The sequence below is a fragment of the Acanthochromis polyacanthus genome, chromosome 17 (assembly GCF_021347895.1).
Source record: "Acanthochromis polyacanthus isolate Apoly-LR-REF ecotype Palm Island chromosome 17, KAUST_Apoly_ChrSc, whole genome shotgun sequence".
NCBI lineage: Eukaryota > Metazoa > Chordata > Actinopteri > Pomacentridae > Acanthochromis > Acanthochromis polyacanthus.
In genome coordinates, this window is record NC_067129.1 from 3,666,154 (window position 1) to 3,792,309 (window position 126,156).

Genomic DNA, 126,156 nt, shown 5'->3' on the forward strand with positions numbered 1-126,156 from the left:
TAAACTGAAGCAGCAGTTCCTTAAACAGCCCGAAAACCAGACGCAGAAGTGGGTAAATTCAGTGTTAAAATGGGATTAGGGCTAATTATAAATTAGCAGGAACAGGCTCCTCACGTATATTACACGCAGCCGCAGAGGTTAGAAAACACTGAATCTGAATTACCGAGAATTAAGTCTGCCCCGGCAGCGGTGCAGCAGGCTGTGACAGACACTTGGAAACTCCTAATGCTAATTTCCATTTTTAACAACCACAATTTAGCTGTCAGAGCAGAAAAACGCCGCCTACGCTGCTGAACACCAGGAGCCAGACTAGCTGAGCATCTAACCTAAGTACCTACAGCTTAAGTGGTGATCTTTAAATTTCGTTGCCGTGTGCAGGGTCTCTGCACCTCGGGCTCCATTAGAGGACTTTGTGTTAATCCTGCAGGGGATTCTGCCGTCCCCTCGCCGCCCCGGGCCTCAGAGTGGGAGATAGGACGGCCCAGAGATGGTATGAGGGCTTGGAGGGAAGCCCAAACACTGCTAAAATAACTCACTGGCCCTCTTTTTTTTTCCTCCCTTTGCATCTCTTCTGTGAGCAAAGACAACACACACATACCTGTTTGATGAATGGGAGTTTCTGCCCGGTTTGCTCTGCAGTGAAAACGCCTTGGAGTGACTCATTCTGCATACAAAAAAACAAGAGAGAGCAGAGACGATTTGGGTTAAACGCCAGAAATATATCAAAAATGCTTGATGCCCGGCACTCTTTTAAGGCCGAGCCGCAGTTATTTCAGCACTTATTTAGAATTTCAACGATAAAAATGTTGCACTTTCAGCACAAAATAACTCCGTGTTGAATTCTTCGGTTGACTGCTTTTACTCGGTAGGAGAACAGAGGTGAGAAGTTTCCACGTTTTTCCTGTGTCCCTGCTCGGTCAGAACTTCAGCAGTGCACCTCTGGATGTTTCTTTAATTGCACTACGCAGTAATCATGGCTATAAACGTTTAATTAATTCAATACATTATCTTAAAGCAAACCAAATCACAAAAGGCTGCCTTCTCTCTTTCTGCTGAGGTTTACTGGGTTTACGCTATCGACCAGCTTATGACCTCTTTTTAAAGGAGCGCTACGCAATTTTACAACAACGACAAAGCAGCAGTAACAAGAAGGCGTCTGGGTCTTCATTGACTTCTACCTTTTAAAACATAAAATACTAAACTACAAGAATCAATAACACAAAATGTACAATCATTTGCTTCACAGAATCGTTCCTTTTCAGAGAGATAAATTATTATTCATGATCATACTTATAACCACTGAATAATTTAACTCTCTGAACCTTCTCGTGGTCTTAAAAAGCATGTTGTTGTTTTAAAATTTGCCAAAATTTTAGAGTCAGAAACAGTAAAAACAGAATCCTGTAAATTTCAACAAGTTCTTTAAACTACTTCTTTGTGTCGTACCTTTCTGTCATAAAACCTAACCGAATCTAGACTTAAAAATCGAGATATTTAATCAAAATCAGTAATTAATAATGAGAATAATGAATAAATTTTTGCTTTTATACGGTTCAAAAGTTTAGGGTCACTTAGAAATGTCCTTTATTTTTTAGGAAAAGCGTTTTTTTTACATTGAAGATGACATTAAATGAATGATAAATCCAGTGTAGACATTGGTAGTAAATGACTATTGTAGCTGCAAACAGCTGATTTTTAATGGAATATCTCCATAGGGGTACAGAGGAACATTTCCAGCAACCATCACTCCTGTGTTCTAATGCTACATTGTGTTAGCTAATGGTGCTGAAAGGCTCATTGATGATTAGAAAACCCTTGTGGAGTTATGTTAACACATGGATGAAAGTGGGAGTTTAATGGAAAACATGGAATTGTCTGGATGACCCCAAACTTTAGAACAGCAAGTAAGTAAGTAAAATGTGTTTCTATAGCACCTTTCACAGATACAAAACCACAAAGTGCTTTACAACAATAATAAAACAAGGATTAAAAACAAAAACAACAAAGATAAAGGTAATAAATTGTTAAAACGGGACAGCAACAGCTAAAATACAGTGCATCAAAACAACAAATAAAACCAATTAAAAAATAAAATAAAGCGGCAACAGGTCAACCAAAAGCCTGTCTGAAAGAAAAAGTTTCCACCTGCCTCACAAAAGTAGATATATAATAATTCCTTTTGCACTAACAAAATCGTGTAAAAACAAGAACGAACAAGTAAATGACCGTGAAGACAGCAGTAACCCAGCTAAGATGTGACAAAAATTCTGAGGCTCTTTGGATGAACTGGGTTGAACTGCAGGCCGTGTACAGACAGGAGAAAGCAAAATATAGAATGCAAAGTGACCTTTTTTAGTATTGCAACATTTCAATCAAAGAAATTCAGCTTTTGTTTTTCTCTTTTTTAAGGTTTATGGCATCATATGGTCATCACACTGTACTGCTAGTCATGGTCGTGCTGTTTCCATAGAGGTGCAGGACTTTATACTGCAGCGAAAAATGAATCAAAATGTGAAAGGAGCAAAAGTAAAAAGTGCAAAAATGACTTTGGTCTGAGAGGGTTAATCAATGCGAATGCACCAGATTTTATAGGACGACCATAAGCTTTGCAAATAAAATGCAAATCTGCAAAATTGGATAAAAGCAGTGGAGTGAAAATTGCATGTAATCTCTAAAAAGTAAAGTCAAATTAGAAAAATGAGCCTCTTTGATCAGACAAACTCTTACATGTTCTGCCCTCTGAACAAGCAGCTCACAATAGCACAGAAGTGTTTCCGCTATGTAATGTAGTCTGCTTTCACCTTAGTGACCTAAGGAGGAACAAATGCACATAGGAGGAGGTGGAGGAGGGTAAATAAAGCCCCTCAGATGACAGCAGGCCCGTGACGGAGAGGAACTGATGAATTATGGGAGTTTCGCATCAAGACGGGTGGTACGGTTGCACAAAGTCAACTTGGAGGAAGGGAGTTTCCATTTAACGTGCCGTTCATTGGAAAAACAAGCTGGGTCTAAAACAAAGAGTAAACAAATGCAGATGAATAGGTGGCCTACATGTCTGTTTGGCAGGACGAGGAGTGGCGAGTGAAAAGAGAAGAGAAATATGCAGTCTGACATTTTCTACTGTGGGCAAAGTTTACTGTCATTTCAGGCCAAGCAGCAGCGACGTGAAAACAGTCACGCTTTAGAAACCATCCACAGTTTAGCAGTTTGATCGAGGCCGTTTTCAAACAGAAAGACGAGGAAAAAGTGGAACGGTTACATGAAACGTATGGAAAGTTAAAGGGTGTTGAAAATGACAACACAGCTTCTTGTAACGACAACTTCTGAAAGAAACGTGGGTACACAAAGTGCAATCAGCTCCTGCACAGCGGCCTCACCGTTCGGCCATTTACAACACTTAAAGTCACCATCAACTTTCCTGTGTACACTTTCTGGAAATGAAACCAACTCTGAAGAGGGGAAAAATGGTTTTCGAACAAAAGCCTACAGTATCTGTGAGAAGCCGTGGGTGCTGCTGTGTTTATCGAAGGACTCGGCTGTTGTCAAAAAGACAGATAGTCGCTCTTTGTCAACATGATTCAGCGTAATGACCCTCATTATTTATTTGCTTGCTGCCATGGCTACAGTTGGACAGGCCTGTGCGGGGTTTGTCGGCGCTCTGACAGGACCGAGCGCTGCATGAGAATCCAGGCGTGAAACACGCTAAAGCAACAACGGCTAAGCGCGGCTCTGCGTGACGCTTTGAAGTGCTTTTCATCGGGAGATTATCGACGGTAGGAGGAGGGAGAAGAAGATTGCTTTGAAATTACCTCACTGTTTTCTGACACCCTGCAAACACAGAAAAAAGGCTGCTGTAACACAGGAGCATGAAATGAGCTGAAAAGACGACGCGTATCTGTTATCTTTTGGGTTTAGTGCAAATATATGAATAAAAAATGTGCTTCGATATCGACTGGACACCAGCAGGAGTTTATTTAAGATGGAGATCAAATAGATTTTGTAGCTTTAGACGGTTTAGTTCGGTTTACTAATCTGATAAGTACTGCGGATTCTTTCAAACCATCGCAGCTGTTGCCAATCCAGAAAAAGTGACAAAGCATTTTCTTGCAAATCATCAAAGCCCTGCAGAGAAGCGATCACACCTTCCTGCCGCATGCATCCAGCCGCTTAAACTGACATCTTATGCAGCTGGATCGGTTCACAGGTCACAGATTGGGTGTCCTGATCTGAAACCTGTTCTGATTTCAGATCAGACGTGACGCTGCGGTGCTTCATCACGGAGACATTCGTTTGAGCAGAAAACTCTGGTCTGAAGCGTAGAGCGCCGCTTTGATGTGAGCCTAATATGGCTTGTAAAAAGGGGGATCCTGCACTTTGAAGTGTTGTCTGACACTGTCCAGACACGAGTGTGTAGCCGTGTGTCTGAATGTGAAGCTCCAGCGCTGTAGTCGGCCTGCGTCTGTCAAGCCAGAGTTATAAAAAGTGATGTAAACATTGAGAGAGGCCTGGAGAAAGAGAGAGACCTGGCAGGAGAACACGGAGCTGTCACTGGGAGGGATATTATTCTGTGCAGAACAGCTTCTTTTGTTTCAGATTTATTTAAACTTTAATATATAGTTTATTCTCTGAATCATTACCAAGGTTTCAACCCGAACTGAGGACACATTTACAGAATCAAAAAAAAGCAAATTAATGTGTCTTTTTTCATGCAGCAAAGATCAGGAGCTGCTGTGTCACGACTAAAAATCAGGGGGCGCTAATGCTCAAATCTGTGCCATTAAACCACCGCAGAAGAAGACCCTGCTACGTGATGCTGCAAGAAAAGAGCAGTCGAACCTCAAACGAACATGAAAATGTACGGAGCCCCTCTCATGACATGGTAAAAAAATAAATAAAAGGTGGCCACGATATAGCTATAATGTGCGCACGAAATATTACTTCGTTCCCACGAAGCAGGTACAACGTGCGCTCGAAATACTAATTTGTGGCCACGAAATAGGTATAACGTGCCCAGGAAATACTAACTAATACTACTAATATCATTCCTGGACAGCTGGGTAAGCAAATCGAGCACACCCTCTCTACAACCTGCAATAATATGTGTACGGGCCGTACTTACGTGATGTTCCTAAAATGAGCGTCTTTTCTTAGCTGTTCTAGTCCATATCTTGTTATCCTGCATTTAGGAAATTATTTATATAGGCCTGTGTTTGATACTTTGTTGCAACGGGTAGCCTATCTGCTGACGTGTGACCCGATTTACAAACTTTTTATCCTCAGCCTGTTACTACATGTTGTTTTGTTGTGCTAAAATGTAGCCGTAAACTCATTTGTGTCTGTAGGAGCTGCAGCCCTGCACACATATCCGGACACTTTTCAGGAACAGCTGAGGAGTGTAGGCATACTACTAAGCCAGGTATATTGAGCATAAAACCGGAGTTTTCTGTGTCATGAAGGCGTAGTATTTTGTGCGCACGTTATAGCTATATCATGGCCACAATTTATTTTTTTACCGTGTCATCAGAGGGGCTCCGTAAAAATGTAGAAATGTGTGCGTAGAAATCTGCAACTTCTGTTGATTTCACACACTAATCCCAAGACTTTTACTTATCTTGTGTTTTCTTTTTTGTCGACATTTAAATAACAGACTTCATGTACATCACAGTTTATTCTCTTGCAAGTTTCCACCTCATTTTTTGGGATATTTCAAGGCCTTTTCACTCATTTATGCACAAACTGAACAACGCACTTCTTCGGTATTTTCTGCACGTTATTCAGCAGAAATGAGTTGCTCTGCCACACACACAGTGCTTTAAAGAATTATTCTGGCTTCTTATAATATATTCAATGTCTGTTTTTTGTATTTTTGGTTATCATTTCAAACTGGAAAACATCTCTGTACTTGAAACACGAACTGTTGACATCTGAGAACACGGCAAAGAAGAAGTACGATGCAGAAAGAAGTAAAATGAGGCAGAATGTTGCAAAAAATACACAATAAGCGCGCAAATTTATGTGATAAAGTCTAGGTGCTGTACATATCCCTATACATCATGATGTGGAAAAATAGAGTTCAGACATTCATAATAATGCTACTAAAAAGATTTAATCATTTGCCACTTTATTGTAATTGAGCACAGAAGCTCTTTTCAGGCCATTTTTCCAAAGTAATTGTCAAATTTTTCATGCTAAACAAAATCTGGTTTCCTCTGTAATAAAGAACTGAATTTTTACGTTTGGATAAATAATGTTTTCTCTGCTGGATTCACAGATTTTGTCACAACTGACAGAAATGATGGCAGAAGTTGTAAAAAACTGACAATATATTTTAAAAAATGTGGTAAATAATGTATTATATTTATATATTTGGCTTGTGGTGTTGTGTGTAAACTTTGGCAAAATGAACAATAATTGAACAAAACACCAATAGTTGCCTCATTAAACTTAATCACTTTAACAGGGGAGAAATTATTCCAGTATTGAAGAAAGGAAGCTGACAGTGAGGGGTGAGACAAGACAAGGAAAGGGGGAAAGCTCAGTGTTTTATTCTCTGTATACTCCCTAATTGTTCTTTGCTTTCTCTATGTAAATCCATCTTTTGATCAAGAACACACCAAGAGAACTTGACTCTAATTGTTTCTGTCAGAAGATATTTCAAAATTACAACATAAAAATGCTTAGTTTTGGTACCAGACAGCAGATATACATTTAGTAAACACATGAAAAGACGTGTTCAGTGTTAAGTTTTGCTTTTTCCTCTCTAATGAAAACATCATTTAGCACTGAGCCCACACAGATAGAAATAAAAAAAACAACAAAGAAAACATTGAAATCTGGGCATTTTTCTTGGCATTTGGCGTGTTTTACACTTGTAAACATTAACGTGAAAAATGATTGCTTTAAAGGACTCCTTAATGCTTAAACCGAGGACTGCTTTTATTATTTTAAATACACCAGGGGATCCTTTCACTGTGCAATCAGCTCAAACAAAGATAAAGGGTTGTTACGACAGACGTTAAAAACCCCAAAGACCTTCAGATAACACATTAAAAAGGGAGTGACTCGCCCTCTGCTCCGTGTGCAGGTTACAGCGCGTATAAAAGAGATTTTAGATGCGTATCGTATGTCGCGGTGCAAGGTGACGATTATTCACAACGCTCTGGAAACGAAACAGAAGATGGATAAAATAGGTCGGGTGCTAAAAACTCTGCTTGAAGGGAAAAAGAGCGCGAGCTTTCAGGCGGATCGGTGCAGTCGGTGTGTTTGGCGGGGCGTGGTGTGGGGAGCTGGGGGCTGCAGTGTGTAGATCACAGCGTTAGTGAGGAGGAGGTCAGGGCCAGTGCATCTAACTCTTGTACTGATTGTTATGAAGGGCCATGTGTCAGCATCCATCTGACCACTTTATAACTCCTGGCTGTTCCCTGCGCCTCTCCTGCAAAAGGTCCTAATGCATTCTCTTTGACCTCGCCGGTGTAAATCAAATATCTGGCTTCAGATCTTGTCGAGCTGCTGCCTGTGTGTGTGTGTGTGTGTGTGTGTGTGTGTGTGTGTGTGTGTGTGTGTGTGTGTGTGTGTGTGTGTGTGTGTGTGTGTCAGGAGAGTAAGAAAAAGAAAGAATAAATAAAAGTCTTTTTTTTCCTGATCTCACTTGAGTACATCTGAGTTCACAACCTCCAACGTAAAGAAACGCTGCAGATAAATGGTTAGAAATCGCTGCAGAAATATAAATAAATTAGCTTTTAATAGTGTGACCGTGCTACGGTGAAGGTCTAGCACAAAGAAAACAACTTGATGAAGTTTAGGGGAAGATCAAAGTTTGGATTAAAATAAATTAACCCTCGTGTCGTCCTGCGGGTCAATATTGACCCGTTTTAAAGTTTGAAAATGTGGAGAGAAAAATATGTTTTCACAGTGAAACTTCTGATGTCCACATTTTCAACATTTTGGGAAAAAAAGCAATGTTTAAAAATATTTCTTGAGAACATTCACTTAAAAATCGACCAAAATCGAGCGAAATTCACTGGATTTTGGTTGATTTTTTTGTAAGAAGAAAATTAGAAGTTTTACTGATACATATGTAATCACTTTAGATATTTTTAGGATTTTTTGGGGAGATTTTTACGAATTTTTCAAAAATATTTCTTGCCAAATTTGGAGGATTTTTTTTAAAATACTTTTTTAGGGGAAACTTTCAAGGAATTATTGGAATTTTCTACCTGAAGGTTTTGCAAATTTTCAGAAATTTGGGGATTTTTTTTGGCTCAAGTTTTGGAATTTTTTCAGACAAGGAAACAATATTTTTGTTGCCCATAAATGAGGACAACAGGAGGGTTAAAGGAGGAACGTGGGTGAGGTCTAAGTTACGAAAAGGTCGTGGTTAAAGAAACAAATCTGACTATCAGCTTGAAATGGGGAAAGAGCAGCTGGGTCTATATATAACTGAGAGACTTTTGAAGTCAACAGGATATATCTTTTTTTAAAAAGTTTCAATTTTACTCAGTTGTACTTCTAATAATCTTTCTCTAAAAATGTCATGTGGTGTTTGGTTATAGGCGGCCATGTTGGTTTTAGGCCTGAAAGCAGCAAAAATGTCAACTATGATACAAAAAGTCCCACAATTATATGATGACCCAGCAGTATAAGACACAGATAGAATTCATGGAACACACAGACAACAATATGGATAACTGATTATATGAATAACTACAGCTTCTAACATGCCTTAAATATAGATTAATGTAGATAAATGAATAAATAAATACTGATATATTTTTATGTAGAAACATAATCACATGTAGATTAAATTTTTCCAGTGTGTTGTTGACCCATCCACTGACCTCCACCTCCTCCACACACTTTCTAGCTTGTTTTATGCTTAACGCGGATGAATTACGTCATTTTAGCAGCCACGATCCGTCATGTAGCCCTTCTCAAGCGGGAAAGTTTCTGCATCGCACACCTCCAGACTTTTTTAACGCAAACGGAGACGCGTGGAAAACAATTCATGGCGAGAAATGTAGCTATTCTGTAAAATGCCATGTTGTAAGTGGTGTAAATGATGGCAAACTTCTTCTACTCTAGTTTAGTACTGTGGTAGACATGGGTTTACGATACACTGCCCCCTGCAGTTTGGGAGCAGATGCCAAATGAAAAGCCCTCATGTGGATTCTGAGCATCTCATTTCCATGCATCACAGTCGTGTGGAAAGCGCAACCCAGGTTTCAAACTACGTGACCTGGCTTTGTCTTTTGCTGCAATCATAACTGAAATACGGCCACTAGAGGGTGCTGCTCTTGCCTCGCATGACCACTAGGTGTCGCTTAACAAGCTGCCCGCACAAATGAGCTATGGTGTAAATTTTACGGGAAGAAAGTCTCAATTGAAGTTTTTTTTTTAACAATTTCTGAATAATAATAATAAAAAATCCCTCAGACAAATGAAGTAAAGTCAGTTGTTTTCTCTGTTTGTACAAAATACATGAAAAAGGAATGAATAAAATAATAACCACGGGGTAAACATCATTTTAAAAAGTTGTGTGAGGGATTAAAAATGTCAGTCATCTATCATGTTTTAGAAAAACCCGCTAATGCATATTGGTGCACGTGTCTGACTTTAAATGTCAGTTTTTCATTGTTTCTACAGTGCGGATTTACATGATGCAAGTGGAACAAAGGTCGGCTCTGACCTGTTAGTCTGGAAACTGAATTCATTAGAGTGAATCGGAGGCAGACTGAATATTCAGATACACTGGTACAAGCCAGGAATGGAACGATTTGTGTATGAAAGTCAGAACTTTCTGAATGAAAAAAGCTGATTTTAAACTGGATTTCTTACTTGGGAGTTGGACTTCTCTTGCACAGAACTGCACCTCTGAGTGTCTTTTCAGTGTTGCATTAGTGCTTTAAAATTGATCTAATACATTTAAACAGCTCAACTTGCAATATCACATTTTTGGGGGCACTTGGAAGTGACGTGTAATCTTCAAATTTGGTGAACTCTCAAGCAAACGGTTGACTATTCGAACATCCAGCAGTAACAGAGCAACACTATCGTTAATTTGGAGTCGGGTTTTTGACCATTAGAGTTCAACGATCGCTCAACTTTTAGCTCCCTTTTTGGTTTCCACCGATTCCTGAGGAAAAAACCTGAGCCTTTCGTGGCTAAATGCTACGGTATGATAGCTGTTCAGAATTTATGCTAATTGGGGCAGTGGGGCTGGATCAGCAGTAAAACTATGGGATGGAAAACCAAAACGACGAGCTGGAAGATGCTTAAGAGAACAGTGGAGCGATATTTCCCTGTTGACTCATCATTACAAGCAGTTTCACATATAAGCAGTCATGTGATCCATTGTTTATGTAAGAAATTTGATTCTAGCCTCTTTAAAGGTTTATGGCAGCTATCCATGGGTTTCCAACGTCTGTAACTTGGATCCGAAATTCTGTTTTCCACTTTCAACTTCCTCCAAACACAGAAAAGAGCAGCACTTTCAGAAAGCCAAACTTCACAAGCGACAAACAGAAAAAAGCGTTTAGGTTTTGATAGAAGCCCAAACACCACAAGACTCGCCTTGATGCTTCTTGTGATAAATTTTACGAGCAAAACGGTGAACTGTGACGAGTTAGTGGTCGATACGAGGCGGCATTTGGAAAATTATACGGTAGCATCTCCAGCACAGTTTGTCTCATTAAACTTGGCCAGCTGATCCGGTTTCTGTCCACATGTGCATCCATCAAACTACACAGCTGACTCTAAATGAGGCAAAAACATTTCATTTTTTAAACAATCAGCGGCAAACGTATTCACAAATGTACCGTAGAGAAATGGGCCATAATCTCCTGACAGTTGGTCCAAGTGAGGAAGAAAAAAGAGCTGCTACCTGACATTTGGCCATGGAAACCACAGCTGGTTTTATCCTCAAACAGATCAGTATTTTGTAAGTAAAAGGTCACGAGAGGTAAGTAGTGGAAGCAGGAGCGAGCATTTAGATCCCATTAAGGAAACAAGCTCTTCAAGAAGTCTAACATGCCGTTTTTAACTTGTTTTTAGATTAACTCCGTCCGGATTAATGATGACAAAACAGAGTTTCTAAATGTAGAAACCCAAATGTCTCGGTGAACTACTGGTCTGTGAGTTTGGGTGTGCCTTAAAATAACTCTCAATAGATTTATACACTCCTGTTGTGCACGCAAAGCCCTCCTACTACATCACACAAGATTTACTCCTAAAACAGGAAGGTAGCAGTGGATTCTTGACAATAAAAAGTGAATAAACATATCAATAAGAATATCGAAAGCAGCCTTTTTCTGCGTGGATAAGTTTCATGTCATTATGCGTCTGATTGCCAGAAACTCTGCTCTCAACATTCCCAACATTCCCATGTAGCTCTTGACCCCTGACAGCCTTAAATTATTAACATTCCCATATGGGCTTAAACCCCCTGATCGCTGCTTGCAGCTACACTTTTCATGTGTTTTTCATATCACCGCAAGAATTGATGCAGGAGATAAATATCTCATTTCTAATCGGAGCCCGTGTGTTTCTGCTGCACGCCTTCCTGTTTGTCTGTCCGGAACGCATCGCAATCATGTAGTAAATTTGACTGTTTTTTGGAGAAGTCTTGATCCTGGATGAACGCGGTGTTTCCAGTGAGCGTCTGAGGCCAACAGGGGGCAGTAGTTTGCCTCTTTGCGCTGCAGAAACAGTGACTCAACCTTACTGCTGCTGCTTTCGAATCCAGCTCCACTGACAGCACACAGGTCCAACAGCACAATGGGTTATGAATGAGCTCCCATTCATCACAATTAATCAGCGGGCCAAACCCATTAACTGTCAGGCGGAGGACGAGTTTGTCTTGGTAAGAATGACGGACTGCTCGACTGCTCAAACGCACGAGACGGCTTCAGACATTTGAGGGAGAGTTTGTGACTTCAGAGGGAGAGACCTTTAAATTTAGGATATTTGATGAATTTTTTAACAAAACCTGCTTTGTGATTTGACACATTTGGAATTAAACACCACTTCCATCTCATAGCTGACCTCAAATAGTCACATTTCTAGTGTATTTGTTGAGGCATTTTCATTTATTGCATTTTTTTAACATTTTGGAAGAAGATGTTACACTTTTTTTTTCCTCTACTGTATTTTCTTGGTTGCTATAGTTAGTTATTTTACAGATTACAGCTTTCCTCTTGAAACTGTATACATAATAAGATGAATTAACCCTCCTGATGTCTTCATTTACGGACACCAAAAAAATACTGCTTCCTTGTCTGAAAAAAATCCACAAATTCAGCAAAAAAAAAATTCCTCAAATTTCTGAAAATTTGCAAAACCTTCAGGAAGAAAATTCCAATAATTCCTTAAAAGTTTTATTTAAAAAAATCCCCCAAATGTGGCAAGAAAATTCTTGTAAATATTTTCCAAAAAATTGTGAAAATCTTCCAAAAAAATCTTTAAAATATCTAAAGTGATTACATATATATCAGTAAAACTTCAAATATTTTCTTTAAGAACATTCACTAAAAAAAATCAACCAAAATCCAGCGAAATTCGCTGGATTTTGGTTGATTTTTTTTGTGAATGTTCTTAAAGAAACACTTAACATTTATATTTTTCCACCAAAAAATGTTCAAAGATTTCCTCAAAATGTTGAAAATGTGGACATCAGAAGTTTCACTGTGAAAATAAGTTTTTTTTCCACATTTTCAAACTTTAAAACGGGTCTATTTTGACCCACAGGACGGCACGAGGGTTAAACTACTTAACTGGATATATTATAGCTAAAATTAGCTGCAATAAATAAAAGCTAGTTATATCTTCAGGAATCCATCCTGTCGAATGAGTTTGCTTTTGAAATTTAACTTAACCTGCAAAAACATCTTCATCTTTTTCTGTGGACTTCAACACTTCTTCCACTAAGCATACATTAGCATGTGTCACACATGAGCACATATATGTTCTTGTTTCCATCCTAGCGTGTCCCACAGAAAGAGATTTCCATGATGCACGCTTCTGTTCCATATTAGACGTCGTCCGACGTGAGCTCGGTCAACAGGCTGCTGATAAAAGTTTAAAAAGAGAAGTGAAATGTAAATATCTCAGTCAAGTTCGAAAGGACGTCTGCAAGCATGTCTGAGTGACCAAACTTCAAAAACCCTCAAAGTCCTCCTCAAACAAAAGTAAATCTTTCTCTTTCTCCTTTTCTCCTCTCTCCACAACAAACACCGCATAATGATTTTTTGGTATCTGCTAGATCGAGCGGGGTTTTGCCGGCAGCTGTGTGGCGGTCGCGGGGTTGCCAAACCAAACAGAGGGGGGCTCCTGAAGTCACCTCTGCCCAAACATACACCTAATCCTCCCAGCTCGCAGCCCTGCAACGCACAAGGCGGTTTAAAAATAGAGCAGGGGGGGGGACAGAGGTCAAATCGACAGAGGGATTTAAGGCCTTATCATTATCACGGAAGAGCAGAGCCGAGCTGCAGCCCTGAGAAAGTGCCTCGGAGCTGGAGGCAGGACGGGAGGCCTCTGCATGACTAACAGCAGGCAGACGGACGGGACAAGCACAAACCTACCTTTTTCCTTCTCTAGCTGAGGTGAAAGTCACACCTTCCCCTGTCATTTTTGGCAGCACAGTTCCACCTACGTTTGCCCGTCGCCTTCGATATTTTAAGGAGTTGAGGCTTTGTTTGTTTAACTGATGGTAATTTACAGAATATAGACTACACCTCTGCACCTTTAACCCCGTAAAGAACGTTTATGACTTAGCGGACGAGCGTTAAGTTCCAGAGAAAGCAGACGTTCAGTTTTCACAGATCTGAACTTCGAGTGTGTCTCCGTGGAGTTCAGCCACAAATCACGAGTGCAGATCTCATGGAAAATAATCATTTTAGAGTATAAAGGACACACAGAATGGAGATATTTAAAGGAGAAGGCTTTCAGATTAAAAGCCGTCTGCTTTTTACCTCAAACATTCCTGGAAGTAAACAAACCTCGTCTGAAAATTGATAAAACTAAGTGCTAGACACGACAAAAATGCTATATTTTTAGAATTATAGTAGCATGCAGTGCAATTTAACCCTCGTGTCACCCGTTTTAAAGTTTGAAAATGTGGGAAAAAATGTATGTTTTCACAGTGAAACTTCTGATGTCCACATTTTCAACATTTTTGGGAAATCTTTGAACATTTTTTTGGTGGAAAATAAGAAATGTGAAAAATATTTCTTTAAGAACATTCACAAAAAAATCAACCGAAATCCAGCGAATTTCGCTGGATTTCGGTTGATTTTTTTGTGAATGTTCTTAAAGAAAATATTAGAAGTTTTAATGATATATATGTAATCACTTTAGATATTTTTAGGATTTTTTTTAGATTTTTACTCATTTTTTGAAAATATTTAAAAGAATTTTCTGGCCAAATTTGGGGGATTTTTAAAAAAAATAAAACTTTTAAGGAATTATTGGAATTTTCTTCCTGAAGGTTTTGCAAATTTGAGGATTTTTTTTGCTGAATTTTTTCAGACAAGAAAAGAATATTTTTGGTGGGCTAATGCAGTTTCTAAACACATGCTGGTCTTATAGCTTCTGACTAAAATTATAAAATAAACTAGCAAGTGAACCATTGTAAGACAGAAGTTTCTCTCCTATAATTTTGACACTGAATGAACAAATTGAATCATCTTCACACCAAAGATGGGATGAAAACGCAGCTTTGACAGCAGGTTTTAGACTCTAAATCTTCAGTAAAACGCAGTAAAAAGTTGAACCTCAGACAGCGTTTAATGCTGTCGTGTGTGAGCTCGGTGCTATCAGCGATACTCGGTGTGAAGAGCACTTCACGCCTGATGAAAAGCACTTGCACAGGCCATTGAGGTCTGCAGAGACGGATCCCTGCAGCGGCATCAGGTATAAGGAGGTTCAAACGCTGGCTCTGGACTCAGAGGAGGGACGCAGGGCTGCAGGTGGACGGACGGTGTTGGGTTTGCTTCCGAGTTTGACTGTTTTGGGGGCGAGCGAAGTAGATTTAGAGGATGCATTTGTGCTAAAATGTTCATTAAAAGTCAGAATAATCAAATTCGGCTGGACTGGAGGCTTCAAGGTGGAGAAGAAATATGACTGACAGCTGCAAAAGCATCTGATTTTGCACATTTTTGGTGCATATTTTTGGTGTATTTTAAGCAACAATGCCTTTTGACAGCATGCCAGAAATGAAAAAGCAGTCCAAATGCACACTGAGGTTATGTTTCTGCAAAGTGAGACTAGAAAAACTGAAAACTCCGCATCAATCAGAGGTTTCTTCCCGTCCTGATGACAGTGAAATCCCACACCGCCCCATTACGGTGAAGCTGCAGCACAACTTCACTCCGACGAGTGCAGGAATTTGATTAAAACTGTCTGGAAAACGGACCGCAGCGATGTTAAATCACAACCTATTGACATGCTGTCATCTTTTCATTTTCGTAGGGAGCAGAGCAGTGATAATTCTGCACAGCTTCAGCCGCTTTATTATCACCTTGTTGTAGCTTAGCCTGTGTACCTAAACTGTACACAAAGTTATTACTGACATGAAAGCGCTTAAGCCCCACGGAGGAAAAAGGGCTGTTCAGGGGCTTGATGAAAATAAAATAAAATAAAAAATCTCAGTTATTTCTAGGGAACTGGGGGCTTTGTTGTTAGCTTTTGGCCACAAAGCTGGAGATGCTTTAAAAGGAAAACTACAAAAGCTGACCTTTAGGCCTCAATCAGAAACAGACCGGTGAGAAAAAAACCAAGGAGGGGAGAAGAAATTGTTCAAGGAGGAAGAAAAAAAATGATGCTTCCCAAATTTAACTGAATATTTCACTGCAAAGTCTTCCTTTACATGTGTGAAGAATGCAGTTTAATTCCACTTTTTCCTTTAGGATTAGAAATCAACAAAGATGCTTCATTTGGACTGAGACTAATAAATATCGGTTAGTCTGGCAGCAGAGCCTGCGAACTTTTCCATGACAGAAAAAACGCATTTCTGAGTGTGTGAAGCCACTACAGAGAGCTGAAAATGATTGAAATAAGAAAGTGAGACGAGCCGCTTTAAAATCGCAACATGGGAATTAAAAAAAAACAGAAAAGAAAGACAGAAAAAAAGCCACAAGCGCCGGTGAACAACTTAAACGTTATGAGCTCATTTGCTTGGAATAAAATGAGAATAAAAATAAAAGGGGTTCAATTAAACACGCAGACGAGTGGAATCAGACGTTAATTGAAGCTCGCTGACATTTAAAGTTCCGCTCGTTAATATCCGGAGGATTAAATCCGGAGCTTTTATCAGAGAGAAACTTTCACATGAGACCCTTTTTATTATTATTATTTAACCAGAGAACATTTAGGCTCATGTTTTAAAGCATAAACGAGGTTTAAAGTCAAAGCACGGGGATTAAAAATGGGACAAAAAGCGCAAATTGATGGACGCATTCGGGCTCAATTAGACTTAATTTATCATTTAAAACGGATTCGGTGTTTCGCTTGGTTATTTAAGGTTCATTTGTACCGTCTGAGGATGTAAAAAAAGGAACATAAATTCACACTGTTACGGTAAAAGCACCAGAGCAGCGAGAATCCGATGCGCGTAATGAAGAAAACGGTTTCTTTATCGTTGATTGTGAACATATAATAGCTATTTCTTAAACAAAAGAAAGATTTTAAATAATGAAGGCTTTCAAAATACATTAAAACGGCACAAGAAGAATCCAAAAATATATCCACTGACGTGAAATTATACCACAGAAACTATAACAAATGCACAATTAGCAGAGAATAAAGCCATGCAAATAGAAAACCACGTGTCCACATAAAAAGAAAAAAAATGTTTTTTTTTCTTTTAAGGCGCAACAAAAAAAGCGTGGGGTTTCTTTTTTTTCTAAATGGGGTCCATCTCTTTCTTTTGCCCCTGAGGAGGGGGACTTACCTCCTTATTGTTCCACACTTGAGCCTCTTAGAAAACAAGATTCCTGATGTTACCAAAAACTGCAGCTTCCCAAGTCTGAAAAATACAGAAAAATAGCAGCAATGAAAGAAAAATCTACACGCAAACTAAATGTCCACCTTAAGACAATGCAAAGCAAACAGAAAATGACGGAAATGCTTGAAATAAACGTTTATTTTGTCTCTAAATGTATTAAATGCATCATAAAAATATTCAAAAAGCACATTTTTGTCCTCAAACACCAGCAGATATCTACTGAGCATCAAACACACACAACACATGCGCTTTAATCTGACTTTTATTGCAAAATATCTCCGAATCAACAAACTAAAGTTCCCAGAATGCACCACGGAGCTCGTGTTTTGGTTCTCACAGAAAGCAGAGATCACGGTGGGAAGAAACAAACAAACAAAAAAAACACGAGGCCACGAGAACAAGGGAGATAAAAAGGGTGAAAAATATCAAAGTGATCACGTGACAGGAGCCAGAGGAGCCAGAAGAAGTAGTCACGTGATCTGATGGACGAGGATCGATGTCAGGCTTCAGAGGCAGACATGGATCAGCCCTGAGTGTGTGTGACCGCTTTAGTATGGGAAATTATTCATATTATGTGTGGAATTAATCATATTATGTGTGTATAGAAACACTGAAATCCAGCCGAGGGTCATTTTAAAATGCGTGATTTCAAAATAAAATGCGTCGTTTTTGTGTTTCAGTTTTCAAACTTCGAAAAATCTACCCCAAAAAATCTACATATTTTTGCAATTTCACGTACCATTTATGTCTTTTTCCAATAATATTTAATTATGCAAATTAATATACACAGTGAAATAGAGGGAGAAACTATAAATTCAAGCATTGAATGATTGACAATTTATCCACAACTTCTTAGAATCATATTTATTAACCAGGATATTATTTGTGATGCTTATGGAAACACAAATATATTTGAAATTAATTACAAATCATGTTCATTATGAGTTGTATTTACTTTATTAACCAAATAAACTGTTAGTAACTGCAAGAAAGTGGAATCTATTATCAGAAATGTATGCATTTCTGCCTAATTTTTAGCGCTTTTGTTTGATTTTTATGTTGTAAATTTATTTATTTCACTTTTTTAACTGAAGAGCTGCAAGAGCACAATGATAAAGAAAGTCTGTCTTATTTTATCCTTTACTTTTTATCTATCCATCTAATATTTGGGTTTTACTTCATATATAAAGTTATATTTTTATTAAATCATCATTATCATTTTCTTCTATTGTATCTTTTTTTTACATTTACTATATAATAAATGTTATATTTTGTGTTTTTATTATATTTTAATATGTGTTATAATGTTATTTATTACATAGTTGAGGCAAATTTACTTTCATTAAGTGCAAAAGAGTGGAATTTATCTGCATGGGTCACTTCCTGCCTCATTTTTAGTGTTTGTGTGTGACTTCTTTAAACTGAAAAGCTGCAAGATGACAAAGATCGACCTATCTATCTAATTTTACATGAAAAATAAATTAATTCTGATGCTCATATAATCCACATTCGTCCCTTCAAGTCTCTTCCATTCAACAAAAAACACTCCATCAGAACAAGTGCAACCTTTTATTGTTCAGGCTTTTATAAATATGGAGAAAACATGCGATAACACCGTGAACCAGCCGCGATAATTGCCAGGGAGCGTGATTTTATTGGAGATAATATGTTACTAAAACGCTTCTCTAAACCCAAGGGGGGGAGAACAACAAACAAATAAAAAGCAGAATTGAAGTGATGTAATGTGCAGTTTGAAGCCTCCTACGGCGAGAGCAGGCAGACAGAGGGCTGTATAATAGAGTCCTGACTGTCTTTCAGAGCTGGCGGTGTGTTCGCTGGGCCGGCTGAGCTCTAAGTCCTTCACACACACACACACACACACACACACAAAAGCCCTGCCTGGTTGCTCTAAGGAGGTTTGTGCAGCAGATGTGGGGGTCAGCGCTGCAGGGCCTTAAAGCAAAGGCCTCGACTGAGCCAAGCTGATCTTTTACAGCATTAAAGCCTCACCCTGGATCCTTTTATATTGTTTAATTAGTTGGAAATTAATGCAGCAATTACAAATTAAATCAAAATCAAACAGACGCTCTTAATGAGATTCACGAAAAAGCGGGTAAAGATTAGCAGATGTGTTTGTCCAGACGGGGGATGAAGGGCCGATGGATACGTGTGAGGAGGAGAAGAGTGCCTTTTTTATGTGAGGGCGTAAAAATGAAAATCCCTCAACAGCTTCAAAATACCAGCACATTAAATCAGAACTGACCCAAGCCCCTTTTTGGGAGGATTTGTTTTTTGGGTTTGTTTTTTTTTTTTTTTGGATCCTGTTGAGAATATTTGGGGATTTGGAGGCATAACAGAGGAGTCTGAAAAGTAAAGGAAGATGTTGTTAAATACTTCAACTATTCACAAATGCCTTCATTAATAGAAAAAGATACGAAAGACTCAAGGTAAAGTCACATATTCTGTGATTTCTGCCTGGATCCACGTCAGCCAAAGGGGTCTTTATCGTGCCATTTGGTTCACTTATCTAGATTTGTTCAACAAAAGCAACCACAGCAGCGTAATTACAAGCGAGCGTTGGATTGTATTATTCTAAAGTTCACCAGTTTCCAAAACATGTTTCCTTTCATACCTTGCTGACTGTCGGTGGCGTCTGAGGCGTTTAAGATCACAGCTGCTGCAGAGCCGGGGGGGCAGGCAGCCGGCTAATGCAGCCAATTAAAGCCTAATCCAGTGATGAAGCATTGTCTCAGGAAGATAATGGAGCTGCTAAGTGGCACTGCTAATGACAAGGGAGAGGTGGAGATCACCGCTGGATAATGCCGAAAACTAGCCAGACAAAAGAGGCAGAAGTCTGGGGAGCTCTGCGGGATGCTGCTGGCAGGAAGTGGGAAGTTTGACCTTTTTGGGAAAACTGGAAAAAGTGCAAAAAGTGTGTTCATACAGCCACCACATCTTAAAAAAACTAAAATATTTATTATACATTGCACAAAAACTGAGGGCCTACTCTTTCTTAAACTAATATTTTGTCAAATGTTCATAAATTTGCCATTTCACAATAAAAAAATACTGTTTTGGAGCAGATTTTGCAGCTATGTTTACATTAAAATACTTCCTCTGGGTTGGATTTGTCCAAAGTTAACACATTTTTGTAGATGTGACAAAGTTGTTTTTTTTTTTGAAGTTCCCTCAGGATTAATGAAGCATCTATCCATCTATCTATATAGATAGATGGATAGATACTTTCAAAATAAACTAATAATTTGACAAATGATCATAAATTTTCCATTTCACAATCAAAAATACTGTTTTGGAATCAGTTTTGCAGTTATATTTACATTAAAATACGTAGTCTTGGTTATATTTGTACAAGGTTTACATATTTTTGTAGATGTGTCAAAATATTTTTTTCATTTTTTGAAGATGAATAAAGTGTCCGTCTGTCTGTCTACATAGGCAGAAAGATACTTTCAAAATAAACTAATACTTTACCAAATAATAATAAATTTGCCATTTCACAATAAAATATTCTGGGTTGTATTTGTATAAAGTTAACAGATTTTTGTAGATGTGTCAGAGTATTTTTTTCAGTCTCCCTCAGGATTAATAAGCATCTGTCTGTCTGTCTATCTATCTACTAAATTTCCTCACATTTGCAGCATAACAAACCTTTAGCACGCTATATCCCAGATTTACTGAACTCAGATGTTCACTGTATGCACATATGTTCACACAGGTACAATAATGAATCCAGGAGAGGCGCTACACACTATTCTCTTCCTCTTATCTTGTGTTTTTTCTTCCATTAACGTAAGATTTCTGCATTTCAATTTACATTCTAAACCATTAGTTCACATTTACAGTCAGCTAATTAATCCTAAACGTGTGTCACGACTCCCAAACTCGCCCAGAGGACGTGCATCAGCGTGCACAGTTGCATAAAAAAAACAAGCTGAGCACGACACAGCCGACGCGTTCACATGCACTTCTTCCACAACGCAGCACCGACACCTCAGATAAACTCACTACGCTGTTAATTCAGCAGCTTCACGAGGCTTAAGGCACCATTGTCACGCAGATGACAACATACTGGAGTTTAGATGCATCAGATAGATTAGCTACACCTTCCTGCTGGTAGCGAACACACAGAGCGCTGCTTTGAAACACCGAGGACACTAATTATTTACAGATATTAGAATTAATGATTAAAGCGGAAGAGCGTGAATGTTGGGGAGAAGCCGTGGCAGTGACCTTTAACAGACAAAAACACCTTAAAGTGTCATTTATACAACTTATCACTGTTCATGAAATATTAAAAAAGCATCTGTAAATGCAGAAAACCAAACAATAAACTGGTTTTAAATGAGTCACTTTGTCCGATTTAGTTGTTTTTTAGAGGAATGCAGTTATGACAGGAATGAAACTAAGCGTCAGATGTTCAGAAATCCAGCTGCAAAGCAAAGAATCACTCTTATCTACGTGGGCTGATGGAAAAGATCCAAGTAGTTAGCACCTCATTCATTTTCACCTGAAGACTGTACTCCTGTGTGGAAATTACATTTACAGACTGAAAAAACATCACAAACATATAATTATGTCTTCTATAATATAAAACAATCCTTCACAGAATAAACACTGCGATTGTGTAATTGCTATTAATCACAAACTGTGCAAATGCAATTTAAACACACACTTGAAGTATTTTTTGTTCTACTTTTGCTTTGTGCCTTCCATTCTCAGCCTCCACACACATATACTCTTCATTTGAGGAGGTTATACTTTAGTAAATAGAGCGTCAAATGTTTTTTGATTGGTATACCAGTTTTGTTGCATCGTGTTATTTAATCTGAAGTGTAAATTTTGTACTGTAAACTCTTTTAAATCAGCTGAATGCCACCTTGCTGCTTAAAATCCGATATGTTCAGCCAACACAATGCTGATCTAAACTCATCTCGGTACACTAAAAGAGCTTTAGAGTTCAGATTTCAGCCCACTGTTTCTCATCGTTTGGGGTTGTGTGTCCTTCCTACTGCTCCCAGCCTGAGGACGTTCATCCTGCATCCTGAGAGCTTGTGTACACTTCGTTTGTGTTACTTCCATGCATCTCTCTGCCTTGGGAACCCTGTGTTTTAGTCTTAATATTTTAAACAAGAATTCAACCTTGTGGGGGGAAAAAAAACACTTTAAAACCATAGTAGACTCTCCCTTTAAACGTGTAACACAAGCTCAGTAATCATCCCTCCAAGTGCTTACAGGCGCAGCGCTGTACAATCAACTGAAATTTGTAGGAACGGAAAGCCCTGGCAGGGCCCCGGCTCCTGAGATCATGTCTGTTTTATTGGGGGATAAATGCTGCCATTGACATTGTGGAGGGGTAGAAGGGAGCGTGGCCCGCCCGCCTCTAATTGGCTGCATTAGCATCATCATTTGCCGAGCGCCGGCCCCTCCCATCTGGCTGCGCCTCCTGCCGTCCGATTGGCTGCGTCCGCATTCCAGCGCAATTTACAAGCCACCTCAGGGATGCTTTTTTTTTCTTCTTCTTTCTCTACCCCATTTTGCTACTTTAGTTGTTTTTTTCTCTCTCGTTTCTCTGCCAGGGCCTAACAAGCGTCATTGTGTGTGTGTCCTGCTTCAGCCGAGAGCCAATGCAAAGAACTGAGAGCAGTGGAAGGTCTGACTGCAGCCAGGAGAAAGAACAGATTTATATCTAAAACAGGGATGGAAATGCAGCACTTAGAATCTGATCGGATTGAAAAAAAAAAGACAGAACAGAAAGAGAACAGCCCCTGTAGAGAGGAATGAACTGCATGTGGTTCAGTCCTACATTCAAAAAGTCAACACTTTCCATAAATGTGTGTAAAACCCAACAAGGTGCTGCTTTGACAAATACAGCGCCTTCCATAATTATTGGCACCCCTGGTTAAGATGTGCTGAAAGCCTTAGAATAAATGCAGAAGCATACTCTCACACACAAAATTGTTGAAAAATGTATTATAGGAGAAGATTAGGTGCTGTTTTGTTGGCAAAAGGGGTTGTACAAAGTTTTAATATCAGGGGTGCTAGTAATTGTGGCACACATGATTTGATGTATAAGAATTATTTCTTCATGTGTGATTTTTTTTTTCCCCCACTGAACAAATGCACTTGGATTAAAGGTTGGATTTTCCTCTTTTTTCCCCATTGTGGTCCTATATTATCTAGAAAAAAATGAATTCATTAGAAGCTAAAGAAAACATCTTAACCAGGGGATGGAGGGCGCTGTATGCATGAAGTCAGATTTAGGGCTTTAAAGGTCCCATATTGTTTGCCTTTTCAGCTACTTCATCTTGCATATCCCCACAGTCTGCTTTTCACTTTTTCAGCTGAAGATGCTACAGAGTCAGTTCATTTCACTGTGACTGTATAACCTCTGGCTTTAGGGCTTTTATAAACAGGCTGTTCTGAGTTTCAGCAGGATGATTTCTGGTTAGTTAAGTGCAAAGCTGGGAGGTTAACTAGCTATAGGGAGCCTTTAGTTTACACCAACCACAACTACAAAACACTACAAACAGATTTTCAACATATAGGGCTTTTAAAGATTGAAAAAAACAATAAAAATAAGATGAAATCAGACTCTGCAGCAAAAAAACAGAAGGCTGGAGGGGAAAGGTTATACAAACAATATTTTTTCCAGGTCATAACAGAATTATACTGCAGATGAATATAACTTATATTAAAGGAGGCACGCTGTCATTAAAATGTGTGATTCCACAAAAACAAAGGCCACAGACTATCACACCGGCAGTCAGACCAACTGCCAGACCTAAAGTCTTCCAGCCAAAATATGGGCCGCTTCGATTCCTGAGAGAATCGTTGTTTGGAGAGGATTCATCAGGTTCAACTTTTTCGCTGAGCACTTGTTCCAGCTTCCGTCTCTCAGTCCTCTCATAGTTGAGCTCTTCGGTCAAACGCTGCACTTGTGGTTCCATCGCCTCCATAACGGCCTTCTCGTGGCTGAGCCTCTCCTTCACGTTCTGGAGCTCTTCATTCAGCTGTTTGACCACATCCCTCTCCTGCTGAAGCTCCACGGTCACGGTTCGTAGTGCCTTTTCCCGCTCCTTTGATTCGTGACTCACTCTGTCAAGCTGTTCGGATACATATTCTACCTGCATGAGGGCCCTGTCTTCAGTCAACACTGTAGCTTTAGGACTAACAAGCCCTTCGGACTTCTCCACATTACGAACAGTGTTCAGAGACCTCTCTCGCCTTTTCATACTGAAGGAGGATGCATCTATGCAGCTCTTCGATCTTTTCCTCCTGATCGACATGCCACTTTTGGGCATGAAACCACAAAGGCAAAACATTTGATGAAATAGTTCTACACTCATTAAAAAAAAAAAGAAACTCGGTCCTCAGAATAACAAACTTAGTCACACAACTTGAGCTAGCCTTCACTGGCTATTTAAGCTAGCACAATTTTATAAACACAAACCGGAAAATTGACGAAGAAATGTGCCTTAACTTCAAATAAAGTTTATCTACAGCTAAAGAGACATGAGTACAGTCTTACCTTATTCACTCAAATCACAAAGAAGACTTTAAGAGGAGGTTAACTGCCACTGACCAGAAAACCGTTGTACGTCGCTGGAGGCAAGTGTGGACGATGCGCGCGTCCGTGAGGCCTCCCGCAGCGTGCACGCCAATCATCTGCGGGCGCGCAAACAGGCTTCAGATACATACTCCTCAAATAACAAATAAACAAGCCCGGTTGTTTGTTTGTTTGTTTGTTTTCATTTCCGCGTCGAAATGAGTCATTAACAGTTTTTTCTTGCTGTGCTCCATTTGACCTACTGACTAATATAACTGAACGGCCGAAACACGAAGGATCTCTTAAAATCCTGATTCTTTTGAGGCGAGTTCTGAACCGTTCCCGTTATCTGCAATCTGCTGCACAGTACCTACCAAGTATTAATAAGAAAACCATCTAATTACCAGGAAGCGTGCATCGGGTTTTCGTCATTATGACTAGCATCATGTAAACATACAGCTGAAGACAACAAATAAGGCTCGATTGAGAAAACACTTCGGCAGCACGCAGAGCGCTCCGGAAGTCGCCCAAGAATTATCACGTTTTTAAGTTTTCTTTAGTTTCACTGAAATTCAGTGAAAGATATAAAGACGTGCGTTGACACACAGCAAAGATGAATTGTTAGTATATCATTCGGCATATTTTATTTTCAAAAATGTAAACATCTCGGCTAAGAAACGAGTCAGTTTGCGGCACTTTATCATGTACTGGGACAGGAATTGGAATTCGCTCAAGAATTATCAGGATTATAGGATGTCTTTAGTCTTTCAGCACTTCACTGATAAATATCTGTACATACTATGGCACAACGCGAAAACAAAGGGCTAAACGCTAATTCGGCTTGCTTAATTGCTCAAAATGTCAACAAATATAAAACAGGGCTTGTCTATTTGCTGTTGTAGGCAATACATTACAAGTAGCCTAATTATAAGGTGGTGTTCATTCATCCATCAGTCTGTAGGTTATACTTGACAGTTTGGATCACACACTGTGTTAAAGCTCCTTGGTGTACTCACTCTAGCATTAATAATTAACATGATTTTAGTAGTTGTTGTCTGCAATTTAAACCAAACAGGAAAAAGCTGTAAAATAACTGTAAATTGTTATGTTATTTTATTTTATTTACAGTTAAAAAATATAGTTTCTATTATCAAACACATTGACACCCATGCCTAGACTGAATATTTATGCTGGTCTCTCTTTATCCAACCAGTTAAATCAATCATGATGGAAATTAAAAGCAGTTTTGAAGTAATATCCTATAGATCTGTCATGGTTACTGCAGGTCACTTCTGTCCTCGTCACTTTTATTCTCAGGATGCTGTACAACCCAGAAGACTGTTGGTGTTGGATCATTCTGGGAAAACTCCGGATTATGTTCAATAATTATAATTTTTTTCTAGCATAAATTTAAATCCATTCTTCCTTCGGTATCTCTGCTATGCTCAGGTTAAGGTGGGGAAACACTGTGGTTACCATCGCTGCATGACTCACGCTGGATCCACCACACTTTCCACCTTTTCTGCATGAAGGCCATAAGTTGTGAGATGCAGAATTCTCCCAATATGCGCATAATTCTTCTGAATACTGGGGCGCACTGTGAGACAGTAAAGACGGATAAAAGTCAGGTGAAGGCGAGGGAAGGGAGTGTAAGGGTGAGTCAATGAGATTATATGGGGGAGGAGGGATAGGAGATGGAAGTCTGTAATTGGTTGCCTGGAGAGGATTAACCTGTCTGCTTCCAGCCTCTCCCCTTCTAACCTAAACAGCATACTATATACCTGGGTTTCCATGGCAACCGCCCTCTTTAGCATCCCATCTCAGCCCGTCCTACCTGTCATCCAGTCTCTCCTCATAATGTAAATGATTAATTAAGCGTCTGACAGCGTTCCCAAGCAAGATATTGTGTTTTATTGTCTACCTGGTCAGGTAAGCGGAACAGCAGCTAGCGTACGCCACATTAGCCTCCGCACTTCCTGACTCCTTCACGGCACACACTGTAATTAAAAGACAGGGAAGGGCATCCCCCTTTTCCTTTAATCTTCGGATTTAACTTTGATTGACGCTTTGAGGCTCCATACCACACACACACACACACACACACACACACACACACACACACACACACACACACACACACACACACACACACACACACACACACACACACACACACACACACACACAGCGCACATGTGCACGTTTCACAACACACACACACACTCCCAACCTCAGATGTAGCCGCGAGGCAAGCAGATACTGGTTTGTGTGAGAAACCACAGCCAGCCAGACGCACAAGAAACACAGACAAACACTCGGAGAGAGCGTTTCGCGAGGTTCCCACCATATCGCTGTGTGACAACACACAATAGGACAGGAAATAACAGCCAGACTACACACACCTTCATCCTGTATTCTGTCTGAGCAAACTCTTTAGAGAACAATAAGATTAATGGATGAATGGTTTGCTCAATAACAACAGCGAAATGTTTGACAAAAGTGCCGCCAAAGTAAGAGGATACAGATTCATTTGCACACATTGTAAGTGAGTAATTGCGAGCTCCGGCATTTGATCAAATTAGAATGTGATCATTGCTAAAATGACAACTGCATACTTTATTGTTTGACGTCTCTTATCTTGAAATGTTGTGATGGTCTGATTAACTTGATGGATGATGCATTCACTGATTTTTAGAGCTGTTTTCCTTTTGCACATTTTGCTCTAAAACTTTGCCATAGAAGTTTAGGTAGAATTCTGTGCTCAAAATTTTGCCCGTTTATCCAAAATATTACCATTTTGAAATAGATCTGCCTTTGAAACCATGTTAGAAGGCCTCCTGTGCTTAAACACAACCAACCTCATGTCAGATAAACCTTTACAGGGCTCCGGTTAATGCATTAGCCTCTTCTGCTGTGCTAATGGCAGCAGCTAAAGCTACACGGTGGCGATTGACAGCAACCCACCCATGAACCTCCTGACTGATGTTGGATCAACTAAAGAGGCTGCTGATGATCCATGAAAGTCGGGCTTACCAGGATGAGTCTGAGTCATACCCGATGGTGAGTTTTCTCTTTTTCTGCTGAGCAACGTGTTCGGTGCTACACACCTGAAGGAGTGTGAAGGAAGACAGACTTAGGAAAAAGAGAGAAATGGCAGAGAGAGGGCAGAACTTTGAAGCACAGAGAGAAGTTTTTAGGGGTTAAATCAACAACTTTGCATGAAAGTTTTGTTGGAGATGCATGATTATGTGTTCCTGTACATACGATTGGTGCACAAACGGATGTGTACATGAAGGACTTTCTGCTTAATAGGGGGTACAGTTTGTTGCTTTTGCATGCTACCGTAGTTCTTTAATATCTCTTATTTCAAAAGACACTTCTATGACAGAATATGGGATCACTGAGGACACTACATCTCTTCATTGTGCAATGTTTGATCAATCTTTACATCACATATCCTGCCGCCGGTAAACAGGAAATGCACAATATCAGTTAGGACAAACAACAGCAAGAACACGGCCTTGCATTTGCTTATTGAGTTACAGTTCCTGATGCATAAAAGCCATTAGTTGTTTTCTTTTGAATGGGCCCAATTCATGGCAAATCTCATCAAAGTCCAGACGCTTAGGATGTTATGAGGATTCTGAGCTGAAATCACAAGCATTTCCTGATCGCTAAATCCACTTGCAAAGTATAATTTGATCCACTGCAGACACGATGCAAGCAGCAGTGAGCGCTGGGATAACATGGATCGAATCCTACAAAAGGAAACCATGGGGTTCCTTGATTTTTCTTGTAAAATTGCAGCTTTAATATTAGAAGAATTCAGAATCTTGTCTTGCATTTTTACGACTCCATATATCTTGAATTTCCCTCTGGATTAATCAGGCATCTGTCTGTCTATCTATTCATCTACAATCTATCCATAGTCTATCCATCCATCCATCCATCCATCCATCCCATCAGGGAATATTCAAGTTTGTTGTTTTGAAAATTTAAAACTTTAATCACGGAAATTTTTCATTTTTTCTGCCATGACATGATTGCATCTGATCAGTAAAAAGCACTGTGATTGGCTTCGAATCTCTCACATTTTCCAAAGCCTAAAAAAAGGAGCCAAAAAGAGGGGGAAGTCTAAAATTACAATATGCTCAAAGCACATTTTTTGCCCACTAATGCCAAACAAGCCCTGCCTCCTCCATCTTTAATGCATGTATGGTAACTTGTTTTCTTTCACCCACACATGCACGTGGATCACAGAAGTCGCTAAGAATTATTGAAGTGAAAATGTTCTAATAGATGGTGCAGTTTCAGTTAATCCTCGCTTTCTTTTGTTCTATTTCAGTCTCATTCGGTCACTGTATTTTTACTGGCAGGAAATCTACACAAACAAGCATGCAAATAAAGCTCCGGAACAAAGAATAAAATCAAATAAAAGGATGTTTGTGGCTGATGCTCAATGAAGCTGCCACACAGCGTTACAGCCTGAGCCGAGACACACAGCAGAGCCGCATACCTCATCACAGAGCCCAGGATTATGCTTTTTAAACAACATCTATCTCTCCTTCTCCTGCGTCCCTCTTTTTCTCTCTCCCGTCTTCAGGAGGACGGGACAAACAAGCCGATGCACATCCAGACTGTAAACCATTATCTGAATCCTCGTCCGTCTCCTGTGTGTGTTGACAGATACTACAAATTACTAAGTTTGTGTACTATTTTGCTTGGCTGTTTACGGTTTGGTTTTCCTGTGTATAAACAGACGTGGTTCACATCGCCGAGGGCAGCCGGTGTTTTTAGGTCTTCATTCATGAGCCGCTGCCTGGAAGGTTGTGTGTTGTTGTCTGTGTGGTGTTGCAACCAATCTGAGAACCAGACCAAACAACCGATCAGTCCGAACCATAGCCAGCAAACATGCTCCAAATGGATGCTCTGAATTCGGTGATCATCTGAGGCGGATCTTCTCAACAGATCAGTCAGTACAAACTCACACATAAAAACTTCATTTCAAATACTAGCTAAGACTCTGGCTGTCAATAAAGGCTAATTATGGCACAATTCTGGGGGGGTAAATGTATGTAAAGTTTTCAAGCAACCCCATTGTGCATTGCGTGAGACATAAATTCAGCTTGTATTTCCATCATCCCATTGCATTTTTATATCCTGCGACCACAACAGGAAAAGCATCTTGAGCTGTTTTCACACATGGCAACACTGTTGGCTTCATCAGCGTGCTAAAGTGACGGCAGTCGGTCATTCAGACTTATGTCACTTTACGTTAATGTTCCCTGTGGCTTCATTCCCATGCCCACTGCACACGGGATTGGATGTACGATCCATAAAAAAGCACTATTAATAAACAAAAGACTATAGCAGTGTATTAAACTGTCTAAGGAGCTAACAGCCTTTATTTATGATTCACTACAGACTGGAAATACTGTCAGCGTGTGATGATAATCTAACTACTACTTCACGAGCAGTAAAATAAAAACATCCCAACAGCTGTGAAGGAGCTCATGACTCAACCGAAGGGACGTCTTTCTAGTTAACAAATGATTTAACTGTAGCATATAAACTGAGATCCTGACTGATCCTTTCTCATTGTTAGCTGTAATTCATTAGTAATTAAGGATCTTACTGCTGTTTCATTCAACTCTTTCTCTTTGGAGACGCCCATCGTGCTGCTGTTTGATGCAAGTATTTAATAAACTCAGAGGAAACACTCCAAGAAACTAAACTTGAGCCCCTGTTAATGTTTTGGATTGCATTTATTATTGGCGATTCTCCTTAATGTGACTTGTTGACAAGGTCTTCCTGGAGGTAAAGGTTTATTTTTGAAACATTACCAGAGTTAATGTGTAACTGAGGGATTTTTGAAGTCCATGGGATAAATCTTGCATACATTTTTATTGAAAGTAAAAAAAAAAAAAACTATTGTTTTTTATGTTCATTATGATCATGTCTTTACATATTTTATAATTATTTATGATGGAAACAATCACTTATTAATAAAAAATGACTGGATATCACTAAAATGCCAACTAAATAACCAACCGAATTTAATAACAACCACCTTCTAATTAGTTAAACAATAATATAATGAGTTTATTCAGAAATAGTTTGGATTGTGTTCTTTTCATTAAGTTGGGATAATCATGATAGATATTTCTTTTTGGCAATATATCACATTTAATATGAAAAATAACTACCTAAATCATTTTAAAATAAGTTCCCCGTTCCAAAAACACCTCTCCAGGAAGTGTGTTAATTCCAGATCACATGACCTGCTCCTCATGATGTCATTTCCTCCTGAAGAAAAAACTGGCCAGACTCCAAGGCTTTCTGAGTTATTTGAAATAAAGTAGTCCACAGGTTTACTACAATATCTTTAGAAATAACTTTCAATTTTAATTTTACTCAGTTGTATGTATAATATTTAGAAGAATCTTTCTCTAAAATGTCACGTGGTGTTTGGTTATAGGCGGCCATGTTGGTTTTAGACCTGAAAACAGCAAAAAATGTGAACTACGATACAAAAAGTCCCACAATTATATATGAAGAGTTCATTTGCAAAAACAGATAACTCCCTTTTGATAAATTTTCAGAAAACATTTTTTATTGTTTACTTGAGATAATATCAAACTGAAGTTGAGTGAATTTGACTCAGTAGAAAAATACATGACAAAATAGAGAAAAAATAAATTATTAGCGTTCTTATTTTTGTTATCTCAAGTAAACAATAAAAAAATGAGTTTTCTGAAAACGGAGTTACCTGTTTTAGCAAATGAACTCTTCATATTGACCACCAGGTCTGACCTAGCAAGACCAGGGTGCTCATTCAGACATGAAGCCGACATGTTCAGATGCCCTAGAGGGCTTATCAAGTGAAAAATAAAGGTTCATTTACATCCTACATCCCTTTTTTGTCGTTTTGTCTATTATTATTGCTTATGGTAACATTTCACTCACCAACATAATTACTGGGTTATGAGGGGCTGTGGTAACATCATAATTAGTCCAACAGAACAACAAGCAGTCAAATGATCAACATATCTGCCGGCAACAAAACAAAAACCCAACGCGACTTAAACAAGAAAGCAGGCAAGCAAACAGTTATCACACCAGATGTCAACCAACAATCCAACCAACCAGTCATCTACAGCAAGTGGAAACATAGCAGGAGTCCCGCAAACAGTCAATCAGCTCAGCAGACAACAAACCGGCCGCCGACCAAACCATCAATCAGACCGTCACGACGTCAGCTCCCCAACCAAACAGCCGTCTGCCGAGGAGGCGACCGCACCGGGCAGCCACACCTTGGGGTTTGGCAGTGTGCAATGTGTGGCCTTAAGACAATCCACCGGACTGTGTTTGTCATTACAGCGCCACAGCGTACAATCAAATGATGAAGATTAACGACATGCAGACCCGAGAGATTATGTCTTTGTTTACTCCAGAAAAAGGGCCAGCGGTGCACAACTAAGCCGAGCCCAAACAGCAGATCAGCGACTGTGCAGAACAAACGCACCTGCTGGGGAGACCTTTTACCTACCGCTAAAATCCAACCTACATCGTACAGACCGAACACTGACTCGTTTCACCAGGTAGGACGGATACAGGAATCTGTCACTGTAGCAGGAATGGACAAAACTTACACTACAACACAAGTGTAAGTGGGCGATTGTTAACCATTACTGTAAGGCTGCAGTTTGTTTTAATTACTGATTATTATAGCAATTTTGAATTCATATAGGGGTTTCTATTGTATTGAATTAATAGTTTGCTGTGCAAACTATCAGGAAATAGCTCCCATAGCCCATGCAGATTATTTTAAATGCCTCTTTTTGTCCAAACAACAGTCTAAATCAGATATTTAGCCTACTATTACGCAACACTAAAAAGCTGATTGCAGTGATTTTTACTTAAAATTCACAAAAACAATTTGTGAATTATCAAAATTTCACCCCCAATATTATGCTGACCAACAAATTGGTTTAATAAACCTTGCAGCAATTAAAATTACTGCATTTTCAGCAACAAATATGGGTCATGTTAGATTGAAAAACCACACAAAAAAAAAGACATCTTATTCGTGTTTAGGCTCCAGAACCACAAATCAAAATCAGTGACTCACCGGGAGATTCTAGGAAATAATAACAAGTTGATTAACAAAGAAGACAGACGTACAGTACATACAAAATAAATTTTAGACTTAGCGTTTCTCATATAAGTTACTGTCAGTAGCCTATCATTATGCATGCTAAGGCTTGTACAATTTCCATTTTTTTGTTCGTCAGAAGTTGTTCTTTTCCAAAACTGAACTAAAAAATTAACATAATCTTAGTTTAAAATCCCTATTTGTATAACCAAAAATAAAAATGTATTCTGCAATTTTAAACATTGTCACAAGGTTGGGGATTCTTTTTTCTCCTTTCTGTTAATTTGCAGTCATCTAAACTTTTACACGACTAGAAAACTCCATCATCTTGTGTATTTCTCACATGTTTATACTTAAAGTAACACAAAAAAGATTGCGTGAGCGTGGGGTTTTTGATTTGCAACATTTTGTGACAAAAGAAATCAAAAAACGGATCAGTGGTGAGTTGCCAAATTATCATGTACTCATTCATGAGTTGTTAACAGATCTGGGAATCAAACCTCCGAAGCTGTCAGTGTCTACATTAAGAACCAGAGGGTTTACAGCTGCAGCAATAAAGAAAGATATTATCTGCATCAGAGGAGCCTGCCTCGGTTCTGAACTGAAGACGCCTCTCAAATAGGAGGTGAAATGACCCCTCTCGGCCTTAAAAGAGAAGTCCAGTTGCTTTTTACTGAGGATCCAAGGATTGCCACAACCTGGATGACTGAGAATCTACACAGACATATCATCTACTCTGCCACACCTCTATAAAGAAACCTGACAAATTGGTTTAATTGCCAAAAGGGGTATGATAAAGGCCCAGACAGTCACATCAAAAACCTGCCGTTGCTACAGAATCTCCCCTCAGATGATGACTCACTCATCTTTCAGTCACTGCAGCTGATCCGAACACTGTCAGATCATAACCAATTTATCACAGCGATCTAATGAGAGCGCGTTCTGCTTGAGGAGCTTCTGGAAAGCCAGGCGTGACCGCCAGAGTCTGACAGAGAAAATAAACACCTCCTGTGTGATCTCTCATGCCTGGTTAACACCTCTGACAACACGCTGTATTTCACACAATCATCAGACAGTGGTGTCTCACAGCAGATGTGGAGTCCAGCGAAGCGTGAGGCGTCTTCTTTGGATGGGAGAGCCGACGATGCGCTGCTCTGTCGGTGGGTGAGGCGAGGTTTTGTCAGCACGGCTGCTAGTTTTGATCAACCGTTAACTGCGTCGCGTGTCTCTTTGGTTATGTTTGGTGTCGTGTTTTATGGAAAGACGGGGCTGTGTGAGGTCTGATCATGATAAAGGCAGGATGAGCAAGTCTTTATGCGATGTCCTGTGATGACATTTCTACATAAACATACAGCCCAAACACCTGCATCATCATGGCAACGCCCGCACATTCACAGAAATTAATACGTCATCTGACTACACGTTAAGGAAGCATCTATCATGCAAACCTAATCAGCTCAGAGTTTCAGTCTTCTTTAAAACCATCAATAGTCGTTTTATTTAGATTCCTTTGGTCATTCTTTTCAGTAGTTGTTGCTGTTTAGTTATTGCACCTTCTATATTTGCCCATTGTGCACTTAGAACAGAGGTTGGGTGTTGATGTATTTTGTAAACATTTGATCAGAGAGAACATCCGGTGCTGCAGATAAGAACTAATAGAACCTCTTGAGTTGTTTCTCGACTACAGAAATATTGAAAAGTAGAAGCACCCTCGAACTTTTAAAATAAAGTTTTATTGTAGGTTTTGTTAAATATAGAACTTAGTTAGAAAATGTAAAGAAACAGTCTTGTAAGGTTGGGTGCTCTGAGACAGAACCCTCCATCCATCCATCCATCCATCCATCCTCTATACACCGCTTTATCCTCACTAGGGTCATGGGGGGTGCTGGAGCCTATCCCAGCTAGCTCAGGCGAAGGCAGGGGACACCCTGGACAGGTCGCCAGTCTGTCGCAGGGCTACATATACAGACAAACAGTCACACTCACATTGAGACAGAACCAAATTATGCCAAAAATGTTGCAGTTCCTCAAACGGCCACTTGAGGCTGACTCCAAAAGTGAGTCAACCCCCATCGATCCCCATGTTAAAATGTCCAACTTTACAGCAGAAATAAGCATTTTCACAGCTTGGTAGAAATAATATTTTTGGTGTCAATAGCTGATTTCACCACTCATGACAACTGTGCAGTGGTTATTTTATATATATATAACAAGTAGTTCTATTGTTTTAAGGCTTAAACTTATGCACAATAAAGGGTGTGGCAGGTCAAGACCATCACAGGACAATCGATGGCCCAAAGAGACCTCCGCTCCTCTAATACTCCACATCTTTACTATGTATGGTTGATTTTCAGCAACAAATGTGGGTCATGTTTCGTTGAAAAACAGTTAGAAAGAGACAGGCCATGCTAAGATAGCAACAGTCATCCACTCTTCAGGACAACTATGTCTAAGGTCAAGGAGGTCCATCTTTACAGTCTATTGACCACACACCAGCTTCAGCCTCCTGTATGAAAGAGCCATGCACAACAGGCCCATCCACCCACTCCAACCTCCATATCCTCCATAAATCACATTACTCCCTGAAATGGCCCTAAATATTGCCACTGGATGTAAATTATGAAGTGATGACCTGCATGAGACACTGTCTTGCATAAACGGTCTACTAATAAAAATAATATGAGTAAACTTTACACTGCCAGTACTCCAGGATTATCGTGTTGAGACACGGCAGGAAAATAATATAAAGATTATTACCACAGAGGCAGATCCTGTTAAGCTGCATGCCAGCTCTGTCTCCAAATATAATTACTAAACTGCATTCTCAATTACGTCTTGGGAAGTGTATTTACTTGTACCGCTTTGGGAGTGTTTGGAATCAATATATCTTGGCCATTTATGGTATTGTTTTTCAACTGTGACTCATTTTGAGCAAATCAACATCATATCTTAAATGGGATCCCTGTGGAAACCCAGAAAATGGAGTAGAAGCTTCCAGCTGGTTGTGAAAGAGTTGTACATTTTACCAAACCAAACCAAGCGGGTTTGAAGTCTAACCAAACAGCAAGAGAAAACGATATTTAAATCTAAAAAAAACAAAGGTTACACAGATGAAAACTTTCGGCTTCATATGTGAAGCTGTTTTGTACTGAGGTCTACACATCCCAACTTCAACATCGTGGTTCAAAATATAGCTGAGAATGCAGTTCAGTTGTGGGACACTGCATTCTGTGATCTTTGTTGTCTTTTCCATTCACCCTTAAAAAGCCGGGACCGAGTATACTCGTTCGGGCTTACTCGTACACACAGTCGAAACTGAACATTCTCGACTCAACACGTGTGACTTGTTTATGATTGCTAATTAAGATAAAATATGCAATAGTAAGATATAAACGTTGGCCCCAAATTTGCTTATTTCAAACGATAAAGCCATATGAGCAGTTATAACGAAGCCGCTATTACGAAGCTCTTATCGGGGCTGCGTACCAGCTGAAATTCAATATGGCGAACGTCTACGACAATGCGACCTTGCAAGACTTGATCGATATGTTTATGGATTAGGTGGTTTTAGTATATGTACTTCTCCAGAAACATGGCCTTGTAAGGTCTAATTTAGGGGCCATTTACACGAGGACCATCTTAACAGAAAACGCAAAAGTGGCGTCTTGTCATTTCACGTTTAGACGAGCGGTTTTGAAGGAAATCTGCGTATATACGGTGACTCTATAGTGTGTAGAATTTGATTGGATATGCATGCCAGGCAGCTGGGTGGTGCTGTGATAAAACTCCGCCATGTCTATGGCGCATGCGTACTATCTTCCTTTTCGGATCTCCGCCGCGGTAAATGTTCATGAATGGAATCTGTACAGATTCTGTACGTTTGTTGGTACGACTCCTGTAGTGTACATCGAGCTGCCAGAATTGCTTGACGGTACGAAGGATGGAAATAATCACACATCTTTGTTTACTTCCTTGTACCGGCCGGCAAACCAAAGCACCGGCGCACGTATGTGACGTAATCGCGTACGCGACGTGGTCAGATCTCGGCAAAGTTTTGCGTTTTGCTGTTTAGACGGAAACGTAACGGCGGAGCGTTTTCTACTTTTCCATTCTTGAGGCCGGTTTCAAATTTTTGCGTTTTCAAGCCCCCAAAACGCCGTCCTCGTATAAACGATAGGGTGTTTTGTTGAAATATTTTGCCGTTTTTACCTGCAAGCGTCCTCGTGTAAACGGCCCCTTAGTCAGGAGTTTTTTTTGCCCAATATACCACTTGTGTATCATGTTTGGGCCTCTTTGGAAGTCTGTTAGTTGTTGCATCTAGAAAATATTACTGTTCGCTTCATAGCTTAATAATGCTGTGAGCTGGGAGCTTTTGACAGTGATGTAGTGCTCGTGTGTGGGTAATATTGGCAGTTACTACTCCTGTTATTACTGCTAACACTTGAATCAAGGCTGTGTAAATGTATGCCTCAGTGGGTAGAGCATGGTGCTATGAAAATAAACATGTAATTCTCAGGTCCGATGTGAATACAAGAGCTCGTCAAATGTTAAATAAAACGTCTTTAAACATGACGTGCTAACCTCTCCCCTGGTTCCTCCTGGAGGCCCTGCCCTGTTTGATGTTCTGGATGAGAGGCAGTGTTTGCTAATGCTGCACCACAGCCAGAGACCCACCAGGTCAGCACTGCTGCAGGTTGGGTCATGTCTGACTAGCTGTGGGTGGGAAGCATCACCGGAGAAATGCCAGCAGGGAGAAGGAGGACCTGAGAAAAAAGAAAAAAACTGTGTTGTACTCTTTTTTTTGTCAATTTGTGTTACATCTGTGGCATCAATCAAGCACGATGATACAGTGTCTGCTGCTAATACTTCTACTAACATTCTTGACTTGGCTATCTGAGGGAGTTTTTATCTTCCCACCAACTGTTTGAGCGGAGATGGCCTGAATATTCGGATCCATTCCTCTGGTCTCCCGGACCGGAGGAGACCCGCCTGAGTTTTCGGATCCGTTCGTCTGGTCTCCTGGGTCCAAATTTTGCCTTCGTTTTGTCTTCAGTTAAACTGAAGAATTCCCAAACAGCGGAGGTCTTCAGCATCTTGTCTTGTGTTTATGCAACGAAGTGAAGCGTGACGTCAGAGTCGGCAGCAACCTGGCCATTCGGGTGGTGTTTACAAACACGAATGGAGGAGCCGAGATGAGCCGAAGTGGGCCAAAAGGCGAACGGAAGAGACGAGCTCCGAATAGTCCTACAGTATTTTCGTCTGGAGGGAGGAGGGGGTGATCACATAGACATATGTGTATATGTTTATGTGATCACATGACGGGATGAGCCGATATGAGCCGATGTGGGCCGAAGGCAGAGGGAAGACAGTAACGCCGAATATCCGTTCCGCCCGGTAACATCCAACGGGGGGGGGGGGGGGGGGTTAATATCCGGATACGGCCGTAGCGAACGAATATTTGGATATTCGGGATATTCGGATCCAGCCCAACATATCAGCATAGATCCTAATTTGAAAAAGGAGGACATAAATAAGATCTTTGTTTGGTGACCTTTATCACTGAGCCACTTCAATGAAAAGCTTTTTTAAATTTGTTAGCATGTCCATATGGTGGTGTTTTGTTTTTTTTTTTCCACGCTACAAGACATATAATGAGCTAAATAAGCAGTCAGTAACATCCAAAAACACAGATTCACACTTCTGGGGTTTTATATGCAACAAACCTAAAGAACCAAACCTTTCAGTTAGCAGGGTGGAACTTTCTCTGTCATTATTGTTCTTTAGAATCGGTGTTCAGTTCTAACACGCACAGCATGCGTGTGCATAATGACAATAAAAAGCATTCTATTCTATTCCATTCTATTCTAAATACAGCACCCTCCATAATTATTGGCACCCCTGGTTAAGATGTGTTAAAAGCCTTAACATAAATTCAGTTTTTATTGTAGAAGCATACTCTCACACTGAAATAGTTGAAAAATGTATTATAGGAGAAGATCAGGTGCTGTTTTGTTGGCAAAAGGCGTTGTACAAAGTATTAACATCAAGGGTGCTAATAATTGTGGCACACATGACTTGATGTAAAAGAATTATTTCTTAATGTGTGATTTTTTTTCCCCACTGAGTAAATGCACTTGAATTAAAGGTTGGATTTTCCTCTTTTTTCATTGTGGTCCTATATTATTTAGAAAAAAATAATTTATTAGAAGCTAAAGAAAACATCTTAACCAGGAGTGCCAATAATTATGGAGGGCACTGTAACCAAAACAGCAAATTAGTCCAAACTCAAGCTCATGAAAAGATCCTAAACTCTAATAATAAATCAGTATAAATACATCATAGTGGGGCCAAAATGAGAACAGATTTATCCTGCACTATTGGCAGAAAGTTAAATTTAAGCCTGCGTTTACTTCGTGGTGATTATAGATTTTTAAATTTTATTATCATCCGCTCATAATTAGTGTGACTACCACTTAGTGCAGTTTGTAAAAATCACACAAAGCTCGGTGAACAACTTGACGTGCCGTGGCCTCGTTTGCCCCCTCGTCCTTTACAGCGCTGCTAATCCACAGATACACCGGAGATCCCTTTATGCATTCTCCATGAGTGGAGGTCTGCAGCTCTGAGCGCAGCCAGCCTAACTGCCCCTCCGGAGACCAACACAAACAAGGGAGCCTGAGCCTGTCAATTACCCCCAGGAGCCGGCAGACCCGAGCACATGGGATGCCGCTAACGTACACACATGCACGTCAGCAGAGGAGCAGTGGCATCATGGATATGTATGACACACGCAGACAGCTGTGATTTCCCCAGGTAGCCGCTCTAAGCCTGCAGAGGGAGGATTTGTCAGAGGCCTCGTTTAACACAGATGTCAAAATGAGAGCGGTGGGTGGGTCTGAGGGGGGCGAGGTCGATTTTTGACAGAGATGTTCCTCTTTGATTGACAAGGAGACAAGCTCTCAGTTTAACCCGCCGCGTCAGACGGAGCATCTCCTGAATGATCAAGTGGCAGCACAACTCAATTTAAGCAGCCGCTGGCATTCGGGAGGTTTTGTGGGGTCAAAGGGGGTTTTGCATTTGAATTTGCCACAGTTTTTTGGTGTGCTGCTGAGAATATTTGCTACCCATGCGGCTCTAAGGATGACTGTGTTGGTTGACCCTCTAAATTTTCCTTTTGTGCATCCAGCAGGTCAAATTTCTCACTTATCCATGAAAACACACATGCTATCCATACTGTTCACTGCTCAAACCACTGTTTATCCATACCGCTACATGTGCAGGTATTTGTAGTATTATTTTAATAACTAGCAGTATTTCTTTAAGTATGTTCTTTTAATGAATCCTTCTTGAGCACACTAATCCAACTTAGTCCATTGTGATGAGTTTTTGTGTATTTGTTTTGTAACAGTTCTGATCAGTTAAAGCTGTTTTTTTAATCGGATTTGGAATTTTAAAATGTCTGTCTGGACAGTTGCATGTATTTTTCCTTCATAAATGTATGATTTTAACATTTATTTGAGCTGATTTATTGCAGGCTCTCTCTTTTTTAAAAAAATTATGGCTTGTGCCGTTATGGATCTACTAGTAAGATGTTTTACGACTTTTGTTTTTGATTAATGGAAACATTCTTAGAATTTCACCGGCACAATATGAATGCCCCTGTGCATGTACAGATGGGGTTTATCTATCATGTAGAGCATCCACAGCTATCATATTCATATATGTTGTGCGCTCATACCATTCCGGGTATACTGTTCTTTCTGTTCATGCTGTATATAATGCACTTTACTGCTGCTTTTGCACTTCCGCTGAGACATTTAACTGCATTTTGCTGTCCGAGTACTCTGTGCAAAGACAATAAAGTTAAAAAAACACAACTTCCAAATGCACTGGCAGGAAATTTGATACATTCATAGTCTATCTATCTATCCATCTGACTTGTGGTAATTTTGTATGACCCTCTCTTGTTGTTGATTTTACCTTTTAAAACTCATCTCCATCTATCAAAGTTACAAATTTATTATTTTTATGGAGTCACGGACCCTCTCTTGTCTTAATATGCCTTAAATCTAACTCAGCACTGGAGCTCACCTACAACTCTCCTCAAACACATGCTGCTGTCCGCTACACAATGGAAAGATGTAATATTGGAGTAATTCAGCCGAACGTGATCGAACCACAAACCGAATCTGAAGACGAATGGTGACTCACAAAGCCCCACCCTGAACATTCCCAGGATCAGTTCCCAAGATTTGTAACCTAAGAAAACACAAACGTGTGAATCTGAAACAGTCATTGACATTGACTCCCCAGTTCACTAATAATATGTCTTCCAGGGCTTAAAAAACACCATATGGACACCACATGTTACCACGGTAAGGAACATGGATTTTACCGTATAAAGTCTTTAATAAAGAGAACAGAAGTAGCATGTTGTGTGTGTCCTTCTTTTTAGGATGCAGATTTACACAGATATGTGCACACAGGAACGGTTTAACGTTGACTGGCAGACGTGATGCTGCGTGTCAGAGGAAGATGCTGAGTAACGGCAAAAGTAAATTGCTTAAGGAGTAAATTAATGCAATGTTTTTTGTGTAATTTATTACTCAATTTGAAGAACAACCCCAACACGGATCAAATCATGAAAATGGAATCCAGTTTTTTGTCCATCAGTAAAGAAAGATGGTCTAAAGCATCTACTGCGTTCACGATTCAGAGAAATCCTTTGAATAGATAGTTGTGGTTTTTGAAGCACATGAAGATTATTTGGTGTTTAAAACAACGGCTCTAATCAGGTTTGAAATAGAAGTCTGAACTGAGTTCTATGTTAAAGATTGTTGAAACACATTATTTCAGCATACAGAGCAAAGAACAGTAAAATATTTTAGAAAAATGGCTTTTATGTGTCTGGAAGTTATTTATCGTTCAACAAAATATGTGGTGCTTTCTTTAGATTCTCTTACTTTTTTTTTTAAGAAAACAGGTGATATTTTTGGTTGAAAAAGTTTTTGCAGACAGTTCAAGAAATCTGACTTTGCTCTCCTGAAACTAATTATTTAAAAAAAAAAAACACTTCTAGAAGATTTGTCTTTGTGACTTTGTTAAATGGGCGTCGCTGCCCAGGGGAAACTTTTTGACCTGTTACCTACCAGGCCCAAAGCATTGCTATGTGGAACTCCACCTTAATGAACTCCTCCAACTGTCTGGAGCGTGGGACGCATGAGAAATACCAAAAAGGAAAGCAAACTTAGAAATGTAATCTCATCTCCTGAACCTGTCTGCTGCTCTTAGGTTACACTTGCAAACAAACGCTGTGTGGAGGAGAAAAAACTCAACCCCTCGGGAGGGGAAGGCAACCCAGACAATGATTGGCAGCAGCTTAAAGCACCTGTCTGACAAAGACAGATCGACAACACGCACACAAACATGCAAACAAACACCACAACCTGTCCTGTTCTGTGCCTTCACAAATGAGGCAGAAAGAGAAAAAGTCTTTAACTCGCTACTGCCCATCCAAATTGGTGCGAGAGGAGGAAAGGCGAGGAAGCGGCGTAACAAAATGAACGTGGGACATTATGCAGAGGCAAACAGCGAGCGTTTGCTGGATGAGGAGGAGGAGGAGAAGATGTGGTGACATCAGACTTAAAGCCTAGAGATGGGGCTTGTTAGCAGGAAGCTCTATTAGGTTCGCCTCCTGCCCTCTTCTCCATTCTCCTTTGTCCTCCTCACCTCTCCCTGCAGACCTAAATTGGCCTCCAGAACTCCACCTGACTCCCCTCCCAACCTGCAGCGCTCATGTATATGCATCTCAAATCCCCTCTAGACACGGGCAGATAGGCAGACCCGGCACAGCACCACGTTCACCTAACAAAAGCAATTTGTTACGATAGACCGTTTGGGTCAAGTACCCTCCGTGTTCCCCCTCAATTGTTTTAATCAGGCCAAGGTAGCAGGAGAGAAAGGGCTCTGAGGCACCTAAAGGCACCTTCCCTCCTGGCCATTATCCTCCGGTGGGTGAATCGTGGATGTGGCTGTTAAGAGAGACGGACGTGACAGCCCGTCTGTTCGACAAGTCAATTAAAGCAGTCCGGAACTTTTTTAAGGGTGAAGGATGCATATAGACATATATGTTTTCAGGGGAATTAAAGGACAAGTTTGACAGCAGACTCATGGAGGTGAATGTGAAGAGGGAAAAACACTTGTTAAACGGAGACTTTGACATTTGTTATGGGAGTTGTTAGAGTTCACTGGAGCAGACAAATGATCACACTGCAGAGGAAAGTTTGCACATTTGTCCTGTGGCTTCTTTAAAGGACTATTACAAACTTTTCACTGTTCATGCTGTTTCAACTATTATCTTTCTGGCAAATTGGCATGTTGACTAAGATAACCAGTAATTTATCGCAGACATCAAAGTAGCAGATCAAACTTCATCTTTCTACTCATGCTTTCACCTTCCTGTCGTACTGGGGGTCAAATTGACCCATTTTAAAGTTTGAAAATGTGGGGAAAATATGTGTATTTTCACAGTAAAACTTCTGATATCCACATTTTTAACATTTTTGGGAAATCTTTGAACATTTTTTGATGGGAAAAAAAGTGTTAAAAATGTTTCTTTAAGAGCATTCATTAAAAAAAAAAAATCAACCAAAATCCAGCGAATTTCACTGGATTTTGGTTGATTTTTTAATGAATGCTCTTAAAGAAAATATTAGAAGTTTTACTGATATATATATATATATATATCATTTTAGATATTTTGGGGATTTTTTGGAAATATTTAAAAGAATTTTCTTTCCAAATTTGGAAGATTTTTTAAAATAAAACTTTTAAGGGAAACTTTCAAGGAATTATTGAAATTTTCTTCCTGAAGGTTTTGCAAATTTTCAGAAATTTGGAGAATTTTTTTTTCAGATTTTTGGGATTTTTTCATACAAGGAAAAAATATTTTTTTGTTGACCTTAAATGAGGACAACAGGAGGATTAAAGCCAAACCTAGCCCGGATTTACTGCACTTTCTTCCTCTTCGGCTGCAGTGAATTCAGAGTTGACCTGCTCTATACGGAGAATGAAATGCAAGAACATTTCCGTATTCTTACCTAGAGATTTTTTTATCTGCAAAGGTGGCTTCTAAGTGTTCCAAATCAGAGCCACCAAAGTTTCTTAACCAGCTAAACTTTTCCAACATTTATGTCGGATGAGTGCCGAGTCTGGTCTCAGCTGTTTTGTCGAGACCCTGCAGCGTCATACGTGAATGTCTGTCCAGACAGAGACAACCCTGCCGCTGGTGCAGAGGCACAAAAAGAAACAGACACATCCTGAACGGTTTATGTGTATTTAATATTTCTCCTCCAGCTTTGATTCAGCGGCCAACTTGGAAGCTCCAGAGGCAAATGACATTTCAGACTGCTAGAGAGCGAAGCGATGCGAGTGTCTTCCAGCTCGATATGTGTCATTTACTTGGCTCTTGTCCCGACTCAGGTCAAGTGAGAATAAGCAACAGCTGCAGGGACAAAAGAGTAAAAATGCAGATGGATTCCACTGATTAAAAAGAAAAACAAACGTTCATGTCTCGAGGCGGCCCTGCCCAAGATTCAGCCTCTGTACAAAGACTCCTAATGTTTTGACACCAAAAAAAAATCCACCGGTGTTGATTCTACCTGCTGGAAGACATCATAAAAAAACATGTTCAATATCTCTTTGACCTCAGGCAGCTTCACTTGAAATACAACTGCATGCATGTGAGCAGATAATGGAATTATATTTCATTTTAAAACAAGCAGAACATGACGTTAAGCTCAAAAAGCCTGGAAGGTTTCTGAGTGGCCGTCACAATCTCAAGACTTAACCCCAATCGAGAATGTGAGGTGGGATCTGAAGAAAGCTGTTGCGGCAAGTAGACCTAAGAACATTGCCGACAAGGAATGGGATAAAATTCCCAAGGAGCGCTGCCAGAAGCTTGTTAGAGACGATACCTCCCGCCTACAGCAGGTCATTGCAGTTAAAGGGCGCTGCAACCTGCTCTTGGTAAAAAAGTTGAAATTTTGGCTGGATTTTGAATCAAATCTTGATTTTTGCTTTTGCATTATATTTCAATAAACTAACTGTTCACCTCTTGCATGATTTAGTCATCACCTGCTTTTATAATGCTGCTCATTTTCTCAAAAATGTCAGAGAGGTTGAATCATTTTGCATGCAACTTTATGTCAATATAATGATGAAACAGACGTAAGGTTAAATGCTGCTTTATGAACACTCACAGGTAGATTTGTTTTGCATAAAAAAATAATAGCATTTGACATTCCAAAACAAAACAGACATTGAACCTGACAGGCAGGTACTTGGTCGAATGACAAGACAAAGAAAAGGACAAAAAAATGTGCTCAGTGTTCTGCCATTCACCAATATAGCAGCAAGGGCAAATAAAAAGATAGTATTTGCACCAAAAGACACAAGCTGCCAACACAGTACTGACAGTTCAGACTCCTGACAACCAGCAAGTTGCAACAAACACCCGCAAACTCAGAAGCATGAAGCACATGGGATGTCATGGGGTGACCTTTAGAACATACTTGGCACTAGCTGCTAACGTGCTGCAGCATACTGACAGATGAGTGACTCACAGAGAAGCGCAGACTTCAGCCATGCACGTCTGAGCTGAACAAAGCACACGGAACTAGACCAAACCATTTTATATAAGCGCGTGGGAGGACCGGTGCGGCGGCGATGGACTGCACCAACTCTGCAGCCAGACCGGAATGCGTCGCCATGACAGCAGACGGATTGTTTACCTGTTTACGGTTCGACTCTTCACCTGGTGGCACACCGAGATCCACATTTGTGGTTTTATAAGCGGTGACTCAGTAACTGTTGGGTGGATTGCCGTGGAATTTGGTAGAATTGCGTAATTTTGATCCCTTTACTTGTCACCAAAGTGGCACAAAAATGTCATTTTGCCTTCCAAGTGCAATTTTGCAAAACATGCTAAGATGCGCTAGCGCTAAGAACACCTGCTAGCATTTCTGCAGACTTTATTGTTTCTGTTTATTATTACAAAATACTGGGAAAAAAAACCCTTTGAGTTACACAAAGACCGTTTGATGTCAACTGGTTGGTTCTGAAGGCCAAGTTTTGTCGCTTTAGAGCGAATCATGGCATCCTTACATCTTTATATGCAAACAAATGATGTAGAAATAAAGAGTCAAAATTGCAAATATCGACTTTTAAAGTTGATGTAGCCAAACGGACTACAAAATACATGCCAATTAGTTTGCAAGATTGCTAAATAATGAGTTTTTATGGCTTCGGCTGCTCAGTTGGAGACCGTTTTCACTGTAAATATGTGTTTTTTTTGTGTCTCTATCAAATTAAGGCTGTCTGCTATTGGTTCTAACAGTAAAATATATCAACATATACACTATATCAATTTATTTTATCATAGCTTCATGTTTTTCATTTAGTTTTATTGATATACAACTATTTGAAACTATAATTTGTCAAAACAGTAAATACAAAATGTAAATTTGAATAGACGTAGGAAAATATTACTAGAGGTGCAACACATGGCTGAGGCTTAAAAATAAACTTGACATGCTTCTTGTGTCGCTGAGGTTTTATCTGATGTAGTAAAGCTCGACCTGCCCGTCTCCTATTTTGGTTACAAAGAAAAGCTGAAAACTGCTTTAAGCTCCATGACAGAGCGACACGCCGATAGCACAGCTGTGTGAGAGCAGTTATGTAAAATAGAGGATGATATTTGAGAGGGGTTATTACCAGAATCTGTCTGTCTGATGGAGTGCAGATGGCGTCTCTGTGAATAGCTGTCAGGCTACTGTCCGTGTCGCAGGCAGCAGCAGGTTAGACCTGTAGACGAACCTGCAGGACAGAGTTTACAAATGGCCTGCATCCATTAAAAGGACGTTTCAAAGATCGAATTTCCGGATATCAGAAATTACACAGGATCAGGCTCCTTTCTAAACGATACATAAATGTTTTGGGAACTGTTTGGGTGCACAGTTCATGCTAAAATGCTAAATATATGATTCTGCACACGTAATATTTGTTGTGAGTGTATTGTGATGTAGGAATATTTTGTCCTGCACTCAGAAACACCTCCAACATCCAAGATATGATAATTGACAGTGAAAAGCAGAAATTCAACACTGAAAATATACGTAAGACTTACAAAAAACAATCTGATTTTACTTGTAATTGCATTAAAATGATTAAAGAACAAACAGTTTAATGCAAAATGATGACATAATGTTGTGTTTAATTATCTGCATCCATTCATCATGGCTGCTTGAAGGTGGGAGATTATTCTAATTGTTTTGGATATTTTTGAAAATGACCTATTTTTCGTATTTTCATCACATTGTCAGCCTTGACTGAATGTCTCAGTCTACCTCATATTATCAGGATCAGACTCATTCTTTGGACTGTTTTCCATCAGTCAGTTTGTCCTCTTGGTCAGCAGTAACAGCTAGCTAAAAATCTAGATTCTACTGCTGAGAAAAAGCTAGCATTAGCATGGATTAGCAACCCTGTTACTGTGATTAGAGTAGCAACACAGAAAACGTGGAATAAAAATGCTACCATTGATGTGTGATGTTTGATAGTTTATTACCTATTACTGATGAATATGGAGCAGAAAACTGTAAGACAGAAGGTTTGTTTTTCAAAAATTCTGAAGCCCAAATGTCCTCCAATTCTGGAATGACCCATATCTAGATATTAGCATAACTATGCAATGACAAGTCAATGAATTCAGAGCAAGTCAACCGAGAAGAAGGAGTGTGAATTTGGATGTAAAGTTTGGCTCTAAGGGTTAATGTGTTAATTCTATTAAAGTGCACCGAATTGTTTTCTTCAAATCCCCGTGAAAAACTCTTTCCTACAAAGTGACTTCATGCTGCAGCTTGTGCAGTCCCGTCCCTCTGAATGATGCCTCGTTAAACTTTCCATGTGATTCGTCCCACCCAAACATGACGCCACGCCTCTGCTCCCTCATTACTTCATGCATCTTAGCTCATTTGTCTAATTTGCATGGTGCACAGGTGGAGCGCGGCAGACGTCTGGAAACCGTTGAACGTCGGTCCGGCCTTCATGAAGAAACTTTAATTTCCAGCTACGATCAAATCAAACGGCAGACAAAAGAGTTTTACAGTTCCCTTTAATGGCACGATGAGTCACTGGGCGTGCTGCTATTTCCGTTGCTTCATAAAGAATAATGCTCAAAGTGTAGAGCGTGTGTGTGTTGTTGCACATTTTTTATATGCCCGGGCGCAAACTGACAACAGCAAATCCCCCTGTGTTGCGTTTAAATGTGCACACAGAGCTTGAGTTTCCACATATTTGCATGCCTGTTAGAGTAACAGTTTCCCACTGACCGCCAGGTGTGATCCAAACTTGTCGTCCCGCCTCTTTGCATGCTGCAGCAAACGCTCACGTGTGCACGCTTGCACATTTCCTCGGCCGCCATGTGCGCATTTGTGCGCGTGTTGCGGCGGAGATTGACAGGCCGTCCCGCAGGGCATTCTGCCGTCTTGAGAAAGGAAAAGCAGACGGCAAAGAGAGACAGCGAGGAGGACTCGAGGGAAAAATCTGCACAGTGATAATTACAGCGGCCTTTACCTCCTCCACTTAACCTCAGCGTGATCAAAATCCTTCCCCAGGAAGCATTTTCTGTGACGCAACGACGGTTTTAACAAATTCAAGTGGCTCAACCCAACTTTGAAACGCTGCACAGGCACGTAAATGTGTTCCACAGCTTAAAATAAAAGTCCATTTAGCTTGATGCTGTGAAGCTATTGGTGACTCAGCTGCAACCAACATGACAAAAATTCTGGGAATTTTTGACTGAACTGCAGGCAGTTTTTATTCTGCATGTCATTTAAAAAATTCAGCAGAAATAAAACATTTGTTTGAGTCAGAATTTGGCAAATACAAAAAATTCTGCTCTCCTCGGTGCAACAGAGAAGCTATTAGTGACTCTGCTGTGACCAACAGTCACATGACAAAAATTCTGGTAATTTTCGACTGAACTGCAGGTAGTGTCTACACAGAATGGATAGAAATTAAGTATGGAAACCAGTTAAATACATGAGTCGTAGCGAACGTGTTAAAACCGTTCAGACCGCAGGCGTATTTCAACACGTTCTGCTTTTGAAACCTCAATCAAATTCTGCAGCATCCTACACGAGCACGCCCATCGTAATGGTGCCAGATCTTTGTGCAAGGCTTTCCCAACCCAGTCAGCCGTCCTCATTACCGTCCTCGGACTTGTCCAGGCCATCATCATCCCTCATTACATCCTGGCAGTGTGTAGTTTACCACGTGCAGCTCACCAGAGGGATACAGATTCGTGAAACATTCACCAGCGCGCTACGTTTAAACCTTCTTTCCTGATGTAAACACAATGAGGGTGTAAAATGTCCCAGGGTGGAAATTATGCTGGTTGTCTGTGTGTCATTTAAAAGGTTTTTTTTGTGTCTTTAACCCTCATGTCGTCCTGCAGGTCGTTGAAAAGTTTGAAAATGTGGGGGAAAAAACATATTTCCCAGTGAAACTTCTACATTTTCAACATTTTTGGGAAATTTTTGAACATTTTTTGGTTGAAAAAAAGAAATACTAAAAAAAAAATTTCTTGAAGAACATTCAGAAAAAATTCAACCATAATCCAACAAAAATCGACAGATTTTGGTTGATTTTTTTCTGAATGTTCTTAAAGAAAATATTAGAAGTTTTGCTGATAAATATGTATTCACTTTAGATATTTTAGGATTTTCGGGGGAAAATTTTTTATTAATTTTTTGAAAATATTTACTTTTTTTTTAATTCCTTGCCAAATTTAGGGATTTTTTAGAATAAAAATTTTAATGGATTTTTTTGGGGGGGAATTTTCTTCTGGAATATTTTGCAAATTTTTTATAAATTTGGGGAATTTGTTTTTGCTAAATTTTGGGATTTTTTTCAGAGAAAGGAACAATAATTTTTTGGTTCCCATAAATGAGAACAACAGGAGGGTTAAGGAGAGTTTAGTTTGAGAAAACCACAAGCTGATTCCGTTTATAAAGAAGAGACTCAACAGATAGACTTCCACATTTCATACCAAGTTTGTTTCCTGGGAATCTTTGTTTTTCTACTTCTAGCCAGAAATTGTGGAGGCTTATTAAGGATAATTTACAGCATGACACTTTATCCAGCTATTATTTTGTTATATCAATTCTCCAGAATGGATTCAGAAAGCCCAATTTAATCACTCCTTGACTCTCCTCTGGGTCCCAGCCCAGATTTCTCAAAACACTGTTCTGCTCTGCTATGAAACTATTACTTTCCAATAGTGAGTTGCAGCCTGTTCACAGTCAGCGTCCAAATCTCCAAGATCCTTTTGTAAACTTTGTTGTTTTTTGTCTCCTTCCCTCTTCACGCTAGGAGTGGATTTAGCAGGTGAAATCAATAGGAAATAAGGGCTTTCACCTGGATTGAGGGGGTCTTTTGATTTCATTAGAACAGCATGCTGCTTTTGTGCGCTCTGTGTGGCTACAACAAACAGGCATTGTGCGCCGAGGAGCCGGGCTTTCAGGCCGCTGCAGAGTGTGTGAACGGTGCACTTTGTTTTGACTTGCGCCGTGAGAGAATCGCTGCTCTGCCGGTGTGTTGATGGAGGCAGGTTAAGAGTGTCAGTGTTGCGTCGCGCTCATGCCCTGCCTTAACTGTTATTACTGCAGCTATTCAAATGCTCCTCTGACACTTTGACACTCCAATTGTGCCGAGAAGAGAGACAGCAGGAGTGTGTGTGTGTCTATTTCTTTGTGTGCACATGCCTCTCTACCTGAGTGATCGCGGTGTGTCACTGCCGAGCTCGCTGTGTGACTCTGTGACAAACAGGCGAAACATTTGACTCGAGGCTGTCATGTCACCGAGTGAAGCCTCCTTTGTTTTTTGCGTAGCTCGGATTTACCTGCCATTCGGAGCCACTGAACTTCTACTAAATAGTTTGGGAAGCTGTGACTGCCCTGAGTCGCGCTGTTGTCGTTGGACTGCAGATGAGGATCAGTTTGATGTCGCTGATGCGTTAATGAAAATAAAGCTTATTTTTCCCTAGCTGGGAGAACCGGAACTAGCAACATGACATTGGGTTCTGCTGTCAGATTGTTGATCTTTAATAAGTCCTCCTACTTTCTGTAAGCCTGAAAGTGTGCAACCACACCAGCAGCCAATTTACAGTCCTTAAAGGCAAGCCTCACAACTTGACAGCCATTTTTGTAGAAGTTATTTAAGGCTAACAAGACCAGACCCCCATCTAAATGAATGGGGAGAGAGTCATGACTGCGATTTAAATGACAGAAAAGCTAAATGTACAGAATCCCCAGTAAAATCTGACAGAAGGCGCTAAAATGTTTGGTGGCTTTGTCTTTAAATAAGGTTCACAGATTGTACTTTTATGATGTATGCACACAGTTTTTTCCTGGTTTGGCTGTTAGAAAGCAGGCGATTGGTTTCTTGGAAAGGCGTGTTGGGACTCATTTCATAGAAACACCATCCTTCTATTTTTACTAATAGTGCCAGAATTTGAAATAACACAAAAATATCTTCGTTAGCTCATTTTATTATTGTTTAGCTAATCAGAAGGTGATTGTTATTAAATTGGGACGGATATTTAGTTGACATTTTAGTGATATTCAGTCATTTTTTATTAATAAGTGATTATTTCCATAATAAATAACTACAGTATTTGTAAAGACATGATCATAATGAACATAAAAATATTAGTTTTTTTACTTGGAATAAAAAATGTATCCAATATATATCCCAAGTCAGTCAATTATATACTGACACATTTCAAAATAGAACGCTATGCTTCATAATTCATTGTATTCATAACATGAGGTTGGTCTGGATTGATTTGCAATTCGGTCTAGTTTTTGGGGGGAAAAAAAAACTAGCTCAGATGTTCAACTATAACAAAAAAAACTAAAACTTCAATCAGAGGAGCGCATTAATGGTTCCTGAAGAAACCAAAATCCCTATTTTCAGCAAACCACGTTTCATTTTCATGTCTTCTGCTCTCTTTAGAAAGAGGAGGTGTCTGCTGGTGGGTCGATGACGTGCATCAGGATGCTGCTGGTGTTTAGGCTGAAGCAGAAAACAACGTGTTTGGGTGTTTTTACACACATCTTACTCCACTGTGTGTTGACTTCTTAGAGTCGGCCTTTATCCGACAAGTCACCAGTGAAATCTAGAACTGATTTTGAGATTCTTTTGTTTTTAAAACTCCGCATTACATCCACATTACAGGGGTGTACTATTAACCAGGGATCTAGTCGGGGAACCACCTAACAATTTTGGCTAAACACTAATTATTCTTTAAGCTGTTCAAATCTAGACAAAGAACTCTAATGACACCGTCATCTCATCCAGCGATTGATCTGAAAATCCATCATCTAATTACAAACTAAAAAGCAGCTCAGTGTTGGTACAGTAGCATTTAGGGAAACAGTGTTAATATATCATCTCAGGCACTTCTAAGGGTGGGCCATATTTACTGTGCTGCTGTAATACCCTATCATCAATTCCCTTTGTGCTGGCGGATTGTGGAGGCTCACAGGATTACAAGAGGCAGCTTCAGCGAGGCACATTTACAGGTGTAAGCTCAGACTTTTGTCTGCACTTTGTGTGTGAAGGCTGCTAAGACAGTGAAGCCGTGTGTTCTCTGCTGCTGCTGCTTTAAACTCACAGCCAGGACCTCAAGCCGAGCAGCAGAGAAACCAAAATGACCGGTTATCTCCCCAGAGGAGGTTAGGAGGATTCGGCAGGGACGGGGCTGTAAAGTCTCTCTTCCGCAACACACTGCGTCACCGTCCTGTGGCAAATTGGCAGCATAGCTTTCTCGATAGAAATTCAAAGATACGGCCGCTTCAGGTCTGGAAGCAAATCTCAGCACACAGGTTCAAGCAGCGGAGAGACAGGATTACGTCTGCGCTGCACCAAATCCAACCAATCCCCACTTTAACCCTCACAGCCCCTGCTCTCCTGTATCTGCTTCCACCTCACTCTCATGTGATGACCAGGGTGGCTCCTAACGGACTAAATGAGGGCCACTTAGGTGTTGGCATTAGGCTTAGATAGCAGAGTGACAGGGTGAGGACTTACAGTAAGACCACGGTAAGTCCTCCCCCTCTCGCTGTCTCACTCTCTCTTTCTGTCTCTTTGTTTGCTTTTTCTTGGTATTTCCAGTCACTCCGTACTATCTTTGTCTTTTTTGATTTTCTTCATGCCTTCTTCTATGAATTCTTTTTTCCTTTTTCCTCTCTTCCATCACGGCTTACAAAGGGCTCATAAGAGGTCTGCAATGACTTCAGATGCCTCGTCTGAATTCAGGTGGGACTTTAACTTAAAATGCCGTCAAAACAACGGTATCGCTGTCACACCTGTATCCCCCTGGATTTACACCGCAATCATGAAGTCACAACATTTCTGAATTGGTCAATATGAAAGAGGAAGAGAAGAAAGTTTGACTTGCACATTCACAAAAATAAATACGCACTGGAAGCATTTTTGCAATTAAAGTTGCATCTACAGTTAAATCTAACAACACGAAATATGGAAAACATTTAGTTTGTTCCCTATAAAGTATTTAAATAATTTTCTTGGCTAAATTAACCAAAATACCAGCAAGTTCTTTGACCTAAACAACCACATGTCGTATATATATTTTTCCCCTATCTTCTGACATGACCTATAAGAGCAGAAGGATGAAAATTAGTATTAAAAATAAATTCCGAACCATTTGATAATGTGGCAGTGTGATGTTTAAGGTTGGTTTAGGCACAAAAACACCTCGTTTAGGTCCACGTAAAAATCACGGCCTCATAAAAATGCACTATTGGGGTCACAGAGGCAGTTTCATGTTTTCCGTAAATACTCACAAGTTTTCTAATCATCAATGAGCCTTTCAACACCATTAGCTAACACAATGTAGCATTAGAACACAGGAGTGATGGTTGCTGGAAATGTTCCTCTGTACCCCTATGGAGATATTCCATTAAACATTTCCAGCTAGAATAGTCATTTACCACATTAACTATGTCTGGACTGTATTTATGATTTATTTAATGTTATCTTCATTGGGAAAAAAAGCTACTTTTCCTTAAAAATAGACCCTTTAATGACTCACGTCACGAATGACGTCACAGCTTTAGCTGGAGGCAAAAGAGGAAGCCCGCGGCCGTGATCGAAAGGCGAAAGACTGAGGGACTAGGCTCTATCAACTTTTCTAAAATGTCGTCCTGCTGCGTTTTTGGATGCCAGAATAGGAGGAATGACATTGGCGAACGCAAATTAAAGTTTTATAGGATTCCACCGAACACTCGTGCTCAGAGGGAACGAAGACAGTTGTGGTTAAATGCACTGAGGCGAAAAGACTGGACAGAGACGATCAGCTGCAGTCAATTCCAGCCATCTTCAGTACAAAAAATCGCTAATATTCTATTTGTAAATAAAAAATATTCAATTCAATTCAGTTCAGCTTTATTCCAGACACTGGGTCCAAATACACACACCATAAGAACAAGGACACAACAAGACACAGAAAAAAATACAATCAAAAACAATAACCCGTTACATATGACAAGAAAAACAGGGAATATTGGACGCACATCGCGAGGTGCATTTCCTTGAAAACGACCTATTCGTGGATTTTATACCGACTTCAGGACATGTTTTGGACAAAATATTTTACTGACTTGTGTTATCTGGATATAAAAGGTTGGATTATGGCCGTTTTTTGTGGAATCTTTTTTTTGTGTGTAATAATGAACCCGGAAATGTGAGTCGCGCTGTGTGCGTTAAAGCCGTGTGTAGAGAACGGATGGATGGATATTCGTTGTTTGTCGGACAAATATGTTTATATTACCCGCTGTAGTAATCACATCTGAAAGTGGTTTATACCGGCGGACTCATGAGAATCTAAGCTTTCCATCGGCGTATAGTGTTTGTATAATCGCGTTTGCAGCCTTCGGACATTCTTGAAATTCCTATGCAAATTAGTAAGTGTACCGCCGGCGGTACACTGAAGCTTAAGAATCTGTATTATGTATTATGTATATGTATCTGTATTATTATGTCTGTAAAATATAAAAAAGCAATAGTTGCCTCATTAAATAGAACCAAATATAAGCATAAAGTAACAAAACATACATACTCAAGTTGAATACTTTAACTTTGAGTACAAACGTGTGCTTACTTTCCTCCACTGCTTACAAAATGTTATAAACATGTATTTTCTTTTCTGAGTAATGCATCAAAAATGTTGTTTTAATTCCAAAATTGGCCAGTGTTAAAGAATCTCAGCTGCTAATAGCATGAGATTTTGTTGATCTGCTTTTAGCTATAATCTCTGTTGTAGAGCGGTTTTCATAATTTCTGTTTTTATTAGAGTACCAGTGTGGCACAGTTGGCAGCAAATGTTGACATTTCTCTTTAATCACATGCAATTTTCTCTTTAGGAGAGAAAAGCAACCTAAGCAAGGTGAAGTCACCCACATGGTTCTGAAAAGCCTGCAGAGTGCAACATCAAAAGAGAGCAAGAAGTCACAGGGAAAGGCAGAGCTAATGATACAGGTATGTAATCGCTTTTAATTATATGTGTGGTGGGGAATAAATGTCTCGCGGCAACCATCCGCTACAGCCCAAAAACTGTTGGTGTTGGCACAGGATATCAAAGAATAACCTCTACGTAAAGTTCAGGATCGGGATGCAGGTTTTAGATCGTCATTCCTCAGACCGAGATCACAAAATGTTTTGACAGAATGTGTCACGTAGGACAGAAGACGTCTTCATTTTTAGAAGACACGAAGAAGACAAAGCGTCAAAACTTTTCTCCTTAAATTTTTCTCACCAAAACAGAATTCCCAGAATTACACTTTGATATGTACATGTCTTTCCCAGGCATTTTGTTTGTTTAAACCCAATGGCTCAACAGAAATCAGAGGAACCCGTCTGGCGACTTCACATCAACGTAACATTCAGATTCACTTTAGGCATGCAGGTATGATTTATATGACGCAGTCCTCTCGGTTAAATGGCCTTTAATCAGGATACCTACATAGAGAACTGGCGTTGAGTCATTCAGACTGGAGGCTAAACATTAACCATCTACAGCAACTCAAGTGCACAAGTAGAAGTAGTTGTTAAAATGGTATGATTATAGTTAAAAACATGCTTTCCTAACTGTAGTGGCTATGTGCTGTACTTACCCTACTGGTTGTGGAAAGTGGCTATTCGAGGGTTTTGACGGATTCTGAAGAGTTGAAATAAACCCAGTCATTTATTATCGATCTTTACCCGTAACTTAAACTTGATCACAAACAAAATAATAAAACGCAAAGAAAGTCGAGCACAGTCAAAAACCGTGTGACTCTGTGTTTCCACCCAACAACACCTGAAGATTGTAAAATCTTAACATAATCAGTTAAATACCTTAATTTGAGCCTCAGGTAAAAGAAATACAGCCCCCTGGGGTCCTGGATGGTCAATTACAAAAACAAGAGCAAAATGAAATACGGCTCCTACACTAACGTTAATGTTTTTCTTTAACATTAGAGCTGAATTACTCAGTCTTAGATGTGTTTTTAGACCATCTGGTTGCAGCTGATAACACATCGTTGACATATTGTCAGATTTTTTCAATACGGTACTGAATGACTTCAGCATTTATGGACAACTGACTGAATTACTGTCTGCTGTTCATGTTTCCCTGAGGTCTGTTCAAAGTTAGTCACCAACTTTGTCTGCTGTTTGGTGCTGACCAGGTAGCATACAGTGGGTTTATTGCACATACAGGAGTCCTCGAATTACATCAGAGTTCCATTTCTATGGCCGACATGTAGGGCTGGGCGATAAATCGAATTAATTTGATTAATTCGCATTTTTAAAAGCTGACAATTTGAAAATTTGCCAAATCGTAAAATCGAGGCGAGCCTAAATATATAACAATACAGATTCTTCTTCTGCCTTTCACGACTTGTGCACTGGCGTTTGCTTCCACCTCTCATCTCCTTCCGCCAAAACACTCACAGCCCCGTCATGGCGGACAGAACAGCAGACGAAGAGTTGGTGAATGTAGCACAGTCCAAGGTGGCGTACAACCGGAGAATATAAACAAAGCCGTCTTATAGCACTGCGTGATGATGTATTCATCCACTCCACTCGCCAACTAATTCCACTTAAGCAGTGTGACATTATGACGAAACGCCGTAGGTCGAGGACGTCATAAACCGAGGACCTCCTGTACTCATTATTCAATTGTTGATATACAAATACTGATTAGAGCAGCTGTAAGTAAGTGTGATACATTTAAAATATGTAAAGACATGAGACTGAAAAGTTGTGGGTGGGTTTGCTGAAGGTGTTCTGGCTTTTTCCCACAGGTTAAAGGGAACAGTGATTCTAAATCGGCTGTGAGAGTGAATGGTTGTCTATCTATTTGTGTTAGTCCAGTGATGTAGCATTGACTATATTTCACCTCTAAACTAATGTCAGCTTGGATTGGCTCCAACCTCCCACAAAACTCTAAAGTGGATGGATAAAAAGATATTTAAACATCTCCGTATGTAAATTTCTAAGAGACTAACACTAGAACTGAGTAGTTCTTTTCACGATTCACTTGACAGAAGAAAACCCACGTAGTTCAGCTTGTATCCTTCATCTGCATCAATGTACAATATTTTACAAAGAACATTCAAAAAAGATATTTACTACTGACAACATCAAGATGTAAACAGTTCTTTAAATGCTCTACCCAGTCTATATTGAGTCCCATCAGCTAGTTTATAAGCTGCGGGATCATATTCATGAGATGATCTTCAAGTCCTGAGTAACTAGTAGTCAAATGAAGGAGATTTTCATTTGAAATCTGGAACAATGTAGAAATATCTGCTAGTTACTTTCCACCAAACACACAACATAATATATTCAGATACACACTGAATCCTGATAAGCATGCCTCATTGCCTTTCTCTTTACATAAAAACATCTTTACATGCCCACATACAGTGGGTCATTGTCCATCTGGCGTGATAGATGTACAAGCTCACTGGCAATAGGCAGAAACATGCACACACAAAAGGGCAGAAAGAGCTCTCACGTGCCCTTTTCCACTTCCAAGTTGGGTGGAATTTTGTGATTCTGTCGAGGTTTTGTGGGGTGCAAAGAACAGCTTTGATGTCACCGTATATCTTCCTGATCTCTCTGGCTCCACTCTGGCCTCTGCTACCTTCAGGTTTTACTTAAAGCACCACCGAGGTCTAATTTAGGACCAGGATTATGGAAATTGGACTTAATATACTGCTTGCCCCTTTCTTCCCCGGTGTCTTAACTGGCTGTCCGAGTTGGGGAGTATAACTCACCGATAAAGGTGTGGGCTCGTTACCCGGACTGGAAAATGTGTGTTGAATCAACATCTGGCTGCAAAACGTATGAGGACACATTTGGAAGTGTCACGATGTAAGAATGTAAAGAACATTTCCACGGAGAGCTGAGAGCTTCAGCACAGCTCCACCTCCAGAAAATGGACACCTTCCATCGGACAAACCGTTGAATATTTTGTTTTAGCGGCTGTGACGGCAAAAAGAATTCCTGACGTGCCTCCAAACAAAAACAGGGTAGCCCCATTCTTAAAACACGCCCTATTTTATCACCTGTTTTTCCTTTAAAGGGGCACTGAGGAAGATTTTTATGCTCGTAACAAAGTCTCATATTAATGTGGATGAATCTTCGTTATTTACACTTATTAATGCCCCCATTTTTGATTCATTAATCATTTTGGTTTTGTAAATATTTGTGTTTTATTAATTTTTTGTCGACTCGTATACGGTGCGCGTGCGCTGACGGAGCGTAGCAGAGCGGAGCTAGTTGTTTTTAGCAGTAGCAGAGCGGAGAGTTGGTTGAGAAGACGGCACACATGGAGCGCAAAATGAAGCAAACGGAGCAAAGTCTGTAAGCAAAAAGGTTGTCAGATCGACAACGAAGCAAAAGAAAAGTTCATCTTGGACAGGCATTTCAGAGGTGGAGAGAATTCCTGGAGCAAAATGGAATCAAAACAGATGCCGAGCTGGCTGTGCTTCTCCTAGACAGGTACGTAACTTTAGCTCTTTGTAAGTTTGATACAATTCTTTTGTCGTTTGTGTGTGTTGCTTGCGATGTGTGGTTAGCAGACTATGGGATTAGTTTGACTGTGACTAGTTTAGTTGACTAACTTTGTGGCAAAAACACTGTGTGGGTATTGGCTAATGTAACGTTAGCTCCGAGCTAACGTTCGGTTAACTCCGTAGCTCGGAGCAGCTTTGACAACTCGGTTTTACAACATTAGACCGCGGAGTCATTTACACACGCCACCAGCTTTCCTGAGGCTAGCTCGCTCATTTACGACGGTTTGCGACAGCGCGCGCTGAGGCTCACGGGAAATGTAGGCAACGCTACATTTCCGCTAAAATCTTCCTCGGTGCCCCTTTAAATGGAATCAGAATTGACAGAATGAACATCGTGCTGTATTCAGAAAGTCTTGAAACTAGTGATTGAGACCATCAACTCATTCGGAAAATGTTTATTTAGGCAACAACTATGGTCCTTTTCGCTTAGATTTCTATACAATAGAACTGACTTGGTAACCAGAACAGTCTCCCCCTGCTGGTCGTTAGAATGAATGCAGGTTTAAGGCACTTTTCTGACCTTTTTATACATAATCTTTGATAACACACCAAACTTGTCTTGAAGTGAACTGCGTTATTGTTTGCAGAGCACATAGATAAAGATGAATGACAGATGCATGAGCTAACAAAGGACTTCCTGCAGCATCTTAAATCCTCTATTTAGCATTCTAAGCAATGCATAAACCCTTAATGAGTGCCTTCTAACACATTAACACAAAAGCTATGAAGTCTAATATAATATAGGTCTGAAGATGTGAAATGTTATGTCTTTCTAAGTAGAAGATAGCTTTGCATTGAAGGTTATCTTAAATGACAGTGGATGCATGTCAAGGCATCTTGTTGCTATAATTCGACATCCACTGAACAGAAGTGGTCGGGGAACACTATTTGAGACGTGTTGATCCGGGGAATGTGACAATTCCTGATTTTCTAAAGACTGAATGTGCACCAACGCAAAGAAATATGACAGTGATGCCGCCTAACACACGACACTGGGGCTATGTAAGCTTCTCTTTGGTGTTTTATCAGCAGCTACAGTACGTTACAGTGTCTCATAAAGTATTCATCAGCACGAGACGCTTTATAGGTGGGAGTTTTTGATTAACAGTACGTTGAAAAAGAAATATCCTTACATTTGCTGCATCTTCCTGTTCTTTAAACTATTTATAAATGATTAGAAATGTTAAATATTTGCGGATTACATGAATTCTTTGACTTGAGGTTAAGAGTGGTAGTTATAGTGACAGTGATAAAGTCTTAGGTTTTACAGATATGACTATTCTTACACTTTCACGGCCTGGAAGTTGCCATCACACTGAACAAAGATTTTGTTTGTAGTTTGCAGACTTTAAAAATCACTTGGCTCTAAAGTAACACAATAATGCTGATTGGAAATGGATTGCACAACTCAAAACCAAAAATGGATTGATAGTAATTTTTAAAAAACGGCATACTTTTGGAAATAGTCAGCAAACGTGTTATTTGTAGGTGATCCCTTGTATAAAACACATCTAAACAGTCCGTTACATCAGCAGATCCACCGTTTTCTTCGTTTTTAGAATCTAAAATAGATGAAAACTGGATATTCATGCATATCTCCACAGCTCAAACCTGCAATAAACCATAACTTGTGCTTCATTATTGCCATTTAAACACTATTTTAGTTCAAACTGTTTCCATTGTGCATCTCTATTCAGCTCCACACCACAGCCCGGCTCCACAGAAGCTGATGTCTCTCATATACGCAGGGAAACCGGCGAAGACAAATCGCTTCGCTTTGCATTCAGTCACCGTAACAAACCATATATGCACCACGCCAGCGGTCTCGCTCATCCTCTCCCTGCATTTGAATAAAAATACACCTTGACGCTTTAAGAACAATAGCGAGAAGGAAAAAAGAAACGCTGAAACGTAAGCTCGTCTCTCCTTGATATCCCTGCCAATTTATTCCGCCTGTCTGTCAGCGCCGCCATCCATCTGTAACATGAAGACAATGATGAAGACGTCTCTCATTTGGCAGCTGTGGCCTCTTGTCAGGAGCCGAACAGTTCCTTTGCATGCGATGCAGACGCCCCAGCCTTCCTCCAAGCAGGGCAGCCTTCATATTAAGCAGGTAGAGCGGGCTGGAGACAATCAGCACTGGAGGTGTAAATTTAGTTGTAGCAGTTGGAAGGGGAGGGGAGGGGAGGGGAGGGCATGAATTAATCAGACGGTGCTTCTGAATAGTGTTGGCATCTGCTTGCTACAATGCAATCAGACCGGCCCCGAGCAGAGGCAGGAACGGTAGGCGGTAATGTGGTGCAGGTCTGAAAAAATGCCCCGAAACCGCTGGAAGCGCCCAAGGTGAGGCACACCTCCCGAGACAAATAAAAAAATAGCAACAAGGTAGCACATCCTGTGCACTTTAAAAACAAAAGTGTTTGGAAAAGCCGACAAAAGAGCGGCAATTCACTACACGGCATGCTGAATACGCCCAGAGGAAGAGAAAGTGCACACCTACTGCAGCAATGTCTCTGAGCACAATCACCACATCCGCATGCGCTTCAGTCCTTCACACCACAGCAGTGATAAATAGGATATTTTCTCAGGTTACCAGCCAAAAGTGTGGCCTTTTGTTAACCCTGCTTCAACATTTACACAAACAAACACACAGCTTTCACATAAGTATCTTGTCTGTTGTTCTGTGCTGATAATTGTGCAATAAAACCACAATTGTGCGCCGCTGACCGCTGAGCAGCTGGGCGCTCAGGCTTTGTTCAAGGGCACCTTCATGCTGTTTACAAAAGGTAGAAGAGAGATTTACACTGTCCCTTCTTTTGACACGATTCTCCCAGTGGAGAAGAGGATTCTCACTGCAGCTTTCAATCACAAACCAACTTATAAAACCGTCCGGTCCTCTCATGTGCCCGGCAAAGGATTCTCCCACAGACAGCTTTGAACTGTGACACTTAACGTTGGAAGCAGTGATGGATGGACTCAAGCAACTGGCAAAACTGAGGAGGACACTTTCTAATGTGAACATGGAGACGCTTTCATCTACCGGAGGAGGTGTTGGACCTGATGACGGAAGCAGACGCCACAGGGGATAACTGGACTCTCCTCTGCAAACTCCACCGGAGCTGAAATACTCCCCGGTGTGTAGTTCAGATTACACACACTCACGGACACGCACACAAACAAACAGCAGAGAGAATACTTGCTGTCACACATGTACACTGCAGCGGTTACACACATAAATCTTGTGCGCTGACATCATAATCTTGTTGAGTGAAAGGTGAAAGCCTTGAAAAGAACACGCTGATGAGCTGTCAGAGGAGTCTTCTGCTACTAATGATCCTGACAGAACCAGTCTGAGACCTCAAGATTTGTGGGAAATGCAGGACTCTTAAGATCCATTATGGGGTATGAGGAAGTGCAAACAATGACAGACTAACCTTGAGCTAAGTGTTGGGGAGAAGCTAACACCGAGTGAGGCTAAATGTGCAGTTTGCAAAAAGTGGTGCAGCTGATTTTTTAAAGTAGTCCAGGTGCTTCAGTTTAACAGAACTGAAACATGAGAAAATTGACTAATTGTTATTCATTTTTGGTCATGCTGAGCTAAAAGGGATTGCAGTATTGTTTTGCTAGGCCACCACTTTATTCCTGACTGGAATACCAGCAACTACCAGACAGTAGATGAGCAGGTCAGATATTAGTGAGGTCATTCCTTCGATCTTTATTCCACAGAAAAACCTTAGAATGCAAAAAAGGCGAATTTTATGTGCATCAACCAGAGCTGTGCAAAGGTGCAAGATAAAAACACAGCCATCCCCCAAAATACAACATAAATAAATGAATAAACAAGACGACATGGTCATCAATATCCCCCGCCACATGTGATGTCTATGAGTCTATATCCAAAACAGTGATCAAGGGCCATAACTCTGTTAAATATTATCGCACAGGTCTCATTTTCGAACTTGATCAAGGTGTCCATGGTGTGAAGCTACACACTAAATTTCATAATCCTAGCTGTAATAGTTTCCGAGAAAAGCTGTCCCCTTCATCTCAGACGGACGGACGGACGCCAAACCTATATCCTCCTTTTCCACTTCGTGGAGGCGGGGATAATAACTAAATAAGTAGACAGATAGCATAACAAACAATTATGGGGTTTTAGGCAGTTCCAAATACCTGTTATCCCCAAACAATTTGTAAAAACAATACACGTAAAAGACACAATGACAGACATTGATGTGAATGACATTGATTATCTTGTTGTAATGCAATGTTCTGCTGGGAAACCTTTGGCTCTGGCATTTATGTGGCTACTTTGTTTTGTACCAATCACCTAAACATGGCTGCAGACAAAGCAAACAGCTGTTCAGGAATCACTTTAGGAGCGCGACAAAGAGCCCAGGACACTGAAACAGCCTCCAAACTTCTCACAACCTCAGGAGAAGACAGAACCGGGAACATTTCATCCAAGAGCCCACAGGACCCGGAGGATCCACCGCTAACATCAGTGTCAGACACCTCAGGACCCTCCAGACTTTAAACTCATTCAGTGTAACAAGGGCTTGAAGCTGAAGTTGAGATTGTAGTTTATTCCAAGCATCAGGTGCAGAAAACCTAAAGGCTTTCTTGCTCAGTTCAGATTTGGGGGCGACAAATTTCGGAGTATCCATAGATCAGAGATAAGGACCTCCATGCTTCCTTGTTAAAAGACAAGACAAATAGGAAGGAACAAGATGGTTCTGTAAATAAACACCAATGACTGGGACATCGGACACTTAAGGATGTCCAGTTTACTTTAGAATAGAGCTCACAATGGTTAGTAGGGGGACCACATCTGATCATGAATCTCAGCTCCCCATGATAAACACTATCCAGCATGCTAAGACAATTAGCAGAAACCTTCATATACAACACATCTCCATAGTCAGTAACAGGGGAAAAGGTCGTTTCCACCAAGTTCTGTTTGACACGAAAAGGAAAGCAAGACTTGTTTCTGTAATAAGAGTTTGAGGTTTCATTTTTTTAACCATATAATAAATGTGCTCCTTAAAAGACAAATGGTCATCAATTAAAAGATAGATACCAACTCATTTCTTGTTCAAATTTTCCCACACAGTGCCGATCTCGTCTGCATTTAAAACAAGCTGCACGCATAGAATGATAAGAAGATGGACTTTATACACATCAATCAGAACCATGCGCAGGAGCAAAAACTCCAGTCAAAAAAATATAAATGTTCGGTCTGTAAATTTAAAAACACCCATTATCCACAGACAATTTTCAATGCATGTATACAAAGGACTGTAGCTCACACTGGATGTAAGTATCTGATACATTTTTCATCCATTTTTCCATTAAACTTTGGTGACCTAACTAATCGTAGGTTGAAAGGTTTCTGTCTGGACACAGAGCACAGTCTGCTTTGTCTCTCCTTGTTATATTTTTAAACTATTTTATGCACTTTGAGGTCCTTCAGGTCATAATTTCGTTCACATATGATGATAGACTGATAACCAAGCATTCTATCGACACGTTTCTACGATGTCTGCAGATTTAACCATGTGGACATCGTCTCTTTGCACGTTGCACGAGCTACATTCCCAACCGCTGTGGTAAAATCACCATAAGCACAAGGCAGAGAGTGGAACTGCTTTTTCGATTTTGGTTTGGAAAAAATGAACTGCTCTGGAAACGGAGCCTCGACCTCAACCCCGATCTCAACCAAAACCTTTGCGATGAACTGGAACTACGACTGTGAGCCCAACATCGGCGTCCAACTTCGTAAATGTGTGGCTCAGTGGGATAAAACTTCTCCAGTCGGGTTCCAAAATGTTGTGGAAAACCATCCTAGAAGAGCAGAGGCTGTTAGAGCAGCACAATAAATGCCTGTGGATTTTTAAGGAGATGCTCAGCCATCAAATATGGGTGTAAAGTTCAGGTGTCCACATACTTTTGGCCACATTGTGTAGATAAACAGACCTCTGACAAGGTCGCAGATGAAAGGAACACAAAGGAGACAGAAAGAAGAAGGGAATGATTTATTGATAACAGTGTGGAGATGTGATGGATCTGGCCATCGAGGGAGCATTCCACCCTGAACTGACGTGATGAAGAGGCAGGAGAGAGACAAAAAGAGAACAGATGTGGCAAAGGGTGGAAGAAGAAAGGCAACGGCGGACGGGAAAATCAGAGCAAATGTATCAAAGTGAGAAATAATGGAAGGGAAGCAAGGAAACGGCCGAACAAAACGGAGAAAAGTTATATTTAAAAAAAAAAGAGGGATGAAAGAGACGGGATTAGAGATGGAAGGGCAGAAAAAGTTGCCGATGTAAAAGAAAGAAGAGACAGAAGGAGAAAAAAAGATCAGACAGGAGATAGAAGTGAGGCAGACAAGAGAGGGAGAGATAAGGAACGAGGGAGAAAGAGGGGAGGGGAAGAAAGCAGAAAAGAGCTTTTTTTTTTCTGAGGCCGCCAGGAGGAGAGTGCCAGCTGTGTTTATCTGACCTCCGACCTCAAGGCCACTCCAATCTCTGCAGGACCTCCGTCTGACTAGCAGGCGAACGCACTCAGAGATGTGAGCGCTGCACGGCTGCAAACAGCGGATTACTGCAGCACTACTCTACCTGATTAAAACAGAGCAAAGGTTAGAGCCACCGAGCAGGCAGGAAGCCCAGAGAGGAGAGAACACCTGGAGGAAAACTGAATTATCCTCCGACGGGGGGGAACGGTACAGGCAGGAAGCAGCTTTTCTGATCTGTTCATTTACACTAAAGTCTCGTCAATAAACCCATATATTATAATCAGAGAATTAAAATTTATTTAAAGCTTCAGGACAGTAAATTGTCTAAGAATACATGTGACAAAAGATGTAAAAAACAGGACATAAAAAAATAGTCCCCAAGAACTTTCTAAAAGGCAAAGTTTGCTGAAAATGACTCACAAATGTCAGATAAAGCAACAGAATTCAAACAGATGTGGCAGCAATTTCTTGACCCTCATGACACCTTGGCTTACTTTTGTTTTCTGTGCTAAACAATTATTATTTTACAGTGTATTTGTTTAAACAGGATGCAGCTGGACAAATGGATAACCACAGAAACCTATGGAAAAGGTCGCCTGTGTCTTTTTTTTTTTAAAGAATGTAGAAGGGGTTGTCGTTCGGTTATGGTTTTTCCTTTTTCAATTACTGTCCGCCAACAAAAAGCTGTAAGTAAAAATTAAAGTATGTAGCTTCATTTTGCAACGATTTCTATCTTCAGTGTGCCTCCATCCAAATCGGATCCAACTCGACCTGCTAAATTAAGATTAAAAACAAATGTACTTTTAGTAAATTGGTCGATATATAATTGCAGGATTTTTGTATCATAGTTCACATTTTTTGCTGTTTTCAGGCCCAAAATCAACATGGCTGCCTATAACCAAACACCACATGGTATTTTAGAGAAAGATTCTTCTAAATATTGGATATACAACTGGTTAAAATTGAAAGTTATTTCTAAAGATATTGTAGTAAACCTGTCGACTATTTTATATCAAATAACTCAGAAAGCCTTGGAGTCTTCCAGTCTGTTCTTCAGGAGGAAATGACATCATGTGGAGCAGGTCATGTGATCTGGAATTAACACACTTCCTGGAGAGGTGTTTTTCTAATGTAGTAGAAAGTGATTCCTCAGACACAGCTACAGTTTGTATGTTCCTAATGACCAGTTTTATGTAAGATGTGAAACCATTAACCCTATAAACTTTATCCTACACAACATGACAACGAGTTATCAAATTAAATAAAAATAGCAAATAACATAAAACCCCTTGCAGGCTGCCATCCACACTGGTGTCCTGAATGCAACTGTACACGGCTTTAATTGATTTATGCGCTGGTTTCTTGTGACACAGCCTTTATTTACATTTTCTAGATAAAAATCCTGCCAATCTGCGCTGCTTTTAAGCGATATCATCTGTCCCACTTTCCACCTCACTGGTTTACAGCAGCTGGACATCAGCCTGGTTAAAGCCGACGTCCACACGAGCTGTTTAGTGGTTGTGTAACATTTTAAACAACACTTAGCCAGCACTGTATATCAAAATTATCTTTAACCGACTACTGAGAGAAGCAATATTTAATCATCTAATGGACTAATCATGCCCATCCCGACACTCTAGCATGTAAAGTTTAATAATTTAAAGCAACGGAACAAAAACTATTCTCACTTCCCAATTGATTCTTGGTTCTAATGTTATATTACCTTCTCTTAAAAGATGTGAAACTTCTCTAGAAGAAGAGAAGAGTTAAATTTAGCGCTGCAGATGTTGAGCTATTTTAATCCTACATTTCCTATAACCCAAGCAGCAGCATCTTGACATTAAACCTCGTATAACCAGGTTGATCTCCACAGTGATGATGAGAATGGTCTGATTGCACCTCGTTATCGTTCTGCTACAGGGAAGGAAAAAAAACTTCTGGCTTGTTTGCATTTCCTTAAACCGATCACAGTCGTCTTTGGCAGCAGTTGTAGTACCCGAAGGCCAAAGGGATTTTGAAAACGGTAAAAGGCAGAATGAGAGCGTAAAGCTTCGTGAAACGCATGAGAGAAATTAGATTAATTAAACTCAAACAGGATTATTGTCTCAGACTTGACAAAGCTGCTCCAGAAACAAAAAAAATGCGACTATTACACAAGAGTTTTTTCAGCCTGAGCGGTGTTAATCAGCCTGACTTAAACAGGAAACACTGTTCAGGTCTGCAGTGCATCAGTTTAGATAGTTAAAGAGCTGCATCATTACATCATGACTGGAATTTCACGACTCTGTAAAGTGTAAAAATTACAGAGAAGGCATTCACTGCAAATTGTAAATTTGTCAAAAAATAGATTCTAGACCGTGACAAGTTGCTTTGATCATAAAGTAAAATACTAGATTGCTATTTTGTCATTTTGTGTCTCACTTTTTAAAATAATTTTGTCTTGTTTTTTGTCTGACTTTTATCTCATGTTTTTGTTGTTTTGCCATTCCTTTTTGTCTAACTTGTGTTTTTGTCTTATTTTTGTCGTTTTGTGTCGTGTTTTTGTTGTTTTGTGATTTTGTTTGTCTCGTTTGCATCATTTGTGTAATTTTTTTGTTTTATTTTTTGTCCATTTTTTGCCGCCTTGTAACTTTTAATCAGATTTTATGTCACTTTGGGTTTTTTTTTAATGTCGTTTGTTGTATTTTTTGTAATTTTGTGACTTGTTTTTGTAACATTTTGTGTCTCATTTTTGTAATATTTTTGTCTTTTTTTGTTGTTTGTCTCACGTTCTTGTCATTTTTTGTCATGTTTTTGTCCATTTTTTGTCGCTTTATGATTTTTAATCAAATTTTTTATCTCTTATTTTGTTTTGAGTTGTTTGTCGTATTTTTTTGTCATTTTGTGTCTCATTTTTGGAACCTTTTATCTTGTTTTTGTTTTTTGTCATTTTGATCATAAAGTAAAACACACATACCTGTGACTAAAAGTTTTGTGCCTTTATAGATAAACTGTGATCTGTAAGTTGTAATGTGTAAATGACAAACTGAGGCATAAATTGAATTTATTTGTCTGAAGAAACTTCAGGTTGTTCATAATGTTTTGTTAAAAGATAATTAATTAAATATGAATATGGTCAGAATGCACTTTTTTGCACTAGAACACAGGAAAAAAATTGGAGTAGTGGTGATTTATCGGTCACTTGAGATCAAACTGGGCTGAATGTGGCCCCTGAACAAAGATGAGTTTGCTTTATATGATCCATTACGCTACATTTGGTCTTTAATGAGTTCAATTAAGCTTCATTACTCTGCACATAAAGTCTCATCTGTGTGTCTTTTCATTTTGTCACAGTAGATTCAAGAGTATCTTTAGCAAAGTGAGAAGTAGAAGAAAACCTCAGAGGGGGAAGTTTTTGCTGCTTTTTGTGCCAGAGGAGGAGAGCAGCTCCTTAATCCTGCAGCCCTGGCCTCTGGCAATCGGCTCGTCTCACAGGCCAGACACACACAGACACACACTTCCACACAATGTGTAGACCAGATCAAAGCCTGACAACCTCCGCAGACCCCCACTACAGCCTCAAATTTGTCTCTGGGCCTCTTCTTCTTGTTTTTCCTCCATGTTTTCCCCCCTCATTCTTTCGCTTTCTCCCAGATTCGTTGCTCCTTCAGAGCTCTGGGGACCTCTTCCATCCCCACATCTCTCCCTTTCTCAGCTCCGTTTATTCTTTCTTTCTTTCTTTCTTTCTTTCCGTCCCCGTGAAATATGTCCAGCTGGATTTAGCTCCTTCCTCCTCAGCACTCAGCTCGCCAACCCAGGAGAGAGAAAGAGAAACAGCTGGTTTTACACAACAAGAGGAAGGGATGGATGGATGGATGGATGTGTGTGTGTGTGTGTGTGGGGGGGGGGGGGGGGGGATGTAAATATATGGGGAGTGGGAGATAGAGAAATATGGGAGATCATGACCGAGGAAGAGTGGGAGAGAAAGAGGAGAAAGACAATAGATAGAGATGGGAGAAGGAAGAAGATATACAGACGAGATCTGCTGATCCAGTGTCCTAAAAATCAACAAAACATCACCATTCAGTTACTATGGATGGATGGATGGATGGATGGATGGATGGAATCTTTGTTAATCCCAAGGGAAATTCAAGTGGCTACCACCTTCAAACAACTAGTTTATTTTTTCCAGTGTAAACAAACTCATGTAAACAATCCTATTGTTCTCCTAAAACAGACAATGAAATGGCACTGAGAGAGAAGTTATGAACCAATCGACTAACTCAACAACTTAACCAATATTAACGTGGTTTAAATCTGCATCACATTTACCAATTGGTGTTTATAGATTTTTGCTTTACTGCCTCATTTTCATCAATAACTCAACTCAAACAGCAAATAAACGAGGAAAAAAACACAACAAAAAGACAAAATATTACAAAATGAATCACAAAATGATTAAAAAAAATGCAACAAACAAAATGAAACAAAACAAGAGACAAAAGTTTGATTAAAAAGTTACAAAGTGACAAAAAATTGACAAAAACGAGACATAAAAATGACACAAATGACACTTATGAGACAAAAAAATCCCCAAATGACAAAACAACAACTAAAGCAAAACACAAAATGACAAAAAGAAGACGAAAAGCACAAGTGAGACAAAAAGGAAAAACAAAACAACAAAAACAAGAAACAAAGTGACAAAAAAAAAAAAACAAGACAAAATATTGCAATAATGAGACACAAAAGGACAAAAGAACAATGAGGAATCTAGTATTTTACTTTGTGATAAAAAAAAAAACTTGCCATGGTCTAGAAGTTATTTTAAATTTCTACTTTTACACATTTACAGTTTGCAGTTAATGTCTTCTCCTGAGTTTTTACACTTTACAAAGTCGTCCCATGGGCCGGATTGGAGCCTCTGGAGGGCCACAAAGTCCTGCTCCATTTTTACACACCAGTTCAGGCTTTTGTCCAACAATTTGCTACATTACCCGTCATGTAGATGTAAAAGCTGGACGCTAGTACATCTCTTTATTTCTATCCTTATTGTGCTTCCGTGTCTTGTTTTCTACTACGTTTCATTTGCTGTAATGTTGTTTTCCCTTGTAAAGGATCAATAAAGTCTATTTATTTAAGCTGTTTGCTTCTTGGATGTCCGGTTTTGTCTCTACTTTGAGAACGGTGCTTCAAAACCACCAGAGAACAAAATTAAGATATCAATTACAGTTTCAGAAGCAACACAGAAGCCCGAACTTTTCTCAGATAAAGCCGAGCCAACAGGTCTCAGCATCGCCAACAACAACGAGTGAAGAGAAAAAAGGGCCACCTCTCATCAACATATTTAAAAAATGACACCACACGTCGCCCACGCACTCCTGAATGAAAGAAAACGCAGAGATCCGTGGGATTACATGACATTAAACTCAGCCTCACTCACCACAGATGGGAACCCTGACTAAACACTCAGCGTCTACGGGCATCTTTCACATCATCTAATCACACCTATACTTAACATATTAATTTGGCATTTGAGGATTAGTTTGGTAAATTACAGTGGCGACTGTTGATTTCTGTGATAGATAGAGTGCTCTGGGTTTTAGCACGCCCGTTCTCGGAATGAGTCACGGCATTATGCTTCTCAGACTGAGACAAACAGAGATTACTGGGCTTACCTTCTGCCACACAGGTAGACACTCCGTCAAACACACATTCACGGCGGCGCACAAGGACACACACAGACAGCAGCTAAAGCCTTAAGATACACACAATTAAACACGAGCACCGAATGCATGAAAACCGATCCAGCGCTGTTGCAATCGCTTTGAACGGCTGCCGGCTTTTGGCCTACATGCTGCACTCCTTCGCATTTAAAGTGACGTTTCGGTTCTAAGGAGCCAATTCAGTTCAGCCTCTTCAAAGCGCCTTTGTGTCACTTCCAAAGACGCATCAGGGGAAATTTTAGCTTTGTCTCTCATTCTCATGACAGCATCTAGGAACAATGTGGGTTTTATGTCCGAGCAGCTTCAGGAAGAAGTTTTAAAATGAGAATTTCGAAAACCACTGGAATCTGTTCAGTTGGTTCAAGGAGGATGTTTAACAGGGAGAACAGGAGGCAAATATGATGACAAAAGTAGTATAGAGGCCTAATTGGTAACATATAGTATAGATTTTTGCAGTTTTGGTAAAGTTTTAATTGTGAAAAGCAATATTTTGAAGAAAAACCTCAAGACGTGCATGTTTTCGGCAGCTTTTGGCTGCTTTAATAGGCTGAATATTTCATGTTTAGCTAAATTTTAGAAATTGATTTTACAAAATGCTGACTTAATATTTTTATGTTATTTTACTTTTTTTACATAATAGATCTCAATGATTTTACATCATTTTTGTTGCTGTCAGTCAACCTGAAAAGCACTTTGATCAACTACGGTTGTTTTAAAACAAGCTACATACACAAATTTAATTTAAAAAAACATATTTTTTGGTCTTTTTTTGGCATATTTTCCCTCTTGAGCTTCACTTTAACTCTCCTGTTGTCCTCATTTACAGGAACCCAAAAAAATATTGTTTCCTTGTCTGAAAAAAATCCAAATATTCAGAAAAAAATTCCCCAAATTTCTGAAAATTTGCAAAACCTTCAAGAAGAAAAGTCCAATAAATCCTTAAAAGTTTCCCTTAAAATTTTTATTCTAAAATTATTCTAAAAAATCCCCCAAATTTGGCAAGAAAATTCTTGTAAATATTTTCAAAAAATTAGTAAAAGAAATCTTCCAAAAAAAATCCTAAAAATATCTAAAGTTTACATGTATATCAGTAAAACTTCAGATATTTTTTGTGAATGTTCTTAAACATTTTTAACATTTCTTCTGTTTTTCACCAAAAAAATGTTCAAAGATTTCCCCAAAAATGTTAAAAATGTGGACTTTAGAAGTTTCACTGTGAAAATATTGTTTTTTTGCATTTTCAAACTTTAAAACGGGTTAATTTTGACCCGCAGGACGACACGAGGGTTAATACTGATTGCTTTGGTCCAACAATAATCCCTCTCAGTTCATTAATAATTGTTGCGTTTCACAGATTGATTTATGTAGAAGTTTCTCCAAATTCCTGTCAGAAATCCAAAATCTCGTGGTCACTTTTTTTTATATTAGTACGCCACAGAAGTGCCTTGAAACTGTTGCAATATTCACAATTATTCAGATTTTTCTACTGACATATTTGATGGTCCATTTGTTCTGCATAAACCTTTGAGCGGAGTCGCCCTTAATCTCCGTAATCAGAGAAAAAGTTTGAACGTGGAGGAAGTTCGAGAAGATTCCCCAAAAGGAGTGGGCAAAGTCTGATGACATTGTGATGCATATTTCAGTCACTCTTTCACTGCTGAGTAATGTCTGGCAGGTTATTTCTTCATTTAAAGGCAGGTGGAGTCACGGGTTTCAGTGTCCTGACGTGATCTCAGTGTTGTTTCAGAGCCTTTTAGGAGACAATGAGGCCCTGTAAACGAACTTCCTCACAGCAGAGAAAGCGCAGGTGTAACTGATAAACAATCAAAACTCAGGGAGCACAGGTGTACCAACTTTCAATTTACAGTAAGAATTCACAGCAGATGGTTTCGTCCGCTGCCCAGCCTTCACTTCATCACCGAGTTTCATGAAAATCGTTGGGTAGTTTTTATGTAATCCTGCTGTCAGACAAACAAACAACACTCAAAACATTCCCATCACCAAGGAAGCTCAGCGGAGGTTCTGCTGGTTTCCCTTTTGGGTGAACCTGTTTCGTGGTGCTGGTATTGTGCTTGTAGGTTCGCTGGTTTTGCTAACTGGTTTTATCTGCTGCGAAAACCGTTTTCATGCACTTGTCAAATGTGAGCTTTTGCTTCCATAATGTGTTTTCACTCACACAAGTGGAAAGAAAACATCTAAAAAAACACATTTAGGTGCTTGATTTCAATTATTACACGTCTTCAAAAGTGGTTTTCTACAAATTATGTTGTTTTTTTTTTTAGACACAAACCTGCTTTATCTGCATCACGAAGGTTTATACAGAATAGTATGTCAATATATCAGAAACAGTCTCTATTTATAGACTATTTTATTTCTAAAGACAAGCAAAATTAGATTCTTTTTCTGGCTTTTGTCACCATTTTCTAATTTATGAAGTGCCAAAAATATACTAAATTCCATCTTTTAGCACTTAAAAATTTGCAATAAAAAATATTTAACCTGGTTTTATACAATGTTCAGATGCTTTCTTCTGGGGGAACTTCTAGAAATCACGCTTTTAAACATGAGAAATTAGGTATTATTGCCATTTTTAAAAATCTAGCAATAAATAAAACTCAAAAATAGAAGTAATTACTACTTATTAATAGAAAACATATAGGTCCTAATTTAAGCAATCAGCTGGAGAAATCTCACTGAGTCTATTAGTTTAAAATTTTACTTTATTCATGTATAACATAGTGAAATTAAGGAAATTTAGACACCTCTTAATGGCAGAAAGCTTTAATGATATCACCTGTCAAAACTCGTAGACAAAATAATGATTAATTGGAATAAAATACAATTAAATCCAGGTAAATGTAGATCAAATTAAAGACTGGTTTTACCTGTATGGGATGTAAATAAGTTATATTTAGTTCAATAAATGTGTTGAATTTCAACGTGTACATTCCCTAAGCTTTGTGTTGCAGTGTCAACACCATACACATATGTAGTATTTAATGTGATATCATTTTTAACGCGTGAATATGCACTTTATCTGTTTCCTAGAAGAGTTTAAGGTTCATTCTTGTCCTCAGAAACTGCACAGAGATGGATTTTTTGTTACCACATGACCTAAATATGAAACTTCAGTCACCTGCTCCTGGACTTGTTATCTGCCCCATGACTTTCTTACGTCATTTAATGTTTGTAAAAGCTTTGGAAATGAGTTGAACAGATGAACAAATAAGTTGTGTTAGAACTGCTTTTTGTTGCACAGCTTCCCAGTAGAATTTACCTTCGGCTCATTACGTCCATTATGTTTGAATGACACTGTATACTGGTGCTACAGTCAGCCAATAGCAAGACCACACAATAAACGCACATGCACACCCTAACATATAGACTCACACAAAGAAACGCACACATGCACCCTATACGCTCATGCACGCACACACCTAACCATAAACCCATTTCCTCGGCCGTCTGCACCGTCTGCTGCTCCCGCAAACAAATTAGTCACACATATTTGCATATGCACGCCAACCCGCCCGGCAACAAACACAACAAGGCCTCGAGGTCGCACACGCATGTGCAAACACACACGCATGTGCAAACACACATGCATGCGGACACATTTGCGGGCCACGCATGTGCGCGGCTGCACACTCGAACACGTGAGGATGTCTAAGTGAACACGCCCGAAGACAAACACGCCAGCATGAGCACGCTCCCAACACACACATGTGGAGATGTGCACACTCACACTCCACTGGTGGTCCTGCCTGGAGAGCAGCTAAAGCTCCTTCTCCTTTGTCTCCCGTGGGAGGCCCAGACAAAAGCAACAACCTGACAGGTAAACAAGCCGTCGTGTTTGGGCAGACCTACCTGAGAAAGGCTCTCACCCTTCTCAGCCTCACCCAGCACACCCTCCTCCCACCGTCACCGGCCCCAGTCTGACGCTTTGCCTCCTCAGTGGGTCTTTTTACGGTTCTAGCCCAATCTTAAACCCTCGTACCTGCAGCTTTCTAACTTCGCAGGGCAAATCTGAACAAAACTCTCATCTAAAATCACTCAGGTGCAGTTAGGGAGGCCTCACAAGCCACATGAGCCATATTTGAGATCCAGAGCTCCTGAGCAACAACTGGTCCTATTTGAGAATTTAAAACTTTTAAACTTAACTCTGTATTTGCTTAAGATATTGGCGAGCTTAATCAAGATCTAAAAAGTTTTTAGCTGACTTATACCTTGAGTTATCCTGCAGCAAGGCTGGATGTAATACTCGTGGTGTTTTTGTTGACTTTCTGGAGAACTTAGAATATGTCAGTGTAGTTTTAACCTAAAGCGTTTAAATGCTGTAAGTAGGTTTGTGTTCATTTACAGTTAACTGGAAATAAAAAGGAACGTAAACCTAACCAATATGCAACTGACTTTAACACTGCAAGTGTGGCAGGTTATTGTTGAACCAGTAGTAGCTTTATAAATAAATCTCTACATCAGTTTAATAAAAATACACCAAGGCTGTGCTCAGTTTTCAGAGCTACATGTGACATGTTTATGTAAATTAGTGCAACGTGTTTTAGAAGAAAACTGACATTAAAGACTAGAAAAGTCTGGGTCAGAACAATCCAAACTCACACACTATTTAAAAATGATTTATTAGTAACATAAAATTAGCAGATTTATCTTGTTTTATAAGCTATCTGAAGTTGTTTCTGTTTATGTAAACAGAAGAATGGCTCAATGACGACGCTGTCAGGTTGTTTTTCAGTTGATCAGAGCTGGAATTGTTCATGACGGATAAGAAAGACTTTTTCTAAAATAATACTAATGACAACAACAACAACTTTACTGACGGTTAATGTTCTCAACATAAAAGCTAAGAGACAAAAATACCTCTTAAATTCTCACACAGGTCAGATTTGACCTCCACTCGCATGTTTTGTTATCCTTTAGTTTTAATTTTTGTGTTTTAACTGGTAATGTGAATGATTATACAGTATTCAATGAATGTTTTTTGACTCACATGCATTGTTTATGCGTTTGTTTTTAATCTTTTAATCTGTATATACTTAGGTTTGTTAATAAAAATAACCTTCTTTCTGTAGCATCTTTCAAAACCGGATGTTCAAGGCTCTTTATGAAACATTACAAAAGACTTAAAAAGCAACAATAAAACATTTTAAAAAGCCAATAACATGTTGGTAAAGACAGTAAAACAAAGAGAGCAATGTTAATACACTGGAAAATATAATATTGTAGAAATGTTTCTCAGTACAGGTGGGTTTTTAAAAGGTTCTGATCATAAAGGGGAGCTTGTTCCGGAGGGGTTAAAACGGTAAAAGCATTGTTCCGCTTTCTTTTAACAATAAATATGGGAAATATTGCTTGTTTAATGACTTAGCGTTTCCTTTAGCATACGGGGTTGAGAATGAAATGCGTCTCAGAAACTGTTGGTTGGATGAACGTGCAGCCTGCTGGGGACATTCATGTCTGTCTGAACTCATGACTTTTCAACTCAATAGTTCATGAGTTTTCTTTATAATAAGCATCACATCTCGACTGTAGGCTCGTATTAACCCGTTGGACCAAAACGTCAGCGTAGGTGTGTAACCGGCCTTCATGTCTGAATGCAGTATACCTCGGGGATTACTTTTAGGTCCTCAGCTTTATTCTCAGCAGATTAGGGATGAAACCGCAGCGGCTCTGGTGTCGTGTTCATTGTGCAGACCGCCGCAAAGTTATCTACCCTACAAGCTACAACGAAGCAGAAAATAAAGACGTGTTTCACAAGACAGAGCAAGAGCAAAACAACCGATTTTCTGATCCGACTGATGCGTGTTTGTGAATGTTTTTGTGGCTGGTTTTTATTCCCAAGAACAACATTTGAACTGCAATGCTGAATACATAAAATTATGCCGTCTAATATCAAGTATTTATATCACACTGAAATTTTAAATTTATCAGATCTGGTATGGGAACGGTGTGTGTTTAACAGATATTGATCAAACCCAAGCTAACTCGAAACATTCAGGATTTAGGTTTTTGCAGCAAAAGACCGTGAAGCCGGCCCACACCTGCCTCTTCATAGGACTGTATTTCTAGTGTCTTCTCTCCAAGTAAACCTCAGAACTAGTTTGTTTCTTCTGTATAATCGACAGACAGTGGAAGATAGCGACCACACAGATGAAAAAAAACGGCTGAGGAAAATATGAGTAAAATGCCATTTTTAAAAAAAAAATTGCCATTTGACACTTCAAAACACGCATCCAGTCAATTGCTAATACAACAAGCAATAAAACCATGATTGAAATGTGCTGTCTGTAGTACCAGGTAGCTTAGCATTAGGCTATATGCGCTTCAGATTTATCAAACTCCTCAGTTGTTCATCCTCCGAACTTTCAAATACTTATCCACAGCCACAACTAGCCATGAAAGAAAAATGGAATTCCCACACTAAAAACGCCACTTCAAGAGGTTATATTGCCGGCTGAGAAAAGCAGGAGCTATTTCTCTCCATGGAGACGTCTGGCTGACTAATAAACCTCTTGTCAAAAGAGTCAACAACTTTGATAAGAGATAGCAAAAGACACAGCAAGCAGCTAAAGCTCACTGCTAGTAAAACAGCAAAAAGACCGGCTTGCCGTCCGTCCTGCAGCCTTTTACTGACGACTAAAAGCCAGTCCAAGATTTATTTATTATTATTACTATTATTATTTATATTTACTTTTGTCTAACATCTTGCTAGATGACTCTCGTCTTCTTCCCTTCTGTCAACATCCTTTTCATATTCCTCTGTGCTGAGAATCATCTTCTGTTTTCCAGCTTTATTGCAGGTGGCAGCCAGATTAAAGATGATGCCTGTTCTTTAAATACCAAGCTAGACTCTTCTTACAGCTGGAATGTAGTGCCCTAAAGCGCTACGCTTCGGCCGCAGGAGATCGTCCTTGATCAACCCAAGATACAGAACGCCAGAGCAGGTGTTAGGGAATAAGTTTTCCCATTACAAGTCAGTGCTTCATAAGAATTGCTTTAAAGCTGTAAAATAGCTGCTTAATGTGCATAAGGTGTGTCTCTCCAAAGGGCACCAAAGAATGACCTATTTTCTTAAATCTGTGGTTTGAAAAGCACATCCTAATGCCCCTTTAAGTGATTTTAGTTTAGGTTTTCATTGGGTCAACTTTGCAGCGGGATCCTCTGATGTTACTGGAATACTTGAGCGATATTCTCGGCTTTTTGTGACTTTTCTTGTTTTATTTCATAACGCAGCATTCAAACTGGCGTAAAAATGAGGATGCAGGGCGCAAGGGAGTTAAATGGCATAATCTCCGAGTGTATTCATTTTCTGCAATACATTAGGTAAGTTATAAATTACTGTTTTACTGAAAACTACATAAAATGAAAGTGACACAGGGAGAGCAATAAAGCCAGAGCGCTGCATTACAAAAGAAGCCATGTTGCGTGTGCTGCTGTGGGAAAACACTCTTAGCCGGCTGAAGATAAACAGAGTCCCAGCAGTTCATCTTCCTCCTCCTCCTCCTCCTCCTCCTCCTCCTCCCTAACTCCTCTTTAACCTGGCCTGCTGGGTCAGGCTACTGTGTGTGTGTGTTTGTGTTGCTGTGTGTATATTACCTGCGTCTGGCTCCAGCATGGGAAAACAAAACAGCGAGGAGGAGGCATTAAGGGCTACAATTCACAGAAGCTCCTCGTGAACAACATCTTGTGGTCGCAGAAACTAATTTCAATCATCTAGTGTGTGCAAGCTGACATATCTAAGCAAAAATATTAGCTTTAGTGTTGGTTCTTTGCGCTAAATATAAATTTCTATCATATTCAGAAACATTTTACAAAGACAGCAGCCCAACAGAGGTTCAGCGTTCGAGCTTTTGATTGATGAACTTGAAAGAAAAGTTTTTTTATGTTGCTGCTATAAATAGCCGTCTTCAGAAGTCGCCGGTGCACTTTTGCTGGCCTCGTTAGCGACGGTGTTTTTTGTGGTTTCTATCAGAACCCCCGAACGAGAGAAGGAGCTAAAGTGCTTCTTGCTAAAGACTCTTGTGCTCGGCTTTGGAGCAGCAGATACCGTTTTATCTGACAATCAAGATAAAACTGTCAGGGTGAGTTCAGCGCTGCAGCTTTTCCCACTCTCCATTCCCATACCTGGATCATGTGGAATTCCCAGAGAAGGGCAGTAAATTGTCCGGCGGGGCGACGTTGTCCTCTCCCTCCTGAATACCTTCCACTCTGAGAAAAAGAGACAAGAGAGGAGGCATGTTGAGTTTCACCTACGTGTCCTCAGTGAAAAACACATACATCACTTCTTTTTTCTTTTTTTTTTTAAAGGAGGGGAGGATGTGAATCTGAGGTGGAGCAGCATGTGTGCGAGCGTGCATGTAAATATGAGCTCGAATGTGCTCATTCCACGACTTTCTCGGCTCCAACTACCTCCAGGATGCGATGAATAGGGAGTGTGGTGCTTTGTGAGAAATAAAATATGTGGTTGACCTTTTGTTGGTGGACAAACACCGCCGAGGCTCCAGAGCAAACACGCAGGCGAGGCTCATTCAGCCTCGGTGGTTTTTCTTGATCAATACGTGGCACTTACTAGCAGAAAAGTTCAGGCCTCGCCAAGAGCAATGATGCTTTTTTTGTTGTCGTAACATCTCAGAAAGAAATAAAACTAACAGGTTGTTTTATGTAGCAATGGTGTGGTCAGCTCAGGGTTTGTTGTCAAGTGAATGCGCACATCAGTGAGCCGTATAGATTTATTATTGGATGTGAAAACCACATTTCAAATTGTGCAGGAGTAGTCATTGCATTTTAATGTCCTCTCTGACATCATAAACTGCGGTGCTAAATAAAAGTCAATACCTTTAACCTCACAGTGTCGCTGCAGGTTTTTCCATCATCATCACTCAAGTAGAAATGCAGCAAACCTGTAAAAGGCAGGATATCTAACAGGAGGCAGACTGAGCTTTTAAGCACAAACATTTTGTCCATTAATCAGAACAGCGAGATTCACAAAGCTGTCGTCAGTATTCCCACAACAGAGGGGACATATGCTCATTCAGGCTCCATATTTTTATTCTGGGACTCCATTAAAGTATCTTGACATGATTCACAGTTTTAAAAATACTTTGTTATCTCATACTGCCTGTTATGCAACCTCTCAGTTGAGCCTTTCTGCCTGAAAAAGGCAGCATTAGCTCTGGCCTTTTCAAGACCCCCTTCCCTGAAAGCCCACTTTCTTCTGATTGGTCGGCTTCAGGAAGCCTGCTTGTGAGCACCAAACCTTCCTTTTGCCAGTTTGGAGGTTAAGAAAGGAGCCCGTAAACCTATTAAACAATGTAATTACTCCGCCAAGGAATTATGGGATGATCAGCGTACATTTGTCCTTCCGTCTGTTAGTCTGTCTGTGTGCAACGCTACTCAAAAACAGACTCACAGATTTGGATGAAATTTTTGGGGAAGGTCAGAAATGACACAAGGACCAAGTGATTAGATTTTGGCAGTGATGCAGCTCATAGTCTGGATCCATGGATTTGTTAAAGATTTCCATATCATTGCGAGATAGCGGCATGGCATCACTGTAACCATGACAACCAGTGAACACTACATCAGCTGCCTGCTGACGATCACATGATTGTGATCCTACTACAAATCCACTGCTGCGGACTTATTGGGACTTATTCATTGAAAATCATACGACAGAGCAGCTTTGGCGGCACACTGCACTCTCTGACGGCTTTTCTTGTTTCCCATAATTTGTAACTGCAAATGTTAACTTCTCAAATCCCTCCATACATGTTTGACCTCCAATCTGATATAGATTATGAAAACACACAGCATGAACATCTGGAACAACACAAATTACAGAAAAACACCTCTATTCGGTAAATATCACGCTCATTACTTTCTTATTGAGAGACACAAGGGTGTATTTAATCTTTAAATCACAACATAAGTGTCATTTATTTTCCATATTATCCCCAAATAATAGGCGTTTATGTGGTAATTGTGCCAAAATATCAACTGAAGAAGGAAACTTGTGCTGTCAGGAAATGCAAAAAGACAGTAAGATGTTTCCCTGCTGTCACCAAACAGCTGCATAGTACCTCCCTCCACAACTGGTTATTTATATGTAGGAATACATTAAATGTGACTATTAGTAGACGGTGATAGCCTAGCCGTTAGACCCAGGTCTGAAGACGCAAGGGTCTAGGAACTCTCGACAGGGAGGGAGGCGGGCTAAAAGGTTGTCTTTCAAATCACTCTGCAGCAATTGGGTAGGTATACAACCAATCAGTGCAACGAATAGGCTCCTAGAGCGCCAGAAATCAGAGGATGCGGTAGTTCGGTGAAGCCTTATTTATACAGTCAATGGGTGAAGCTCAAGTATATTATAGACATGTTCAGAGTCGGTGCTAATGGAGCTCAACAACTGTTATCGACCCTGGCAGAGAATCAAATTTGTTGCCGTGGGTTGTCTAGCGCGGCTAGACTAGTTGTTTCCGGTTGTTTCTGTCAGAATCGTCGCGCCTCTGTCGTCACTTCGTTACGCCCGCCTTCTGACTCTACACTTCATGGTGATTCGTCGGCCAGTTTTAGGAGCATCCAACCTCGAGGCTTACTGAGGGTAACTAGACCCACCGTGGCAGAGAATTAAATTTGTTTCCGTGGGTTGTCTAGCGCGGCTAGGCTAAGACGGTGAAGCAGATGTCCACATTAAAAAAGAAGCTTGTTAGATTAAAATAAAGACAACAAATAGAAACCTAGAAGCCTGAGCTTTCTTCTCACATGGATTACTTTTGTATATCATTATTTTATTAATTAAAACTTTTCCTTAAAACATTTTATACTACAGATAATAAAGAAAATGCATAACGTGAAAAAGGTGCATATTTAATGTGATACAACCTCAAGAAGTCAGGTCCAGGTTAGAATAATAATAACGATGATGACAAAGAAGTGGTTTGCACTAAGAAGAGCTTAGTTTTTGAGCAACCCATTTGTCTAACATTTAAGCACTTGTGCTATTTTTGCTCTTTGTAAATACTACCTCGCCTACCTTGTTTTCATTACAACAATTTCGCTCTTTTATCAGCACTGTTTCTGTCAAGCCTTTGTGCTTTTTTTAAAATTGGTGCTGCTAATTCCAAGAGCTGCTAAACTCAGTTTCATTCTATAAAAGTGAAAATAAAGACTTATTATAGTCCATTCAAGTAGGAATGTGATCACTAAAAGAGAGGAATTGCGATCAAATTTTACTCCAAATTCAACTCACTTGAACAAAATCATCGGGGCCAGAGGATTTGCTCACAGCTGTGAAGTAGACTTCAAGTTTATTTAACTATTTTGTCTTTCTCAATACGATGAGATCCTGAAATAAACCCAATCTGCCGGCTAGAAGAACACCTGAGCTGCCTGACTTGACCTTCTGCTAAATAAGCAGCAGAGAGCAGACATACCTGTGAGGAGGCGGTCTCACTGTGAGGCCTGAAATGGCTGAAGCTATTCTTGTAGCTCATTACAGTTTACACAGTTCTCTCTGGGAAAATAAAGTCAGAGACTGATGCAAAGGTTTGCAGTGAGTCATGACGGCATTGAGCATCTCGTGAGAACTGTGTACGCTTGTGTTTTCTCTTTTTTTGTTGGTGTGTTTGCCTGCTGGTCCTTTTTCTGGTCTGCACAGCTTGACTAACCTGTCCCTGAAAAGGTGCATCACGGTTACTCACCCTGCGTAACAGGTACCAAAATATTTCAATTCAGATGTGTAAATCATCGCCGGCGGATGACCTTCAAACTGCGGTGATGCACAAGTGTGAGTCCGTGTGCTTTGAGAGCATGCAGCTGTATGAGTGTGGCAGTCTGTGCACATGTACATGGGAGTGTGTTTATAAGTGTTTACACTGTCCGGGTTCAAGCCTCTGCTCGGCCTGGTTCCCCTGAGCAAGCAGGTACACCGACAGGCAGGGAGGCAGTGGCAGCTTCTTAATCATTTCTCCCCCCTTTTTGTTTCTCTTTTGAGAGTCCTTCGCTCTTGTGTGACGGCCCACATCGCCGCCCCGGCCTGTGCACCTTTTCAGGGCTCCTGAAGCGAGACTACTAATGCACTTGCTGCTCTCTCCGCCGCCTCGTCGGCCCACCCTGAGCTCCAAACTCCCGTGACAGCGCAGGACGCTCACTTTGTCTCCCGTGTTTGTCCAAAAATTGTTTCAATATGTATTTTTGGGAACGGTAATGTTTGCACAATAAATCTTTGTGTCAGGGGAATACAAAGGGAGCTATAGGTCAAAACCTGGGCGGGTCACTCTCTCTCTCTCTCTTTTCCTCGTTAGCTCTCCACTCTGCTTTCCATTCGCTCTCTCAGCCGGTTTGTTTTTCCAGCCTGCTGTCAGTAGGTTTATGTAGACATGTATCAGGTGCAGAAGTAGGCTGAAGTCGCCTCCATCTGAGCAGCCTTTGGCAGGTCACGTGCCAGTGAGCAGGTACAGAAAGGTCGCCATAAACATTCTGACTGACCTCATCTAGAAAAGTCCAGTTTCATTGCAGATATTTTATTATAGGAACCTTTTTACTGGTATTCTGAGCAGCCATGATGAAGTAGAGTCACCAGGCGAAGAGACGAGAGGAAGTAACGCACATCAAATGAGGGATAATTGGATGCGCTTCCTCTCTCTCACCCCCAAAGGTAGTGTCTACAGATACGGACCCGTACCCGTAGCCTGTGGGCTACGGATACGGCACTTTCCATTTGCCAGACAGATACGGACCCGTACGCGAGTCAAGAAGCTGCTAACCACTGCAAACTGTTGAGAGGTAAGCAAAGGTTAAGGTTAGGGTTAGTGTTAGGGTCAGGTTTAGGGTCTGTACCTGTAGTACTGATGCTACGGGTCCGTACCTCCAGAGTCTACCGGGAGTCACGTGACCAGATCTCGCGTATCTGATTGGCAAATGGAAAGTACGAGTCCGTACCTCTAGCAACTACCACCCCCAAAATGAGGAACTGCAGCATCAACGATTGAAAGAGACCAAAGAAACTGAGATTTCAGTTGGAGAACATGGTAAAGATCTCGGCAGTGTGGTATAAACGGTCTCTACGATCTTTTCTTAGTAGTGAAACAAATATTAGCCAATCAGGAAAATGTTAGATACCCTACATTTGTGAGGTCGGTTGGTCGCAGGGGGAAAAAAAACACTAAAACTCCACAAGAAATGTCAGCACTCAGTCACAGACAGACATTACTGTTTACATGACTAGTCCATGCAGGTAATAAATGCATCCGTCAGGCAAGGAATCTAAAATATAAGATCATTCTGACTATGTAAATGACAGCAGGTGACATTCTGTCGTCATTCGCAAACCTTATTTGAAATATAAATAGCTTCACGTTTGTTATTTAGCATGTGCTCTAGTGTTTGATAGACTTCATAAAGATGCACCATAGTGTGTTGGAATAAATCAATGTTCAGACAGTTTACTTGCTAGTTTTTCAGACACACTCCGAATTATTATACATTCTGCAGTATCAGTGTAGCTCGATTACTGTGTGTCGTTCAACTATTCGAATTTAAACGCTCATCGTTATGATTTTGTATTTCTCTGAGCTCAAACCATTTTCTGATGTCGCCAAAAACATAATCATTAAATTATTACCATGAATGTGCAGCAACTATTTAAATGGTTTGAAGTAATGACTGCTAGTCAACTCAGAAAACTAAAAGACCAAAGACAAAAGCAGTCCTTCAATAAACATAGCTAAACTCTACCAAATTCGGTTCAAATAAATCTAATTAATAGTTGTTTTTTTAAATCTCATTTGGGATTGGAATCAATATACACAAGCTGAAAGGCCAGAATTTTTCAATTAAAGCTATTGACTAGTCCACCAACTTAAACAAACAAATGCATAGACTATCAGTGGCTTCTTAAAATGACATGTATGTGTTATTTCATTGTGGTAAGATGTTTGTCACGGCTATCCAAAACTGTTTTATTATTCCTATAATAAGGATTTTCTTCACTCCAAGCAATTCAGGCAGAGGTTTGAAGATTTGACAAATATTCTTCTACCTAAAAAATACTTAAAGCTGAAAAGTCTTGATCCATGTGATGGAAAGTTAAATGAGAAGACAGAAACAACAAGCTCTACCAGTCTGATACCAGTCAGCTAGCTTGGCTTAGCTTAGCACAGTGGCTGAAAAGAGCGGGAAACAGCTAGCTTAGCTTAGCACAGTGGCTGAAAAGAGCGGGAAACAGCTAGCTTAAAGGTGTCAAAATATATATCACCTATAAGTTTTTTTGTTATATATGTGCAGAAAACTATGTTCTGTAAGATACTGATGCGTTTGCCATTTGAAAACTTCTTGGCATCTTCCCCCAGCTGAGAAAAAGCACAAAAAACACACAAAAAAAGCAGGATTATTGAGTGAAAAAGCTTTACAAACGTACTTTTGCAGCACTAAATGAGAAAGCTAATAACTACTAAGCAAGCACAGCAGAGCATTTAGGAGCTAAAGAGGCAGATATTTCCTTCAGGAGGAGGTGGAGACCAAAAACAGAGCTGAAAAAGACTGAATACTGGACTTAAAATACAAGCTTCCCCAAAACAGCGGCTTTGAATGAGTGAGAAAGTTCCTCCATAGCTGCTTGCTTTGCTGAAAAGCTCACCGTGTCAACTTCAAATGTGATGATGTGTGTTCAACTTGTGGTCAAGCAAATTAGCTACTGCGGGTTTCGTCTGTCAAGAAGGAAAGCAGCTACGTGCAGTGAAGAAGTGCAGCTAATTTACTGGTTAAGCTGCTCGAACATCGGTTAAATCATCCCAAACGTGAAGAACCAAAACAGCCTGGTGCAACCACTCCACTACAAACAGTCAAAATCCTGGTCTAACCAGAGCAGCCACATGACCTCCAGCTTTTTTTTTATTTTTTTTTATTGTCCCTCGCTGGTGACAGAAGCAGACTGAGGAGGAAGAAGGGGGCGGACAGTTTCCCTCGATGAGCCAGGGGCTGGACTGAAAGTGGGGAAGCAGGAGAGGGGATGGAGATCTTAGTGGGACGGCGCGGGGCAACGCTATCCAAACACAGCAGAGTGCTATAAGCCTCCACCATAAATCTCAGGGCTCGTCCACGGCCAGGCTTGTTCAGTGCTGTGTGCCGCTCCAGAGGCCAGAATCCAGATGTTGGAGAGACAGTAAATAAAACAATCTATCAAAACTGAAAAAAAAAAAAAACGGGGGGAAAACGAGGATTTTTTGAAAAAGGCTTGCTTTCGTGCAGCTGATATTGAAAAGCACAAATTCTCCACTTGTTTTAAATGATCATCAGTGTAAGTCGGTTGCATCATGTCCAGCAGAACCTCCCTCAGTGAGTGAAATCACTACTTTAATCCCATTTGGGACAACACAGATATTCTAGCACCATTCGCTCGTTGCAGCTCAAGGTGTTCCTGAATACAAAACAGGCCTGTTCCTCCGGATTACTTTTGATCATTTAGAGATGCAGGTGGATTGAAGGGATAAACAGATATGGAACCTCATTGTGGAATAAATATCTGAGGCTTAAAATCTTATCGTGCAGAACGTAGCGATGGTTTATTATTTAAGGCCTCTGCCTGTGGACATGAACTGCTGCTGAATCCTGGAGGAGCTGCTTGTATCTCGTGTCGCTGCTGCTGCACCTTTCTCAGCTTTCAGTCGGTGTGACAAACAAACACGACGAAAGGAACGAACGATTCTGACTCCAGGAAAACATTTTGCGGCTGAAGATCATGAGTTTTTCTGCTGTGCCACAAATGAACTTTTATGCTGCTTTACAGATGTCTTCTAAAAAACTGAAGAAAAACAGAACCATGCTCGAACCGAGACTCAACAGGTTTACTTACAATGTCAAACCTTTAAGTTTAAAATGATTTCTGTATCATTGGGGGGACATATATGAAAGCGCTATGCCATTTACAAGCCTTGAAATGAAATTAGCATGTTAGGATTTCCAGAAATTAGGGTTTGAGTACACTTTACTCTCATGGATAACACTTTCAGGCAGATCCAGCGGATAGTTTTCAGATTTTTCTTTCTTTTGGAGACTTTTTCTTGCCCCTGACTTTTCCCAAACACAGAAAGAGAGTAAATTACTTCTTAAATTATGTCCGAATTCCACTTGTGTAAGATATACTAAGACTAGAACTTCATCCATGATCTCCTGAATGCTTCGTTTCCCTCCTTAAATTTCTATTTTGATCTTTTAAAAGAAAAAAGCGTCCACTCTTTCTGACATCAAATGATAGCTTGAATTTCATGAATATGCATTTCAGCTCCACTTCATCTTTGACATATCTGATATTCTATAAATCTAAAACTCGATTTTGTTCATTTAAGCTACTCATCGGTCCAAAGAAACAAATGGAAATGGATAAAACTAATACAAAACTAAAAAAAATCTTGACAATTAGACGTTTCCAGTTCACTGAAAATGTCAATACCAATCCATGATGAACAAAATTTTCACGAAGCAGTCATTGACGGATTGTGCTTTACCTGGTTGTTTGTTTTAATAATTGGTGCTAACCCTCATCAGCAGTTGAGATCAAATCAACCTTCAGAACTGATCAACATCTAAAAACAAGGGATCATTCTTGAAAGATACACCATCGTTCAAAAGTTTGGGATCACTTAGAAATGTCCTTATTTTTGAAAGAAAAGCAGCTTTATTGAATGAAGATAGCATTAAATGAACGATAAATCCAGTGCAGACATTGCTAATGTGGTAAATGACTATTCTAGCTGTTAATTCTTAATGGAATATCTCCATAGGGGTAGAGAGGAACATTTCCAGCAACCATCACTCCTGTGTTCTAATGCTACATTGTGTTAGCTAATGGGGTTGAAAGGCTCATTGACGATTAGAAAACCCTTGTTCAGTTATGTTAGCACATGGATAAAAGTGTGAGTTTTCATGGAAAACATGGAATTCACTCCAAACTTTTGAGCGGTAGTGTATGAAAAGGTAAAATTAAGAAAAGGACTCCATGTTTTTGCTTTTAAGTCGGAGGAAGACCTTCTTAGTCAAACTCAACCGAAACACGGTCACCAGAGCAGCCAGTTCTGGTGGTCGGCCATTTAAACGTTTCAGCAAAAGGAAACATCGCTTTAACCGGCATCAGCTTTATGTTCACATGAAAAACTGGAAGCTGGACGTCCGACTCTCATCAGCTCTAAGCCAAAGAGAGCTGCCGGGTTTGGACAAAGTGGAAAAAGGGGATGATGCCTCTTGAAATGATGATCTATGGACTAGGCCTGTTTACGTTGGTAATCTCCGAGTCCTGCGTAATCAAAACATCACTAATTTCACTGCCGATTGGAAACTGTGACATGTGCACACTTCAAGGGGGACTGCTTCAAAGTAGGAGGGAAAAAAAAGTCAACTGGGAAGCATCTATTCCTCATAATAGCCCCAGTGATGAGAGGATGACTTCATCTTGAAGTGGATAGATATCCATGCTAGTGGAAACTTCATGCAGTAAATATCCCCGCATCGCTTGCTGGCCATCTGTCTAACAGGCAGTTGTGTGTCTGTCTGAGCATCTGGGCAGGCTGGCTGGTCGGGTGTTCGGCTTGTTGACATGCAGACTGACTCTCGGTCTCTGCTGCGAGTTAGAAAAACGGCTACGACTCCAGAGAAGGCTTTCCATCCTGTCGAGCTGCCCGGCATCAAGCTCCCAAAACCCTCCTGATTGATTCTACAGAGTCTGGACGACACACGGTTCAAAAGCACTTCTCTGCTCTTCGCTCAGCGGAAACAGGCCTTACATGCTAATGCCACGGGCTCTGCTTTATTACTATGGTTGTCCTGGATGGCGAGGGAGGTTTTGGAGGGCCACAGCGAAGAAAAAAAAAGAAAAAGACAATTTTAGTGAAATAGGAATAGAAACCTGACTCACATGACTCTGCAAATGCTTGTGCCAATATCCTCCCAAATCAAAGCGACCCTTGGTGGAGGTGTGAGCTTGTTTTCCACCTCTCCAGCCGTTCTGTTATTTAGGAATCACTATTTACGCTGCAGAGGTGACCATCAGACAGGCCACAGACACACACCTCCTCCCCCATCACACACACTCTGAACGGGCCAAATAATCCCTCCACCTATTTGCACAGGAGAGAGGAGGCCACGGCCTCACCTTCAGGGTACTACTTAAGTCCTCGAGTCACTCGTTGAGTAATCACAGCATTCTCCTGCCTGCCTGCCTGCCTGCTGCCTAATTACAGTGTGTGCATGTGAACGAGTGTGTGAGTGTGAAAGACTCATTATTTAGCAATGCAGGCCTCACAGGTAGACAATTACACAGGCTGATTCGGACTATTACTGCTATTTTGTGGACACAGTTGCAACGCTAACTAGCTGGGGTCAGATACTGAGGAAGTAAAACTAACATCATTCTAACAAATCCGTCAATAAATGTAACTTAGAGTTGCATTTAGAAGGTTTAAAGCACATTACTGGTATCTTTTGGTGTAATTAATCCAGATTTTGACTAGAAATTAAGCAAATCTGCTCCTGACTGCAATTGTGAGCACCTCCTGGCAGGAAAACGATTAGTGTCCAAATTGTTTGGATTTTGTGCACAGATTCTGGCCTGAGCATTGCATCACTCCATCTCCCCTTTGAGCAAATATTCACACGTCCAGTTTGATGTAACTGGGACTGCTCCCTAAAAAAGACAAAGCAGGAAAATAAAAAAGCAGCTGACGTGAGGAGAGGTGAGAAAGAGCCTTCCCGTGTCTCCTGCAGGCACCATGGGAAGGAGGTCTGTCCGTGTCCTGGAGGGAGGCCCGCAGCTCCCCTTTAATCCTCCAGGATCCCTCTCTCAGAGCCCGGCTTTGCTTTGTGCGCAGCTCTTGGCCGAGTTAAAAAGGAAAGTGTAAGGGTGGGACAAATTTCACACTTTCTCCCATGTCTCAGGCCAAAAGAAGGAGCTTGTAAACCGAGCATGTGAAGCTGGAAATATTCTTTGCTGCGCGTTTTCGGCGGTGCGTCTGCTCGTCTTGGCGATGGACGCGTGAAATCCGGCCTGAAGGCGAGTTTAGTCTGAAAGATGAACCACGCAGAAAGTCTGATAAGGACTTGGAAATTATTTTTATATCTCATTGTGGGCTGTTCATTTGATTTACAGTTTAATTAAGAGCCTCAGTGATGCAGTCTTAGTCTTTTCTCCTTCAGTAACTTCGCCTTTTTTCGGCTTTTTATCCAATAATACCGCAGTGTCGCCGCGCTAAAATGCACCAAATCCTGCGTTTATTTGTTTTAGCCAAAACGCTGTTTTCTTGTCATTCTTTTTACTCTTTATTTCTCTTCTCAAACGCGCACAAAAAGGCCTTTCATCTGTGCCTCTTCCCTTTTAAGAAAATTATTTGTCAAAAAAAAAAGTTGCAAAATCTACTTCAGAAGCTCGACCGTGTTTCCAGCCAGTTAAACCACAGAACAAATAAAACGTGGCATAATTAAAGTGTTTTGACTCGCAGGACAAAACATTGCTCAAACCTGAGTGTAAATATTAGGACATGAACAATTAATTGGTAAATAATCGTCTGTTAACAAGAGCTCCGGCTGCAGTGGCCACACGGCTTATTGTTTGCCGAAACAATTAATTACAGAAAAGTACAAACAGTTTAACAAAGTCCGCATCCAAACACACCACAGCCTGCTGTGCATCCACTGGAATAAACTGCTACCGAGTGTGTGCGTAAAAATGGTTGGTTTTTCCGTGCTGGACAAAAATAGAAATTAGATATAAAGCCAGTTCAATTTAAATCAATGTCCTTTTTTGTCTTTGTTAAATAAATAAACGATAATTTTTGAAAAACTAAAATCTGAAACAGGAAAAGCGAAAATATAAGATGAGTGTTTCCTTTTAGAGAAAGTATTTTTTCATCAGTTTGACCATTTTGGGGAATTTCAAGACGAGTTGTGTGAGTTTACAGAAAATTATTTTTAAACGTGGATGGCACAGAAATTATGAGCTTTATTACGCATGATAAAAATCTAAATTATGATTATTATCAATATCACTACAATTATTATTACTGCTGTTAACGTTATAATTATTACTGTTATTGTGAAGATGTATTGTAGTCTCCTAATTTTACTCTCTCTGCTGTTGGTCACATCGTGAGTTTAATAACAGAGGAGGAGAATATAATTAAAGATGAAAATCAGAAACTGATGTAGAAAATGCTGGGTGAAGGCGAGGAGGAAGAGGAGGGTCAGAAATTAAGTGAGGATGAAGGTGAGGGTGATGTCAGGTGAGGATGGCCACCAAGGTGAAGATTTTGGATGAAAGTGACGAAGAAGCGCAAGAGAGGATGAAGAGGAGCCTGGAGCTGCAGGAGGATGGGGGGGGGGGGGGGGGGGGGGGGGGTGAAGGTGGCGAAGGCAGCGGGAGGTTGCGGTGTCGTGACGTCAACGCGAGGCGTGCAGCGGAGCGCTCGCGAAGAAAACCAAACGGCAGCGCGGCGCAGGGAACCAAAGCGCTGATTACCGCGGACGCAGCGTTTACGCGCAGCCGACGCTAAAAGTTGGATTTACTGAACACCTGCATGGGGAAACTGTGAGGCTTTGTTTTTGTTGTTTTTTCTCTCCTGTCGTCTGCTGGGAACCAACCGGTGAGTTAAAAAAAAAAAAAAAGAAACTGGTCAGCGGATTCTTACAGGGAATCGGTGAGAAGACCGCCTGGCATGTCGCTCTTGATGTTTGGAAATATGAGTTAGGCGTGATGCCGTGCGCGGCGTGAATTAGAAAATTAAATGTTGACAAGTGCCGATTCCGTTAAGCAGTCCGTGTTGGCGGCTAGTTTGGGGTCAGAGAGGCTGCAGTGACCGTAAAGAGGCCGAGAGGATGCAGCTTTACGCACAGAGGCGAAAACATCAGAGAGCAGTTTAGCCGCTGCTGTTCAGAGTGTTTGGGCATCATTATGAGACGCATGCAGCATAGATTTTACTGCATATCTCCAGTGTGCTACAACAAAAATCCGCCACCTTAAATGAACACAAAGCGCAGGCGTGTGTCCGCACTGAAGCACGGAGGGGGACAGAGAGGAGCCGAGTGAAGATTTACTGAGGACATAAAAGCAGCAAAGGGATTCCTGTAGATAAGAGGGGCTCTGTGAGTGTGTGCAGTGTCATGGCAAAGGTAAACTCAGTGTCTGTGATGTAGGGTCAAGGATGTGACTGTGGGCACAAAGCATGGGAACCTGCCTGAGGGTGTTTTTATTACAGGAAAAACAATTAAAAACTGGAAAAAAATGTGTGAAAACATTTGGAGAAAGGTCGTTTGATGTAGGTGTAATTTTTATTTTTATTATGCTGTCTGCTTTGCTGACTTGGATTTTTCTTTTTGTAGTCATTTTTAAAACAAAAGTAGTTTCAGAAAAAGACGCAGAAAGAACTGAACGTGAAATATGAAGTTTTCCCTTTGTGGGATTATTTCTGCTATTACTGTAACAACTTGTTGGTGCTGACATTAATCTAATTTACGCAGTAGATCACGTTAAAATCTGAATATAACACTATCTAATAAATAAATGTATTTGGCCTTTTTAGTTTTTGATGTGAGGAATTTCTTCTGATGTAATTTTCTTGTATTTTTCAGGCAACTGGAATGGAACTGAATCTGTCGAAGAATGTGATTTCTTGTGGGGATCCAGGTATGACACGTTCTCTGCTCAGTTTAACACTTCAGACAATTATCATTTCCATGGAATATTTCTCTTCTACTCGCAACAAAACTACTATGAAAAGCTAAGCACAGAGAAACGATTGTGCAGTCTCAGTCTGGAGCAAAGTCAGACATCTGCTGTTCGGCTTTTTGCTGCAGTGTGCGTAATATGTGGGGAATTAAAGCTCAGAGCATAAAAACACGCTGATAGGCAGAATTATCAGGGAAAAAAATGACTTGCAAATACATATCAAATGAAAACAGATTGAACCATTTCCATTTTTTGTATTACACACAGTAATCTCCTTTATTTTTTGTAGCTGGTTTCTGATGATGATGATTTCCTGGCGAGTTGTTTTGCATTTGAGGAGGAAAAAAAAAAGAAAATAACAAAAATGAAAAATAAAGCCAGATGGACAGAAAGCTACAAAAAGCTGAATTCAGAATGGAAAATGTTTCACGTCATCTTTGTCGTACAAAAACAACGTTTTAACTCAAATAAAAAAAAGAGGTTTTCTGGATTTAATCACAGACCAAAGGAAGAGCCATGCGTAAAAATGGAGACGGGCAATTTTTGGGAAAATGCCTGGGGTTTTAGGCATTTACATGGCACACACACACACACACACACACACACACACACACACGTGAGGCTGAGACTGATTGTGTGCAATCTATTTTAATCTCATTTTCTTTCAGGAAATAATCATTTATAATAACAAACCAGCTTCAGCTTGAAAGGCTCGATTCTAATTACACTGAAACAGGAAGGCACGGTTTGGATTCCTGTTTATCAGTCGTGGAGGGAATCTATTAACAGTTTTTGGTACTTTATGAGTTTTTATTTTCACATATTACGAAGAGGTTTCAACTGAAGTTAAACATGTTTCATAGTACAGCAGTCGCCTGATGCGTAAAAGTTGGCAAAATGAGACTTTTTCGTAATTTTCTGACGCTTTGATAGATTTTTCCTGTTGGTGTTTCCCTGTGCTGACCATTAGAGGTCGTTTTATTTACACCTGCATTCCCTCTGTCAGGTTGTTTGTTGGTAGTCAGACTGCAGGTCAAACAGGCCTTGGACCGAGCAGGGAAACCATCACCAAGGCAATAATCAGCTCCGCGCTTCTCCGGTTACTCACCGTGTCCAGTTACATCTCCTCTGCCGCCCTGCCTTTGGATCTGCTGGCCAGCTTTAATTTTCTATACGCTTTGTTTTGTCGGGCCCGTGCTTGGCTTTACTGTGCTTGCTTGGCCAAAGATGGGACCAAAAAAAAAAACACATCAAGATTGTATTTTTGTGTGCGTGTTTGGTGTGTGATTAATGGCGTTCGTCGCGTTTATTTTCACTGCTTGGAGGAAAAATATGAGTGTTTGCATTGCCACTGGCCTTTAACCTGTCCTGCCGGATGGAAAGGCTTTTTAACTCATCCATCACACGCAAGTGCCCTCCAGAGCAGAGGAGGAGCGGGACGCGGGCAGGGATGGAGGCTGAGGAGGGCTGGCTATTTAGATTACCCCCATCTATCAGCCTGTAATATGTGGACAGAGGAAGGCAGAATTCACAAGAGCTCCACCATGGCGAATCTCCATGTGCTGCAAATCCCATAATATTCCTGCGGGGACCTCAAGGGTCACTGGGTTTAATCTGATTTTATTGTGATTTTTTGGATCATTTTTAAACTGTAGCTGGTTTCCAAGACTTTCCATTATGGCAAGTTTTGCTAACAGTGCGTGATACAGTATGTTTTCTGCATATTTTGAGAATTGCTTCAGTTTTTTTTTTCACTTTATGAGCCTAAAAACAGCCCATAAGTGCTTCATGGATACGCAGTGTACCCAGTAACCTCCTCTAAACAACACGCACCGTTGCATAGTCAGTGCCACCTGCTGATGACCAGGTCCTTGAGGTGACTTATCAGTTGAAATTGTGCCAAATATCTCCTTAAAACATTTTTACGCGCTCAGAAAGTGAATAAGCAGGTACAGGATGGTGGTTTCCAGCCCCAAAGCACTTCGGCAGGCCGCGATGACGCATGTTGGAGCTGGATTTTGGAATAAGGACTGAATTCTGCAATAAAAATGCAAAAACAGCTGGATTGGTTAATTTAATTACATCCACAATTCCTCATTCGGTGTTAAAAATAAATCCCCTCTAGCTGAGCCCCTCTTTAACACACGTTCTGTGCAAATCTAGATGGAGGAAAGCAGGTTGATCATTGAGGGCTTTTGCACAATTGTCTTTTAGAAGGGCCTTCGGGGGAGTTTTCCGGTTGGACGGGGATCTCATGTCAGAAGTGGCTCCCATACAATGGCCGAAAAGGCTCGAGACTGGCGCCGGTGACAGTCCGAGTCTGAGGCTGGGAGGCCTGAGCTGGTGCGAGTTTACCTGACATGTAGATCACAGGCCGGCCACAACAAACCAGCGGGCCAGCTGGACTCACGTTGCAGGGGAGGCTAAAAACTAGGAGTCTGTAATCAACCCAGAAAAGGACATTTGTAAGGCGACCTCGCTTGTGTTTCGCTTGATTTTCTCAGTTTGTGTAATTACGCAGAGGCACGATTAATAAATGTATTTCTCTGATTGGAAAAAAAGAGCCAAAAGTTGGATTTTCCTCATGAATTGAATAAATTCGGGAGGTTTGAGGAAGGTTTAAACTCTCAAATTCAAAGAAAAACAGATGCTAGTTCCTGACTTCTTTGGCAAATAGTTGTTTTCATTTTAAGATTATGAAACTTTGCAGGTCTACTATGTGAATGATTCAAACCGCAGCCATGATAAACACAGAGTTCAATTATAGGCGCACAGGCCCAGCACAGGTCCATGGCCATAGTGCGTAAAAAGAGACTAAAGCAAGTCTGAAAGGTTGTTCATACAGGCCTAAAATGAAACTGTGACTCTTTCTGAGTCACCAAAACGCAACAAATGTACTAAAACCTCAAAGTGTTGCAATAAGACCACACCTGAAGTCGACCTGTTGACCAGGCGTTTTCTAAAAGAAACCACCTTCTAATTTCTGCTCCATGACTACAGGTTGCACTCCAGAGCAGCACAAGATAAGCCACTTAGAATCTGGACGCATGAACGTCCAGAGGAAACACTTAAAGCTCCCTGTCAGACATGACAAACTCTGCATGCAGGATGACAGAATATAATCCCTCTAGAGGACACGCATCTGATTCGAGCATCTCATCTTTATTGAGATGATGCAACAGGAGGTCATTTGATTCAGATTTGGATAACTGGTTTGGAAAACAGTGGACGGCTGTCTGGTGCACCGAAGTCCATCAGGTGTAACCAGGTGGAATTAGTGGAGGCAGCTAGTCGACCACAGAGCCTGTTTGTTGAGTTTAAATGCGTTTTTAAATGCCTCCTTATAAACCAGTGGCTGTTAAAGCGAAGTATAGATCTGCTGCTGTCAACACAGTATTATTCTCTGGTGTATTTGGTAGCAGAACTTTGTGGTGTCGGCCCTGCTACACACAAAAAAACTGTCCGGATACGAAAAACACATCGTGCTGAATGACGACAAAGGCATCTGATGTGCCATTTATTTGTCCTGGTTGTGTCTTTGTGAGCTTGGATGAATGAGCCGTCAGTTTACAGTGTCTGTCATTCACACACACAATAAACTCATAGCATCGTGCACTTTTCATACCGAGAAAACAGTAACTGGGCAGGCCCCGTGTTAGAGGGCAAATGTTTATCCAGCTCAGTACATATCCGAGATATACATTGTGTGTGCATGTGTATGTGTGTGTATAAGCGCACCCAGCTGCGTCGTGCTGGACAGATTTCAAACATGCCTGCACGAATAAAAGGCCTATTTTACTCCGAGAGCGCAAAGCTTTGCACTGCGCGCTCCCGATAACTTTAAAAAAAAATGTAAACGCTGCAAAAAATATCCATCAAAACCAGCTTCAGTTCAAAACTGAGCCTTAAAAGTCTGAGGAAACTGCCGCTATGGTGGATTCGCGTCTTGAAAATGCTGCATTTTCTCGGATTAGTTCGATATTTTCACTCTGCGCTCATATTTAAAGATCATTTCTGACGCGCATGAATACAAAGCGAACGTCTAATTAATTAAGGGCACTCTTTGTTTCCATGTGTTGCAGCCTGACGTCAGGCTCTCTCTGCTCTGGGTGGGTGTTTTCTTGCAGCGGGCAGGTTCAGTGGGTGGGACTGGCTCGTTTTGGGGACGGGAGATGGGTGGGTCTGCTGTGTGGGTTGGAGAGCCGGAGCTTCCTCTCGGTCACAGCGGGCAGAAGCTTTTCTCTGCAGCGGGCAGAAGGAGAGCGCACAGGGCGGTCACTGCTGCAGAGGAAGGGAACGGCTTCATTTTTGACATATATATCTTTTTTCTTGTTACGCTTTCCAAGATCGAGGAAGAACAAAAAAAAAACCCAAAAGAACTGCCGTGGAACTTCTCCCTGCATGGTTCATCCTCTCATGTCGTGGTGTGTGTCTGACAGCGGGTGGATTTTTTGTAGCGCAGCTGTTGAGGAGAACTTTGTGCACCCCGGGATTCAACCCCGTTTCCTCTTCTCACGCATCCTTCTCTTCAAGGTGGGATGAATTTGGACAGAATCGCAGAGGCAGTGAGAGCACCGCCGCCCCGCGACGTGGCCCCCGCGTTTCATTTACAGAGAACTTCAAACAGCAGTCGAGAAACTTTAGAGAACTCAAGCAGCGAGTCTTCAGACACAGAGTTGGCAGGTACACAGTCAGAGTGCTTTTAGCAACTCAATTCCTTCTTCTCAGTGCAATAACAGTTTATTTTACGTCTCCATGAGCACGTTTACGGCCAAGCTGTCAGAGAAACATCCTCGGCAGTTTAACGCCACAGAAAAAGGAGACTGAATATTTACCTTGCTTGATTTATTTCCGTATGTTGCAGTTCACATGGATAAAATGCACCATTTGCCGCAAATGCTTTCCTGCTCTCCAGTTTAATGCGCAGGAATACCGAACAGGGGAAAAGTCCCGTTTTAGTGCAGTTACACCCCATTTTTTGTTTATTGCGCTGGCTGAACCAAACACTTGGCAGGATCCCGAGGTCTGTCAGGGAAAAATGTGCAGAGCAGCCTGGCCTGCTGTCAGTGAATGCATTAAAACGACCTATAAATACTGGGCCCTTCCACCAATCTAAACTAAAAGCCAGAAGGTCTGTATTAACAATTCCAGGAGACGCCTTTTGTTCTTCAAATTTGTCACATTTTTAGAAAAAACAAATGGCCTTTTCCTCTCTGCCTCAGCCCACATGAGGAAAATATAACAAAATACAGGTAGAGGTCATTTATTTCTCATTGTCTGGGTGGAATTTATTTTTGATTTAACGTTTAAAGTCTTTTTTTTATGGCGAACATTCAAGACGCTTTATTCCCTTTTTGTGACCTTTGCACGTGTGGCCCCTTCACTTTAATGAGGCAATGTTGTTAGGACGCAAATACATGATAGCAGTCAGCAGATAAGAGTGGACAGACCTCGTCCTAATCTGTGACAATCGAGGCAGATCTAAGTGTGTTTAGAAGAATCGATGTAAAACTCTCAGACATGTTTGTAAATGTTTGGCTTTAATTTGTCACCTCTCCTCTGGGGCTTATTTATTTGAAAAGCTTTGTAAATAATTTATTTATAGCTTTGGCTTTGCTTATTTCATGCCTTTTATGGTTGACATAAAGCGTTAGTTTTTTATGTGACGTATTTTTACCGCTAAAGTGCAAATTTCCAACTTCTTCAATGCAAAGCGTCCCTTATTTGCATGCAATTCAAAGCAGCTAATATGTGCAACAAACAGTTATTTCACCGCAGCTTTTTATCCACAGAAAAGGAGAGGAGCGCTGAGCACAGGAGCGACGATGGGAACGCGGACGACCCCAAGAAGAAGAAGCAGCGGCGGCAGCGGACTCACTTCACCAGTCAGCAGCTGCAGGAGCTGGAGGCCACTTTCCAGAGGAACCGCTACCCGGACATGAGCACCAGGGAGGAGATCGCCGTGTGGACCAACCTGACGGAGGCCAGAGTCCGGGTAAGAAGCCAGCAGGCAGGCCGACGGCCGTGCGTAAAGTGTGCGTAATGCGTGCGTAAAGACGCTTTGACAAGTTGGTTATTTATTACAAATAGAACATTGTGGAGTGGTTTCTTAAAAGCAGCTGCATAAATAAATGACTATTTCTAAAAACACGAGAATCAAATACGTTTGGGAATGTTCACCTAAATTAAAAAAAACCCATATATTAACCAAATAAAAAGTAATTCCACATTTAATAAATTAAACTTAAGACTGACCTATTTATATTAGCTACTTGTGCACACGTCCTGAATTTATTTTAGCTGTTCCCACCAACATTTTGATGCTGTTTGGTCATACAAAAAAATACAAAGCTGAGGACATCACGGCCTGACTGTCTGATATCAGTATCCTCCTGCTGAAGTGAAAATCCAACTTTTTAACAGAGCTCTTGAGAAACACTTTGCTGACTTTAAGCGGCTCAGAAAGTAATCAACTAAATCTGTGATATAATTCAGAGACACGCTGAAGGAAATCCGCTGACAAAAAAATACTGGGAGATTTTCAAAAGTGTGGTGTTAACGGATATTAAATTGCAGTCATCCCTGACTGCCCTAACCCTGAGTTTTCTGCGCGTAATGTGCAACGCTGCGTATTTCTGACAAACAGCACCAGAAGCGCAGGTCTCAGTAGAACGCATTAATGTTCACATATTTCATGTTGAAAAATTTAGCAGAAATGGAAGCTGTCTTTACCTCCTTGGCTTCGTTGGAAGTGAGACATCCTTTTTAAGGAGGTATCCGCGCCGCTAATGGAGCCAATGGATGATTTGTCTGTTGATGACATCATCGCCAGTCTTGTTTCTTCCCGTAGAGAATGGTCAGGTCGCCAGATCTGTCTGCTTAATGAATAGAAACAACATGCGATGGTATTAAAGGAGGTTTCAGCATCAGGAGGATGCATTTAATAGCGTGGGAGGCAGAACTCGTATTTGGACATGCTATTTAATTGTGCAGGTTCTCAGAAATGCCATCATTAATAACTGCCTTTTTAGTTTTGCTGATTAAACAAATTTCACACTCTCTTGCTAAATCAGGTATTTGCACAATTTCACATTTTTGCTGTGAAAAAAAACTGTGGTTGCATGAAACGTGTGTTAAACACAAAACAATTGCAGTTGGTTCTCATTTGCAGCAACTGGCGCCTGACAGCCCGTCCTTGCAAAACCCTCCGTCTCAAATTGCATAAAAAATGCATACAGTTCTTTAGAGTGCAGAGGGGAGAGAAGAAAAAAACAGTAAGAAGTCTCAGAACAAGTTTAGAGTGCTGGACTTTTGCAGCCGAGGAGGGGTGAATCTCAAACAGTGCAGCCTTTTCATTTTGTTTGAATCAAAAGAAAACATTGTAAAGATGGTGGCGTGACACGGAGCAGTCTGAGCATTTCTGAGCGTTTATAAAGAGTCTGGAAGTGACCTTTTTGAGGCTCTCGACGTTTAATTAAGCTTCTCAGATGATCTGTTTAATTGAACGATATTTGTGAGCTCAGCTGTTTTGAATTTCACCATCGTTTAATTAGCTTTAATGAGGCTTTCGTGTCTCAAAGTGTACATTTTTTCCTTCTGCAGAGGAAACTGGAGTCTCACACGAGCTGTGGAGTGCAGCCCGCGTGTTTCCTCCACGGCTCTCTGTCACATCGCTCATGTCTTTGTGGACAATTTGTCGGCAGCACCCTGTTCCCCGCGCCGCTATAAATAGGCTCCCAGCGCCGTGTGATGAGGCCACTTGTAAACTGTTTCTACTATGAATTAAAAATGACTCGCAGAGTGCCGACTAACGGAGGTTTTGTCAGCTTTCGATAAGGCGTGAGGATTTCCAGAGGCGCGTTTCTGATTCATTGACACTCATCCGCAGCTGCGCTGTTTGGTTCGGGGTGTAAACTTGTTGGTTTTATTTTAGCCAGTCTGACCCACATACTGATAGATCTTCCACACACGCAGGCGTTCATTTCAGCTGCAGTCAGAGCAGAAATAATTCCTCATTTATGCTGCTGCTATTGTTGGATTTATGAAATTAAAATAGGCGTCTGAAACAACAAAACTAACCCCAGCATGTCATAAATGACATTAAATTGCAGAAATGTAGCAAGATTTTCAATAATTAAAATAAAAATATTAAAACAAGAATTTTCCACGTGGAATATTTTATTATAACAGCTTAAAATATGAAGATTTGGAGCAAATGTTTCTGTCCTAAAGAGCTCATTTAATGCTTTCTCGCTACAATAAAAAGCTACAACTCAAACCAAATGGCGCCTTTAAATAAAACCTACAATAAATAGAAAGTTGCAGTACTGAAATATAAAGAGAAGTTTGGAAGCGGGTTCGCTGCTTCACTTATCACGGTTTTACTGCAGTCTTTTTATTTTTTACGCGCCTATTTTGCACAAATTACAGGATAGTTTTTACTGGATGAATTTAAAGTCCAGCAGCAGAAGCTCATCCTCTAATTTTTTTAAATCAGTTTTTCGACGCAGCAAACTAAACGTCCGGGACCAAATCTAGATGAATATGTTCACTGAGGGGGGGAAAGAAGAAAAGCCTCAACTCTCAAAAACACCTGAAAGCTAAAGCTCGATGCGCGCATTTAAAGGCTCGAATATATATATTTTTTGTGAATGTATAAAACACTAAATAAATACAGAGAAATCAAATTAGAACTCTGACCAAGGGGCGAATAGTTTGTGTTGTTTAATTGACCGTAATTAAAAGCGCAGCACATGTTTTCCCTGTAATATAATGCTATCTGAGAACATTACAGGGATATGGTGGTATTAAAGGAGCTCTCAGTTAATTGAAAACTGCAGCTTCAAATTTAGAATTTAGCTGTAGGGCTGCTGACTTTCTCTGAAATATTTAACTCTTTGTTTGTTTTTTTTTTCTTTTAAAGGAATGGTACAGCTCAGGTTAAATGAAATAATATTTTATTTAGTATGTGTTTTGCTTAGATATTTTATTTTTAATAGCATTAACAATTTGGTATTTTAAAAAAAATGTGTTTCGTGGTCCAAACACCCACACTCTGGAGTCATGGACACTTTCAAGAACCAAAATTAGAAAAAAAAAAGAAAAAAAAAGAAACTATAATTTAGGATAAATTATAGTTTATAAGGGGTAAAGTGGTACAACGTCATTCCATTTGACAGCATAATGTACATTTAACAAGGACTTCTGATATTTAGAGATTTGGAGCAAAGTTATATGGCTAAAAAAAATTTAAAATAATATTCAAAATAAAAAAATCTGGAACAAACAAGGCAACTCTTTGACTACTTTGGGAGGGCTGTGTGACCTAGTTAATGCACTTTCAATGCAAATTCTGCCCCATCTGATTTAAAATGAAAGTCAAATTGATGCAACTTAATGAAACTGTCTTTCTACTACACTGTAAAAACACATCCGGTAAAAATAAATGAATAAATGTGAACTTCTAGCAGCAACAGAAGCAGAAAAACTAAATACAAACAGGGTAATAGTATAATTTAAATGAAAATAACAGCAAAAATATGGAGTAGAAGGATATTTATATACAGTAACATGGTGTGATTTTACAGTCGCACATTGTAAAGGAAGGAGTTATCATTTCTAGATTAGATTTGGGGAGGAATTATAGGTTTGACCTTTTTTCATGTTTTTTAATTTATGTTTTTTTTACAGTCAACATCTCAATTAATACATTTGCTCTGTGAATTTTTTACATTACAGTGGTGGAAACACGTTTTTGGGACGCCCCATACATTCGCATGTGTTTTGGATTAAGCATCACAGGAAAAAAAAAGCCATTAAAACTTAAAATTGATTGGTTCCATGAGTATAAGAGGTTTTGAGCACTGGGTCATTTTGGTAGAATTTATTTTTGTTAGTTTTGCTTGTAAACAATAAATAAGAAACATGTGATTTGCATTTGTTTGTGTCCGTCTAATGCAGCCACATCTTTGGAAACACAAAATGATTTTTCCAGAAATATTTCATGACAATATTTGAGATTGTGTCAAATTTTAAGGGTGTCTTTTTTCCACCACTTTATATTATCTGTAATTTAAGTAAAACAAGGGTCGATTGCTGTTGGTTTTCTTTTAAAAACTTATTATTTTTAACAGTGTATCTTGACAGTTTCAGACAGTTCTGACTGGTAATTAAAAATCCTTTTGATTGTAGAGGAAAAGCTAATTCATCTAATGTATTGCGGTCTGTTGTCACTGCCTAAAACCTGAAGCAGAATATTTTATTTATTCATGTTTGTTGTTCAGTCTTTCTCTAACGTGACTCTGCTGTTCTGCTTGTTTTCTGCAGGTCTGGTTCAAAAACCGTCGGGCCAAGTGGAGGAAGCGGGAGCGGAACCAGCAGATGGACCTCTGCAAGAACAGCTACCTGCCGCAGTTCAGCGGCCTCATGCAGCCCTACGACGACATGTACCCGGCCTACACCTACAACAACTGGACCAACAAGGGCCTCGCCCCGGCGCCGCTGTCCACCAAGAACTTCACCTTCTTCAACTCCATGAGTCCGCTCACTTCACAGTCCATGTTCTCCGCGCCCAACTCCATCTCTTCCATGACCATGGCCTCCGGGATGAGCCACTCCGCCGTGCCGGGGATGCCCACCCCGGGCCTCAACAACATCAGCAACCTGAACGGCATCGGGACGTCCGGCATCAACTCCGCCATGTCGTCGTCCGCGTGTCCGTACGGGCCCCCCGGCTCTCCGTACAGCGTTTACCGGGACACTTGCAACTCCAGCCTGGCCACGCTGAGACTGAAATCCAAGCAGCATCCGACGTTTGGATACAGCGGCCTGCAGAGCCCCGGGTCGAGCCTGAACGCCTGTCAGTACAACAGCTGACGGGCCAAAGGCGCGCCAGAAAATGTACACAAATAGAAAATTATATATGTGATAAACGGACACGGTGTCAGAGCTTATGGGCTACCTGCGGATGGGAAAAAATAAATCAAAGACAACTAAACTGGATTAGTTGCAATCATTTTTCAAAAAAAAAGAAAAAAAAAGAAAAAATGGATTATGCGGGTTACATGTGTTTACCAATGAACTTGCACAGCAATTTAAATGTCCAGGTTTTTGGATTTTTTTAATGATGAAGACGTGTTACATTGCTGCATTGTACATATCTAAATGTAAATATATACAGGTCTAACATATGAAACAGACAATGGGATTTTTTTTGTGCTTGCTTGCTTTTGAAGACTGACTGAGGGGGAAAATCAAAACGTCGAGCTTAAAGAAACCAGACCCACTGAGGAAAAAAAAGAAGAAATCTAGACGTTACTGTACATATTTTATACTGCTTCTGTGTGCTTTCTATTTACCGTATATATCTGCAGGGTGCCACCAGGACGCCTCCCGTTTGAACTGTTTTTCATTTTGTTTGCTGAATAGAAAGAAGCCCGCATGTTTAACTTGAGTGCAACGTGCTTTGTACGATAATGTAAGACTTTGCAGAAGTAAGTTCATTAGCCTAAACTGTATACAAAAAGGTGATTCAAAGTCCTCATGTGTTTATGGTAACATGTTTGTTTGAATAAACTCCAGGAAAAGAGAGGTTTATTCCAAGTACATGTTTTAGAGGAGTCTTTGTTTAAAGTCCAATTTCTGTTCCCCCACGAAGAGGAGCAAAATAAATAGCTTGGCTGGATATCTGCAGCCCTGATCCACTCAGTTTGAACGGATTATCTCAGAAATATGAAGGTTTTTAAGGATTATCGGGGCTAACCAGTAGTTATCTGGGCTTTAAATACGGAATTGATTTTTTTCTTTTGTTAATTTTGGAGCTTTTACGCGTATAATCGCGTTTATTTTTTTTCCTTCATTGCGCATCAGATTATGCTTTTCTCTGAGGAGGGAAATGAATCCAGACATAATACAAACGTAAAGGACGACGTCTGCATTGCGGGTTTATATTTTTTTATTACAGATATATCGAAATAGATTTAATTTATTACAATATCTTTACATAATTTCGCTCCCATCGCACTTAAGGTCACACTCCTTTAGTTCATTTTAACGTGCGTAAAAACGTGTTTGGGTCGGCGTTATTTTCCTGAAATGTTGAGCTTCACTTTGCAGAACACGTAAAATGCTGATCTAAAGCTTCTCTGAGCTAATTTAAAATCTGAGTGTACCTGCTGAATTTACCCAGGTCCAAAATGCAACTTGAAACGTGGATGGCACGTGGAGAGGTTTTCCTCAAATCCAGAATTTTTAAATGAACGAGGAGGATAAATTATCATTTTACGAATTTCTAATAAGTTAATTGCTTCTATTTTACTGCAAAACCTTTCAAACAAATCAGAATTATTATTTTTAAAAAATGATTATTTGTCTATCTTTAAACGTGCCTTGGGGGGATTTTTACGCAGCGTAAAGGTGCGGTTTGGTGTGCGTCACGATTCCATCCAACGTGCATATTTTAAACTAACCACAGGAACCTAAACGCGACTTTAAATGATTTATTTCCACGGTTTATTTCAGCTGCAGAAAACGCGCCTCATAGAAAAACAAAAGCATATTTTGGCGATAATCCCGCGCGCACAGAACGGATTCAGTCGAGGCACTATCTGGTTTTCTGACACCTGCAGAAATCCCCATATCTATATTACTCGCCATTAGAGTGATATTAGTGCGCAGCAGCAGAGACTGTGTGCTCAGACTGATAGTGCTCTGTGCGTGGAGGATGTTGGGATTAGAGGCAACACTTCAATAATCCATCACGGGATTCTAATGACTAATAAAACAGTCTGATGTAGAAAAGAATTACTGCACGACACACAGAAGAGGCCTGTTGCTAAATCTGCAGTGTTATAAGTTTAATTCTTTAATGTAAACCAGTGTCTGCAAGTATAGTTTCATGTCCAGCCATTAAATAAGATCTAGCATCACTTTTTGCTCGTATTCATCCGGAGTTTATCGTTTCAAAAACTTAGATTATGTTGGTGTCATTTCGTGTAGTGCCAATAATAGTCGTATAAAATGATTTTACTCCAACATGAAGTAAGTTTCTGACACTTAAATGTGACTTTTTGGTCGTTATAGTCATTTATGTTGGTGCCTTTTGGAGAATGTCACCATGGCCATATAATATTTAGTTCATCTCATGCTCAAAAGTGAATTTATCTTGATTTTTTTTTGGTAATTTCAGACTAATATAATCCACTAGGACGGTTTCATTATATTCATATATTTTAACATAATATATTATATTGTGTGACACTCCAAAGTGAATGAATTAGTTTTTATTTTTAGCAATGTTTGCACATCAATGGCCTTTCTATAACATTTTACTTTAACACATCTGACACTTAAAAGTGAGTTCAACTTAACATTCAGGCACTTCAAGTCTCACTGTGGTTCTATTGGGGTCAAATTTTAACCTTATATGTCGTTAAAATGAGTTAATCTTGACATTCAGGTACTTTAGTTCAAGATTTTATCTAATCTTATGCCTTCATTATATCCAATTTTATCTTACACATTAGTGTGTGAAACTCAAAAGACCTAAACATTTTTTTGTTACTTATTACTTTAATATAAGTACTCAGCGATAATCAGGTACTTTTAATTAATAATTATATTCCTATATTATTGCATACATTCTATCTGATACTCAGAAATGTCTTCATATCGACTTTTCAGGGGACATTTTTAGGTTATTTTAGTCCACTATAATTAATTTATTACATTTATATAGCATTTTTACATTATATATTTGGTTTGACACTATCACAATCTAATATTATAGCTTCATTATATCCAGTTTTATCATATATATTGTATATTGTGTGTGACCTTCAAGACATTAAACAACTTCAGCATCAGCTACTGATGCACTTTTCAATAATTAATTAGCTTATTTACTACAATTGTTTTATCATAATCCTATAATATTTTATACTCTGATACCAAGAAATTAGTTAATGTTGATTTTTTGGGCAACATTTTTTGGTGATTTTAATCCACTATAATTAATTTATTATATTGTATTTTTACATAACATATTGTGTCTGATACTTAAAAATGAGTTCATCTTCAAGTGTTTTTTTTTCCAGTTTTGTTCTATCATAGCTTTACTATAGTCATATAATGTTTTTCTATAATATATTGTGAGTTCATTTTGATATTCAGAGACTTTCTAGTAATTTTGTCTGATATTATGGTTTTGATTTGTTTAAAATTCAACCTTAATTTATTGTGTCTGACACTCAAGAGTGAGTTTATCTTGACACCGAGGCAGTTTTCTCACCTTTTTAACATTCTTATAATATATTGCCATAACCAGTTTGACACTGAAAACACCTTTGATGGATTAATTCATCCAATTAAAGATTAAAATGTGTGTTTCTATAATTAACTCTAGAATTAATGCAGACCTTAAAGCACATTTATGGTATTTTTTTCTGATTATATTCCTATGATATTTTTATATTACTGTGTAGAGAGTCTGGTAAACAGACTTTAGGTGCATTCTGGTGACACCATTTAATATATTTATGAACATTTTCCCTGTAACTCCTGCAGGTATTTTCTGGTTATATTTTTATACCTGTCACAGCTCCACTGTGTCTCCGCTTTTGTCGTTGGGGTTTCGTCATCCACAACAAGTCACAACATCAGCAGCGCGCACGGCCTCGAATTCTTTCCTTGGGCGCGCCCGCGTGCACGCAAAGGGGGCCGAACGTTTACTTAGCTCGGGCATGCGCGCTGGCAGCATAATTGCAGCTATCCGCTTTGATTTGGGAAACGTTCGACGGCGGGACAAAGGCGCACTCGAGCCTCACGTGTGATTCGCAACGAAAACAAAGCGCGCGCACTGTCGTAAACGTTACCCATAATACCTGAGCGACGGGAGCGCGCCTGAACCTGGAGGGCAAAGCTCAAGTTTATGGCCGGCAAATATTTGAACTAGTGATTCTGTGGTGAGGAAATCCCCGCTGCCCCTGAATTATTACAGATTTATAGATAGGAGGGAGGCTAGCAGCTGCCCAGGTGTGTGTTGGGTTGTGTTGTTCAGTCTTTGCGTTCCTGGAAATCAACACTATGTGCCACAAAATGACTTAATTGAACACACAATGAGCCTCATCCAATATCCTCCAGGTCTGAAGCATTAATTAGGAGTCCAGGTCTGGAGGCACGAGCAGGGAGGTGTGTGAGAAAAATGCCACTACACACCTAACACACACTTCTTCAGCAAACTGTAACAACACAGAATACCAACAACTTCTTATTTCCTAATTGGAATAAATGTCCCACACACTGGTGGCCTTTAATCGAATATTTTCAGAAATTTGACCAGAGCTTCAACATGTTTCCTCCTCCCAGACTAATTGTACCATGTAGGCCTACAATAAACCTTTACACTTGCACTTTACGAGTGCTGGGACAGATCCAATGATAACTGAAGGTACAATTATGTGTTTTCAGTTCATCTCCTCTAAACTTTCTCATACACATTACACACACAGATCGCAAAAAGAAAAAGAAAATCTTGACCTTAAAAGACGAAAATAAGTCAGGCATGAAATTATTTGGCCATTTTGCTCATTATAATTGTAAATATTTACAAAAAAAGCATAACATTCTCTGGCTCCTGCTTGTAATTTGTGTAAATTCGCTGCTTTTCTCTGGACAAAAGAAGTCTAAAGAGTCGCCCTGCACTCCAAGAAATATTAATGGTTTTCTCCTATTCAAATGTGAAAATATAATGGATAAATTCAAAATAAGCTTGAGTTGCAGCCTCACTATTGAAGAACATAGCGTCAAGATGAAAGAGGACTCACTTCTAACAATCAAGACAACACAAAGAAGAGATTATGTCAGACTTCTGAATAATAACTCAATAAAAACCCATTCACCTCAACCAATGCACCCCAAGCTATAATAATAATATCTATAATTATGGGAGACGCCAGCGTGTCGTCATTTGCTATGGTCACGTGGTACAAGACTGCTACTGGTTGGCAAGAACTGGCAGTAACATAACGGCTTGCTACGACAACGGTATCGGGTTTGAAACAAATACGTAAAGTTATCGCTTTTCATGAATGAAATTGCACATGTATTTACCACAATGGTAATAGTGTGTGTAGTTGTTGGTTGTACGAAGCGTTTTGAGTAGGGATCAAGCTTGGAATTTCACCGAATACCGATGTCAGGAGAGAGAAGATGGCGGTGGCTTCAGCCATCAAGAGGAAAAATTGTACCCCAGTAAGAAGCAGAGAACGTGTTTGTGGCTCCCACTTTTCTTCAGGTAAACTATTCAACAGTTTAGCATGTTTAGTATGTCCAACTTTGAGCTTATTTACCAAAATATATTGATTTAGTGTCGCATCCTTCGCGTGAAGCGATCTCTACACTTTCGGTTTGGTTCAGTGTTGTCATGTGTTACCGATCGCTTTTTAGGCGATGAAACTATACTAAAGTCGAATGAAGCATATTCAATAACATCTCCTTAAGCCAGCAGCCTCCTATTTGTAACCATATTTGTTTCTGTATGCGTCTAGCGATCGTTTTTTAGAATTGTCCTCTTTTCGATCACCAATGCTGTGGGTCTGTTACTGTTACATAGAAGCCATAGACAAAAAATACAGCAACTTCTTGACGTTTCTTTGACATCTTGTTGAAGATTAACAGAAGATATATTATTTTTAATTCATAATTATATATTTTTGGGTGGGTGAACTGCCCAGCGGTGTCAATCAATTATAAATAAATGTCGGTGAAGGAAATGTCCGGTCACAATGAAGGATCGTCAACCCACTCAGTCTTCAAATTGTAGGGATCTGGCAAGGTTTTACCGTTTCCCTGATATCTCAGCTTACTCACGTATATTTGTCGGGCCTCAGGTGATAAGGATTGAGCATAATCGGACAATTTCACGGAAGGATAGTTCGCATTGTTATCATCAGCCATTGTTCCTCAGGTTCCTCTTGCCAACCAGTGCGGTAATCACATGACTTCGTGACGTCACTGTTTGTAAACGCTGGCGTCTCCCATAGGATTTAACATATGAACAATACTGGTGGCTGCTTATAATCTAACATCTTCCTGTCAATTGCATACTGAAGCATGCCTAGATAATCCATCTGAATGTGTTTTGTATGTTAATTAACCTTGATAATGTGAATAATAGCAAGATTAAGAATCTGAAGAGCAACTTAGGACAGGTTTGCATCATGTTCTAGTCCCAGTGTCTCATTATTTCAGCTTTCATTGCTCTCAGATGGTGTTTTTAATCAGTCAAGTTACTTTAATTTAACCAAAACATGTTAAGCTGGGGCTAGGAAATGATCAACAGGAGAACTGGTGGAGCTCTGGTCAGATAATGAAGCTGCCATGACAGATGTATTATCTTAGGATCAAAAGAGGCCCAAAAGTAACGAGTGTTTTCCCTCTGAGGCCCTTTAATTGGGTTAAAGATGTCATGAGCGCTGTGAAGGAAGTCATGTAAAGCACTAAAAAGACAAGAGTGAAGTGATTTTTGCAGCTATGATTAATGGACGCGCCGTCATTCTTCTTTAAGCGTCTTCATTAGAGTGCAGCAGCAATTAGCCACAGTCACAAGTGTCTGACAGGCAGAATTTACACCACCGTCGCCTAACGAGAGGCCAAAACATGAAGCTGCTGCTGCTGCAGGAATGTCGCTACGCTTCTGTGATTGACATCTGCAACCTCGCCCATCGAGTAATTAACAGAACAAGCTCTGCTAAACCGAGGCCTTCCCTCAGCTATTACTGCGATGCTTCTGTTTGCGCTCTGCTGCTGCACCGCCAGCTCACAACCTGCTCTATAGCTGCTGCATCCCGTAAACACAGAGTCCCAGCTCGGATCCAAGCCTGTAGTTTATCCAGAAGACTCTGTAATATAATAAAACTGACCCTCTAATTAAATAATAGCAGCAGTGGTCTATTAGGGCGACGTGGCAGCGCCAGCCTTCATCTTTCAATGAATGTGATGTTTAAGGCTGCTGCTGCTGCTGCACCGCAAAAACAAAACAGACGTCCACACAAATTATGTACTTTAGATTAATGCTGACCATTTTCCTCAGAATAACACAGGTTTTGAGCATTCTAAATGTTTTGCAAGTCTTCAAGGAAGCCATTGGTTTGGCATAGAAAAAAATCTAAACACAAACGCCTGAAACATGAGTAGCAAGGGTACATGAACAAGCAACACCTCATCTGTTATTATCTTGTCTTCCATTATCAGCATTTAAACAGGTCGTTGATGATAATGAGCCTCCAGTTCATCAATAAAAGTAGACACTCGAAGGGACAGATGATCTTTCTATAGATCTGTTTCAAATAAATCCAAAGCATTCAGTCCAAAAAGCTGGGGTCACAGTGAAGTTTAACATTAAGTAAATGGTTTCAAACCTGCTGCTATGTACTAGCCTAGCCATGCTACACCCATGTTTCTGACGGCACAAGGGTCTAGGGAAGCTCGACAGGGAGGGAGGCGGGCTAAAAGGTTGTCTATCAAATCCCTCTGCAGCAATTGGGGAGGTATACAACCAATCAACGCAACGAATAGGCTGATGTAGTTCCGAGAGCACCGGCGGATTGTGGCTAAGTCCCGTTAGCTTCCCAACCAGCGGAGCCGCGGAGCCAACTGGTATATTAAGGATTTGCCATATCCCGTCGGCATAAGTCCAAATACGTCTTTCTTCTCGATGAAACACTTCAGTGCCGTCCTTTGTTTATCTTTCAAGTTGAATTTTAGCTTCAAATCTTTAAGGGCTGTGGCCAAAGCCGAGTCGAAAGATAACTGTTTATTGTGCGCCGGTGGTTTCTGTCAGAATCGTCGCGCCTCTGTCGTCACTTCGTTACGCCCGCCTTCTGACTCTACACTTCATGGTGATTCGTCCGGCCAGTTTTAGGAGAATCCAGCCTCGAGCCTTATGGAGGGTAACTAGACCCACCCTGGCAGAGAATTAAATTCGTTGCTGTGGGTTGTCTAGCGCGGCTAGGCTAGCTATGTACCTTTATAGCCACAAAATGCTATCCTGTGTAAAAACAACTCTTTGGCTGCTACATGGAGGTATTTTCCTCAATTCTCAAACTCTAAAAACAAAAGCACACCTTCACAGCAAATAAACCAACAGGCTAAATCCAGAATTGCTGCTCACATCTGAAAGCTTTTGGATTACTGTTGCCATGAAACTCTTATCACAGACAGTAACCCAAGATGTTCATTCCAAACACTTCATCACATCTTTCCTTTTCAGTGTTCAGTGAGTCTACAAAGCGATCCCCAGCTAAGCTACCGTTTAGCTCTCTGTCCTGTGCTGTGTTCAAGCTAACCGCAGCGCTGCCAAACTGACATGGATAACAAACGTATGGCAGCTGCCACTCATTGGCTTAAATGGTTAAATGAAAGCCGCATGCCAGTTACGTTTGTGGACCAGTTTCTTTGAATTGGACTTGATGTTCTTTATGTGGAATCTAAAGCAACATCCAACCCGGAATAAACAGAAAGAACATGCATCGATTAGAAACTTTGATATTTGTTGATATTGGAGCAGCAAAAAGTTCCAGTTGTGTGCATTTAAACATTGGTTTGCCCACTTTCTGGCCAAAAAAAAAAAAGTTGCCACCTGGATGCGACTGAGCAAACAGGTAAGATCCTTCCACTGGATAATTACTGCAGTGATGACAACAACTTGTTTAACCCTAGCTGATGCAGTGAGGAGCTTCTCATTTCTGAATTTTTAACTGCATGTCACAATAATACAAAACATAAAAAATACTTTAATCGAAAATACTTGATCAAGAAAATGAAAATTGAACAAAACTGAACTTTTTTAAGTTATGGCAAGCTGCAAAACAAAAACTTTAGCTTCAAAATGGTTCTCCAAATGAACTATTTTAAAAAAAAATAATGGATATGTTTTTTATTTTTAGACCCCATTTTGTAGGCATAAATAAAGTGAAAAGCTTCTGATGCTCCAGATAAAGAAACCTGGCAGTCGGATAAAGGAGTCTAAAAGAGAAAGCATTCAACGCCATAAGCAAGAGTTGGCAAGGTTTTGTGCCGTTACTCACTGGAAGAATGAGGAGGAAAAGTTCTGCATTGCCGCTTTAATATTACAACACAGCAGGATATTTAAAAGAGTCATGACTGTGTCCTCTGTGCACAAAGCCAAATCCATAGAGAACATGTTAAAGAGTTAATCAACACTTTTAGGATAACATGTGATGTAAAAGAAATTTGGTTGACCTCACAAGATGCTCACGTAACCGAATATTAACAATGTCGTGCTATAGCAACAGCTAAAGTATTTTGGATTGTGAAAACAGCAAGAAAGCATTCAACTAAAAATAACACATCCATCCTCTATACGCCGCTTCAGCCTCACTAGGGGTGCTGGAGTCTATCCCAGCTGACTCAGGTGAAGGCAGGGGACACCCTGGACAGGGCTACATATACAGACAATCACTCTCACGCCTACAGGCAATTTAGAGTATTTTTTGGACTGTGGGAGGAAGCTGGAGTACCCGGAGAAAACCCACGCATGCACAGGGAGAACATGCAAACTCCAGGCCCAGGCTGGGATTCGAACTGGGATCTTCTTGCTGCAAGGCAAAGGTGCTAACCACTACTCCACTGTGCAGCACCACCCTCCTCAGCGACTAATCCAAAGAAAACACAGCCTGAGTGTGACTGGAGGACATGAGAATATGTTGATGAAGACAAGACATGGTGCAATCAAACTGCATCATGTCTAATTAGCTATAACCCAGATAATTAGCTACTCAACAGGAAATAAGGAACCATGGCCTCACTTCTCAGGCCCTTTTACCGCCACACTTGCTGTACAAAAGCCACACAGATGCCGACTCGGGTTTGATGTGTTGTTTTGTTTAACTTTTCTCTGCTACTGTCTTTATGTTCTTGATTTGTGTAGCAGTGCAACATGGGAGTCACTTTCAATCATAACCTCAACTTTGATATCAAGAATCTGGTCCATTCATGCTCACTAGAAATAGAAATGTTGCTAAGATCAAACCATATACACTCATTTTCTCCCACCTGGACGACTGCAGCTCAGTATTCACCTGCCTCAATGACACCACAGTAATCATCATTTCTAAATCACTGCATGGTCTGGCTCCACATCTGCATCTCTGAACTTTTAACACTTCATTCTGAACTTCAGCTCCTAACATCTGAGAATCAGCCGCTGGTAAATGTCTGACGATCCAGGCGTAAAAACAAAGAAGGACCACATTTTTACCGTTTTAGCCCCAACACTGTGAAAACAAGCTCCCAAGCTCAGCGCAAAAAGCCTTAAAAAATCCTCCTGTAAAAACACCTTCTCCGATTCGTTGTTATTCCTCTTTTTGATGTCTTTGCTGTAGTTTTATTGTCTTCTTTTAATGCTTTATTGTAGCTTTTTGATACTTTATGTATTTTAATGTTGAAAGGTGCGATAGAAATAAAGTAACAGATTTTCTTCATTTTATCATCTGACCACTTGATGTACCGATCGCTATGTCCATTTAAAGATATTTTCGCTTGCTTACTCTAGCTTTAAAATTCAAAGCCCACAGTTTCAGAAGCACATGTTAAATCATCAGTAATGTTCAGGTGTCAGCATGCTTTGTATAATGTCTATAATACTGATATCATGATAGCAGACAAAGCAGCAACTCTCTTATAATAACAGCACATAAACTTGTTTAATTTCAGGCCTGCAGTGTAATTAAGTGATAAGATTTTCCTCTGCAGGCTGCCAGCGGAGCGAACGAACATTTGAAGTCACCATCTGTTGACACCCTGAGTAAATATCAGCGGCTATTTTCTAGAACATAAATCTTTTTGCATTTGATGTCCTAAAAAGCTGTTTATTGGTGCCTGTGATGCGTACCGGGAAATATCATACAATCAGTGCAGGGGAAATCAGTGATTTTACCTGAGCATCCTAATCTTTTACTCCCGTGAATAAAAGTATATCGGCGTGAGGTGAGACGACTCATTTAAAAGCCAAGCCGACTCTTTTATTAAACCTAAAGACACATTTCTAACCTCAGCAGAGCAGTTCTAATACAAAATGATCTTACTTTAAGGCTACATACAACAGGGTGTTTTTTACAGGTGAAAGGACAAACGTGCATTTAATCAGGCGATGCGATGGGATTGTATCGGGGCAAAACAGTCTCACCCTCATGACAACAGCTTAAAACTGACAGAAACCTGCTTGCTGTTGTGAAGATAGTTTTCCATTAGCTGCTCATTTACACTGATATCACATAGAAGACACAAACTTTCCCCTTATTAACCTCGCTGACGTGAGCATTTCGCTGCTGTGCAAACATTTAAATATAAACAAATACAAAAACACTACGCAAAATACCAGCAGCATGGCAATTTTCAAATTTCAGCTTCAGCAATTATTTCTTTTAAACCATTTCTAGTTTGTGGAATGATACAGTTGGGATTGTTAATTTGCTGGCAAGATATGATGGAGATTATTGTCTATTTTAGGGTGTTAAATTTAGTTTTATGTGTGCATACGTACAGAAAATCAGAGTTAAACATCAGCATGGATTGTTATCCTCAGTATTCAGAATACGTGCATCTGTTTCCACAATTAAAAACACACAAATTACTTATTTTTAAATAAACATTATAGACACAACAATGCATTCAACAGGAAAACATCACATCAAACAGACATGATAACATGTTATGAATGTACAGAAAGTTATGAACATGAACTATTGAAGTCCAGGGGTTTATAAATCAATATAATCAAGTGAACAAAAGAGCCACATGTACATTTAAAGAGGTTACTCCATCCAAAAAAGACACTAAAGAGCACAGAAGAGAAAATCATGCTATAGTACACAATGCTTAAGAGTCTTACTGCAAAATAGTCCGTCATATTTTCCTGGTTAATAAGTTACCACCATAAACAGCACCAGAAAAGACATAAATTACTGCAAAAAATAGATCAGAACGCAGGAAATAAGGTGTTGGATGTTCAAAATTTTTAGTGTTAAAATGAAATCTACAGCCATGGAGCCACATAAAGCATGAAATAAACCAACAGGTGGTCAGACAAAACAGCCAGGCGTGTTTGGAGTCTACTGTGTGATTGCGAACCAACTACTGCTAACACAAATGTAGATACTCGATGCTGGGCAGCAGGGTCTTTACAGTTAGAGGAGAGGAGCATGTCATGCCAAGAAACTGATTGCAATTATCAATATGTTTCTGTTATTTTGCCTTCTCTGTGGCCTATATTACAACCAAACACAAAAAGCATAAACACCAGAAATGCTACTATAGCATGGCCTATAAACATCCGAAACGTTTTTTGGTCATAGTCATTCAGTTACAGAAGGGTTAATGCTTCACAAAGGCACACCACTCACATAAAATTATGTCTGAGATTGTTTTGCACCACAAACAACACTGTTTAGTACATTAAATAGCTTACAAGTACCCAAAACACATGCTTTAAGTAATCAAGTACTCCAGTAGCTCCACACAAGCTACATTTTAGCATCTCTAAAGTGACAAGCAAAGTGTAGCCTTCAATGTTATTTGAAATACAACCATCGCTATCATCACTACTACTACTACCACAACTAAGACTGTAAACAATAATAATATTAATAAGCTTATCAAATTTAGCACTCTTCAGCAGCCAGCAGGTTGCCAACAGCTAACTACTAGCTTCCAACTGCTCGGTAGCTAAATGTTTTTCACCATCTGTTGGCAGCAAATTAATGAAATGAAATGTAAGAAAACACATTTTAAAAAGCAGCTACTGAAGTATCAAACTATTTTCACCATGTTAGCATAGCATAGCATGTTTAATTCCTCTCTGAAGCTTCATTTAATGTTGAATAACTGCTAGCTTAGCTCCTTAAACTTCCCAACTAGCTTGTCCAAGTCTTACCTTTGCTAATGCTCTTGTTTGTGGTCCTTTTACAAAATGGCCACCACCAGGATCTGGACATTTATAATACTTCCTGGTTGTACCATGTCTGAATGTGCAGCGGGGGTGTGGGCTGTTTTTGCTAAAAGGGGTTTATTCAAAGCTGTTTGATGCCCTATTTCTATTTTGTATTTGTGAATGAAATGGTGTATAAAAATATAGATATAAAGAGATGTCTGGCCAACACATTTGTTTGTGTTTTTATGGTAAGCTCCCCTACTGGTGGTGCAGTCTGCTCCAATTAGTTGCAGCTGGGTTATATAAGGGCTGGTAGTGTGAGCTGGATTAAGGCACATGAGACAGAGATAATAAAGGAATTTATATCAGATTCAAGAAGAGACTGTGTGGGGAAACCAGAAACAAGACTAACACTGAATTAAATTCACTTGTATATTTTAATTTCATTTACAACATTTCTTTATCGTGTACAATATTTAGGCAATATTTAGTATATAGACTTTTTTGGAGCATAACTGGAAAATAATTTTCTATATCTTTCTAATAAATAAAGTTCTATCTTATCTTAGCTTAGCTTAGCTTATAATAACTTTCTTTATATAGCACCCTTAAGAACAACACAGACAATAAAGCAAGACATAAGGAGGCAAGGCAGAGCAGCCAATTAAAATAAATAGTAAAAATGACATTAAATTAAATGAATAACTAGCTAGATTAGCAATCAAAACAAACAAAGGTACTAGGAGGTTTTAAAAACTAATGACTGAGATGGAGGGTTAAAGTTAGAAATTATAAATCAAAAAGTCGGAGAATTAAGAAATTAGACAGACAACATCACACCAAAGAACTGTTTAGTCTTGTCTTGTCTTCTCTTATTTTGCTCTCGTGTGCTTTGGCTGATTTTGTGATAATCGTAATTATTGCGATAAATATCAAACATGTACAAGACTGGGAGGAGTTCAGGTAGTTTCAAACTGATTCTGTAAATGCGTCACATCACCAAATAATTTGGGCCAAACATCAGGTCACAGCTAGATCCCAGAGTAGATTTCTGGAGGGGTGAAACTGGGAAAATCGGCCTCAAATGCTGAGGTGTGAGCTCAGACTGAGACACTTGAACTTACACTGGATGATGTGATCGTATATTGTCATGAACGTTTGACCATTTTTAGTCAGTCCTTCTCCTCCAAAATTTGTGCTCTGCTGTCATAAATACTGAGCAGAAGACTAAATATGTATCAATCCACAGTTAAAAATAGTCCCAAACGAGTGCATGGTTAACTTTTACTGAGGTAACTTTTGCTAAAATATAATGTCAGATGATTTAGTCTCTTTTAAAAATGCATTTAGCAACTGTCTCTAACCACGTTGCTTTGGGCTAAGAGCCACAGTCAAGGTCAGGACGTCCTAAAGTAATGAAAGATGGATGTTTTTAGTGTGATTTTTGGACTGGAACTACCATAGTGAGGTGAGTATTCCTTGACTGAAGCATGTTTTTACATTTAAAAGTCAGTATGTGGCCGTAATTCCCACACTTTGTTGGAAAAGTGTTTAAAAGCTGAACAGCTGGGTGCATGCTGAAGCTCACATGAGTGATTTGTGTAATTCTCACTGAGCTTCCAACAAAAAGTCCTTGAACAAGACACCAACGCTGTGATCAGCCAAATGTCCTTAACAGCCCAGTTGCTGCTTATTTTCCTCCCTTCCTCCTCTGGCTTTTCATTGCATTTCCCACATTAACAGCATGCAGACATGTTATCTTGTATCTTGAGTGTATTTTAATCTAATCAGCCCGAAGTCGACTCTAATATTAAGTGATAATAAGGAGCCAACATTTACACCGCACTGCAAATTATGCTGTGATTTATGGAGCTGGAGGGTTATTACAAAATATTGGATCACACATTTAGCAGCGCATTCGGTCGATAAGTGCATGCTGTTGCAAGCCCAAGTACAACAAACATGAATTACTGTAATTATACGTGTCTTGGCAAAATGATGCCATTACCTCCACGACTGTGTCTCAGTACGGCGGCGTTTCTGACAACGCTGACACATGACAGTCATTTTGGGATTAGAGACCGAGCTGAGCCGAGCTGCAGAAACTTCTCTGCCCAGTTTGTGTGCGTGTCTGTGCTTAAAACACAGCAGAGAAATGCTGTGGGCGGCTGAGTGAAGAATGAATGAACGTGAAGGATCAGGTCCAGCGTACAGTAAGCCAACAGCAGCAGCGTGAGTACAGTTACTGTCAGGGATGTAGACGAAAAAGCACCAATACCATCAAAAATATGTGGAAATATGAACGTTACATCCCAGTATGACTGTTGTGGGCATGCTATTTAATATCTGTGGGCATTAATCTGTTGTTATAAGAGTCTGTCCTCTTCTGAGAAAGCTTCAGTTTTAAGATTTGGGATTCTGGCTGTGGAAATTTGCTCCAATTCACCCACAGGAGCTTGAGTGAGACTAATATTTGGCCAGAAGGCTCACAGTCAGAATAAAAATCCATCCTGAAGGTGCTGGATGAGTCTGAGGTCAGGACTCCATTAAGTTCTTCTGCTCCAGACTGAGAATGCCATTTTCTTCTTGGACACCGCTCTATGTGCGGGTAACTGTTTTAGTTGAATAAGAATGGATTTTCCTTCAAACTGTTGCCACAAAGTTGGAAACAAACTATCAGGAGTTTCTTTAACTTGACTGAATGAAGGGTTCTAACCATTGATGTTATTAAATCCGCGTCTTAATGTTTTATGATGCCCCTGATCTAAAGAAAAGGAACAATTTTATTAGAATGTTCTTTCAAAGCCCTGGATTAAGTTAACTCTCTTTTCTGTTGTACATCAGAGCCATGCATTGGACTCAGAATCAGTTTTATTGCTAAGTAGGTTTCCACATACCTAGTTGTACAATTAGAAACTTTTTGAAAGGAGATTTAAGATAAGATAAGATAAGATAAGATAAGATAAGATAAGATAAGATAAGATAAGATAAGATAAGATAAGATAAGAGGAGCAGGAGCTACATAACAGGAGCTACATACAAAGGAAGCATGGTAAATAAACAACACAAGAAACACTAAACGATAAAAATAAAGATATAATGAAGGTTGTGTCCAGATTTGGTATGATGGATAGATGTACCCAGACTGTAGGACACACAGTGTGTATACAATTGTGCTTAAAAGTTATAAAGACTGACAGTGTTATGTTATTGTATTTGAGATGTTATAGAGAAGAAAAACAGTGTTACATTGTGTTATTGTATTTGAGACGTTATAGAGAAGAAAAAACATTGTGTTACATTGTGTTATTGCTGAAATACAAGAGATTATCTGCAATAAAAAGTAAAATATTTATGTAGTATGTGATGTAAGCAACTTAAGATGTGAAAAGGACAATAATAATAATCCTATTTTGTGCAATAATGTTACACATTCATATACAAAGCATCACCTGGCTACCTTCAGGATATATTTCTGTACAGTTCATACCACATAACAGCAAAGTCCTTGGTTCAATCAAAGCAGATGGACTCCATTCTTACAGTTTAACTCTTTATAAGCAACAGTGCCAAAACACAACATTTTCCTACTTTTTATGTTATGTAAAGCACTAAAACCCCACAGAGATACACATTTTTCACACAGCAGCAACATTCGTAGTGGATTTCCTCGCTCCTGTTGCTGATTCTTCCCTTCTCTTTGGAATCAGTGGGACATCCATTACTGCTTACATCCAGACAAAATATGTTTTCCTTTCTGAAAAAAGGAAAATGTAGCACTGACAATTTGTCTTTTCAATGGGGGAAGACAGCGTGAAACTGCCATTTATCAGCAAGACAGACAACAATGTGTTTCTGTTCAAACACATGAGAGCAGTCGCATGGAAGCGGGTTGCATGTGATCAAACAGCAAACGCCGTACAAATGTCTGAGCTGATGTTAAGCTCCCGTTTGCTTTTTGGCATCGAGCTCTCGCTGTGATTACTATCAGAGGTGAGTTCTGCAGTAGACACGAGTTAACCGCTGGCCTCTGCTCTCCGTCTGGACGCTCCGCACTGCAAAAACTCCAAATCTTACCAAGTCTGTTTGTCTTATTTTTAGTCAAAATGTCTCATCCCACTTGATTTATGATAAATTCACTTAACAAGTGACATATCAGCAAGATGGAGGGAGTTGTTTTAAGTCAAACAATCTTGAAAATATCTTGTTTTAACCCTTATGTCGTCCTGCAAGTCAAATTGATGAGTTTTAAAGTTTAAAAATGTGGAAAAAATATATGTTTCCACAGTGAAAACTTCCACATTTTTACATTTTTCTGAAAAATTTTTGAACATTTTTTAGTGGAAAAAAGAAATGTTAAAAAAATGTTTCTTTAAGAACATTCAGAAAAAAATCTGAATTTTTCAGAATGTTCTTAAAGAAAATATTTGAACCTTTACTGATATATATGAAACCACTATAGATGTTTCTAGGATTTTTTTTGGAACATTTTCATTAATTTTTTGAAAATATTTACAATTTTTGGATTTTTTAAAGTTTTATTTCTTGCCAAATTTGAGGATTTTTTAAAAATAAAACCTTGAAGGGAAACTTTTTTTTTTTAATAATTTGGGGGATTTTTTGCTGAATTTTGGGATTTTTTTCAGACAAGGCAACAATATTTTTGGTGCCGTAAACGAGGAAAACAGGACGGTTAAGACACCTCAGCTTGACAATCCTGGTAAAATATAGCTTAAAATAAGTTTCTCAGCTAATTTAAATATCTCAATATTCTAAATATCACATCTTATTTCAAGAAATCTTACCAAGCCGTTTTTCACTTGTTCTATTTTTTTCCCCACTTATTTCAAGATGAAAGTTCCTTGAAAAAGTTTTTTTTTTGTCTTGTTTTGAGAGGGGCATTTTTTACAGTGTAGACCGTCTTTTGCTGACCTTGTTGTCTTTATCAGGATCACATTGCAACCTCCTCACCCCCACCTGGACGGGGAGTGAAACTGCAGTTCACACACTGCAGGAGAAATATGAGCTGCTATCAGGGACAGCAGCGACTTGGAAAAAGCCCAGAAAGCCTCTCTGCTGCTGGAGGTTTCTTTTCTCACTCACTGATGAAAACCCCACTCCATCTCCTTTTGTCACTCTCAGGGGTATTAGACATTTATGCTGGGGAGAATTATTATTTTTCCATCTCAAGGTCTCTGAAAAAAAAAACCCTCACCCCCCACCTGCCCCATCTATTCTCAGCTCTATCCCTTTCCACTCTCCTCTCTGTTTGTCATTTACTCCCTTGCACCTCTGCAGCCTCTTATCCTCCCCACTTTCTCTGCTTCTTCTTCTTCTTTCTTCCTCATTCCTTCTTGCCTGTCTCCTGCTGGCGCTGCAGAATTAGTATAGGTGAAGCTGAAAACGGATTAAGGAGCCAGAATCCAGGGAGCTCGCTAATGGGAGGCCTGGCTTGGCTGCCTGCTGCTCCTGGCCATCAGCTGAGGCCAATTATCTGAAGAGGCCACATCTGGACCTCAGAGCCACAGCTGTCTGGTCACTTAGAGGCCCTGGACCTCAGCTCCTCAGAGTGCAGAACGTGGACTCGCAGTTGGAGAGGCTTGTAGTGCTGAAATAAATATCAGATCATTCAGTTAGTTGATCTATACGGAAGCATATTGGTGCCAGATTAGAAACAGAAAAATGCATCAGCTGTTATTAGAACACAGAGTCTTGTATTCTCGTCATAACAATGTGCTGTTTACATTGTTATTAAATGCATAATTTACGGTTATAACGTGAAAACTTCAGTTCTAATAATGCCGAGGACAGATAAACTGAGGGTCAACATCATGTTCTACTTCATATTGGGGTTGAAACACTGTGAGATTCTGCTTTAGTCAAGACAATAGATGATAATGTAATAACTCAAGCATCCACAGAGCCCTAAATGCCCCACCAGCTGATCAGAGAAAGACAATTCATACATATGTATATGTTTAAAAACCATCCGGTATGCTTAATAACAGCAGAAACTAGCTGTGCTTCAACCAAAGCATGACATAGAACTTAATCAAATTGCCATATTCTTCAGTTTATCTGTTCTCGGCACAGCATTTGCTCATTCAAACCTGAATTTCATATTACAACAACCTACGGTATCATTTTATCACATTATAATACTGATCTCCTTTATGTGGAAAGGTATTAATCAGTTTCTGACTTCATGTTTCAATGAAAAATCTTGAATATTCACTGGTTGCATCTTCTTAGAAGTGAGGACTACGCTGTAAATTGAACATTTTTTGGACTATAGGTGGTTGAGTGGACAAAACAAGGATTTTTCAGACTGAGAACCTGGGACTTTATGAATTTTATGTTTTCTCTGAAGGCACGCCATCCAGTTGTCTGCAGGGCAATGAAGTGTTTGATTTCTTCATGAGTAGTGTAACATTCGTCCATCCATTTATCTGGGGTCGGCTCGTGGAGGCAACAGACGGAGCAGGTCATTCCAGACGTCCCTCTCTCCAGCAACGCTTTCCAGCTTTTCCTGGTGGATCCTGAGGCGCTCCCAGGCCAGATGAGATACATAATCCCTGCAGCGAGTTCTGGATCTACGTGTTCGGAAAACCGGCAAAGGAAGTCTCTCTGGAGGCGTCCGAATCAGATGTCCAAACCACCTCAACTGGTTCCTTTAGAGGTGAAGGAACAGCAGCTCTACTCTGAGCTCCCTCCAGATGTCTGAGCTTTTCACTCTCTCTCTGAGGCTGAGCCCAGACACCCTACAGAGGAAGCTCATTTCAGCTGCTTGTATCCGCGATCTCATTCTTTCGGTCATTACCCAGACCTCAAGACCATTGGTGAGAGTTGGAATGTAGATGGACAGTAAACCAAGAGGTTCATCTTGCAACTCGGATCTTTCTTCACCACGATGGTTCGGTACAACGCCCACACTAATCAGCCTGTCCATCTCTTGCTCCGTTTTCCCATCACTCGTGAACAAGATCCCGAGATACTTGAACTTCATCGCTTTGGGAAGCAGCTCCCCTCTCCAACTCAGAGGGAGCAATCCACCGGTTTCCAGCAGAGAACCATGACCTCGGGCTTGGAGGTGTAACATATGACTTGGTAATGTGTTACAGTAACATCATTACTTTTTCAGTAACAAGTATTGTAACGGACTGCAATCAGTTTGGTCTCTACAGAGAAACAGCGACTATGTTCTGTGCAGAGGTAGGGAAAGCATCCAACAGCATCCCAATAACTCCAGATTAATCTTTTGTAAAACTCTCGCATGATTATATTTTATCCCTTCTAACTCTGTCAACATTTTCCCAGCCCAACCTCTCTGCTGGCATATCCTCCACCACACACACCTCCATATAACAGGAGCTGCTGAGTTCACTTGAGACAACACAGATGAGCTCCACCGTCCAGTGTACACAGACACAATGTGGTTTATATCAGAAACATTAAAAACACTTGAATTCTCTGCTATTGTTTCCAGCCTTGCAGTCGTCCCACACTTTGAGGGGTCGCTGTTGTTCGATTTAACACGCAACAGATGTAACGCTCGTCTAATTCTGTTCAGAACTCCACAATAGAGACCAACAAATGAACGGAGGGTGGTTTAAGTGCTCACAAATCACCTTTGCAATATGATACATGTCTAACTTTGAGCATGTGCTTTAACCTCAGCATGTGTGTGGGCCCGAACGGCCTTCACTGTGGATAGGAAACACAATGGTAAAATCTGACAAATTATATAATCTAATGCAAACCTAGAGAACATGAGATTCAAGTAAGTAGAGACCTAGAAGAAACATTCTGAGATCCAGCTGTGTCACACGAAAAAAAAACACATAAAGAAATAAAGCAATAAAATAAAATAAAATCTGTAAATAACAGGGAAAATCTGGAATAATGGTGCAAAAAAATTGTTAAAAAAACATTAAAAAACTGCAAAACACAAGGAAATTCTAAATAATTATATTCTTAGTGGATTTTAATACGGCAAAATTGTGTAATTTTATGATCACACATTGTAAAAGAACAAAATATTTGTAAAAAGACACATTTTTGATGTGGACATTGTATACAGTTTTGGCCAGTTTGTTTTTGCAGTCGACCTGTAAATTTTAAAAATTTTTCTGTGACATTACCAGATAATATCTATAATTTAGCAGGGAAAACCTGTAATAAGTAAACATAATAATAAAATAATGACATAATAAATAAAAAGAAACAGTTAAGAAAAATCAAGGCCCATTAAGCATATTTTTTTCTTACATATAATGGCAGATATTTAATATTTTTGCTCATTCAAATACAGTAAAAAATAAGAACATACTAATGTTTTATAACAATATATAGATATACAGAAAAATCTGTAAAGTTAAAATGAACTTTACCATTTTAATCCCTTAATATGTATACATTTTTTAAGTAACTGCAATTATTTGTAAATGAGGATTTAAATACAGTAAAAATAGTGCAATTTTACAGCTAAGCACTGTAAAGAAACAAATTTTAATGACAATAGATTTTTGATGTATTTTTTTAAATAATGAAAACTATTTTTTTTTTTTACAATGTTTTTACTTTTCTGTAATTTTACAAAACAGGGAAAAAAATGTTTTTTTATTTTATTTTTTACAGTGTACACGGAACACTAATTAATGCGACCCAGCTGGACTCAAAATAATGCAAATAAACGCGGTTAAATTATGGAAGTTTGATGAGAAGAAAGATTCCATGAAGCCAGTGTCGAGTTTAAAGTTTCTCCTCTTTCACATTTGTGATTAAAACTTAAGATCAGGTAGCAGACACAACCGGTTCAAGTCAGATCAAGAAATGGGACAATAACTATTTGTTGAACTAGAGCAACAACATCACAGAGTCTGTGCTTTTCAACCAACATTTCTGAGCCACGCAGGCCAAAAATAAACCAGCGACTAGAAATAACATGTTAGTTGGAGCTCTAGAGTTGCTGTTTCCATTCTCTGCTAATAAGCTGCTGGCTGTTAGCTCATATTTACATGCAAATATTAAAGCATAAATGATCTTGTCATGCAAATCTTGGTGAAGAAGTGAATGTATGGATATTCCAGTATTGTCTAAAAAGGTGAAATGACTCCAAATATATACATTTGGGGAATTTTTACAGCTCTTGGGAGGAAGAAGAATGTCATTAATTTTCCCTTTTGCAGAGTCAAAGTCCAAATAAAGCCCATTGGTGACTCCTGATTTGTCTTCCACTGTCTTACGCTCTTTACTCGCTGCAGATCTCCTCCAGTCAGGAAAACACAGCAGCCCCATCTGACTCATCCCTTACCAAATCGTAAATCAAATAAATCCCC

The 126,156-nt window shown here is 40.0% G+C and overlaps 1 protein-coding gene and 1 long non-coding RNA gene across 4 annotated transcripts; one reads left to right on the plus strand and one right to left on the minus strand.

Annotated features, from left to right (window-relative positions):
- Positions 1-597: 597 nt before the first annotated feature.
- LOC127530623 (uncharacterized) lies at positions 598-116,865 on the minus strand. Of its 2 annotated transcripts, XR_007937269.1 has the most exons (6): positions 116,822-116,865; positions 99,604-99,749; positions 79,290-79,373; positions 37,300-37,481; positions 16,943-17,017; positions 598-664 (listed from the first exon to the last, which is right to left on the minus strand). It is a non-coding gene; the product is annotated as an uncharacterized LOC127530623 (long non-coding RNA). The 2 variants fall into 2 exon arrangements; XR_007937270.1 differs by lacking the exon at positions 37,300-37,481.
- On the plus strand, positions 91,666-104,472 carry pitx1 (paired-like homeodomain 1). 2 transcript variants are annotated; one of them, XM_022214793.2, is made up of 4 exons: positions 91,666-91,789; positions 92,775-92,829; positions 98,664-98,866; positions 103,198-104,472. In XM_022214793.2, the coding sequence occupies exons 2-4, from the start codon at positions 92,784-92,786 to the stop codon at positions 103,744-103,746; spliced, it is 798 nt and encodes a 265-aa protein (XP_022070485.1). In that variant the 5' UTR covers positions 91,666-91,789; positions 92,775-92,783; the 3' UTR covers positions 103,747-104,472. The 2 variants fall into 2 exon arrangements, with proteins under 2 accessions (XP_022070485.1, XP_022070484.1); XM_022214792.2 differs by lacking the exons at positions 91,666-91,789; positions 92,775-92,829 and adding an exon at positions 97,127-97,554.
- Positions 116,866-126,156: the final 9,291 nt, after the last annotated feature.

What these genes read in the sequence shown, in the direction of transcription:
- pitx1 (XM_022214792.2), top strand. Translation starts at nt 97,410, where the DNA reads ATGAATTTGGACAGAATCGCAGAGGCAGTGAGAGCACCGCCGCCCCGC. An exon ending in TTCAGACACAGAGTTGGCAG is followed by an intron (nt 97,555 to 98,663) that starts GTACACAGTCAG and finishes TTTTATCCACAG; the next exon opens with AAAAGGAGAGGAGCGCTGAG. An exon ending in TGACGGAGGCCAGAGTCCGG is followed by an intron (nt 98,867 to 103,197) that starts GTAAGAAGCCAG and finishes TGTTTTCTGCAG; the next exon opens with GTCTGGTTCAAAAACCGTCG.